This window comes from Peromyscus eremicus, chromosome X (genome assembly GCF_949786415.1).
Source record: "Peromyscus eremicus chromosome X, PerEre_H2_v1, whole genome shotgun sequence".
Lineage (NCBI taxonomy): Eukaryota > Metazoa > Chordata > Mammalia > Rodentia > Cricetidae > Peromyscus > Peromyscus eremicus.
Window position 1 is genome coordinate 124,877,822 of NC_081439.1, and position 144,179 is coordinate 125,022,000.

A 144,179-nucleotide genomic window follows, 5' to 3' on the forward strand; every position below is an offset into this window, starting at 1 on the left:
TAGATGTTTCTGCTTATGTTGTTTTACTAGTTGACCTATAAAAATTATCAATGTACATTTTTAAGTTATGAGTTTAAATTAAACATCAGCTCAAGTACAGTATAATAAATTTGTCTTTCTGAGTTTGAGTTACTCAATCCTAAAAGTTTCCAGAAAAACCAGTTCCACCATTTGAACCAAACTTAAGCAAGCTTTTATTAAAAATATTAAATACTGACCAAGATGGAATATGGCCAGGACCATCACCTGGAAAGTTTCCAGGTAAGTGGTGTTGAGACATGTATAATGGACAGTTCTCTCCCACCTTCTAGTTCCCAAATAGCAACTCAGAGGCTTAATATTACTTATAAATGATCAGCTGATAGCTCAGGCTTATTACTAACTAGCTCTTACACTTAACCCATAATTCTTATCTGTGTTTAGCCACATGGCTTGGTACCTTTTCTCAGTATGGCATTTTCATCTTGCTTCCTCTGCATCTGCCTGATGACTCCCTGACTCTGCCCTCATTTTTCCCATAATTCTCAGTTTGTCTTTCCCACCTAACTTCCTGCCCAGCTACTGGCCAATCAGCATTTTATGAAACCAATTTGAATGGCAAATCTTTACAGTGTACAAGAGGATTATTCCACAGCATTTCTCCATTCTTGTCAAATTAAAAGTAAGGTTTTAACTTTAACATAGTAGGATTATATGCAACAAAAACAGTTATTAAATAAGATTGACAGTAACACTAATCCATTTGGCAAAAATAGAGAAAATACTAATTACCTATTCTATCCTGGTAAATCTTTTAAAGTTTTGTATCTAATTTATATTTTATTAAAACTAAAGAAAACTATAACTATCTTGATACCCCTTGCTTATAGAATCCCTCTTTTCTTTCTTCAGCTGAACTCATGGAGCTCAGCCTGGTGCCTTGCTGTAGATCTCTGCATCTGCTTCCATCAGTTATGGGATGAAGGCTCTATGATGATAGTTAGGGTATTCACCAGTCTGATTACAGGAGTAGGCCAGTTCAGGCTTGCTAGTAGTCTAAGGTGGGGTCATCCTTGTGGATTCCTGGGAACTTCCCTAGCACCCTGTTTCTCCCTATCCCCATGATGTCTCCCTCTATCATGGTTTCTCTTTCCTTGCTCTCCTACTCCATCCCTGTTCCAGCTCAAACATCATGTTCCCTTATGTTCTCATCCTCCATCCCCTACTCTCCATTGCCCCCCTCACTCCCTGCTTACTCATGGAGATCTCAAAGTAGCTTCCTTGAAACCCACTTGGTCTTTTATTGTTCTATACTGAAGCAGTCAGCCTCACATCTGAATAGTCTTGTTGGCAGGTTCTTTGGGAGGAGGGAGGAGAGGGGGATCTGTGGTTGGTATGTAAAATGAATAGAAAATTTCTTAATAAAAAAGAAGAAAAATAACTTTAAAAAGGAAAACATAATTATCATACTTTGAGTTAAATCACTTCAGTAATTTTATTAAATATAAGTGGGTTAAGCCGGGCAGTGGTGGCGCACGCCTTTAATCCCAGCACTCGGGAGGCAGAGCCAGGCGGATCTCTGTGAGTTCGAGGCCAGCCTGGGCTACCAAGTGAGTTCCAGGAAAAGGCACAAAGCTACACAGAGAAACCCTGTCTTGAAAAACCAAAAAAAAAAAATATATAAGTGGGTTACGTAGTCTGATAAATGACAATGGTTGTATGTGTGATTTTTTTAAAAGTGTAATGAACAGAGTTACAGAATAACACAATAGTTACTAGGAAAGAAAAAGAAATGGAAAAGTACAGGTTAGAAAATAAAGCAGCGTATAATTAAAATGAACAAATATAGAAAGTGAATGTATAAAATTAGGGTGGTGATAATAATACCAATCTGTATTTGGATCTTTTGCTAAAGGAGTAGTTTTTAAGTAATCTTATCAAAAAATGAGTTAAAATCAACTACAATAACTAAAGGTCTTTTTTTTTAGAAACTTAATAAAATGTATAAATCTTTAGTGTAACAAACTAAGATGCAACAAACAAATGTTAAGTACCGAATAATCTATAGCATAAGCTACACATACAATGAGTAGAATGCAAATTCCTAACTTATACAAAAATCATCTACAAAATCATGCAATTAACGATTAACTTAATTGTTAAAATATAAACACTTTTCCATAAGTTAAAAAGCAAAGGGATCCTTTTTCTCTCTTTACATGTGGTACAAATACATGAGGAAGGAATTAAAGTACGTAGTTGGGAAAGGTAAGCTAAAACTGTTTCTACTAAAAAAAACAAAGAATTCAAAACTCATCCTGAACAAATTTGACCATGTGGTACAGTAAAAAATCAATATAATTTTTTTCTTTCATTTCTACATGTACTAGCAGCAAAGAGTTAGAAAATGAAACAAAGTATTTCCAATTGAATGGGATGTACAAACAAGTTTGCCCAGAAAAGTAAATATGAAGGATTTAAGCAACCAGATTTCAAAGTTTGCTTTATCTAGTCCTTGCTCCAAGGACAGTGTGCTTTTGGGGAAACAAAAAACAAAAGTAATTGTCACCTAATAAGTAGTTCAGAAATAGTCAAATTATTTTGATTCATGATCTTAAGCCAATTCAATAGTGAAAAATGGTATCTTTTCAAAATCCTTGGCTTAGAAAAAAAATGAACTTGTTCTTACAAAGGGCAGATTCATATGAAAAAAGTACCAAATTATCAACCTTAATTCGTACACACTCAAAAAATGAGAGATATATCGTGTATTGTTGGGGTGTTAAATTCCAAGTTATAAATCACCAGGAAGATACACAAAAGCCTATGAGGCTTTGACCTAGGTATATGGCCATTCAGGACTCATAACCTTAAAAGTAAAGAAAAATGCATGATCTGTTTTACCCTCTGGAGACCTGTAGGAGGATTATATGCTGGAGTTATTCTATTTTTTGTTTATTTGTTTATTTATTTGAGAAAGAATCTTACTTTGTAGCCCTGGCTAGTTTGGGACTAACTTGCTATTTAGATCAAACAGCATAAATTGTAGTACTCCTCCTATCTCTGTTGCTAAAGTTTTGGGATTGGTGGTGTGTGCCACCAGGCATGGCTAGACAATGCATTTTGAGAAATATCCTAAAAATATGAAAACTGTTTTACATTAGGACAATGAAAGTTATCTTAAGAAATCTGCACCTTCTATGTGTATACGAAACATATTGAACATAATGAAACAAATAATTAATGAAGCTTCATAAAAATTACAAATATTTTCACCAAAAGTTACTATTAAGAAAATTAATAGATTATAAAAGAGTTCTCAGCCACAACCACTCCATTCAAGTTCTTAGGCTAGAAGACTTGTCCACCCTAGCACGGCTGTGGAGGTAATGCAAATCATATTATTGGGATGAATTCAACTTTGTTCTGATATCCTGTCTGAAAAAAATTCTCAAGGATGTGGAAAGGATTTAATCTATACTCCTTCATAATCATTTTCTAAGAGGGGTTTATTGTAAATCTCTCATGCCTCTTTGTTAAGTGCATGTATCTCCTAAAATTCAAACATGTCTGTCTTTATCACAGACTTGAATAGTTGAAAATCATAAATAACTCATACAGGTGTACATTGATTAAAAGGTCGGAATGTGAGACTGGGGATGTAACTCAGTAAAGTGTTTGACTATTGTACATGAAGTACTAGGCTGAATCACCAGTACCCCATAACCCAAACATCATGGTTTAGACTTTAAATCTCAGCCTTTGAGCAGTGGAAACAGGAGGATCAGTGGTGTTTTAACCCACTAGGTTTCCTAGTGGCTGTACCCAGCAGTACTGCATAAGAAGTTGATTGACCCACGGGCCTGGGTACCAGATGACTGTAACTAGTTAGGAGAAGGTCTTTTGTTCCACCCCTTGGCATTGTTATAAATAGACCTTTGGAATAAAGTTATGGACTGGTGGATAAGGATCCAGGCCTACCGGAGTCTATCCTGTGTTTTCTCTCCCTTCTTTATTTCTAACTAAAATCCTGACTTATAGGAGACTCTGTGTGGAAGAAAAAAGCAACAGAAATACAAATCTGATGCACAGAATTCAGTATCTGAAGTTAATAAAAGTCTATTGACACAAACCAGAGAAACAGAAGATACCCCCTGTAACAGAAAGAAGCAGCATTGGTAAGTAGAACAAGAGATTTAAAAGCAGGGCCATTTTCATTAATGATAAAATTAATGTATTTGTTCAGGAAGATAATTGTTGTGGGACTAGAACTAAAGGGAACAAAATGCCCCTTCTAATCTGTCAGTAGAATTTGGCATTTGAAGGAGGAGGAAATTATTTTTGAGTAGAAGAACTTCACAGTTTCTACCCAGATGGCAACACCCAACTAATTTTATATTCCTAAAACAGAAAAAGATTATACATTTTTCTTTCCCTGACTTTGAATTTTGTTCTGACTTCAAAACTCTTCTGAATATCAACTCTTTTTGACACAGGATATAAATTTATTTGCCATCTCTCATCTGGAAACACAAATGTTGGACATTTGAAAGCCAATATTTAAATACAGAAGTTTCATTTTCAGGAAACTACAAATACAGAAATACATACTTCCTGTCACTCTGTGCATAATGGTAAGCAGTGGGCTTCTAGTTGTAATGAAATCATTGAGATTATTTTTATGTCTTTAGTGTATAAGGGTGATATTTTTCTTTGAATTAAGTTTGTAAATTCTACTTTTCTATATTGCTACTAAGCCTGAAACAGAACTTAACCTAAAGATATGTTCACTTATTACTGAAATATCCTATGTGTTTCTGAACATAATCACCTTAATTAAAATATCTAATGTGATTCTTAACATGTAGGCAAAGTATCAATCTCTGGTACCCTCCTAGAAGTGTAATTATTAGGTTCCAATCAGGGCATTAAAACTCTGAGTGTGGGTAACAGCTACATGCAATGTATCAAATTTCTCTTGTTCTTTGAACACATATTTAAGGCTGAAATTTGTGCCATAACTGACATAGATGAGCCTATACTGTATGTTTGGTCTGCCTTATCTCATTAGAATTACAGTTATTTCTTGTGTGCCTAAATCTACCTACCTACCTAATCATTAATCTCTGCAGGTTAATCATTATTATGATTTTCAAACTTCCTTAACTATTTTCAAGTCCCAGATACTGGAAATAATGTTGATCCCACAGCTTGACTCTGGTTAATGGTAACATTCAATTGATAGTTTATTTTAGAAAAGGTTCTGGAGAAAGTTATAGACTTTGTGTGAAAGAATGCTAGTTAATTTCACTATGGATACTACTTGGGCTAGTATGAGGTACTCTTTCATCCCTTCAAGAGATGTCATTGGATATACTAATTTCCTGTGGAATTGAAGCCTAGAAATCTCAATGCACTTCTCATGAATAAGTACGTACATGATCAATCCTTCACATTAACTGTATCCCCTTCATAAAGTATTCCCTTCATAAAGCTCTTTTGGCACAGTAGGGGAATCATATCTTCTGCAGACATTAATGATAATTCTTTTTTTTTACACAGAGCCCAATTGGCAGGAAATACTTATAGAAACTAAAAATACGAGTGTAAGTTTATAACCCACAAGACTAATATGAGGGTAAATATTAAAATATAGGAGAATGTTCTGCAAAAATTATTATTTTTGTGTTCCACCCAAATACATCTTAGAGTTCAGCACTGTGGTGAAATTTGCTTAGTTCTTGGCTTAGGTCAGAAAATTACTATTAGGTCATATTTTGTTTTACCATTAATTCTAGAGAAGCAATTCAAATATGGTAAAATATCAAAAGGACTTAGAAATAATTTAAGACATTCATTTATTCAACAAATATTTAATGAGCATAAGTATTATGTTGGGGTTTAGAAGTGACAAATGGATCACACATAAATATTTACACATACATACATATATGCGTACATACAAATATATACATGCATACATACATATAGACATACTGATTATAATTAACAACTTTACAAAAAATAAAAAGTCAGTATAGTGATGATATACTGTGCTAAGTCCTCTAATAAGGATAAACTCTCAGTTACAAATGAGTTAGGTGTAATGTTTTATATATGAAAGTAGAATGGAAACAACAGAACCATAGGCTTTCAAGAAAATAAAAGCTAAGTCCTAAGGTGAAAAAATAGATGAAAGGACAAGGGGAGAAAGAGGAGGGATTCAAAGAAACAAGCATATATGAAAAGCTAGAGGAAGGCAAAAACAAACAGTTATTAATTGCATGTAACTAGAGAGAAAATTAATGAACTGAGGTGAAGAAAGCCACTGTTATGACACCAAGGTCACAAGTAGGGCCAACAACTAACTGAGGTCAAGAGAAAGTTCATTTGAGGACTAGCTACTCTGAGTTAATTTAGGTTTTTGATTTGCCATCATTTTCTGAATAAACATTCAAAGCAATCCTGGATCACTTCAGCCCATATCACTCCATTTGGAAACTGGTTTTATAAATATCAATGAAGAGAAATTATGATGTCTTGGGCAATTTTTGTCCTTCAAGATGAAGTCTTGCTGGCATTTCTATGGGGCCATTTCTTTCTGAAAGTCTTATGGTTATCTCTACCCTTGTTGATTTTCTCCAGATATATACAGGAGATTTTCCTGTCTCACTTAATTCTGATTGGTATTATTTGATGCTTTTTAGTGAAAGTGAAGGGACCACATTAGTGCCCTATATTTTCATAAGTGAATAGGAAGCTTGAACATGTAAGTCTATTTTATTCAAGTATTCCCTTCATAAAGCCCCTTTGGCACAGTAGGGGATCATATTCAGTCGCAGCTAAAAGAAAACTGAAAGACACTGAAGGAAAATATTCCAATACTACACTGAAGGAAAATATTCCAATACTACTATTTTTATATGCCGGTCTGAAGGTAGCTCTTTAGAACAACAGCAGCAGCCCTGGAAAGTCATTAATAGCTTGATCTCTCTTCCTCTTCTACCATCTATAATTAGTGTCTTCCATCTTCACAGTCAATAGGAATACTCTCATAGGAGTTTCTTTAGCTTTGGACAATTCTTTGTATGTAGCAAGCAAGAAGGGAGATATGGAGGAACAAAACCCTGTCTGTTATCAGACGTAGGTACCTTTGGAAATTTTGTTTAGAAACACTTGCCGTGGGATGGTCTGTATGTCAAATGTGTTGCTGATTGGTCAATAAATAAATCACTGATTGGCCAGCGGCCAGGCAGGAAGTATAGGCGGGACTAACAGAGAGGAGAATTGAGAGAACAGGAAGCTGGGTGAGGGAGACACTGCCAGCCGCCACCATGACAAGCCGCATGTGAAGATGCCGGTAAGCCATGAGCCATGTGGCAAGGTATAGATTAATAGAAATGGAATAATTTAAGCTGTAAGAACAGTTAGCAAGAAGCCTGCCACGGCCATACAGTTTGTAACCAATATAAGTCTCTGTGTTTACTTGGTCGGGTCTGAGTGGCTGTGGGACTGGCGGGTGAGAGAGATTTGCCCTGACCATGGGCCAGGCAGGAAAACTCTAGCTACAAATGGCGCCCAACGTGTTGGCAAGAGTTTCCACCTAAAAACTGAGAAAAAAAGATTCTAAAACAGAGCTAAAAACAGTTCCTAATTGTCTCTCTCAAATGAAGGGCAGCTGCCGGTTTGAACTACTATGGTGGATTCCTGGCATGTGACTTTGACCTGCAGTGTGGCGGGAATGAGGCCTCTGCAAATGGCACATTAAGCTGTGTGGTGGATTTAGCCTTTGCTAGTACAAAACAAAACAAAAAAAAAGAGGTTTCTGGGCTACACACTGCTTTGATAGAAGCATAGACCCACTATTTCTGAGAATTGATGGCTTCCAGATATGGTGGAAAATGTACCACCGCCATGTTGGGAAGCTGAAGTGGGAGGAACCAGCAGCCAACGCTGTTTCAGGCTTAGAAGGCTGCAGTTTAAAGCAATAGGCTCAAGCTAATATAAAAAAATAAGCCACGTAAAGATGGCTACCACACAGAGAATCTGGATTATGTTCTCTTTGATATTTGTAACTGAAGGAAAACATTTGATTACAAAAGCTGTTGAGTTATGCCAAAATGTATATTTTAAAGGTACCTTGACTTCAAAATTTGGATGTAAGGATATGTTGCTTTGTAAAGGAGGCTCTGCTTTTGTTTCCACAGAAAGCCAGAGGCTATGGATTTGTTCGAGATTAAGATACATCAGGTTTGACCAGTCAAGACCACCTGAAAGGTCTCCGATGACACCATGGCCCAGATGATCCAACATCCAGAACCATTTCAAGGCAACTGGCTCAGAGGATACACCCTCACGGACTACTCCATAATCCTAAAATATTCTTTGTGTCCCCATAAGATACAGCGCCCCCCTCCAGCAGGAAGTAGTAAGAGAAGCTACGTCCAAATTCCCAAATATACCAAACTGACTTTGGAGATGTGTAAAGGTTAAAACCTGCCTTTTTAAGAAAAGAAAAGGGGAAGTGCTGTGGGATGGTCTGTATGTCAAATGTGTTGCTGATTGGTCAACAAATAAATCACTGATTGGCCAGCGGCAAGGCAGGAAGTATAGGCGGGACTAACAGAGAGGAGAATTGAGAGAACAGGAAGCTGGGTGAGGGAGACACTGCCAGCCGCCACCACGACAAGCCGCATGTGAAGATGCCGGTAAGCCATGAGCCATGTGGCAAGGTATAGATTAATAGAAATGGAATAATTTAAGCTGTAAGAACAGTTAGCAAGAAGCCTGCCATGGCCATATAGTTTATAACCAATATAAGTCTCTGTGTTTACTTGGTCGGGTCTGAGTGGCTGTGGGACTGGCAGGTGAGAGAGATTTGCCCTGACCGTGGGCCAGGCAGGAAAACTCTAGCTACAAACACTATTTTTTAAAAAGGTTTTTTAATTTTACACACCAATCTCAGTTCCTCCTCCCTCCCTTCTACCACCTTCCAACTTCCCCGAATCACATTCACTATCCACTCCTCAGAGAGGGTAAGACCTCCCTTGGGGAGTCAACAAAGTCTGGCATACTAAGTTGAAGCAGGACCAAGCCCCTCACCACAATGTCAAGGCTGAGCAAGGTATCCTACCCTAGGGAATGTGTTCCAAATGGCCAAATGCACCTTTGATAAGTCCTGGTCCCAGTGCCAGGGACTAACCAAATAGATCTAGCCACATACCTATCACCCATATTCAGAGGGCCTAATTCTGTCTCATGCATGTTCCCCCACTGACAGGCCAGAATCCAAGAGCTCCCACAAGTTTGGGTCAGCTATATCTGTGTTTTTTTTTCGTCATGATCTTGACCTCACTTGTCCCTGTGATCCCTCCTCTCTTACAATGTGTTTTGATCCTATTTACCCCCAACTTTTCCCATATCCACCCTACAGTGATACCCACCCCAAATTACATTAATCTGTCTTTGCTGTTGTTAAAAATGCATCAAAACCAATTCGTGCTGCCAATGCATTCTTGGACATGTGATCTTTCACTGGAGCATGATTGACCCACAGAGGCTGCACTCTTAGAGAAAACTGCATCTCCCTCTCTCAGTAGACATAAATTACAAAAAGCTCTAAGGATAAAGGTAGAATTTTTGTGCCAGACTGCTATCATCAGGCTGGCAGTTGCAGATACAAATTCACAGTGGCTACAATAGCATGCACACAGCCTATACAGCCCAAGCCTGAACAAATCCCATAACCAATGATTTTTGGTTATATATTACTAAATATAAGTGCCAAGTGCCACATGAGAGCCTTTACTACAAAGGAATATTATATATATATATATATATATATATATATATATATATATATATATATTTAATTCATCTGTTTTAATCCAAATAAAATAATTGTATTTTAATTGATCATGTTATTATTCAAAATAAAATAGTGTCTTTATATGTACTACGAAGAGAATATGTCAATTAAACACAGCATAATAAGATACAATAAGACTATGCACAAACCCTCATATCAAGACAGGATGAGGCAACACATTAGGAAGAAAATAGTCCCAAGAACAGGTAAAAGCATCAGAGATACCTCACTCCCACTGTGAGAGTTCTCACAAAAACACCAAGCTTAAAACTATAACATATATGCAGAGGACCTAGTGTAGACCCATGTAGGCTCTGTGATTGCTGCTTCAGGTTCTGTGAGCCCCTATGAGCCCTACTTAGTTGATGTCTATGCCCTGTATTCTCCCGGTGTCATACACCCTTCTGGCTCCTACAATTTTTCCTCCCCCTCTTCTGCAGTGTTCCTGAGATTCAAGGGGGAGGGACCCAATGCCTGCTCTTTCCTGAAAATAAGTGGAGGAAGAGTGGATGTGGGAGAGATGGGAAATAGGGAAGCACTGGGAGGAGTGAACAGTGGAGAAACATTGGTCAGGATATATTGAAAACAAAACCAAAACCAAACCAAACAAACAAACGAGAAGAAATCCAATCCAAACATAATATCAGAATAAAAAGAGGAAGAGAATTATGTGTTGGATAACCAGTTAAAGATCTTTGCCTAACCTGAGCTTTGTCCTGAAGAGAGCTTCAAGATTCCTAGACCTTTATCTGCAAGGATTGCTGCTCTTTCTGTCTTCCAAAATATAAATTTTCTACCAGGATCCCCAAATTCTGCAGTTCTTCACTTGTGTTGTGATGTTATCAGCACTACATCTCTAAGTTATTTTCTTGTTATTATCACAATTACAATTTTTCTTTTCAAATATTCTCTTTTACACATCATTAAAGTTAATGTATATTTTAACACACACACACATATATATATATATATATATATATATATATATATATATATATATATATATATAAAATACATCCATGAATGCATGTTCATCTTACTGCTCTGGGTACCACAATAATTTGAGATATAAAGATAGTATTATTCCAAAGGCAAGACTCAAAGTATTTGTATTTTTTTGGTGTTTATTAAGTATAATTAAATTTAATGAGTAGGGTTATTTTGTCTACATATGTGTCTGTGCACCATATGTAGGCGTGATGCCTACCGTAATCAGAAAAAGGGATCAGACCCATTAGAAGTAGTGTTATAGACAACTGTGAGCCACCATGTGAGTTCTGGAAATGAACCCTGGTCCCCTGTAAAAGGAACAAATGTTCTTAATCACTGAGCCATCTCTCCAGGCTGAAGATTCAATGTTTCATGTTTGTGCTTTACAACTTCATTCATGAAAGAGTTTAATTGCTTTCCACCTTTCCCCTGCCTCTGGAAAGCTACACTTGAAAAATGAAAACAGTGCATTGTCCCATTTGTCAGCAAACAAAATAAAGAGGAAAAAAATGAAAAGAAGCTCATGTCTTGTAGATGATTTTCTAAATTAAGTTTGGTTGTTTGGATACAGGCTGTCTCTCTGTAACCATATACTTCAATCCTGCAATAAGTTCACCTTTAAATTCCTCTGTCTGGGTATGAATTTCTCTATAAGTCACTTTAACAGGTTTTTCTAAACTTTTATCTTGGCACTTAAATTGACCAACCTTTTTAATGCTAAAATAAAAATGATCAAACAAATAATATTCATAATTGACGTTACATATGTCTCATCAATATTAATTATCCTCTCATTTAATTGTTCAATTTTCAGACTGCCTAATGTGTTATCAAACAGAGACCAAATACTTTCCATTGTAAAAATTTTTCCCATTTTTTAACTAATTTTCCCATCTTTTAACTAATTTTACCATTTAAAATATCTTAATTGACTTACCAGTTCTGCCGACTCCATAGAACAGTAGAAGTCCGAGAGAATTTCAAAGAAGCTGCCTAGTGTGGTGGCAGTCTGACACGGGAATCCAAGGAGAGCCCATCACCCAACAGGAGAAAGAAAGCCAAAGAGACTTCAGCCATGTGCTCCTGCCTGAGCTGTGCAACTGGGCCTGAGCCAGGGGCCCTGTAAGCCCACAAGCAGCTTTTAAACAATGTCTTGCCCTGTTGAGCGCCAGTTGTAAATGATTTTTTTTTTTTTTTTTTTTTTTTTTTTTTTTTTTTTGGTTTTTCAAGACAGGGTTTCTCTGTGTAGTTTTGCGCCTTTCCTGAGACTCACTTGGTAGCCCAAGCTGGCCTCGAACTCACAGAGATCCGCCTGCCTCTGCCTCCCGAGTGCTGGGATTAAAGGCGTGCGCCACCACCGCCCGGCGTAAATGATTTTTTAAATGGTCTTATTAAACAAGAAACACAGAGCCAGATATAGGGGTGAATGCCTTAGAGAGATCAGGAAAATATGGAAAGCCACAGCTAACCTTACCTCACCAACTCTGTAGCTTCAAAATACTGTGACTTCCTGTCTACCCATGCCTATATGCCTTGCTGTTCTGCCATCTGATTTGCTCTCTCACCCAGCTACATCACATCCTCTTTCTGCCCAGCTCTGTGACTTCCTGTCTGTCTGTACAGACCTCCAGACCTCCATAATTAACTAGTGTTGGAATTTAAAGCGTGAGCTTCCACACCTGGCTCTGTTTCCAGTGTGGCCTTGAACACACAGAGATCCTGCCTGCCAAGTGATAGGATTAAAGGCATGTGCTAACATTGCATGACTTCTGTGTTGTGGCTGGCTTTTTCCGCTGATCTCTAGGCAATCTTTATTTTTCAAAGCACAAATAAAATATCACCACACTTTAGCAGAAATAAAATATCACCACAGTGTCTTCCATCAGAATTTAAGCTTACATATATAGTCTGAAAAGAAAGACTTTAGGAAGAATTCCTTAAGGGCTGATTAGAGGAATGTTGTTGGTTATGCGGATTATTTTGCAATACAAAGTTAAGAAAGGATGGAAGGATGATTTCACCATGCAATTCCAAACTTAGTCAAATATGAAAGAAAACTGAGCACGTTAAGCTATTGACATACTGAGCATTTTAAAGGTATTACCTTCCCAATTGACCCATGGATGTTATTTTTTGTTTTGATCAGTTGGAGAGAAATGAAGATAGATAAGAAATGAAATAATGACACAATTTCACATACAATAGAAATTATTTTGCAGAGTCTATATACTTCATACTGACTTTGAAGGGGACACCAATTTTTAAGGTTTTTCTGGAGATATTAAGTTCCTTTTTCTGAAAAGTCTAAAGGAAACAGCTCCATGGGAGATTTCTTTCAGAATAAAAAATTAAAAAAAAATTGCTAACAGAGAAAATGATTACAAGTGCCAATTGCTTTTGATCATTCCCATCTTGTTTACTTATAGCTCCTTTCCTCTGACCTGTCCCTTACGTTGCACCCTCTTAACACCTCCATATCCATCTACCTGAAAAATTATAATACTGGTCCTATATGCATTATTCCTTTGTATTCTTTTAACCTGCTTATTTCTTTAAACAATTAGCTTCATATTACATGTAACAGATCATAAACTTTTCTTGATTTAAACATTATTTAAGAAAATCAGGCTTGGAAGTACACACCTATAATCCTGGCACTTGAAAAACTAAGGCAGGAAGATTGTGGTCAGCTTGAGACCATCTTGGGTTATATATGAAACCCTAACTCAAAACTACCAAATTATTGAAGAGTACCAATCCATGAGTTTCCAATGAGAAAACAAATATGACAATATTTTGGATACTCTAAAATAACACCCAAATTCAAAGAATTGCTACATAAAGGTAAACTTGTCCACTATGTTCTTAGTATACAACAACATAAGCCACAACACTTACATATGTGTACATATTTGCACAAACATAAGTACAAATGACCCCTACCTTACAGTGGTTTAACTTCCTGGTTTATTTTTTATTATGGTTTACCAGGATAATAATAATGCCTGAGTATTTCAAGAAATAGTTGTGTATATATTCATGTACAGATAAAGTACATAGGGATTTTCTTTGGAATTGCTTCAGAGACTATGTGTGTATAAGTTCTGGTGAATGGAGGCTTTTTAAAAAATGTATTCTTAGGAAGACAATAAACTCTGTGATATAATGAATGGATGAATGAATGAATAAGGATGGATTAATAACTGTAATAGAATGCTTCCCAATATGTATTAAGCCTTTGGGTCAAACTCCAACTTCACAAAAATGGCAAAATAAATAAAAACTTATTTGAGAAATGAGTTAACTGAATTTAATTTTTTTCATTAAGCTCTTTGATTGAACAGTGTAATGACACTTAAAGTGGAGGATTTGAAGCACACAAAAAAAGATGTGTTTACTTTGTACAGTGTGAGCTTTTCCGAATATAAGTCATAAGTGTAAAATGGGCTTCTTCTACTCTTATGTCTCAAAAGTGCCATGGATTTCAGAGAGGCCACTTTTTCACAACTGTCAGAAGCAAATTGAATAGATTGCAAGATGTACATCCAATAAAAAATTAGTTTCTTTATCAACCTCACCGATCTACATGTGATACATTTCAGTTGTCTAAGTTTATTCACATTTCAGCCTTAAACACTTTTAAATCTCATATCTGTTAATAATTCTGGGGTTTAAGACTAAGACAATAAACTGCACGCATGATTAGAACTGTTTTCCACTAATCTTTCTTACATTCGGCAGAGGCCTAATGTGGATGTCATACTGAACTTGTAATTTGTGGGCCTTTTACACCTAAACTCATCTTACTGGAGAGACATTTGTCCTATTACTTCACAGACAATGTTGTCACTTATCAATTTCACAGAAAATGGTGTTAAGTATAGTTATCTGTGCCCTCAATTAATCCATTTGTGTTGAATCTTTCAATACCAAGGGGAATGAGCCATCTCTCTGTGCAACTCTCTACCACTTATTAATGTATCCATAAAGGTGGACCTTCATAACCATACTCTGATTGAAATTAACACATCAAAAAACTCATTCTGCAACATGTGGAAACTTTTATTATGTTCCAACCATGCTAGTAGACATGAAAATAAAGAGTTGAATAATAACACAACTTCTGACTCCAAGGATATTCCTATACAATAAAAATAGACCCATGGTACAAGACCCTTTGCACCGCCTCAGCACCCATCCATACCAAGACTTCCCATATCCTCCAGGCTCTACTCTGTTAAGTACTCAATACTAGACATTTACTTGTTTTTCCACAACCTGCCAGATCTAGCCTGGGTCTCACAGCCAGTATCCCTGGACTACTCTGGCTACTAGCACATTGCAGCAGCAAACCTGTAAGCTTTCCCAGGTTCTAACACCCAGTGCCCTGGCCTACTCTGAACACTTTGTCTTGTGCCTCAGCCAAACTCTAGGCTTCCACCAGTATCCACCACAGCTGCATCTAGACACAGGACCCTTTGTGCCGACTCCACATCTCATCTCCATACCCAGATTACTCACATCCTCCTCCAGGGTCTTATTTGTTGAGTACTCATATTCCCAACACTTGGTTTTCCCAAAGCCACCAGATCTGGGCCACATCCCACAACCAGTACCCTGGCCTAGGCCATGCGTGCCTGGAAACAGCTGATATCTAGGTTTCTGCTGAGCCCAACAGCCTATACCTGAGTCATGTCTCACCAACTCCTACTGAACCTCAGCCAATCATTAGGCATCCACAAGTACCCACCATACTTACATCTACCCACAGAACCCTTTGGACCACTTCCAACTTCACTGTCTTTATCCAGACTTCCCACATCCTCTCCTAGGATCTTCTCTGGTTAGTACCCTCACTACCCAATACTTGTTTTTTTCCAAACCACCAGATGTAGCTAGGTCTCACAGCAAAAGGCCAGGACTAGTCTGGCCACATTTGCCTTGCAGCAGCTGACTTCTAGACTTCTGTGTGGTCCTACATTTGGTACCTAATTTAGTCCCATCACCTCCTGCAGTTCAGCTAACCTCTATACTTCTGCCAGGATCCTCTCAAATTTCAAGAACAGGATTCTTTGCACAGCCCGAGTCACTTCAGCCCAGACTCAGACTTCTCACAGCCTTCTCCAGGGTCTATTCTAATAAGTACCACACCGTACTTATTTTTGCTCTTTGTGACCACAAGCCACCAGATCAGGCTTGGCTTCCAAAGCCATTGGCCAGGCCCCATTTGGCTACCTGCACCTTGCAGATAACTCTAGGCTTCAGTAGGGTCCCACACCACATATACTGGCATAGTTCTACCACCAATTCCCAAGACCCAGCCTAAAAGCATCCATATACAGGATACTTTGCTCCACCTCTACCATCCCACTCCTGTGGTGGTATTTTATGTTAATAAATAAAGTTGCCTGGGGTCAGAGCTATTAGAGCCATAGCAAGTGCGTGGCAGTGGTGGTGTACGCCTTTAAGGACCTGGAGGGCGGTACATACAGGCAGTGATGAGGCAGTCACATGATTGGGTTTACAACCAATCAGAAGCCAGAACAGAGAGACTATAGAGACAGACACACAGGAAGGAGGGCTCCTCTTTCGGAGAGCTCTCTTGGCTGAGGAGGATCCCTGAATCAGGAAGGGTGAGGCTCTTGGCTCTGACCTCTTGGCTTTCTTCTCTTAATCGGCTCTGTGTTTTTTGTCTGATAAAACCGTTGGCTACATCTACACTGAATTACATCTACACACTCCTCACCCAGACTTTCCTCATTCTCCTCTATGGTCTAGTGTGGTGTGTACATCCACTATCAAATACTAGTTTTTCAGAAACCCTGTAGACCCAGTGCCTGTCACACAGCCAGTGCTACTCTCTAGTCTGGCAACTCTTACTTTGCTGCAGCAGACCTCTAAGCTTAGTTATAGCCCTAAATCCCATGCCCAGGTGTAGTCAGACTACATATTCCTCTGCCTTAGTTAATCTTTGGGCTTTCAGCTAGGACCTGCCCTGCTGCCCTGTACCAACAGGATTGTTTGGTCTGCCCCCATATTCTACCTTCATATGTCTTCTTTCAAGTTTAGCTTGATAAGTACTCCCACAAGATGCATGTTTTCCAATAATCTACTGAACCTAGCCTGGGACTCACAGCCAGTGACCCCATGTAGTATGGCCACCTAAGCCATATATGAATCCAACCACAGGACCTTTTGCAATGCCTACAGCACACTACTCCATACTCAGATTTCCCACATCTTCCTACATGATCTACCCTGGTGAGTACTACCACACTCTGATACTTGTTTTACACCAGCCAGCCAGATCTAGCCCTAGTGCACAGCCAGTATTACAGCCTACTCTGGTGACACACACCTTGGAGTGGTCAACTTGTTTAGGCTTCTGCACAGTCACAAATCCAGTGCCCCAGGCCTAGTCCCACCACCTTCTCCCACACTTCAGCCTACCTCTAGAATTCCATAAGGCCCTCCCTATCTGCATTTATACACAGAACCCATTGCAGTGCTTTCATTATCCCACTCCATACCCAGACTTCCCACATACACTTCCAGGGTATACCCTGATGAGTATACCAACTGAAAATACTTGTTTGTCTCTAGCATGTCAGATCTAGCCTGGGTTCTACAGCCTAGTATAGCTCCTGAACATAGCACTCGCCTACCTATAGACTTCTGTAGTATCCACATACGGTACCCTGTCCTATCCTCCCTACCAGCTCCTGTGCATCTTCCAACCTCTAGGCTTCTGCCAGGACCAGCCTCATCTGCTTTCCCGCACAGGAAACTTTGCATCAATTAAACTATCCAATTCAATACCTAGACTTCCCATTTCCTCCAATAGAGTCTAGCATGGCAAGTACCATCACTATCCTGCCTGATCTATCCTGGATTCCATAGCCAGTGACCAAGGATAGTCCTACCACCTGAGCCTTAGAACATCAGGCCTCTAGGCATAAGCACTGTCCCACATCATGTTCCCAGCCTAGTCTCAACATCTCCATTGGCTCCTCAGCCAACAGGTAGGATCCTGCAAGGACCTGCCTACAAGAATCTACCCATAGGACCCTTTTTGCCACTTCTACCACCTCATTCCATTCTCAGACTCCCCACATTCTCCCCCGGTATCTAGCCTCATAAATATCCAATACAACAAGATGTTTATTTTATTGAAATCCTGAAATATAGCACAGGATCCACAACCAATGTCTCTACCTAGTCCTATCACCTCCTTCTGCACTGCAGACAATCTCTAGGCTTAGGTTGGACTTTCTCTCCCCCACCCCACCAATTTGTTTCTACTCACAGCACACTTGTGCTGCTTTTATCACCCCAGTCCATATCCAGACTTCTTAAGCCTTTTAGGATTTAGCCTTGTGAGTATCCCCACCCCTAATATTTGTTTTTCACCAAGCAACCAGATCTAGCCCTGGTCCCACAACCACTGTACCTGCCTATTCTAGCTACCTTTATTGCGGAGTCTAACCTCTAATTTTACACAGAGGCTCAAATTTGGTGTCTGAGCCTAGTCCCAAAAGTTCCTCATGGAGCTCAACCAACCTCTGTGCTTCCTCCAAGAGCCATGCTTATGCCATCCACTCACGGGACACCTTGGGCTGCCTCCACTACAGTACTACATACACAGACCTCCTACATGCTTTTTCATAGCCTAGTGTGGTGATTATCCTCCCTCCCACATATAAACACTTGTTTTTCCCACTATACCAGAGCTAGCCTTGATCCCATAGTCAGTATCCTTGCTTAGTTTAGCCACCTGGACTTTGAAGTAGCCAACCTCTAGGCTTCTGCAGACCCCAACATTCCATGTCCTGCCTAGCTTCAGCACCTTCTTCTGCACCTTAGCTAATCTCTAGGCTTCTTCTTGTTCCCATGTTACTCACTTCTACCTACAGGAATCTTTCTGCTGCTTTCACTACTGTACTCCATACCTGGACTTTCAACTTCCTCCTTTGTGGTCTAACCTGGTAAGTAAGTCCCTACCATGTAATACTTGTTTTTCTGCAATGCACCAGATTAGGCTCAGGTCCCACAGCAAGTACTCTGACATCATATGGTCACTAGCACCTTGTATCAGCTGTCCTCTGGTTTCTACAGGGCCCATATCCTGTGTCCTGGCCTAGTATCAACACTTCCTCTTATACCTGAATTAACATCTAGGCTTCTGCCAGGCAATGCCACAGTCTAGTCTGGCCACCTGAACCTTATAGCCAGCAACTTCTAGACTTCTGCAGGGTCCCACATCTCATACCTGGCCTAGTCCTACCACCTTCTCCTGAAGCTCAGCCAGTATCTCTGCTTCTGTCAAGACCTGACTTACCTGCATTCGCCCACAAGACCCTTTGTTCAATCTCAACCACTACATACCCAGTCTTCACACGCCTATATCCAGGGTCTAGCCTAGTGAATACCTCAACCTCCAGATACATAATTTTCTGCAATTCAGCTAACGTTGCCTGGGTCCCACAGTACAGTGTGATCACCAATGCCTTCCAGTATCCATTATCTACATTTATGCACAGTCTATGCCTAGGCCCACACCACCTACTGCACTTTAGCCAACCTCTGGTTTTATACCAATGCTTGCCCTCCCTGTATCCACCTAAAAGTTGCTTTTCACTTCCTCCACCACCCCAATCCCTACCCCGATTTCCTACATCCTCCTCCAATGTCGAGCCTAGGGAGAAACCCAATGACCAGATATTTGCTTTTCCACAACAGGTCATATCTAGACTAGGTGTCACTGCCTAAGTCATAAACTAGTTTGGCTACCAGTACTCTGCTTCACCTTGTCATTGGACTTTTGCATGGCACCATATTCTGTAATCTGGCTTAGAGCTATCACCTCCTCCAGCACCTCAGTCAATTATTAGGCTTCCAACCCTCCCCATTCTACTACCATCCACCTACAGGAGCCTTTGTGTTGCCTCCACCATTTCAATCAATACCCAGACTTCCCAAGTCCTTCAGAGTCTCACCTGGTGAAACACAAATATTTATCTTTTTCCCATATCACCAGATCTATCTTGGTTCCCACTTGCAGAAGCCAACCTCTACTCTTCTTCAGTGTATCATATCTGATACCCTCCTCCTATGCTTCGGCCAATCTCTAGGATTCAGCCAGTACCCTTCTTACTTGCATCCACCCACAGGACCCTGTGCACTATCTCCAACACCTCATTTCATACCAGAATTACTATATCTTCCTATCGTGCTGAGTTACCCACCAATTGATACTTATTTTTATGCAACCCTCCAGTTGTAGCCTGAGTCTCAGACTCAGCAGTCCTGGACTAGACTGGCCACCAGCACCTTAGAGCAACCAACCCCTAGGCTTCTGCAGAGTCCTTCATCCTGTGCCCTAGCATGGTTCCACTACCTACTCCTTTTCCTCAGCCAAACTCTTGACTTCTGTCATTACCACCCCCATCTGCACCTACTCACAGGATCCTTTGTGCTCCCCTACCATCCCACTCCATACTCTAGCTTCTCACATCCTCTTCCAGGATTTAACCTGTTGAGTTGCCACTCTCTCTGCCCCCACAGCAGAAAGTTGTTTTTACTATAATCCACCAGATCTATCCTGTAATCCACAGGCAGTGCCCTGGCCTAGTCTAGCTGTTGGAACAACCAATTTTTATATTATTGTATTGTCCCACATTCCATGCCCAAACTTAGTCTCACAGCCTCCTTCTGAGTGTCAGCCAACCTCTAGGCTTGTGTCAGGTACAGCCCTTCCTTCATCTACCCAGAGGACCCTTTGTATCACTTCTGTCACACATCTCCAAACTCAGACTTCCCAAATCTTGCTCCATGATCTATCCTGGTGAGTACCCACAAGCCCTAGTACATGTTTTTCTTCTACCCACCAGATCTGGTCTGGATCCCACAGCCAGTTTCCCAGCCTATTCTGGCAACTAAACCTTTGCAGCAGCCAACCTCCAATTTTGAGGGACCTTACACCCTGAGCCTAGGCCTAGTCTGACCACTTTATACTGAGCCTCAGCCAACTTCTAAGCTTGTGCCAGGACTCACTCTATCTGCATCCACATGCATGTCACTCCTCACTGCCTTTGCCAACCTGCTCCATATTCAGACTTCCCATATCCTCTTCCAGGGTCTATTCTGGTAAGTTACCCAACTACAACCAGATCCCCCTTTTCCCCAAAAAACCTGCCAGTTTAAGCTTGGGATCCACAGCCAGCACCCTGGCCTAGTCTGACAACTGGAGCCTGCAGATCAGGGGGCTGCTAATATTTTGCAGGGCACCACATCCTAAGCCCCAACTTAGTCCCACCATTTCCTCTTCTGGCTCAGGAAACCTTGAGGGTTGCACCTGAATTCACCCTGCTTGCCTCTATCCACCACCCAAATCAACACACATACCTTCCATGTCTTTCTCCAGGGCCTATTTTGTTTAGCACCTGTCTTAGTTAGGGTTTCCATTGCTGTGTGGAGACAACATGACCATGGTAACTAGTATAAAGGAAAACATTTAATTGAGTAGTTCCTTATAGTTCAGAGGTTCAGTCCATTATCATCATGATGGTACATAGCTGTGTGTAGGCAGTCATGTTGCTGGAGAAGTAGTTGAGAGTCCTATAACTTGCAGGCAACAGGAAGTGGTCTCCCTCACTGGGCATGGCCTGAGCATATATGAGACCTCAAAGCCTGCCCCCACAGTGATATACTTCCTCCAACAAGACCATACCTACTCCAACAAGGCCATATCTCCTAATAGTGGCACTCCTTTTGGGGGCCATTTTCTTCCAAATCACCACAGTACCCCCACACCCAATACTTGTTATTTTTCCACTAGCTGCCAGATCTACCATAGATGAAACAAACATTTCCCAGCCTAGTCTGATCAATTATGCCTTGCAACAGCCTACCTCTTGGCTTCTCCAGCCACCCCCCCATATCCTGTGCCTAACCTAGTACCAATACATCCTACTAAGTTTCAGTTGAGGTCTGGGCTTCTGATATAAACTACCTTACTTGCATCCACCCACAAGAGCATTTGTACTGACCCCCTCTAGGGTCTAGTCTGGTGAAAACTCCAAAGTCCCGTTACTGGCTTTTCCTTAAGCCTAAAGACCTATCTCAGATCCCATAGCCAACTTCTCAGCTTTGTCTAACCCCCCTTGCCTTGAGTATCTGACCTCTAGGCTTCAGCTAGAGGTACCACATCCTGTGCCAGCCCTAGTCCTACCACTTACCTTTGTGTCTTAGATCAACTCAGGACTTCTGCCATTACCCACACTGCCCGCATCCACTCACTGCACCCTGTACCACTTCCACCACCCTGATATACACCCAAACTTCCCATTTTTCTCCTATGGTGTCTAACTTAGTGAGTGTATTCATCACAATGCTTGTTTTTCCCCATGACCCCAGATTTAGCCTAGGTCCCACAGCTGGAGCCACAGCCTAGTCTGGCCCCCTAAATGTTAAAGTATCTGACCTCTAGCCTTCTACAGGGCCCTACATCCTGTACTCTTTACCTTCACAACTTCTTTTTGCCCCTCAGTCAACTGTTAGGCTTCTCCTAGTACCAACCTCATCTACATGCAACCACAGGCAATTTTTACCACCTTAGTACTGTGCTCTATACCCAGAGTCTTCCTCCAGGGTTTGTTCTTGTGAGTCTGCCCACCACCTGATACTCCCTTTTACTAAAATCAGCCAAATCTTGTTCTGTTCCCACAGTCAGTGCCCTGGAGTAGTCTGGCCACCTGTACCTTGTAGCATATGACCACTAGGCTTCCACAAGGTCACACATTCTGTACCTGGACTAGTCCTACAACCTTCTCTTGAACCTCAGCTATCCTTTAAGATTCTTTCAGGACCAGACCTATGGGCATCCCACCTTGTACCACCTCCAACACCCCACTCCACATCCAGACTTCCCATATCATCTTTCAGAGTCTATCCTTATGAGTCTCCCAACTACCAACTACTTGATTTTCTAAAACCTATTGGATCTATATCATGACCCATAGGCAGATCCCAGGCCTAGTTTGGACATATGCACCTTGAAGCATCTGACCATTACGCTTCTTCAGGGTCCCACATGCAGTGCCTCAGTTTTGACCTGCAACCAGTGAACTTCTAGGATTCTGCCAGAATCTAACTTACCTGCATCCACGTGGAGGACAATTTGTATTGCCTCCACCATTGCTTCCCATATCCAGGATTACTACATTGTCCTGCAGGGTCTATTCTAGTGAATTTCCCAATTAGCAGATGCTCTTTTCTTTCTTTTTTGGGGGTCGGGGTGGGGGTTGATAACTTGTGAATTCTAGCTCCAGATTTACTACTAGTACTGTGTTCTAGTCTGGCCACTACAGCCTGGGCAGCAGCCAGTCTCCAGGATCCTAATCCCCCAACATCCTGTTCCCCTGACCTAGCCCCACCTAACTCCTACATTTCAGTCAATCCTTAGTTTTCTTCTGGACCCACCCACATTGCTGCATCCACATATAGGACCCTTTTGCAGCTTCTATCATTCCTCACCAAACCCATACTTCCCACATCTTCCTTCAGGATCTAGTCTGGTGAGTACTCCTACGCCCCAATACTGGTTTTTATGAAACTCACCAGATCTAGTTCAAGTCTCCCAATCAATGCCCCTGACTTTACTGTCTATCAGAGCCTCTTCAGCAGCATGCCTCTAAGCTTCTTCTGAGTCCAACATATCCTGCCCTGGTATCTTGGTTACTTTTCTTTTGTTGTAACAAACACCATGAACAAGGAAACTTAATTTGGGGCTCATGGTTCTAGAAAGTTACTTCATGACCATCATGTCAGGGAATATGGCAGGCAGGCAAGCACAATGTTTGAACAGTAGCTAAGAGCTTAGCTCTGATCTATAAGATCATTGGGAATGCCATGGGATTTTGAAATTTCAAACTCCCCTCAATGACACAGATCCTCCAACAAGACCATACCCCCAATCCTTGCCAAATAGTTCTATTATTTGGCAATCAAGCATTTAAATATATGAGCCTAGAGAGGTCATTCTCATTCAAATACCACACCTGGTCTAGTCCTACCATCTCCTCCTGCACTATGGCCAACTTGTGAGTATACCCATCACAATGCTTGTGATGCTTCAGCCAATACCAGTCCTACCTGCTTTCACACACTGAACACTTTTTGTCACCTCTACCACCCAACTCCATAACCAGATATACCAAATCTTCCTCCAGGTTTTAGTCTGGTGAGTACTCATGAACTTCTGATTCAGATCTTTTCAGACTTAACCTGGGGTCGCACACAACCAGTGCACAATCCTCTCTAGACCTTCCTTGTCTTCACTGCAGAGGAACTCTAGGCCAGTATCCTCCTTCCCTATCTGCCAAAGCATAGCCTTTCCACTCAGAACTATCTGTCCCCATACTCCAGGCCTGGAACAGGAAGCACATCCTATATATCAAACCAGTTTCCTCTGCCCACCTGACTTTATTGCACCTGAGTTACTTTTAACCTCTAGATACATCCTGCCCCGTATTTTCTCTTTTCTCCAACCTGCTTTATCCATCACAGACTCAGAACTAACAACAGATATCCATATACCTAGACTTTTCATCAAATAAATACCAACAATATGAAATAGCTAGTCAGTATCTTCTTTGAAAAACTCTGTTAGTCCTGTAGAAATGCTTGTCAATGAGAATTACCTAGATGAGCTCTAAGACACAGAAGTTAAAAAACAAACTATCACAAACCTTCTTAAATGATCAAGGAGTTCAAAAAAGACACAATGAATTAGCTCAAAGAAATCAAAGAGAAAGTGATAAGGAGGATAAATGTGGAGTGATGCCCAAGAAAATACAAACAGAAGGCTGATGAAAATAGCAAAGACAATCTAAGATTTGATATTGGAATTTATTCAGGAGATAGAAACATTGAACATAACTCAAATTAAAATGAAGATAGAACTGAAACACCCAATAGCCCAACTAGAAAATTCAAAGAGAAGCCTTACAAGTGGAATGACTGAAGCAGAAGACAGAATATCAGATTTCAAAGACAAAATAGAGTATCTATACCAAATAAGCAAAGGTCATGAAAAGTTACAAAACAGAACAAAACAAACAAACAACAACAAAACCACTATACACAGGCAAGGAGCATACAGAAAATGTAGGACACCATGAAAAATCCAAACATTCAAATTATGGGCATAGAATAGACAGAAGTATCTCAAGTTAATGGCACAGATAAGGTCTCTAGTAATACCTTAGAAGAAATCTTAGAGAACTTACACTAAATACAAATATAAGAAGCACACAGAATAATAAATAGACAAGACTAGGAAAGCAAATTCCCACAGTTTATCATTAGCTAAAACACTAAATATACGTAACAAAGAACGTGTATTGAAAGCTGTAAGAGAAAAAAACACAAGTCACATATAAAGGAAAAGCCATCAGAATAACATTTGATTTCTCCAATATAAAGCTCATCTGAACAAAAAAAACCAACAACAACAAAAAAAAACTAACCTAGAAATACCAGAATTTAAAAATAAATCTACCACATGACCCAGTTATACAACTCCATGGCATATGCTCAAAGGACTCAAAACCGTACTCTACAGTTACTTGCTCAGACATGTTTATTGCTGCTCTATTCACTAAAGTTAGGAAATAGAAACAGGCTAAATCTCCTACACCTGACGAATGGATAATGAATACATGGCCTTCGTTAACTACAAAAGCCAGGAAAGTAAAACAAGACCATTGCCAGGGTTGGAGAGTTAGGGAGCAATAGAGAGGGGACTCATAGTATACAATTAATCTGATCAGGGAAACAGGAAAAAGTCAGGCCTTAGAGAGGGGAAGGAATGTCAATACAGAAGGCAGGAAAAATGGTAAAGGGAAATGGCAGGATTCAAATTGTTTTACATGGGGAATGGGAAAAAAGGAACTCCTTAGGAATGAGGTAAATATAGAAAAATGAGAAAGATGGGTAAAATAATAATATGACTGTCTGAAAAAGGCAAAATGAATCATACTATTAACTATTTACCTAAACAAACAAACAGAAAAACCTTTTAGTATGCAAGATTCTGTGTATATTTGCTAAAGAAAACTGCAACCAATAAAAAATGAATAACTGTAGAGCCTGGTTCCAACACATACATCTACAAAACAATCTAGTACCTAAAGCTCAGGAAATGCTGAAAAATAGAGGGTGAAAAGATTGTTAACAACCAAATTATCTGGGAATTTGCTGTGAGATTTTATCTCCTACAACTGTAAAGTCTCACCAACATATCCACCAAAATGTGAGCTGAACAAGGATGAAACCAAAGAACATGCCAAAGTGCATGGGGAAAAGCCCAATTGGCCTCAACCCTACACAAGAACTACAGGCAACTAGGTGAAGCTGGGGACAGGGAAGGTGGTTCTCCCCAGAAAAGAGCCAACCAAGTGGTTGTTCAGTACCAAACAACCAGCCCCAAAGACATACATAGACATCTGTTACAGTAATTCAGCTTACTCCAAAACGGTTAATCACTCAATTCACCATCCTGAGAAAACTGCCCAACACTTAAGGTGTGTTGGAAATAATTTGAACTTTTTTAAACTGCTTTCCACAAACAAGAGTATTTCTATTTCCTTAAGCACTATCACTACATTTGCAGATTAGGTTTCTACTGCTGTCAACTATAGCACTCATTGGAAAACAATGGAAAAGGATTATTCTCATTACTGAAAAACCTATTCCAAGAATATAATCAAATGAAACTCACTGAGTAAGAGACCTTAGGAGTTTTAGCTGGATTGTACTTAAATGGTTTTGAGTTTGTTCAGTCATAATTAAAAGATACTAATAAGATTGTTAATATGAGAAACAAGTCAAAAAGAATTTCTAATTGTATCATAAATAATGATATAGTTAATATCTATATTAAAATTTTGATCAATATCCCAGAGCATTTTAAAGAGCAATCAATGTGATATTTTGTATGAATAACAAAATTTAATGATAAAGATTGTGTACTACTTCACATGAGGATTGAATCTACGTTATCACCTGCATTTTTGTTCCCCAGGGAATTAAAATGTGTTTTAATGAACAAAAATCTCATCTTCATGACAAATAATCTTTGCCAGTAGTGAAGCCTATTAAAACTTTTAATGAAAAAATAAGGAAAAGTTATCAAACTTTAGAAAAGCTCTCATGATAATTTTGCTTTTTCCTAGAAGAAGCAACTCCCAGGATTCTTTCATCTATAACCTTTTATAGAGCACTTCATAGGAAATTATGAGGTACAATGAAGGTAGGTTCATTTCACAGCAGGCATGTGGTCAGATCTACTGTTTTCCTGGTGAGGTTTCAGAATTTCATGTTTATTTTAGTGTTGCATACTTCCTAATGATTCCCGATCTATTACAGTGTCACTTCTATAAAATGTTGTCTTATGCCTTCAACCTTCAATTTCAATTGAATTGTTACAATTTCATGATTGATGACACAGAAAAGCATTGGGCTTGTAATATGTAGAGATGTAGACACTGTGTCTAGATCAACTATAGTTAGTTCTTTTATACATGTGTGCATATGTATATATGGTTACATGTGTGCATATATACATATGTGTATAATCCTTTACAAATTCAATTGTGAGGTAGTTCAGATTTCTAATTTGTTATTTTGCCTTAGTTCCTGAGAAACTTCAAACTAAAGGGAACTCCAGGATCCCAGTAAGATTAAAAGCCACAGCAAAACCTAGAATTTTGGAAATTTATAGTCATAAGTAAACATGCCTCAGAATGGCTGTTAAGATTTTGAGGGAAAGAGGCCTTGCAGGAAAAACACTAAAACATTGAATCTCCTGGTTGTCTCTCTGTGAAATGTGGAATTTTAAGTTACCCATATCTCTCAACAGAAAAGCATGGTTGCTGTCAACAGATCTAATCTCCCTCCATCCCAGCCCAAGTCTACTATGAATAATGACAGTTCTGTCATCACTAACAACAGGCTTATTGTATTGTCCCTTGTTCTTCCTCTCCATAATTTATATTATATTAGTTGTGTTATTAATTATATAATTCTGTAAGTAGTACCATTTTAAATGTTCAATCCTCTAATAATAATTGGAATGGGTTTCTCGTTTTGAAAATCCCAATTCATATGTATTAGATGAGTCATTGAGGCTGACAGTGGCTGCCACTCAAAGTTCTTATGAAGAAGAGGGATTTTTCATTAAGTTTTGTTTTCATTTTACATACTTTCCATAGTTTTCCCCCCCTTCCCCTTCTTCTGATCCCTCCTCCCTCAACCTCACCCACTCATCCATTCCTCATAGGGGATAAGTCCTCCCCTGAGGAGTCAACACTGCCTAGCATACAAAGTTGGGGCATGACCAAGCCCCTCCCAGCTGCATCAAGGCTGAGCAAGATATCTCACTGCAGGGAATAGCCTCTAAAAAGCCACTTCATCAACCTGGGATAAGTCCTGGTCCCATTGTCAAGGGCCCCACAAACAGATCAAGCCACACAACTATCACCCACATTTCAGAAGGCCTAGTTCGGTACCATGCAGGTTTCCCAACTGTCAGTTCAGAGTCCATGAGCTCCCACTAGCTCAGGTCAGCTGTCTCTGTCAACTTCTCCATCATGATCTTGACCCCCTCTTGCTCATATAATCCCTCCTCACTCTCTTCAACTCCACCCAATCCCATTGTTTGGCTATGGGTCTCTGCATCTGTGAGGAAGAGGGATTTTTATCTACCATACTTTCTAACATATGATATATATCACATGTATATGCATATGATATACATGCATATATACATACATATATATGCATATATGTGTGTGTGTGTGCATATGTGTGCATGTTTGTGTGTGTGTTGTGTGTAGGCTTAGTGTACAGTGATAATCAGTTTTACCTGTATATGACAAAAACTAATCATAGAGCTTAGTATGAATAAGTGTGCACTAAATGATAATTAATTAATAAATGACATAAAAAGAAAGGAAATTTCAATTTAAATCCAATATTTCATTATAGTTATGTGAATCTTCTTACATCCTTCTTCATACTTTTCTTTCATATTATAATAATGCCTTTAATTATATTTTGAAGATATATTTATGTTCTTTAAGATCAGAAACTGTAACTGTGTTCTGTTTATAGTTTCTATACATGTCAGATGAGTGTTCCATGTATAAAGTACTATGAACTGACTTCTGTTATGGACCTACAGATTGTGCTATGTAGACTGATGGAGCAATTCTATTCATTTCTTATGTTGTACTAACTGTAATTCATTTGGGACATACAGTAGGTTAAAATGTTATTTCAATGTCCTAAATGATTGCAATATTCAAACAGCAGCAAGTTATTAGAGAAAACAAACACAGTCATACAAGACTTTCTCATTACTCCAGCAGACTTTATAATTTACTTTCCAGCTCATTTGATTTCAAAGGAGTACAATCTTCTTTTGATACTGTACATTTGCTCTCCATGCCCTGTTCTTTCATACTATGTAGCCAGGTCTCTTAAACTTCATTCTTCTGTTGTTTTGAAATAATGACAATCTCAATTTATGTCAAAACATGCCATTTCCAGTTTTGCCAGCACCATTTGTTGAAGATGCTTTCTTTTTTCCATTGTGCACTTTTGGCTTCTTTGTCAAAAATTATTTGTTCATATGTGTGCGGATTAATGTCAGGGTCTTCAATTCGATTCCACTGGTCCACATGTCGGTTTTTATGCCAGTACCAAGCTGTTTTTATTACTGTATCTCTACAGTACAGCTTGAAGTCAGGGATCGTGATGCCTCCAGAGGTTGTTTTATTGTACAGGATTCTTTTGGCTATCCTGGGTTTTTTGTTTTTCCATATGAAGTTGAGTATTATTCTTTCCAGGTCTGTGAAGAATTATGTTGGTATTTTGATGATGGGGATTGCATTGAATCTGTAGATTGCTTTTGGTAAGATTGCCATTTTTACTATGTTAGTTCTGCCTATCCATGAGCATGGGAGATCTTTCCATTTTCTGACATCTTCTTCAATTTCTTTTTTCAGGGACTTAAAGTTCTTGTCATATAGGTCCTTCACTTGCTTGGTTAGTGTTACCCCAAGGTACTTTATGTCATTTGTGGCTATAGTAAAGGGTGATGTATCTCTGATTTCCTTCTCCGCTTTTTTGTCCATTGTATATAGGAGGGCTACTCATTTTTTTGAGTTGATCTTGTATCCTGCTATGTTGCTGAAGGTGTTTATAAGTTGTATCAGTTCCTTGGTGGAATCTTTGGGGTTGCTCAAGTATACTATCATGTCATCTGCAAATAGGGAAAGCTTGAACCAATGGCTGAGGGGTCACCAACTGGATCAGGCCCTCTGAGTGGGTGAGACAGTTGATTGGCCTGATCTGTTTGGGAGGCATCCAGGCAGTGGCACCAGGTCCTGTGCTCATTGCATGAGTCGGCTGTTTGAAACCTGGGGCCTATGCAGGGTCCCTTGGCTCGGCCTGGGAGGAGGGGACTGGACCTACCTGGACTGAGTCCACCAGGTTGATCTCAGTCTGTGGGGAGGGCTTTGCCCTGGAGGAGATTGGAATGGGGGGCGGGCTAGGGGGAAGGTGAGGGGGGCGGGAGGGGGGAGAACAAGGGAATCTGTGGCTGATATGTAGAACTTAATTGTATTGCAAAATAAAAATTAAAAATAAACACATGCCATTTATGTCCAGAAACCACTATACTTGGCTCATTTGGGATTATTTGGGATGACAAGTCTATTGCCAAAAGGGGGACTAGAGGATTTCTAATTAAATTGCAAAGTTAGTGAAAATAAGCCAAACCTCTACCTGATATCAGAGATAAAGATTTTATATGAAACAAACGTTTTAAGCTTTCACAATTTCATTAAAGGATAAATGACAAAGTGGGAGCAATAAAAAACTATTTGTTTTCTCTCATTGTGTTTATATTTGGTTTAATTTCTTGAAGAACTCAGATGTATCTCATTTCCACATTAAATGTAATTTATGTATTTCAATATCTGCCTTGAAGACTACTCTAGGTTTCCTAAATATATAAATCTCTAGTGCTTTCCTCCTGAAGCAGAAGAAAATAAGGCAGCAAATTGAACATACACATCTAATTTTACTTCCTCTGAAACTTCAATAGGATATGCAAGGACAGGAAAAATAGTAAAGGATAAAACAGGAACATTTTGAATGTTGGAGAACAAATGAACCAGTGATAACTGACTTAGTCGGACCTCAAACATGCCTTGGGAAAGCTAAGAACCGATGAGATTTACAATATAGAACCATAAAAGATTTAAGAACTCCTAGTCTCAGAAAGTAGCAGAGTAAAGTATTAAAGTAATAGGCTACACTGAGGAGTAGAATAAAACTACTTCAAGTCCATTCAGTCAGTAAAACCCTTTTTTTTTCAGTCTATGTTCAGAGGGGACTGTATCTCTTCCACTCCAATGACAGTGATGTTACTCTGGTTAAGGTGAGAGAAAGTTTCTCTGAAGCAAGCAATACTAGGCACAGTTGAGATGCTGTTTGACTATGGACCATGACATACTGAAAGCTGATGCCAAAAAATCTCTCTTCTTCAATTCCTACTTAGTTTTGCTTCCAAGCTTCTAGAAGACACTCAGATCTTTAGCACTCAAACAGGAAATTAAAAAAACACGTTGATATGTATGTACAGTGGTACATTTAGCTAATCAGAAATTCTGGGAGAATCTTTATCAGTGAAGCCAAGTAGTGTGTAAATAGGAAGTCAACTGTCACAACTGTGTTTTGGTTACCCATATAGTAAGATAATATTATCTTTTACTCTATTATTCCTTTTCTGATTCAAAATATATTTTAATGTGACTTCACTATCTCACAGGTATACAATATCAATTTGTAGTAGCTTCCATGCTACATGTTTCTTGTGATGGTGAAATAAATTATCTATTTTGCATGAAGTCCTCAAGCAAGTTACATGAAAGTTAAAAAAATATTTAAAAGTAAATATGTACTGTTTTTATACTTTTGATTGTCCTCATTCCTACTCATGCCATTACTACTAATATTGATCTTAACACTACCTGCATTACTCATACTGATAGAAAATCCCTTAATACCACTAAAGTTATGAGAATTTTCCTATCCTGAGTTATTTGTGTGCTATATCAGATCAAGTTATTTAAGTATGAATGATTCACTTTATTTAATATAAAATGTTATGAATTTTCAGTAAAAGTATTGATAAACATGAAAACATTAAGTTCCCCTTGGAGATCTTTCACTTCATAATTAATTACCAAGTATTGAGGATGGTCATTCAATATTGTTTTTACTGTGGGCATAGAGATGTGTATACACCCATATCAAATCTTCCTAATTGAGCTGAATTTCTTTTTGTGTTAGGGAAAATGTATAATACAAACATTTATTTCCCAAAATATCCTGTCACTATCTGCTGTGGGATGTTCTGTATGGCAAATGTGTTGCTGATTGGTCAATAAATAAAACACTGATTGGCCATTGGCTAGGCAGGAAGTATAGGCAGGACAAGGAGGAGAATAAAGCTGGGAAGTGGAATGCTGAGTCAGAGAGACACTGCCAGCTGCCATGATGACAAACAGCATGTGAAGATGCTGAAGCCACGAGCCAAGTGGCAAGGTATAGATTAATGGAAATGGATTAATTTAAGCTGTAAGAACAGTTAGCAAGAAGCCTGCCACGGCCATACAGTTTGTAACTAATATAAGTCTCTGTGTTTACTTGGTTGGGTCTGAGTGGCTGTGGGACTGGCGGGTGTCAGAGATTTGTCCTGATTGTGGGCCAGGCAGGAACACTCTAGCTACAACTATCCATAGTAAGAGAAATATATATATTGTGTGCTTGAACCGTTGAACATGCAGGATACACTGAACAGATCTTCCTGAGAAAAACATGGAATATTTATATATTTTGTGCTAGCAAGTTGGTTTTATCAGTAAAATTCTTGTCTTGCAAATACTAGGATCTGAGTTTGGATGTATCACACCCACATAAAACCAAGGCATGGTAGCACGGGTTTTTTATATCTCTTCAAATAAGGCAGAGCAGGTGAATAACTAGAGCTTGCTGTTCATAGAGCCTAGCCAAATTGGCAAACTCCAGTTTCAGAGAAAAGTTAGTTATGTAACTTTCAAGTAGGAAATTAATATATTGTAAATACTTTTTCTCCATATGAAATGTTGTACTATAATAGTAAAATCATTATTTTTCTCTTTAATTTTTAGATCTTAAAAATATATTACACACATTACCTCATCAATTATCATGATATATTTGTGTATAAGAGTCAGTAGCATGTGTTTGTCCAGAGGTTCATCTGCTATATCTGAAATGCCCAAGGACATTTACGTGCAGATAAGTTACCAGTTATGAAATACAATTATTATCTTTATAACAAAGATGCTGATAATTACACTAGTGCACAAAAAAACTACTACTACTACTTGAATGTGTAAAAATATTATATTAATAATTAATTAGGTCACAGATCTGAAAATTGTAAAAGCAAAAATAAGATGTGCCTTATTTTTCCCATTTTCTTTTTTTTTATGTTGTATTTTTTTTATTTTATACTTTAATTTAATTTTACATACCAGCCACAGATTCCCTTGTCCTCCCCCTCCCGCGCCCCCCCCGCCTTCCCCCCAGCTCAACCCCCATTCCCTTCTCCTCCCGGGGGTTGAAATCAACCTGGTAGATTCAGTTCAGACAGGTCCAGTCCCCTCCTCCCAGGCTGAGCTAAGTGTCCCTGCATAAGCCCCAGGTTCCAAACAGCCAGCTCATGTAATGAGGACAGGTCCCGTTCCCACTGCCTGGATGCCTCCCAAACAGTTCAAGCTAATCAACTGTCTCACTTATCCAGAGGGCCTGATCCAGTTGGGGGCTCCTCAGCTATTGGTTCATAGTTCATGTGTTTCCATTCGTTTGGCTATTTGTCCCTGTGCTTTTTCCAATCTTGGGCTCCACAATTCTTGCTCATACAAACCTTCCTCTTTCTCACCAATTGGACTCCGGGAGCTTCAACTGGGGGGCCTGGCCATGGATTTCTGCATCCTAAACCAAACAAAGATGCAACAAAGAAAGAGAACTACAGACCAATCTCCTTCATGAACATTGATGCAAAAATACTCAATAAAATACTGGCAAACAGACTCCAAGAACACATTGATAGACCCCAGACTCAAGGCACTACCCTCTCCAGTGGGCACCCCAGAAACTCGGACTTCAGACCAGTTGATGCAATCAGCAAGAGGTTTTATTTACTCGTTTGCACAAATGGCCCCCCTCCACTATTCAGTGAGAGCAGCCCCGAACAATAATTGCAGACATCTTTTAAAGGCAAAATCCACAAAATTAGCATAGCATTCGGGGCAATACATAATTGGCAAGTTTAAAAATCAATACTGGGGATGGGGAGTATAGATATGGGGACTTTCCATGGGTGCTACTTTTCTTCCTAGAATAGCCACAGGATGTTCTGCTAGACCCAGATAATGTCACAAGATTATTCTGCTGATGCCAACAGAAATATCACAAGAATATTTCTGCTGAGGCTAATGGTTTGGAGGTCTGAGACTGGTGTTCGTTCCTCTTTCTAATGTTCTGCTGAGGCTGAGGGTTTGGGGGGTCTGAGACTGGTGCTCGTTCCTCTTTCTAACATTTAATTCTTTCAACATCAAAACAATTATCCACCATGATCAAGTAGGCTTCATCCCAGGGATGCAAGGGTGGTTCAACATATGAAAATTCGTCAATGTAATACACCATATAAACAAACTCAAAGAAAAAAAACCACATGATCATCTTACTAGACGCAGAAAAGGCATTTGACAAAATCCAACATCCCTTCATGATAAAGGTCGTGGAGCAATCAGGAATACAGGGAACATACCTAAACATAATAAAGGCAATTTACAGCAAGCCAACAGCCAACATCAAATTAAATGGAGAGGAAACTCAAAGCAATTCCACTAAAATCAGGAATGAGGCAAGGCTTTCCATTCTCCCCATACTTATTCAATATAGTACTTGAAGTTCTAACCAGAGCAATAAGACAACATAAGGAGATAAAGGGGATACAAATTGGAAAGGAAGAAGTCAAGTTTTCCCTATTTGCTGATGACATGATAGTATAGTTGAGTGACTCCAAAGATTCAACCAAGGAACTGATACAACTTATAAACACCTTCAGCATCATAGCAGGATACAAGATCAACTCAAAAAAATCAGTAGCCCTCCTATATACAATGGACAAAGAAGCGGAGAAGGAAATCAGAGATACATCACCCTTTACAATAGCCACAAATGATATAAAATACGTTGGGGTAACACTAACTAAGCAAGTGAAGGACCTATATGACAAGAACTTTAAGTCCCTGAAAAAAGAAATTGAAGAAGTTTTCTCATTTTCTAAGGATAATCTGTATTGGTTCTGCAAGGTCAGTACTATCTGCCAGAGTTACTTTAATGTTGTTCAAATAGAGAATCATCAGTACTTAAACAGCTTTGGCTTCTATCTTAAATGGTAAGCTTTATCAACTTTCTAGACCGTGGTCAAAATGAAAAAGCAAAGACATCAAAATGCTAAACATGGTGATGGAAAAGTGAGCAACAGTTGCTCTCCAAAACAAGAAGTGTTGAAATGTTGACATGTTGTGTATTTATTAGAAGACTCTGAGTATCACTATTAATTTAAGTTGATGGATATACAAAACAGCATGATGGTAATAGACGCATTCAGGCATCTCTTTTACATTTTATAACATAAAATATTCTAAATTATTCCACAGTTAAAACAGAAAACAATCCTGAGTTATAATGTGCTTAGCAAATTTACATAATAAAGCCCTATGTACATGGAATAGAATAATTCACAAACAAGTATTAAATGCCTTGTCTGATAAGATCACATTCATCTTAGAAAACTCCACAGTTCAGCTTTGTACTCCTTTGAGGGAAGAAATTCGTTGTTGTTTTTCCACAGATCATCTTAAAAAATATGTAAATGTGATGTTTAATTTTATGTGTCAACTTGATGCTACAAATATTCCCAGCAAACATACAAAGGAAATCTCTCATCAACATAAAATAATTCAATCATAAAAAGTGAATGAATTAACCATGAGTGTAAGTATTTATTCCAGGTATACAAGTCTGCTTAAATGTTTGAAATTAAGTCAAAATATCATGTAGTTTACCAGACAAATTACTGACTGCTGTAGCTAAAGTTTTCCTGCCTGACCTACAGTCAGGACAACTCTCTCTCACCTGCCAGTCCCACAGCCCCTCAGACCCGACCAAGTAAACACAGAGACTTATATTGCTTTCAAACTGAATGGCCATGGCAGGCTTCTTGCTAACTGTTCTTATAGCTTAAATTAATCCATTTCTATAAATTTATATCTTGCCAAGTAGCTCGTGGCTTACCAGCATCTTCACATGCTGTTTCTCATCGTGGCGACTGGCAGTGTCTCTCTGACTCAGCCTTCCACTTCCCAGCTTTATTCTCCTCCTTGCCCCGCCTATACTTCCTGCCTAGCCAACGGCCAATCAGTGTTTTATTGATTAATCAGCAACACATTTGCCATACATCCCACAGCACTTCCCCCCCCTTTTTTTTCAAAAAGGAATGTTTTAACCTTAACAAAGTAAAATTACATATAATTTGGGAATTTGGGCGTAGCTTCTCTTACTACTTCCTGCTGGAAGGGGGCGCTGTATCTTATGGGGAAACAAAGAAAATTTTAGAATTATGGAATAGTCCATGAAGCTGTATCGTCTGAGCCTGATGCCTTCAAACCATTCTGGATGTTGGATCATCTGGGCCATGGTGTCATTGGAGACCTTCAGGGGGTCTTGGCTGGTCAAACCTGATTTATCTTAATCTGGAACAATTCCATAGCCTTTGGCTTTCTGTGGGAACAAAAGCAGAGACTCCTTTCCAAAGTAACATATCCTTATATCCAAATTTTGAAGTCAAGGTACCTTTAAAATATACATTTTGGCATAACTCAACATCTTTTATAATCAAATGTTTTTCTGCAGTTAAAAATCCCAAAGACAACACAGTCCAGATTCTCTGTGTAATATCCATTTTTACGTGGCTTATTTTTTATACTACCTTTAATGTCTCTTTAATGACTTTATTTTTTAAAACTATGTATTTGTTTCTATAACTCTATATATCACCTTTTTTTGTCTCTTTCAAGCCTACGTATCTTTTACACACATTGTAAACTATTACATCTGAATCTGTCTTGTTGTGAATCTCTTGCCTTAAACTGCAGCAGCTGTGGCTGCTGGCTCCGCCCACCTCAGCTTCCCAACATGGCTATGTTTACCACCAGCTCTGGGAGCTATCATGGGTCTATGCTTTTATCCAAGCAGTGTGTAGCCCAAAAACCTCTTTTTTTGTTTTGTACCTGCAAAGGCTAAATCCACCACGCAGCTTAATGTGCCACTTGCAGAGGCCTCATAACTGCCAAACTGCAGGTTGAGCACGCACACCAGAAACCCACAAGGAGCTCAAACCAGCAGCTGCCGCTCATTTGAGAGAGACAATTAGGAACTGTTTTTAGCTCCGTTTTAGAATCTTTTTTCTCAGTTTTTAGGTGGAAACTCTTGCCCCACGTTGGGCGCCATTTGTAGCTAAAGTTTTCCTGCCTGACCCACAGTCAGGACAACTCTCTCTCACCTGCCAGTCCCACAGCCCCTCAGACCCAACCAAGTAAACACAGAGACTTATATTGCTTTCAAACTGTATGGCCATGGCAGGCTTCTTGCTAACTGTTCTTATAGCTTAAATTAATCCATTTCTATAAATTTATATCTTGCCAAGTAGCTCGTGGCTTACCAGCATCTTCACATGCTGTTTCTCATCGTGGCGACTGGCAGTGTCTCTCTGACTCAGCCTTCCACTTCCCAGCTTTATTCTCCTCCTTGCCCCGCCTATACTTCCTGCCTAGCCAACGGCCAATCAGTGTTTTATTGATTAATCAGCAATACATTTGCCATACATCCCACAGCAGACTGCTATTGATTTGTAAATGTATTCACTGTTGATAGCTGATTAAAAAAACTTTCAGAATATTAGGGTTACAGAATAATACTTTTACCTCAATAAAGAATAACTCTCTGACTATATATTTAATTGGGAAAGACTAAGTGCTTTTCCCTGAATCATCTGGAATAAAACAACTATTCTCACTCTCACTACTCTTTTTCTGCATAGCAAAAGAAGTTCTAGTCAAGGGTTTTGTCACTTACCGAAAATGATACAATACAAAAAAATATATACAGGAAAAGTGCTGTGGGATGTTCTTTATGATGTGAATTTGTTGTTCTGATTGGTTAATAAATAAAGTGCTGATTGGCCAGTAGCCAGGCAGGAAGTATAAGCAGGACAAAGAGAGAGGAGAATTCTGGGAACAGGAAAGCTGAATCAGGAGATGCTGCCAGCTGCCGCCATGAGTACCAACATGTAAGGTTCTGGTAAGCCATGAGCCATGTGGCAAGGTATAGATTAACAGATATGGGTTAATTTAAGATAAAAGAACTAGATAGCAAGAAGCCTGAGCCATTAGTTCAAACAGTTTAAATAATATAAGAGTCTGTGTGTTTATTTTATAAGTGGGCTACAGGACAGCTGGGGCTTGGCTGGAGCTGGAGAGAAACTCTCTAGCTACAGAAAAGGAAATAAACTTTACAAAACTCAGAAACAAAACATTTTCGCCTACCATAATTATGTGGGGATTCTTAAAGGATGCATGAAATAAAACCTCTTAGAATAAATGAATAAATAACTCCTGGTCACAGAATACATGGTCCAGATATAAAATCAGATTTTCTGCTTACATTGCACACATCAATACTGATATAAAAAATGCAGCACCATTTATAGTCACTAAAAATAGAATGAACCATAAGAATGTAACAAAACATGCTGTAGCAATTAGACAAACAAAAATTTATAAAGTTATATGTTTTATGCAGAAAAATGGTCCATAAACCTAAAATTTAAATACATAAAACTGTCAGAAAAAATTTAACAGAAAATCTTAGGTATCTAGGACTAGCCAAATTGTCTTAAAGCTATAAGGAAAGCAGTCTATAACAGGAACCAATGAATTGTGTGTAGTAAAGCACGTCTGTAATTCCAGAACAAGAGAGGCAAAAGCTGGAGGTTTACCACAATTTCCAGGCCAACCAGGGCTACAAGATGAGATGCTGTATTAAAGTAAACCAAAATAAAACAAGAAATAAATAACTGAACATTAACAAAATTTTAACCAAGACAAAACATTTACAAATTATGTATATGAAAAATGACTAGAATTTAGAGACTAAAGAACACTCAAGCTTTTTCTTATTATAAATTGCTAATGTCAAATCCATCATTCAAAGAGCATATAGATGATAGTTATTTAGCATTGCTACCCATCAGGGAAATGCAAAATTCCAAGTGTAGTAAGTTAGTGAAATAATGGTTTGATCTAAGTAGTGCTTTTAAATGGATAGTTGTATATTTTTACCAAGATGCAGAAAATTTGCTTTCTGAAATTTTGATCTGTATCCTGAGTTTGTAATATATATCAAATAATTTATATTTACCTCATTTTAATTGAGAAATAAATTTAACCATTAAAAAATAATATCTTACACATATAACAAGGTCAAATGAAAAATAAATGAATAATTATAGATTATAGAAAAGAAAGGAAATCAAAGCCCAGTATGGTGGCTCATGTCAATAATGCTAGCCCTAAGGAGTACTGTAATTTTGATGTCAGGTAAAGCTACACTGTGATCTCAAATCCAACTACAGAATAAGAGCAGGTCTAAAACAAATAATAAAAAAGAAATAAAAATGAATGAAACCAGTAGGGCTAATATAAATTCCATGCAATATATTTAAATAATTCTTTAGAGATAAATACATAACTTTGATAATTATATATAAAAGCTGAAAATAAAATAAAACATCATAACATTTTAAAATGATACTCTAAACCAAAGGAACCACTAATGAGGTGGGGGAATGATTTTTATACTATCAGATAATGAATCAGTGTGATCTATAAGTTATAAACAAGCTCTTTAAGAACTGTGATCTGAGATCAACTTCACCTATGTCACATATATTTGACAGATTACTGAACTTCTCTGAGATTCAGTGTTCATTTATACCTACAATGTAATTAACCCCAGAATTATGCCATGTACTTAACTGTTTAGACTTTTCTTCTAGGCTAGTTTCATTTCTATTGCTATGCAAAACACCCTGACCAAAAGCCACATAGTGGAGTAAAGTGTTTGATTTGCAATTTCAGTTTACAATCCACTCTTGTAGGGAGGTCAGAACCGAAACTTAAGGCAACACATTTGCAGTCAAAAACAGAAGTATTTGCTTGCTATGCTCAGCTGGATTGCTTCAATCTTATAGAGTTCAAAGGCCAGCCTATGGAATAGTGTTACTCCCTTCAGAATGGGTCTTTCCTACTATACCAGTTAATAATTCAGACAACCCCTCATTGATAAGCTCTTGGGGCAATCTAATTTAGACAGTTCTTCAATTAAGGCTCTCTACACAGGTGGTGCTAGGTTGAGACAAATTGGCAATCAAAACCTAACCATCACAATTTTGTATGTTATAGTGGTCTCAGTTGTTTTAGCAAAAGACAAATTAATACCCATGAACAGTGGTTATCTGACTTCTAAATGGTTCTATCATCATGATACTTTTGCTAAACATGATAAAGAAGTCTATGAAGTACTTTAGAAGAAAATTCAAGACAGTAAAGAGTAGATTAAATATAGGCAAACAAAGAAAAATATCTTTGTTAATTGCCAAAGAGGAAGAATTCAAGCAAACCTATAAATACCTTAACATATTAAGAAAGATCATAATATATGGTATTACTTTAAACTATTTTCATACTATAAAATTTCAAAATCCACTGATTATTTTACTATAATATAAAACTAGCAGTTTTAGCCTATTAAACTACATAAAAGAAAAGGAAACCTAAGGAAAGACAGAACAATTTAACCAAGGGCACAGAAAATTATCCAAAATGTATTTATCTAAAATACAATAACCTTTAAATAAACTTTATCTAATATGTAATTGGTGATCACATAAGATATGCTTAAAGAAAAAAAATGTTTGATCAAGTGCCTAATTTGTACCCCTGGCAGGCTTCTAATTCACTAAAATCCTCCTGCTTTTCAAGAGATGGAATTAAGGCTCTGTACAAAGATACCTTGCAAGAATTCTTGTCTATAAATGATTAAAAGGAGAGTGAAATATCTGCCAACCTAACCTATCCTAAAATGAACAAACAAAACCTAAATCATTTCATTGCGATAACAAGCAAAAGATTTTATAACACATTTCTGATAACTGAGGAAACATTTTCATTGACTTCTTTCCAAAAATTGTTTGTTTTCTGCCATGCCATTGCATAGTGATTTTTCAGCATTATCAAACTACTTTATGGACTACCTTGTAAGTAAATTATGTCCAAAAGGAATTATTTTATGCATTTCATAAATTTCTGAGTGATTATTATATATTTATTTTTATGATGACTTGAAAAGTTGAAAACCAAAATATTATGCTCATTCCTCCTTATTCTGGAGGTTATATTCTATGACTCCCACTGAATGCTAGAAACTGCAGATAATACCCAAACCTTCATTTACTATGTTTTTCCTGTATGTTCACAAATACAGTGAAAGTTAATTTATAATTTAGACACAGTACCATTTTATCAATAACAACATATACAAAATACAACAGTTATAGTGTACTGCAACAAGTTATGTGAAGGTAATCTTTTCCTCCTTTAAAATAATCCTAGCTCCCTTATGTGATATTATGAGGTGATACAGTGCTTACACTGATTAAATGAAGGGAAGCAAATGACAGAGTTACCTTTCTCATTGCAGTCACTAAATACAGGATGCTAAAAAAAAATCCTGAACAACAACAACAAAAAAAAAAACTGATGAGGAGCTTACCATTCATATTTTCAAGCTTTATTACAGAGTTATAGTTAAAAATGGTATTTTCATGGCAACAGATCTGTTGCTCAGTGGAATTGAACTGAAGACTCAGACATAAATACATACATTGGGTAAAAAGGCAGCATCTTCAATGAATGGTGATGGTAAAACTGGATACCTGCATGTAGAAGAATGTGAATAGATCCATACTTATCATCCTGAACAAAATTCAAGTCAAAATGGATCAAATACCTCAACATAAAATCAGATACACTGGAATCTTAAAGAAGAGAAAGTGGGGAATAGCCTTGAACTCACTGGCACAGGAGAATTTCTGAAGAGAGCACCAATAATGTAGGCACTAAGATCAACAATTAATGAATAGGACCTAATGAAACTGTAAAGCTTCTGTAAGGCAAAAGACACTGTAGATATGATAAAGCAGCAGCCTACAGAAATAGAAAAAAAAGGTTTTGGCCAACTCAACATCTGAAAGAGAACTAATAGCCAAAGTATTTAAAAAACTCAAGAAACTAGATGTCAAAAAACTAAATAACCCAATTTTAAAATTGGTACAGATCTAAAGAGTGAATTCTCAATAGAAGAAGCTCAAATGATTGAGAAACACTTAGAGAAATGTTCAACATCCTTACCTATCAGGGAAATTCAAATCAAAATGACTCTGAGATTCCATCTTACATCTGTCAGGTGGCTAAGATCAATAACACAACTGACAGCTCATGCTGGCAAGGAAATGGAACAAGGGGAATACCCATCCATTACTAAAAGGAGTACAAACATGTATATCCACAGTGGTAATCAATACAGCAGTTCCTCAGAAAGTTTGGCAGAGATCTACCTCAAGATCCAGCTATGCCACTCTTGAGCATATACCCAGTGGATGATTCATCCTACCATTTGGGCACTTGCTCAACCATGTTCTGTTAATAAAGTTTGCCTGGAGATCAGAGGAAATAGCAAGCCGATAAATACAAAAGTCAGGCAGTGGTAGCACATGCCCTTAATCTGATCATGTGGCAGGCAGGGCCTCTGTGTGTTCAAGGACATACTAGGGAACATCCAAGCCTGTTGACACATGCCTTTAATCCCAGTACCAACCCTAGAAACCTGGAGGTCTGTATAGACAGGCAGTGACAAGGAAGAGTGGTAGCTGGACTAAGAGCCAATGAGAGGGCAGAAAAGCAAGGCAATAAAGGCACAGGTTAGACAGGAAGTAACTCACCCTTTTGGTACCTGCAGAGCTGGAGTGGTAATGTTGGTGGCTATCACTATTTCCCTGATCTCTAAGGCTTTCACCCCTATATTTGGTTTTGTGTTTTTTATTTAATAAGACCATGTAGAAATTCATCTACAATGTTCATTGCTGCTCTATACAAAATAGCCAGAAACTAGAAACAACCTAGATGCTCCCCATTAAAAGAATGGATAAATAAAGTGTAGTACATTTTCACAGTGGAGTATTACTCTGCTGTTAGAAAAAAATGACACCATGAAATTTGTAAGTAAATGGATGGAATTAGAAAAAAATCATCCTGATTGAGGTAATCAAGACACAGAAAAATAAATACATTATGAATTCCCTTACATCTCTATACCAGCCATTAAATAAATGATAACCAATCTAAAATCTATAGATCCATAGATGTTAGGTATAGAGGAAAGTACTAGGAAAGAAAGATCTCCTTAGGAAAGCGAAATAGAATAGATACTTACAGATAGAATCAGGGGCTGGAATAGTAGGATCAGATAGTGAATGAAAGGGGAGAGGAAAGTGAGGGAGGGAATACGGAGAAAAAGAGCTAAAATTAAGGACCATTTGAGGGCTAGTATGGAAACTTAGTGGAGCAGAAATTTACCAAGTATATGAAGGCTATCCTAATGAGGTCTCCTATTAAATGGGGGAGATAGAGTCACAACTGGCCACCTCTTGTCACCAAAGGAGTCTTCCAGTACCAGGAACTGGTTGTATTAAATTCAGTTTTTAGCCAAAAGTAATTCCTGAAATTCCCAAAATAACTCAGGATATTACTAAGAATGGATTGTTCTCCTCAAACTGAGAGTAGGGGCCCATTTCCAAGGATATAACTGACACAACTCATTGAACAAGGAGAAGTTGAGCTGGTGCCTACATGGAGACCGCACCCCTACATTCTAGTCTCTTTGGTGAGGGAAGGTATTCTGCAGGCTGCCAAAAGAGAAATGTGGACACCAACCCAGCCAAAAAATCTTGAATTTACAATATATCCCGCCTACAAAATATTCTAGAGCAATGGTGGCACAGAACTTGTGAGAGTAACCAACCAGTGTCTGACTTGACTTAAGCCCCACTCCATGATAAGAAACCCACACCTAGCACAGCTTGGGGGACTAATAACTAGAGACTAGCCCAGAGACCTAAGGTAAAACCAAACACTACTAGTCTAAGAAAATGAAAGTATAAGTAAAATGATTCCTAATGATATTTTGCTATACTCATAGATCGGTGCCTCATTCAGTCATCATCAAAGAAGCTTCCTCCTGAAGCAAACATGAACAGATACAAAAACTCACAGCTAGATATTAAACATCGTATTTGAAACACAGCTCTAAATGTGTTGTCTTGATAAAATCTTTACCCTTAGAACTCAGAAGACCCTGTAGAAGAGAAGGTGTAGAGTATAAGTAGAGGGTAGGGAAAATGTGATCAGAGTATATTGTATGAAAATAAAAAAACTATCTTCAATAAAAGGAAAAATATTAAAAATGGAAAATTTATTACCTTCTCTGGGTGATCTTTTATCTAGAATAATCAATACATGTTGAAATTAGACAGACAAGACAAGACAGAACATGAATATATATTAGATATAGATATAGGAACTGTTCTTGACACAGATAGGACAGAGATATTCTGAAATTTTGTCTACTAGAAATGCAATGATTAGTTTAAAACTCACAAATTAGGCCAATGAAATGGCTAAGTAGGTAAAGGAACAGAGGAATCAGTTCTACATGAAAAATTGGGCAGTAAGAAAGAGAGTTCTACTGAGAAGAAACTTAGCTGTGTTAATGGAAACCCATCACTTTGATGGACTCTAAGTAATTTAAGAACACAATAGAAAAAGCTCATATTCAAGCTCAACAGGCAGAAAGATTTATATAAAAGTAGAAATAAAAATCAGTAGAAAAGCTTTAAAACCATATCAGAAGTTGCTTTACAACTAGGAAGTTCTGTTATAATTCTATTGAAAAGCTAGACCGGTGTAGTTTAGGGGCAAATGTGGCATTAATACATAGAAAAAATACTGTTACATGCTAACAGTTAACCGAATAAAACTCTAATCTCCAATGTAAAAATGTTTAGACATGAGAGGTAATTATGGTCAAGTTGGGTCATCAAGGTGGGATGTCTGATTAATATTGTTACAAAAAGATGGATTAAAACTCTCTTACCATAATCAATATAAAGAAGGATATATTAACATATAATCAGAAAAATGCTATTCACCATAATCTGAGCATGTTGTCATTTTATTATAATCTGTAGAAAGATTAGAAATTTGTGTGTTTTATGTAAATAATATAGTCTTCAACACTCTGTTACAACAACCTGAACTGAGACAATGACATGGGAATTCTCTTCCTAAGCATATTATTATATGCCAACTTTTATAGAGAGACTGTGGTGATATATTTTGTACCCTAATAAAATTTACCTGAAGATCAGAGGACAGAACAAGCCACTCGATTAAACATAGAGGCTAGGCAGTGGTGGCACACACATTTTTTCCCAATTCTTGGGATTCACAATCCTTTAAACCCAACACTAGGAAAGTTGAGACAGGAAATTATATGGGTGGGCAGAGAAAGGTATATAAGGTGTGAGGAGACATGAACTAAAGGCTTTCTGTTAAGGAAAGTTTTTCAGCCTGAGAAGTCCTAGAGGTAAGAGGTGGATTGTTTCTATGTCTCTCTGATCTTTCAGCATTTACACCAATATCTGGTACCAGGTTTTTTTTATTAAAAGACCATTTAACATTCAAGCTACAGGGGACCATGAGTGAGATACTCAAGATATTATGGCACTGAAATATAGAACAAACATAATATCCATAATGTAGCCAGTAGGATACATTACAGCATGTGAACTAATGAATGAAAAATAATAGGTAGAAGCAGGATTATAACAAAGCATATATTAAGCGAGGACACACATCCAACAACATATCAAACAAATATAGGAATTACATATTCCAATATATCAGAGTAGAACCATATTTAAGCTTAACAAACACAAAGATTTATATAAAAGTATGAATAAAATTTGAGGTAGGAAGAAAGAATTTTGAAAAGTAGAATAGAAATAAAAAAGGAAGCTTGTAAAAGCCAATGACAAAAGTGTTCACTGGGGGCAAGAACAGAAGAAAATTAAACATGCAATCTGTAGAAGTGGAATCGTTTTCAATGCTGTCAGAAAAATTAGGCAATACCAACAGTCTTTATTGTCAAGTGAATAGGTAAAGAGATGTCCAATTTTGTTGTTGCTGTTGTTGTTGTTGTTGTGTGAGACAGGGTTTCTCTGTGTAGTTTTGGTGTCTGTCCTGGATCTTGTTCTGTAGACTAGGTTGTCCTCGAACTCACAGAGATTCACCTGGCTCTGCCTCTTGAGTGCTGGGATTAAAGGCGTGCACCAACGCCACCTGGCTATATGTCCACATATTTTTAAGCATATGTTAATTTGGGGAAGTCTTTTAGGTAATTCAAAATACTAGTTAAATGTTCTTGAAGATAAATACTGGAATAAATCACTCACTGCAATGGGGGAGCTTGGGGAAAAATTTGGAAGAGCAAACCCCTTGCCACATGTATCCTCACTGACTAAACATGGGTATGTAAACAAGGGTAACATGGAAAAGCTGTCTTTGGGATGTAGAAGAGAAGCCTCCATACCCAAATAGACCCTGTTTTCCCTCCCAGCATCTCCCCTATCAGAGGTTTCAGGGGTGGTACTTTCTGTTGTCTAAGCCTCACCTTCGTTTGTTAGACACTTGTCCTCTCCTACCATTCACAAAGGGGTGAGAGGGCATTCACTGTGATGTCAGAACCTATGCTTGCCACTATTGCCTATGATAGATCTAGCTAACCAATCAGAGCTTAGGGGTGTGGCCTCCATTGTTCTTGGAGGGTATATAACTCCACTACCTGGCCTTCTGGGCCAGACCCTTGTAAGGCTTTCACAATGGGCAAGGTTAATAAGAAGTCACGGGTGGGCACCATAGAGACAGACCCATCTGCTTCACATACCAACCTAACTCTGAAGAGCAAGATTTCACTAAAGCTTAGAACTCCAGGTTCTGTTGAGGCCTGCTGTGAATCCACTTCTAGAGGTGATGAGAAGGTAAGTACAGCGAATCTAAGTGAGCTCTCTCTTTACTCCATCATTACTCCCTCCCCTAGAAAACCTACCCTAGCCTGGCCTAGCTTAAACCTCCTGCTTAACCCACACCCCTAGAAAGCTTTGCTTCCTGGCACATATCTATTAACCAATGTCACAATATACTGCCCTTCTAGGATCTATATGTCCTAAAAAGGATAAAACGAATCCTGAAAAGGAAGACAAAGATGACAATCTTGAAAAAAAAAACCACAACCACTCCTTCTGGGAAACCTAAGGAAGATGGAAGAGCAATACCATACCCTGGAGAAAATCAGTGGCTGAAAAATAAGAAAAAATACTGACATAAACAAGAGAAAAAGCTTCAGGACAAGTTGATGATGCTGTGGGATCAATATACACAGCTGCAGAATGAGACAAATGTACTGTGGAATCAATACTATCAGATGCACAGTCAGGTAAAGACACAATTTGGCCATGACAAGCAGGTGCAAGATGAGGGGAATACACAATGTGATCAAGAGAAACAACTACAGAGTCAGATGATCACATTCTGTGGTCAAAAGAATCAGCTGAAATCAGAGGTTAATGCACAATTCAATCAAGACAAACATCTGAAAGAAGAGATGATTCCACACTTCACTCCAGACAAACATCTGAAAAAGGAGGTGATTGCACACTTTGATCAAGATATGTGCCTGAAAGAGGAGGTTATCACACCTTTCAGTCAAGACGTGCACCTGAATGAAGAGGTGATCACACAATATGATTGAGACATGAAGCTGAAAGAGGAGGTGATCACACCATTCAATCAAGATAAACATATGAAAGAAGAGGTGATCACACAATGTGATCAGGACAAGCAGCCACAAAAGCAGATGTTCACACTCTGTTATCAAGACAAGCATGTGAAAGAAGAAATGATCATTCTCTGTTATCAAGACAAGCATCTGCAAGACCAGATGTTTACAGTCTGTATCAAGACAAACAAGTGAAAGAGGAGATGATTACCCTCTGCTATAAACACAAGCAGCTGCAGAACCAAATGTTCACACTCTGCTATCAAGACAAGCAGGTTCAGGACCAAATATTCACACTCTGCTATCAACACAAACAGGTGAAACAGGAGAGAATCACCTTCTGCTACCATGACAAGCAGGTGAATCAGAGGAGCTTCACCCTCTGCAATCAACAAAAGCAGCTGCAGAACCAGATGAACACACTCTGGGACTACAACAACCAGTGGCAGGAGGAGATGAACACTGTGTCAGCTCAGGAACAACATGCCATAGCTGGATCACCCATCTCCACTGCTGATTTCAATAGGCTGAAGTCTCAGAACACAGCCAGAATTGCCAGACATACATTTTAGTCGTCAAGTTGTTCAGAAATGTCCACTTATTACATTCAATGCTATACAGTGAGATTTGCAAAAATAAATTCATTCTGACTTGAAAATATCTGTATTCCTATGATTCTCATGTGGTAGAACTGGGGGAGAGAAGGGAGGATGGGTATGTTAGGAGGGCAGGAGGGAGAGACTTTGTTTCTTCACGTTTGGGGGTCAGACAATGAATGCATGCTCAAGAAGATATAGGAGAATATGAACAGAGTTTTAAGATCTTCCTTGCTTATTGTTCTCCACAAAAGAATAAAGGTCTTGGGATTCCTACCTGTGTGCTTTGCATGGGGCTGAGGAGGACTTTGGTTCAGGTTTTGGACTGCCACAACATGTGGGAAGTGTGTTTTGTGGTTGGCTGCACCATACCTGCAAAGAGAGAACATATCACCTATGTATAGGTAGACTGTCTCCTGGTGGATTTTGTTACACCCTCCCATGACCTAAATTAAGGAAATATCCTTAAAAGAAATGAAGATACCATCCTATAGGATGCATTTGTTTAACAATGTAAGAACTTGTTACTTTTGTTTATGCTGCATTTGTTTGATTATAAATAGATGTGTTTCTGTTTTACCTTGCCTACCTAAAGCACCTGATTGGTCTAATATAAAGGTGAATGACCAATAACTAGGCCAGAGAGGGATATGCAGAGCTGGCAGGCAGAGAGAGTAAGTAGGAGGAGAAGAGAATGGGAGAAGAAGAAAGAAAAGAGTGAGGAGAAAGAGAAGGAGACCCCCAGGGCCAGCCTGGAAGCTGCCAGACAGACAAACATAGAGACATCAGGAAAATAAGATATGCAGAAAGAAGGAAAAGAGCCCTGATGCAAAATGTAGATAAAGAGAAATAGATTTAAATAGAGCTAAGATAAGGCTAAGCATTCATAACTAATAAGAAGTCTCTGTATCATGATTTGGGAACTGGTTGCTGGCCCCAAAGAAAAAGCCTGGAAACCATATTATCTCTATGCATAGTTGTATGTGCAAATAATTAACATCAGATGCATTGTGGGAAAACACATAGGAAGTAGGCAAAAGCTTACGTAATCCAAGTTAGTCAGTCAAAACAGAGAAGCTCATATACCATATTCCTTAGTGACCAAACCTCTCCTTGAACTCCATGAAATAAATTCCAAATCAATAATCATAACCCTTGAGTATTGTAACCCTGTGACCTAGTGTTTCTGGTCTTTACTATCCTTTGCTTTACATATCATATTCTTTCTCTTTTGCAATCTGTGTGCCCCTTTATTTCTTTTTTGACTGAGCTTCCAAAAACGTGGAAACATCAGATACAAACCTTTAGAAACCAAAAACAAATGTTAAGTTAATAATTATTAACACAACTAAGAAATTAGGTGTGTATAACAGGGCTGCGGGAATGGTTTGTAACCAATATTGCCATTTAAGCAAAAAGTATTACAAATATATGATTTTATTTTATTATTATTATTATTAGTAGTAGTATTTTCATTTTGTGTGTGCACATGTGCACTCACCTGTGTGTGCATTTGTGTGTGTGTGTGTGTGTGTGTGTATGTGAGTGAATGAAAAAAAATTTAGAAGAGAGGACTTGACTTCTCCTAGGTACAGTGTAGGAGAAGGTTTATTGTAGATATGAGGGAGAGCAGAGCTGGAGGCAGAGTCATCTGGGAAAGTTCAGCATGAATATGAACCTGAGTCTGGCCATGTGAGGAGAGTAGGGGGGGAATAAGGATACCCAGAAGATTCCACCCTCAAGGATAGTTGGAATAGCCAAGTAGTGAAACAGACTGTGGATTTATATTACTTATGTGGAGTCTGTTTGACCGAGATGTGGATCCAAGTCAACTCACTGAAGCTTACATAAAAATTTTTAAGTTTATAATAAGAGAAAATAATGTTTTAGACATGTTATCATTACCACTGTTTGTAATCTGAAATTGAAATGTATAAAAGAATACTCCTGTTTTTGAGTCATAGCAAAAGCTTTGGGAACTCAGAGCTTTGCTGTGGATGTCTGCATCTGCCTCTATCAGTTACTGGATGATTACTCACTAATGACAATTAGGATAGTCATCAATCTGATTACAGAAGATGGCCAGCTCAGGCACCATCTCCACTATTGGTAGGACTATTATCTGGGATCATCCTTGTGGATTCCTGGGAATTTCCCTGGCACCAGGTTTCTCCCTAACCTCAAAATGCCCACCATCAAGATATCTCTTTCATTACTCTTCTCTTCTGTCCCACCCTCAACCAACCCATCTGAATCCCTCCTGTTCCCTTCCCCCATCTTCCTGTCCCATAACCCAGTTTAGCCAGGAGATTTCTTCTATTTCCATTTCCCAAAGAAATCCATGTGTCCTTCTTTAGGCCCTCCTTGTACCTAGCTTCTCCAAGACTGTGGATTGTAGCTTGGTTATCCTTTGCTTCGCATTTAATATTTATTTAAGAGTGAGTACATACCATATTTCTCTTTATGGGTCTGGGTTACCTCACTCAGGATGATTTTTTTTCTAGTTTCATCCATTTGCCAGCAAACTACATGATGCCATTTGTTGTGGGAATTTGTTCCATTCAGCCAATGACCTTTGGGCTATCTGGCCTGATGGTTGTGTTATGTGACCAGCTAAAACTGAGGAGGGGGAATGCTCACTCTCTCTTGGTTGGTTAAAGACTGTATGGTTGGTTCTCAAAAACCCCTAAGCAAAACGAGGGCAATGACAGATATTGAATAAACAGTAGTGTTTATTTCGTTCTGTATTCATGAGTGTACTATCCTCAGTCTATATCTTAATAAATGCCGGAGATCCTTTAACAGACTCTGGTGGGTTTACATTACAAGTAGCACCCAACATGAACCAAGCCTGAAGGCAGTTAGTCTACATGATCTGCCTGAGTCTCCCTCCTAACTCCTAGTCTCCAAGGCTGCTAGCATGCTTTCCATGCCTCTCCAGTTCTGCAAGCCCTGAGCATTCCCAGTTCTGTTCCCCAGGCATGGACACCAAGCAGCCCTATCAGCCCTGTAAGTGAGCATTATAACTCTGAGGGGAAAGGTATCCTTACTGATTGGGAAGTCAGGCTATACCTTTAGCTGCTAGGACAGCTCTGGTGGCTGAAGCTGCAATGGGACAGCTCAGCTCTGGAAGGAATATATCCTGATTTGTCGGGAAGTCAGGCTATACCTGAAGCTGGTGTGTGATGGGGGACAGTCTCCCCATAGGATATAGCAATCCTGCTCCTCTCCTGGAGAGCCACTACAGCTGAGCTTTGCTCAACTCCCACTTAAGAAACTTCCCAGCAGAAATATCTGCTTCTTCTCTGGTCCAAGATGTTGCTTCTTTTGCTTCACTCTGCTGAAGGGGAATCCTGTGCAGAAATATAGTAATCTCCTGCTCCGGAGAAAAGTTGTTACTTTTTCTGCTCCACCTTTCTCATTCCCCTAAGAAGTCTCAGCAAGGTTCTTCTGTCCAGCTCCACCTTGCTCAGGCCCCCTAACGGAACGTCTCTGCAAAGTTTGTTCTGCTTAGTCCCCTAAGGAACATCTTACCAAGGTTCTTCTTCTCTGCACAGGCAAATGAAGATCTTCACACCCAAGACTCTTTTGAGAAAGAGATTTATTTGTGATGGAGGAGTCCAGGAGAGTGGCTGCCTCAACCAGGGTGAGAGAGAACAGCCAACAACTGAACAGGTAGAGGGGTTTATATAGGTTTTTGTAGGGGTGGAGTTTCTCCAGGGAGAAGATTTTCTGTCCAGGGATTGGTTAGTTTTTCCTGCTCAAGGATTGGTTAGTTTTATTTGTCAGGGGCAGAGATAGCTCTGATTTCAGAGCCGAAATGTCTTTCTTTCACTGGCCTTTCTTAGCTTTTTGGCTCTAATTCTAAGGCCAGGGCTCTGATTCTAGGTACAAAGTGTGTTGGGTTTTTTGTTTGTTTGTTTGATTTTGGTTTTGGTTTTTGGTTTGTTGGTTTTTGATTTTTTGTTTTGTTTTGTTTTTGTTTTTGTTTTCTTTTTTTACACTGGTTTCAGAGTCAGGGCATGTTTCTTTGGTTCTGGATTCAAGGATAAAGTGTTTCTTTCACTGGCTCAGATCCCAGATATACGCTGTTTCTTTCACTGGTTCTGAGCTCCAGGGTCTGGGTGGGTTTCTTTAGCTGGCCCCTTTTCCCTACAAGCCCTGCTATTCATGCACATGAGCTGAGGCAGGTTCCCACTGCATTGCGCATTTATGCTGTGTGCCTATACCCACAGCCCAAGGATGGCAGGTCTGCCACCTGCCCAGGTGGAGCCCAACTTGGCTTCACTCCAGGTCCAGGTGCTTGTGCGTGCCCAAACTCCATTTTTTGGAATACCCACTCTGAGCCCCTCCTGACCCACTGCATACACTGCCCCTCTGTCAGAACTCTGAGCTCCTAGCTCCCAGCTCGGATCGCACCCTGGTCCAATTGTCTCTGGTCCTTCTGCATACTGCCAGCCCTGCTTGTGTCAACCATGACATTCCAGGCTGCAGGCAACCAGGCCCAGGTAGCTCTTGAGCTCCAGAGTTTGACTCACACAACCTTTCCAGCCACGTATGCCTGTGCTATGCGGATGGCCCATGTAGTCCAGTGATCCATTTGAGCTAGCCATTTTCCCTCAGAATACAGATTCTGCTCTGCTTCAGCACTGGGGTAGAGATTGAGAATTCTCAGTTGCTTTCTCTTACCAAATCTGTTCGGTGTAGTTCATTTAAGTTTTGATTAGAACTCACAGGTCAGTCAACTTTTGGAGCACCTAGACAGAGTGGAGCTACAGGGTCCCAGGACCTGCTTTGGTGCCACACCTGCGACACCTACTGGCCATTATCATTATTACATCTTAAAATCCTCAAACTAGTCAGCCATCCAAATCTGTGGATCAATCATCACCTAGAACAATCTACTCATGATTTTATCTGAGGTAAATTACTTGATAACTTTAAACTTTATGTTGATAAATAAATAAGTAAATAAATAAATAATTTTTGCAATTTGTAGACTTCTCTCATGCCAATGGCAGTTAATATCACCATGGAGGAAATTAGAAACCTTCTCATTTCTGCTATGGATGGGATGATAGCAGAGATATACAACTTAGCTGGGATGAATATATAACATGAATCTTAAATGATCTTATCGATGAAAAACTCAGTGCCAGCTATTGGGGTAAATTCTGAAAGATCAGAGAGAAAGAACAAGCCATGGTTAACCTCACCTCACCAACTTCTCAGCCGATCCTGCTTCCTCAAACTGGAAACCTCTGATTCCTTATCTGAATGGATCTCAACTTAACTGCTGCTAAAAAGCCTACAAGCTTAAAAACCTCTGGTTCCTGACCCTCACGCCTTACATACCTTTCTGCTTCCTTCCATCACTTCCTGGGATTAAAAGTGTGTACCACTATGCTTGGCTATGTTTCCGGTGTTGTCTTGAACTCACAGAGATCCAGATGGATCCCTGCCTCCAGAATACTAGGATTAAGAGTGTGTGCTGCCACTGGTGTCTGCAAGGCCAAAGGCAAGCAGCTTTTTCATGAATTTATGCAACAAACATTGAGTTGTGAGATGTAACATGAATCTTAAATGGTCTTATTAATAAAAAACTTAGTGCCAGCTATTGGGGTAAATTCTGGAAGATCAGAGAGACAGAACAAGCCATAGCTAACCTCACCTCACCAACTTGTCAGCTGATCCTGTTTTCTCAAACTGTAAGCCTCTGAGTCCTCATCAAAAAAGATCTTGTGGCAAATTATGGGCAGAAAGTGAACCTTGGCAAAGAGCTTGCAGTAATTTTTTGGGGAGATTAAGAGCAAATATTCCAAAAGTGATAGAATTCAACTTATAAAGAGAGCTGATTGGATTCTGCCTCGAATTGTTTGGGAATCATCCATATCTGGAGCCTATACATTTTGTACACATGCAAACAAACAAGGAAAGGCAGGTTACAAGTCAGAAAATTTAAGTAAAGTTGTTCAAAGTCCTTATAATTCAGTTCAAATATTGGAACTGTATGCTATTCTGTTGGTGTTAATGAATTTTTCAGAACCTCTAAACATAGTTACTGACTCTCAGTGTGCTGAAAGAGTGGTCTTATATATTGAGACTGCAGAATTTATCCATGATGAGTCAGAATTAGCTTTGTTATTTATTCAGTTACAAGATATAATCAGGAATAGGAATCATCCCTTATGTATAACTCACATCTGATCCCATACAGGTCTTCCAGGCTCTCTAGCACAAGGCAATGACAAGATCTATAAACTATTGGTAGGACATGTGCTAGAGGCTTCAGAATTTCATAAAAAAAACATGTCAATTGTAAGGGTTTAAAAAAGGATTTTTTCATAACCTGGCAACAAGTCAAGGAAATTATATGGCAATGTTTTACTTATTCCTTTTACAATCAGATTCCACTCCCAGCAGGATGTAACCCAAAGGGTACTCAGAGGAATGAAATCTGGCAGATGGATGTATTTCAGTTTGCAGGATTTAGAAAACTAAAATATATACACTACAGCATTGATACCTATTCAGGATTTCAGTGGTCAACTGCTCTGAATTCTGAAAAAGCTGATTCTGTAATCACGCATTTGCTAGAAGTTATGACCATCATGGGTATACCTGTACAAATTAAAACTGACCATGCTCCAACAAATGTCTCTGGTAAAATAAAACAGTGTTTTTTTTTGTTTATTACAATATAAAGCATATCACATGTATACCACACAATCCTATAGGCCAAGCAGTCATAGACCAAAAACCCCCAGGAATAGATTACATAATGGTCTGTTAACTTTGAATTTTCCCAATGCTAATGAGAAAGGAACAACAGCTATGGAGAGACATTGGATGATAGGAAAAAAAACTACAGAATTAAATCAGCCTATATACTTTAAAGATTTCCTGACCTCAGAATGGAAACCAGGATATGTGTTATGTTGGGGATGAGGTTTTGCTTTTGTTTCTACAGGAGAAGATAAGCTGTGGATACCATCAAAATTGATAAAGGTTCGATTTTAACAAGAGAAACCTCTTAATTAGAGAAGTGATAGTTCATCAATCAGCATGAACATCCAATTAAAACTTATACCATTAACACATGACTTTTCTTCAATCAGATATAACTTGCCAAAAGGGGACCTCCAGAAAGTTAGGCTTGGGGAATGTTTTTTGTATTTTTTTTCTTTCAGGAGAATGAAAGGTAAGGAATCTGAAGAACACTGGACAATGAGGGATCTGAAGAAAAAGGACAAATCATCTAGAAAAAATGTCCCAAGAAAAAGAGTAAATTGGCCTACTGCCATATCACATATAAAGTTTCATATGTCTTCCTAAATATTTGTTTCTGCTCTTCTCTACAGACATATAATGCAAATGGTCTTTATATAGTCCCAGTTCAACTAAAAATTAAAGCTGACTTTGGAGTTGAAGAATGGCTCTCTTCTTCTCTAAACCCAAGCATGCTTGTTAAAAGGAAAATGCAAAATCTCTGTATCATACCAGAAGAAAAAGCCATCTGATATGGGACAGAAGAAAACACAATATCATAATTCTTTGGTTCTATTTTGATTCTTTAAAACTTTTTTAAGGTATGAATTTTATAACAAAACTTATAAGATTAATATATGTGTATATATGTATATATATTTTAAACTTTTGTCATGATACTAATGGTCATAAAGAGTAGTAACTTTAGAAAAGAGACTTCATCTATCTGGCTGTACATATTTTCATGTTTGAGTCTACCAGTTTTATGTAGATCCATTCAGATGAGGACTCAGAGGCTTCCAGTTTGAGGAAACAGGATTGCCTGAGAAGTTAGTGAGGTGACTTTAGCTGTGGCTCGTTCTGTCTCTTTAATCTTTCAGAATTTATGCCAATTTCTGTCTCCAGTTTTTTTTTTAGTTATAAGACCATTTAGCAATTCATATTACATGAACACATTTTCAGCTATCATTGTTATTATTCTGGAAATTCATATCTTACCCTTGAAAAAAAATAGTTTGACAACAATGTCAAAAATGAGAAACTAACTAAAATTATAGAGACTTTGCAAAATGGCTATGAGAAATTTTGATAAAGAATGTTAGCTTTGGAAGTCAATATTCCTGTTGTACAGATAGTCAAGGCTTGGCATCTATTGGTAAATGACTTTTGTAGGATCTGAATCTCTTGAACAGTGTGTGCTTCCAAAGACTTCATTAAGTCAGTCAGTTTCCTGTTCTCATCATTCATACATAATTCCAAAGCCTTTATCTTATCCATCAAGGCTACCTTATTATCCTTAGTTATTATATGTATGGCCTGTAAATTACTCTCTAAAGCCACTGTTCATCACTGACAATTCAGGCTGTATAAAAACAGGGCACAACAGCTGTTGATCTCCCAGAGGTACCAAAGGCCCTACCCTTAAAATGGTTAACTGACAAACCTGTCTGGGTTAGAAAATGGCCTATGATCTCAGAGAAATTGTAGGCCTTAGAAAAGCTGTCTCAGGAACAGCTAAATGCTCAAAATATTGAAAAATATACCAGCCCTTGGAATTCTCCTGTATTTGTTATTAAAAAGAAATCTGGAAAATGGAAAATGCTGACAGATCTAAGAGCCATAAATGAAGTAATTCAGCTGATGGGCTCTCTATAGCTTGTAATGCCTTTGCATTCTCTGTTACCTAAAGGGTGGCCTATTACAGTTATTGATTTAAAATACTGTTTCTTCACTATACCTCTACAAGAGGATTAGGAAAAAAATTGCCTTCACAGTACCTACTTATCATAATTTTCAGCCTGTTAAGTGATATCAATGGAAGTGTCTCCCCACAGAGAATGTTAAATAGCTCCAACCTATGCCAATATTTTGTGCAAAAACCATTGAAAATAATTCATGTACAGCTTTCATGTGCTATAATTTACCATTATACTGATATCTTATTAGCTGGTTTAAAGATAGATACTTTAGAAAAAATGTTCAAAGAAGTAAAGAAAGTTTTGTCTCACTGGTGATTACAAATTGCTTCTGAAAAAATACAAGAAGAGATTCTAGTAATTACTTAGGGTTTAAAACAGGTTTAAAAATTTGACCCCAAAAGGTACAAATCAGGAGAGATCGATTTTGGATTCTTAATGACTTTCTTTCTTTCTTTCTTTCTTTTTTTTTTTTTTTACTCTTTCACAACTGAGACTTTATTGGTTGAGTACATAGACATTTCAATTCTTAAAACATGGACCCAAACTCTAAGAGTCATACATTGTGTTCACGTACCCAAAAGAGCCATGTGTTGTTTCTCTTTGAACTTATTCCACTGATGTTCCATCCTAAACTTGGCAAGTTTTCCCTAAGACCTCACATAACAATCAAATGCTCACAATCCTTAATTCCACTGACTCACAATTTTATGCCACATACAGTACATATTCAAAATTTCAATCTTTCACAGCACATTATCACAATTGTTAGGAAAATGGACTGCCATGACCAGAGACAGTTCTGACAGGGCAAGGACCGAGGAGTGGTTTTTAGGATACAGTTCTACTAGAAACATGAGACCAGAAATAACTGAAAATATTCCAGACACAAATGCACGACCAAGACTCCAAGTATGCTTTGTGTTGTAGGATATAAAACTAGCCCCCTCTACGGAATGTTATGGTGACCCTCGAGACAGTCACAGCCTCTCCTGATTCAGTATCCTGCTCTTTTCTGGTTGTACCAAAAAATAAACAACCAGCAAGTGATTTAACCTCTTAAAAAATCATTTACACTTAAAAAATGGGATGAGGCAGGACTTCCTCCCACCTTTTCTCGAATTTACAAAGTAGTTGATAAAAATATTCCTCTGGATTGTACAAGAAGGGAGGCGGGGACGCTGACAGACACAATGGATGGTTAGTGGGACTTGGCTTCTTTCTCTTCAACTTCAGAGGCTGGACTCTGATTCTCAGCCACTCCATTTTCTGCAGGCGCACCTGTGGTCTGCTGGTCAGCCACCTCTGCCTGTTTGCCCTTTGCTCCCCTCTTCCCTTTGGTTTGCACTTTTTTGTCTGACGATTTATCCTTTCCTGTGGCCTTCTTCGGCTTCACATCCACCTTGGCAGGGGCGGCTTGGCTGACAGCCTCGCAGAGCGCCGCTTGAACTCCACCTTCACCGCTCCTGCTAACCTTCCTCTTGGGCATCATGGCAGCACTGGGTGGGAGGTGCGTACGAGGCCGAACCCCTTATAGAGCTACCGCATGAACTGCTGCGACCTGCCACAGGGGCAGTGGGTGAACCTGATGGAACCTCTTAATGACTTTCAGAACTTGCTAGGAGACCTTTCTAATTTATGGCTCACTATTGGGGTAAAAACTGATGAACTGAGTAATATGTTCAAAAGCTTGGATGGTGACAAGGACTTAAGTAGTCCAATAGCTGAATTCCTTCAGCTGAATTATCAGCTGAAGCTGAGAGAGAATTAGCTTTGGTGAAAAAGAAATTACAGGAGGCACATGTGGATCATGTAGATCCAGAGCTTAACTACATTCTAGTCATATTACCCTCTGTGCATTACCCTACAGGGATTTTAATGCAGAGGAAAGATGCTATATTGGAATGGCTATTGCTACCACATAAACAGAATAAGAAGTTATAGACGTGTGTGGAAAATATTTCTGATTAGATTTTCCAAGGAAATTTTAGACTTCATCAATTGACAGAAAAAGACCCAGGAGAAATTTTAGTATCTTTAACTAATGAGGAAATTTCCACTTTATGATCAGAAAATGAATATTGGCAAAGAACTTGCAGTAATTTTTTTGGGAGGGATTAACAACCATTATGCCAAAAGCAAGAGACTTTAATTCATGAAAAGAACCAGTTGGATCTTTCCTCACAATGTACAGAGAACACCAATCTCTGGCATTCCTACATTCTATACTGATGCAAATAAATCAGGAAAATCAGGGTATAAATAAAGAAATTTAAGTAAAGTTGTTCAAAGCCTTTACAATTCTGTATAAAAGTTTGAATTGTATCCAATTCTCATGGTACTAATGAATTTTAAAGAACCCCTCAATATAGTTCCTGACTCTCAATATGCAGAAAGGGTTATTTTATATATTAAAACTGCTTAATTTATTCCTTATAAAACAGAATTTTATTATTTACACAATTACAGGAAATAATACAGAATAGGAATCATACATCAGATCCCATATTGGTCTGCCAGGTCCCCTAGCATAAGGTAATGATGAAAATGATCAGTTATTAATAGTAAATGTGCTTGGGGCCTTATAATTTTGTAAAAAACACCATGTCAATAGCGAAAGTTTGAAAAAGTGTTTTTCCATCACTTGTAGGAAATTTTTAAAAAAAATGTCTGACTTGTTCTTTCTATAACCAAACTCCATTACTTTTAGGAAGTAACCCTAAAGGCATACAAAGAAATGAAATTTGACAAATTGATGTGTTTCACTTTGCAAAATTTGGAAAATTATAATGTGTATACCATACAATAGATATGTTTTCAGGGTTTCAATGGGCAACTGCTTTGGGTTTTTAAAAGGCTGATTCTGCCATTACATACCTATTAGAAATCATGCCCATTGTGGGTATATCTGTATGACTTAAGACTGACAATACTCCAACGTATATCTCTAGTAAAGTGAAACAGTTTTTTGCATATTATAATATAAAGCATATTACAGGTATACCACAGTTTAGCTGAGATCTATTTGGACGAGGACACAGAGGCTTCAGTTTGAAGAAACAAGATCAGCTGAGGAATTGGCGAGGTGAGGTTAGCTGTGGCATGTTCTGTGTCTCTGATCTTTCAGTGTTCACCCCAATATCTGGCTCCTGGGTTTGTTTTTATTAATAAGACCTTCTAATAATTCGTCCTACTAGTGGCTAATTTTGCCACAATGAAAGCAAACACCATAAGAAGTTTCTTCAATACCTATCATCTTTGAAGTAAATTGTTGCTGCCAGGAGCAGATGTGTCTCATTGCCATGAAAAGCCCTAACTTAGCCAAACATTTTAAATGTCATATTCTGTACGTCTTTGAAGTATTTAAAGACCATGTATCTAAAATACATCTGTTTAACCTAGAAAACATACCTAACATATCTACAAATTTGATAGTTATAAACAATTAACCACTAACAGTAATATAAAAGAAAAAGCTATGTAAAATGGAAAATACACAGATCCTGTATGTTATTGTGTTAATTTTGAATTTTTTGATTGTTGAAAAGCAAAGAGCAACTGTAAAGAGACCTGGAATTGAAATAAATCAGCCTATATACTTTAGGAATGCCTTAACTTTTAAAAAAGTCAGAAAGTATATTTGTCAAATGGAAATAAAAAGTGCTTTGGAGTTTTGTTCACACAGAAGATGAGAGGCTGTGGATTCCTTGAGGGTTGATATGGATCAGCTTTGATCAGGCAAGATCTCCTGAACTTCGACAGGTGAAATCTATCATCAAATGTTACTGTTGGTCTTCCCAGGACTTGGCCACTATCTCAAATTTTCTCTCTGGGACCCTAAAGATACTCATTCACAGACAGCAGGAAGATGTATGGAGAAGCTATGCCCACATTCCCAAGAATTGGGGAGTGTGGGTGGCTGTTGGTTATTTGGTGGGTTATGGGTATTTGTTCTCATTTAGGGGAATATAGTATATTAATACAAAATTAAAGTTATTTTGCTAACATTGTATATATGCTTCTACTCTTATTTAAATAATTTTGTATATTGATAAAAAAAATTAAGGTTATTTTTGTTACAACATATTATATGTATGTTTCTATTTTTGTTTGAGGTATTGTGCTTATGCAGTTTATTTGGAAATGTAAGGTGAAGTTCTAGTTTTTGAAATCTATTGCTATAAACTATATAGGATAATCAGGAAACATAGGTTAGTAGTTAATATTCTACTACATTTCCCCATACCACTACCCTTTCAGGCCTGAGTAGCAAGCAGAAACAATCTGTCTTTTTTGAAGTAAGAGGCAGAGTCATGGAGAGAAAATCTTGCATGAAGCAGAGATATGGGATATCTGAAACTAAGGAAGGTATACTAACTTTGAGAAAAACTATAAAGAAAACCAGAACCTCAATCTCAAAACAAGGTAATGCCAGAAGATGTCCAATGTATAAAACATTAGCCTTCTTCATGACTTGATTACTTATTTGAACTGTCTAAGAAACCATACACCTTTTCTCAGATACAAATTTTTTTTCTTTTGGTCTCCTTATCTCTATGTATCATGCCTGCCATTCACTTGTGAATTCTTTGCAAGATAAAGTAAACAAGCAAAGCAACTCCTTTCTGAATGCCAAATGAATAAATATAATCAAGATTGAACAGATGTTGTAGCAGTCAGATAAGAATTTTGAAATAAGTATGTAAATATGACAAATACCATAGCAGGAATGACAGAAACCTTGCAAAATAATCATAAGAAAATACCAATGGGAACAAAGTAGTCATCAGATAGAAAGCAGTATCTGATGAAATACTGGTGAGAATATCAATCACACAGAAGAACAGAAGCACAATATTCAGGCTTGAGGGGAATTTAAACAAATGCAAAAACTCTTTATAATAGATACAATTTTCCGTTGCTGTGGGATAATGCTTTTGTACACTGGTTTAATAAAACACTGATTGGCCAGTAGCTAGGCAGGAAGTGTAGGTGGGATAAGCAGACAAGGAGAATATTGGGAAGAGGAAGGCTGAGTCAGGAGATGCCAGCCCACTGTCCAGGGAGCAGCATGTAATGGTAAACAGGTAAAGCCATGGAACATGTGGTAACATATAGATTAACAGAAATGGGCTGAGTTTAAGTTTAAGAGTTAGTGAGTAGTTAGTCTGAGCCAATGGCCAAGCAATTTTAATTAATATAAGCCTCTGTGTGTTTACTTGGGTCTGAGCAGCTGTGGACTGGGTGGGACACAGGAAAACTTCCAGCTACATTCCCTTGCAAACATAGATAAAAAGAGTATTTTGCTGTACGTGATTAGAGGATCTTATGCACAGAGTCTATAATTAATACAATGATATTTACAGTGTTATATGACATCTGAAGGCATCAAGGTAATGAAAAAATGCTCACTACAGCCTCTTATATAAAATGATAGTTATAGATGGACAAGTGCTTAAGTTCTACTATGTTAGGTATCACATATTATCATAGCCAACATTCAGATGTTTAACCCTCAAAATATTTTCACATGGTATAGAGTATTGACCAAAGAATCCAGAAGTACTATACCTAGATAAAAAAAGAGTAAACACTTTTTCCTTTAGCAAACCTCTAGAATGGAAAGAATTTGGTAGCAAGAGGAGGCAAGTCAGTATGTATTGACTCAGGAGGAAAGACTTCTCCAAATCATGGTATAGTCTGAAAGACAGCTGTCCTCACTACAGCATTTGTAGTAACACAGTGATGAAAGGTCATATGGTAATTTTAAAGAATGGAGCTCAATTGCAGGTGATTAACTTAAAACTGATGCAACCCAAAAGGGAATGATTCAGATGCTTTATATTATTCACACACTGAGTTACTTTCCAGTAGAATGGAAGTAGTTAAGAAACAATGCTGCTTCTTACTTCCTCTCTGGAAGAATGGTCTCTTTCTATCTCCTCACACCAAGTAATACCAAAAACTGTTACTTGGCAATAAGAGGACCAATATAAAAAAGTGACTATGAGATTGCCCAAACTCTAACTTTCTGCTTCCAAAGTATGACCTAAATGATTGTTCCTTCTTTATGAACTACCAAGCCTCTTGCATTTCACTTTACTTCTCAATAAAGTTGAAGTCCCAACTCAATTAAAAATTAAATCTAGCTTTGGTTTTGGACTATGGCTCTCTCTCTACATTCAAGCATGTTGTTAAAAGAAAAATTCAGAGTCTCTGTCTCATATCAGAAGAGTCACCTTGTATAGGATAGAAGAAAACCAAAATCTAGGGACTATTGTTGTTACAATTCTCATTCTCCCCACACTTATTTTTGACTTTTTAGAACTTTTCTTTAGATACATTATTATCTTAAAATTTAAACTTTCTGTCTTGATATTAATAATGTTTAAGTTTTCTACAGTAAACAATACATTTTCCTAACAGTGATCTCTGAAGTCTGCAAAAGAAAGATGGGGCCACACAACAACAATTCCACCTGCTTCATAATAATGCCACCCAGCTGATAAACACCACTTAATGATTGGCTTTAGACTGCAATCTGTACAGGACACTTCCAACATGGCTAGCTGAGATGGTCCACCATCTTACACTATTCTATCCAGAAATTCAGATAAATTCTACCCATTACTCTGACACTGGCTAAAAATGCTGCAGCTAGTCCTTATAAGACTTAATCATAATCTTAGTTTTTTTTTACAGGATCCCACAGAGATACCATGGCCCCATAGACAGCAGGAAGCAAGTCTAAGGAAATGACACTCCCTTTTCCAACAGGTTTTTGTTTTCTAAGGGTTATGGATGATTGGCATTTGTTTGGGGTTGGTTATAATTGTTGTAGTATTGGGGGTGGAACAATAAAGTTAAGTTCAGGAATCTCTTTTGGAATAGAAAAAGGGGCATAGATAGAATTAGAATAGGATAATAAGGTAGATCATTGTATCTTCTTGTATACTAAATTAACAATTCTCAGTTTTAGATAACTTGCATTAGTATGAATTTTATATATTGATAGAAATGTAAAATTATTTTTCTATTCTTGTTTAAGACTATTTGTGTATTAATACAAATTCAAAATTGTATTTGTCATATTTTATATATGTTCCTACTTCTGTTTAAATTTTTTGTATATTGATACAAATGTAAAATTATATTTGTCATCCTGTATATATATTCTACTTTCGTTTAGGATATTTTTTATATTGATGCATTTCTGCTCTTCTCTACAGACACTTAACACAAATGGTCTTTTGGTAGTCCCAGTTCAATCAAAAATTAAGGCTGGCTTTAGAGTTGGAGAATGGCTCTCTCTTTCTCTAAACCCAAGAATGTTGTTAAAAGGAAAATGCAAAATCTCTGTATCATGCCAGAAGAAAGCCATCTTCTGATATAGGACAGAAGAAAATGAAAAAAAATTAAGGGACTATTCTATTGCTGCTAATCTCAATTCTTTGATTCTATTTTGATTCTTTAAACTTTTTTAAGGTATGAATTTTATACCAAAATGTATAAGATATATATGTATATATATTAAACTTTTGTTATGATATTAATGATCATATAGAGTAATAACAAATTCTAGAAAAAAAGGCTTCATTTATCTGCGTATATACATTTTTGTATTCGAGTCTCTATCAGCTTTCTGCAGGGAATCACGACCAGGCCTAAAGTTGAATTTGAAGTCTCCAGAAAGATGATGGGGCCCCACAACAACAATTCCACATGGACAATAATAATACCACTAAGCTTACAAACATCACCCATAAATCAGCTTTGGACTACAAACTGTTCATAACAATTTTGAGATGGCTAGCTGAGATGTTCCAGTTTCACAGACTACTTGAACAAGGACTCGAAATAAGCCCTGACCTTTGGCATTATGCAGAGACTGGACAACAAAGGATATAGCTACCTTTCCTAGAAATTGACAATTAACTCAAAATTTTTCCTTTCAGAATCCCCTAAAAATACCTTCTTCCACAACCAGCAAGAAGCAATTTTAAGAACATGGTGCTCACATTTCCAAAGAGGTGGTGGAGGGCAGGTGGTTTTTAGTCTTTCAGTGGGTTTTGTGTTTGGGATAATTTTCATTGTTTAGGAGGGTTGGTTATAAATTGTTGTTGTTAATGGTTAGGAAAAGGGCTAAGCAAAGGAGATTAATGGTTCTTGAAGAAATGATATATAGAAATGATAGAGGGTAGATTATTGAATCTACTCTGAAAAGAAAATAAAAGAGAGAATATAGCCATTTGAGTTTCCTCTGTTGAGAATTCTCTGTTTAGTTCTATAGCCCATTTCTTAATTGGACTGTTGGGCATTTTGGTGTCTAATTTCTTGAGTTCTTTATATATTCTGGATATCAGTCCTCTGTCAGATGTGGGATTGGTGAATATCTTTTCCCATTCTGTAGGCTGTCGCTTTGCTTTGTTGACCGTATCCTTTGCCCTACAAAAGCTTCTCAGTTTCAAGAGGTCCCATTGAAAGACATTTAAGGAATTGCTCAACATCCCTAATCATCAGGGAAATGCAAATCAAAACAACTCTGAGATACCACCTTACGCCTGTCAGAATGGCTAAGATCAAAAACACTGAAGACACCTTATGCTGGAGAGGATGTGGAGCTAGGGGAACTCTCCTCCACTGCTGGTGGGAATGCAAGCTTGTACAACCACTTTGGAAATCAATATGGCGATTTCTTAGAAAATTGGGAATCCATCTCCCCCAAGATCCAGCTATACCACTCTTGGGCATATACCCAAGGAATGCTCAACCACACCACAAGAGCACTTGTTCAGCTATGTTCATATCAGCATTGTTTGTAATAGCCAGAACATGGAAACAACCTAGATGCCCTTCAACTGAAGAATGGATAAACAAAATGTGGTACATATACACAATGGAATACTACTCAGCAGAGAAAAACAATGACATCATGAGGTTTGCAGACAAATGGATGGATCTAGAAAAAATCATCCTGAGTGAGGTATCCCAGACTCAGAAAGACAAACATGGTATGTACTCACTCATAACAGGATACTAGATGTGGAACAAGGATGACTGGACAGCTACTCACATCACCAGGCAGGCTGCCTGGAAAACAGGACCCCAAGAAAGACACAGGCATCGCCCAATGACAGAGAAATGGATTGAGATCTACATGAACAGCCTGGACATGAGTGGGGGTAGTGAAGGGCGAGGGTCGAGGGAAAGAGAGCTTGGGTGAGTGGGAGATCCCAGCTGGATCAACAACAGAGAGGGAGAACAAAGAATAGGAGACCATGGTAAATGAAGACCACATGAGAATAGGAAGAAACAAAGTGCTAGAGAGGCCCACAGAAATCCACAAAGATACCCCCACAACAGACTGCTGGCAATGGTCGAGAGACAGTCCGAACTGACCTAATCTGGTGATGGGATGGCCAAACACCCTAATTGTCGTGTTAGAAACCTCATCCAACTACTGAGGGATCTGGATGCAGAGACCCATGACTAGGCCCCAGGTGGATCTCTGGGAGTCCAATTAGCGAGGATGAGGAGGGTTTATATGAGCGAGAATTGTTGTGACCAAGGTCGGATTAAGCACATTGACAAATAGCCGAACGAACGGAAACACATGAAATATGAACCAATGGCTGAGGGGTCACCAACTGGATCAGGCCCTCTGAGTGGGTGAGACAGTTGATTGGCCTGATCTGTTTGGGAGGCATCCAGGCAGTGGCACCGGGTCCGGTGCTCATTGCATGTGTTGGCTGTTTGAAACCTGGGGCCTATGCAGGGTCCCTTGGCTCGGCCTGGGAGGAGGGGACTGGACCTGCCTGGACTGAGTCCACCAGGTTGATCTCAGTCTGTGGGGATGGCTTTGCCCTGGAGGAGATTGGAATCGGGGGCGGGCTGGGGGGGGAGGGTGAGGGGGGCGGGAGGGGGGAGAACAAGGGAATCTGTGGCTGATATGTGGAACTGAATTGTATTGCAAAATAAAAATAAAAAAAAAGAGAGAATATAGATACGATATAGATAAAAATGTAGAATATTGAATCTGCTTCTAAATACAATTACTAGTTTTAAATACATTGGATTGGATTTTTATATATTGTACATAAATTATATTGATATTGTTAGAAAATACTGTATGTATATCTCTAATCTTGTTCAGGATATGGTACCTACCCAGTTCATTTAACAATGTAATGCAGTTTGCTAATCCTTGAATGCTATTACCACCAACTGTTAAGATTTAAAGAAATGAAAGTTATTAGTTAGACATTACAATCGAACTTGTAGTCACATTAGGTATGTTTTTAAGGTCGAGCAGAGATATTTAGATAGACAGGTCATATTCAAACCCTTCATAGATCTACAGAATATGGCATTTCAAATGTTTTAATAACTTAGGATTTTTTCCTTTTTTTATGACTATGAGACATTTCGGCTCCTGACAGCACCAATCTACTTCAAAGAAGATATGGGCATTGAAGAAACTGAACATGGAGTTAACTTTTATTGTGGCAAAAGTCAGCCACTGGGCAACAAATTGTCCTTTAATTGACAGCTGACAAACAGAACCAAATGGACAGACAGGACACAAAACAAAGGACTATTGATTCTTGCCAAGACAAGTGTGGTTGTGGCTTTAGCAGCATGTGTCCTCTGAGGCCAGGACAATATGGCACCATCACTGAAGTGGCTTTTGCAATCCAGAAAAGGTACAGTGCTCCTTTTTTTGAAGGCAGCTGAAGAGGCAGTGGACCAAAGGCTTCTGGTGTGCAGTAGCTGAAACAGTTATTCTTGAAGGAGTAACTAGGGTGATAGAGTCTAACCTCTCAATGGTAGACTAGCATTTAATAAAAGAGATGAAGCCACCCACAAGCAGAGAAAAATGGACAGATGAATTCCAAAAACACCAACAATTTCTAAAATTTAAAATCCTGAATCATGACAGGACACTGGTGGAATTCAGGTTTATTTGGTACATCGACTACTCTCACCAAATGTGAGGTCGAAATGTAGGCCTTATGTACATCCTACTTCACAAATCAGTCTGTGAGATACGTTAAGACTATAGGCCGAAGATGGTGCCCCAATGCTGTGGAGAAACCTTGGATGACTATTCAGGCAGCTGGCTGTTTCTGTCAACTCACAACTTTTTTGGAAGCTGCTTGCATACACTTCCTGTTTTTATTATTTTAGGTAATATTATTTCCTTCTTGGGTCTCTGAGGGAGTTGAAGATTAGATAGTTATAGTTAAAGATCAGATAGATATAAGTTTTCTTGTTAAGAATTTTAGAAAATAAACTCACTAAAGAGGTATAAGTGTATAAATTTGAAAGACATTATAAGATAGTTCTGCTAGTAATATAAGTTAGGATAGAAAGTGATTCAGGTACATTTTGGACTTACCAAAATAGGATAGATAATGGAATTATTTTCTCTGAATTTGTCAAATTCAAATGGACTAGATATTGTTTAGGTATTTATTGCTTGTATATATTGTATATAGTTATTGTACTTATTGTGTATAGTTTTTCTTATATTAGTTATAACATTTCTCTTTTTTTCTTTTTGTTAGAAAAGAAGGGGGAAATATGGTGATATTTTACTTGTGCTGAAATGTGATTTTATTTGTATGTTAATAAATAAAGTTGCCTGGGTGTCAGAGCTAATAGCAAGCCATTTAGAGGAAGTCTAGCAGTGGTAGCACATGTCCTTAATCCAATCACATGGCAGGCAGAGTCTGTGTGTTCAAGGACACAGCCAGCTTTGTGACAAGTGCCTTTAATCCAAGTACCAACCATAGAGACCTAGAGGTCTGTATAGACAGGCAGTGACAAAGAAGTCATGTGGTTGGGTTTAGAACCAATGAGAAAGCAGAATAGAAAGTCAATAAAAAATACAGACACACAGGAAGTAGGACTCTTTTCTCAGGGGAAGGAAGACAGCAGCTGGTAAGCTAATGGCTACTTGCTAGTGCTCTGACCTCTCAGGCTTTTAACTCTTTATTTGGCTCTGTGTTTCTTATTTAATAAGACTGTTTAGAATTACATCTTCAAATTCTTTCACAATTTACAAATTTACTATGAAAAATTGCTTCTTTTCATAAACAGAATTTTTGAGTTCTAAATTGTGTGCAAAATTAATGAAAATATTTATTGAATACAATTGATGAGAATCAGCATATGCGTATGCCCATGAAACCATCACAAATATCAAGGTAATAGACATTTCAAAAAGAAAAATATCACCTCCTTGAAATTGTCCTTTCTAACAACCACAGTAGCACAATAGTCAGGTTATTTTCAATGCTGCAGAAGAGTTTATTTTGTTTCAGAAAAAAATTTGACCTACCTCTGAGCATTGTATGTCATGCCTCCTAGCTTATTGTTCTTTTTTCTTTATCATTAAAAGCCCTCATCTTTTTAGATTAAACACTGTCCTTGAAAAAGAACTACTGTCAGTCCTTCCATGTTTCTTTCCTTTGACAAGAAAGTAGATAAGACAATAAACAATGTGAGGTCCCCATATTGTGGTTGATATATTGTGCACCCCAATAAAATTATCTGGGGTCAGAGAACAGAACAGCCACTAAATATAGAGGCCAGAAAATGGTGGCACACATGCCTTTAATCCTAGCATTCCAGAGGCAGAGATTTGTCTGGATCTCTGCGTGTTCAAGGCCACACTGGAAACAGCCAGGCATGGTAACAAGAGCCTTTAATCCCAGGAAATGATGGCAGGAAACAGAAAGGTATAAAAGGCATGAAAACGAGGAACTAGTCAGTTAAGCTTTCAGGCTTTCGAGAAGCAGTTCAGCTGAGATTCATTTGAATAAGGACACAGAGGCTTGCAGTCTGAGGAAACAGGATCAGCTGAGCAATTGCGAGGTGAGGAAGCTGTGGCTTGTTCTGCTTCTCTGATCTTCCAGCATTGACCCTAGCACTAGGCTCCAGGTTTACTTTTATTAATAAGACCTGTTAAGATACTTGCTGCACCATATAGAACAGCATCTTAGCTTTTTATCTTGTTTACATTATTCTCTTATGTATATTTACAGTTTTTATTTCTGGGAAGCCTCTTTCATTACATGGTGAATAAACATGAAGAATGTATAGTGATCTTCATGTTGTTTGTGATTGCGTTGCTCTTTAAGCTTATGTTTACTTGCTTTTGTCAAGAAATAAAAAGTGAGCTTTTTTTTTTCTGAGTCTAAAAGATGTACTTTCTTTTAAGATTTTTCGTACATCTTTTAGCAATGCATTTGTTACCTAAAACCTTTTCTCTCTAGGCTATTGATTTCACAGTCATAACCAGAAGGTGGGTAATTTCAATCATTTAACAATGTATTAGGTTTAAAAAGCAAAAGGGACTAGATCTTTGTATATCTTTAAATATGCATTGTAAAAAAACAACGTAAAAAAGCAGGATGGATGCAAGCCTTCATAAATATCTGATTTTCCTTGTCATCATTGATTCTGCTAGTGTTCTTTAAAGAATTAATAACAATCTCAGCACAAATGCTACCATCTGCTATGCCCACAGCAGAGGCATCGTAAAGCAAATGCCAAGAATTTTATTAGTTGTCTGGATTTGCTGCTGCATCTGGTCTCATTCTTTGATTTAGTTGTCAGTGGATACAGATAGAGAGAAGTCATTGAAACATATAACTTCAAAATAGTGAAGGAAGAGGCTATTTGAAAGCATTTTATGTGTTTGTATTTTTTCCTGAAGTTTAATAAACACAATAGCAGCAAAGATTGGCAAGCAGAAGAGCTCCACTGTGGACAACTAGAGAATACTTACTGTTCTGACTCTTTCATTTGCATCAGGTGGCAGGACCACTAGGGGTCGATGCCCATTTTCCCAACAAGTTGCAATATAATTACAAGAGCAACATCTGCTACTGTATATTTTTTGTACTCTTGTACTCTGTTTGGGTCCTTATCTTTGTGTGTTCAAATTCACTCTGGAGTTATAGTGCTTGCTCATTCTTCTCTTTTCAGATGGCTTATCACTCACTGTTCTTCAGACCCTGCAATTCGCTTATCACTATTCATGTCAGGCTAAGGGATACCTAATAAAAAAGAATGATGCATAGTATTTATAGCATAAATTGCAAGAATATATGAGTTGTTCCATGCACTGTATAATAGTATGTACTGGAGATACTGGAAATAATGGTGAAAAGCAGAAAACCTAAGGCATATCCAGAGTCAATACATCTTTGCTTCTGTCTTCTCTTTCAGGAAGGTGAGCCTGTACACCGTGGGGTACCACCACATCCCTGAAGGGAGCAGGCATGCTTGTCAGAGGAGGCGTCCATTTTCCATCAGGAATCCAGTTAAGCTGTCATGGTCAGAAATGAACATACAAAGAGGGCCCCGTTCCCCAAACAGAAGACTGCATAAAGCATGTGTGCCCCTGTTCTGATGCCTGGGGATCCCTGAGTGGGGGGCTGCCGTGCCTGGCTTCCTTGAGCTGCATGACTTGGGTTGAGACCTCTTTCGGGAGTGATGAACTTGTTCCTAGGGTTTATATCAGATCAAGATTGACAGCCATGTCTGGAGAGCAGAATTCTGCAGTGTGTGGACTTCACCTGAGGACTGAATCTGTAGCAAAGAGCAAAAGGTTTGCACAGCCTGAGTATGACCCAGAGTCAGTGCTCAGGGACAGCAAGGGCTTTCCTTACTTCAGCTACCCCAGGAAAGCATGTGAGAGTCTTTGTGGAGAAGGGCCCTGGTGGGAAGCAGGTGTCTCAAGAAGAAGGACAAAGATGCACTTCAGGTTGACTTAGGGAATTCCTATCTCAGCAGAGATGAGCCCAGGTAATGCAAACAATAATAGGTCCAACCTATATTGTCTGCTCCTGGGGTCCATGGAAGAATCTTAACAACCAGCTGAGGATTCTCATCTGAGGGATATTCAATGAATCTAAGCACAATGAGTTCGTTAGTCCATTCACTTTATTCTTCTAAGTCAATTCTATTTATACAGTTTCTTTTCTGTTCCCATACTTAGCTCCTCTCAGTTCCTCCTGCTGTCAGGCCCTTCTGCTCTTCTCTCATCATTCTACCTAGTTATTTCTAGCTCCATTCTCATCTTTGTTCTTCTCAGTCAATTCTCCCTAGTGCTCTCAGAGAACCAGTATATATACATATGCAGTAATTCTTTGGCAAGGCATTGCGAGGCTTAAAGTTTTCAGGGTCAAAGAGAGAGGTGATGAGGATCTACACATAAAGCAATTATTGTCAGCTTCCAATTACAATCCAAAAGAGGGAGTGAATAAAGGGGAGTTCTCTCGTGGGGTAAACTAAAGGCTATGATCCATTAGGGAATTTGTGTGCTGAAACTATGAGCTAGAAATGGCTAGGTAGAATGTTAGGGGTCAATAAGTCAAAAGAAAGAAAACTGTCTTTGACGTTGTTCCCTACCCCACCTCACCCCGCTGCTCCAGGCTTCAGCTGCTTTCTGACAGGGAGGGGGACATATGCTAGGTGGTTAAGCAACCTATGTCATAGCACTTAGCATTCAGTTAGTAAGAGCACTTTCACTCTGAGTAATTGCTGAGGAGAAAATCTAGGAATAGCACCTGGCTGAAGAGGAATTAAAACTTAATTTGCACAAGAAAAAGGTTGGCATCTATCACTTGCCTGGCAATCTCCTTGGGTCAGTAACTAGCAAATGGCTAAAACATCATCCCAGTAATGTGAGCAGTAAATCTCTCAAGTTAGGGTCTTGTAGAAATAACCTGGGATGAGGGTAAGGAGTTGAGGATTTAATTGCTAATGGTTCTTTTCTCTATCTGTGGGTGAGATGAACTAATGGTTATCTATGTGCAGTTTTGTCCTTGGAAAAAAAAGTATCTGCTGAAATACATTTGTCTGGAGAATGGCCCTGGCCAGATATATGTTAATAAAAAATAAACACAGCTGGGAACTGTAGCTAGAGCTTTCCTTCCTGGTCCACAGTCAGGACAAATCTCTGTCACCTGCCAGTCCCACAGCTGCTCAGACCCAACCAAGTAAACACAGAGACTTATATTGCTTACAAACTATATGGCCATGGCAGGCTTCTTGCTAACTGTTCTTATATCTTAAATTAATCCATTTCCATAAATCTATACCTTGCCACATGGCTCATGGCTTACCAGTGTCTTCACATGCTGCTTGTCATGGCAGTGGCTGGCAGTGTCTCCTTCTGCCTTCTTGTTCTCTCAGTTCTCCTCTCTGTTAGTCCTGCCTATACTTCCTGCCTGGCTACTGTCCAATCAGTGTTTTATTTATTGACCAATCACAGCAACATATTTGACATACAGACCATCCCACAGCAGGGGACAGTTATCCAATTACCCTAAATGTATAGGGAAAGTTGTGCTCAAGATTGAGATGCAATTGTGAGATTACATGTACACATAACATGGAAGTGCATGGTAAATGGGGAGAATCATCACTGTTATTGCACAAGAAGTTTCATTCAAAAGACAGTAATTCCATAATGCCTTGAATGATGGTTTACTCTAACAGAACCCTTACTTCTGATAGTTTGACCTTCTGAACTCTAGTTATCACTGCTGTATACTCTCATGGACTTTTGCTACTAGCGGCTCTTGATACTAAAGAATTGATAAAGAAAATGTGGTGCATTTACACAATGAGGTATTATTAAGCTGTTAAAAAATGAAATCAGGATGACTTTTTTTAATCTTACCCATTTACAAGCATGTGCCATGTTTCCCTTATCTACTCATCCATTGAAAGACATTAGGTTGTTTCCAATTTCTGGTTATTACAAATATAGAAGAAATGAACATAGATGAACAAATGTCGTTGTGGTATGATTGAGCATCTTTTGTGTATATATCCAAGAGTGGTATCACTGGGTCTTGAGGTAGATTAATTCCCAGTTTTCTGAGGAACCACCATATTGATTTCCAAAGTGGCTGTACAAGTTTTCACTCCCACCAGCAATGGAGGAGTATTTCTCTTGCTCCACATCCTCTCCAGCATTGGCCGTCACTTGTATTTTTGATCTTATCCATTCTGACAGGTATAAGATGGAATCTCAAAGTTTTGGTTTGTATTTCTGTGATGACTAAAGAGTTGAACATTTATTTAAGTATTTCTGAGCTATTGAAGTTTCCTTTTTCAGAAATTCTGTTTAGACCTTTATCCCACTTTGAGTTTTTTTTTTAATAAAGTGAAGTTTTTTTAGTTATTCATAAATTTTGACTAATAGCCCTCTATCTGATGTGTAGTTGGTAAATCTTTTCCCATTCTGTAACTTGCTGCTTTATCCTAGTGATGATGTCATTTGCCATACAGTTTTTCAATTTCATGAAGTTCCATTTATTAATTGATGATCTTAGTGCCTGTGCTAATGATGCTTTGTCCAGAAAGACATCTCTTGTGCCAATGAGTTCAAGGCTATTCCCCACAATCTTTTCTATCAGCTTAAGTATACCTGGTTTCATATTGAGCTCATTAATCCATTTGGAGCTGTGTTTTGTGCAGAGTGATAAGTATGGATCTCTTTGCTTTCTTATTCATGTAGCTTTCCAATTTGAACAGCACCTTTTGTTAAATATGCTGCCTTTTTCCAATATGTATTCTGGCTTCTTTATCAAAAAAGAAGGTTCCTATAGGTATGTTAATGTGTCTGTGCCAGTTGCAGTCCCAGGTCTGAGAGGATAAGTAGACAAAGTCCTATCTCTAACCCCAAAACTATCTCTCATGGATCACCACTCACAAAGGAAAATTACTTTTCTACAGGGGAGTCCAAAGATATACAACACTCTTAAGAAAGGCCTCATACCCAGCAGTAGATAACCAACATAAAATGAACTCAGTAGTGTCTTTGAAGTTTCTTAATCTCACAATATTTTGTCAGGGCATTTTTTTAAAAGCTTGCAGGTCCTTTGAATATATGTTATAACTTCTGGTTTTTATGTTTTTGTGGGATTCCTATGTGTGAGAACATGGCTGTCTTTCCAGCTACATGTGTTTCCTAATTTTGAATGAATGTAGCATAGAAACAAATAGTTCATGCAAAATGGGGGTCTGTCTTAGTTACTGTTCTATTACCATGAAGAGATATGATAGCCAAGGCAACTTATAAAAGAAAGCATTTCATTTGGGCCTTGCTTACAGTTTCAGAGGGTTAGTCCATTATCATCATGACAGGGAGTGTGATGATGTTCAGTTAGTAATAGTACTGGAGAAAGAGCTAAGAGTTTATATATAATTTGCACATAGCAGAATGAGAAATAGAGAGACACTGGGCCTAGTATAGGACTTTGAAACCTCCCACCCCCAGTGACATACGTCCTACAAAAAAGCCACACCTCCTAATCCTTCCCAAGTCGTTACACTAACTAGGGACATTCACATGTATGAGCCTATGGGACCCATTGTCATTCAAACCACCACAAAGTCCAATGAATAAAAGAGTCATTTTTTTTAAATAGAAACAGAAAAAAATATCAAAACAACTATATTTTTTCTTCAACATTGAACTCTAAGGCTATATGGCAGATGTCTTCTGTTTACATTTAACTTTCAATAAAATCAAGTTTCAAGTGGATTCTTCTTAGGAAGCGTCTTCTTAATCAGATTCTCAAAACAACTGAATATCACATTAAGTTTGGTTCCAGTGGAGACATATCTCCAAGATTAGGCAGACTAGTACAGCAACAACAATTAATCTGGTAATAAAGGTCCTGCATACAAAATACATGGAGGAGGGATTCAAGATGCTTTCAGATAATCTATCCCTTGCCTTATAGCATGAATTTACTTTGTTTGATTATGAAGTAATGGATGCTGTATAAAGTAAAGTGAATTCAATAGTGCATTCAATGTTACAAAAAGGGTATGAAATTCTTTCATGTGTAGATTTTCCCATGATATCCCAAATACTTTCATTTTGAAGGATCCCAAAGATTAGTATGGGATTATTCAATGGATATACAACATGTGAGAAGGGAAAAAACATATGCATATGGTGTGTACAAGCATCTCCTGGAGATATTGATAGAGAAACTCAGATACTTTAGATTAGACTTTTGCAATTTTCTAAATGTGTGTCACCAACCTTTAAAAGGGATTGAGTGGCCTAATGTGCCTGGCATTAAACTAAGAAACATTTGCTATCTAAAATATTACTTCCTGTTCTAGGCTGTGAACTCTATGAGGGAATAAATCTACTGTCTTGTTTCTTACTGAATGCACAGTAAGAAAAACAGGTGTTGACAATTATATTTTAAAATGCCTTTAAATTTAACATTACTGTTTTTGTTGCCTTATTTAACAATGGCTACTTAATAAAAAGGGTAAGGTGACATTATATCCATTTTGTAAGTAAATATGTATTACTCTAAACAATTACATAACTTATACATCATACAGTATTTTTAAGTAGTTGTATTATCAGTTAAAAACCTAAGTCTAATTCTGCTTCATGCCAAGTCCAATATAGCTCACCAATCAAACATTTAATGAATATATTCACTACATAAATATATAGTGAAAATATAAAGTCTGGTTGCTTCTGTAACCAATTTCTTCATTTCCCCCAAAACTTCCATACTATGAGAAAAAAATTGAATTTGCAGATCTAATTATGGCTTGTTTAACTTAAAAGTGGGAAATTATCCTGCATAATCTGGGTAGAACAGATATAATTGTATAAATTATTAGTTTGATTTACATTTTGTTTCCAGAACATTTTTTTTCCTCTTGTTTATATTGGCTGTACTGACAAGGCATGGTATATATATATATATATATATATATATATATATATATATATATATATATATGTGTGTGTATGTGTGTGTGTTCATATGTGTGTGTTTTGGTTATGGCCCTTATATTTTCATAGAACTACTTTTTGTTTTATTATCTTTTCCTTATTATTTTATATCATATATTTTATCTTTATCATTTCTTTTTCCTGGGCTTTTCAAATTTACTGCTGATTTATTTCAGGGCTAATTGGTTGAGTAATGGTCTTAATTTATTTTTCCTTATTTTCTACTAAGTAGATTCAGATACATAAACTCCCCTGCAAAGTGGGCTTTAGAAATATTTCACAATTTTTGACAGATATAGTCTACTGTCATTAACATCCAAATATTTCAGTTGCATTACAATTCATTATTTAATATGTATCTGATTTGTTGTGTTTCTCTCTCAATAATACAGGATTCATTGTCATTTGTTATTTTATATATTTTTGTAGTTATTCCCAAATAAACCAGCAGCATTGGTTATGTTTATGCATACTGTGGTACATAAATGTATAGAAGATACAGCACAATATTCTGGTATGAAATTGCCAGGGACCAACCTCAGCAGTTTCAGGGGTCTGAAGGATGGGATACCTGGAAGGTGCAGTAATGACTCAGAGACAATGTTCATGCAAGCTGACAGGTCACTTCAGGCTTCTGCAGTTGCTAAGTTTATTTTTCTTCTCTGGCTTCTCTTAGCTTCTCTTAGTTTCTCTTAGCTTCTCTTAGTTTTTCCAACTTCTCTTAGCTTCTCTTAGTTTAGCTTCTGCTTTTGCCCTCATGACCTCAGTCTTTTATTATCATACGAAAAGGGGGAACAGAAAGAAAAGGGGAAATCACTCAATACGAAATGTTCTCATGATTCCAAAGATTATTTTTAGAAAATCTCCAATATATTCTTCATTATCTTTTACTAAACACAGGAACTATCCCAGACTTAACACCAAAGCAAGCATAATCTATTTTTATTATTAATGATTATACAATCCTCTGAGGTCTTGACCCAAAGGCTGGCAACATGCAATTTTGCAAAAAAAAAAAAAAAAAAAAAAAAAAAAAAAGGAAAAAATAAGAACAGTGGTCAATGTACTAGACAGTCATTTCCTTCTCACACAGTCTGCTCAAACCTAAAGACCCCTGTAGCTGTCTAAGTTCCTCCTCAACCCTCTTCAAATACCAAGCCCCATGACTGGTGGGCTACAATGACCTCAGACAAGAAATCTGTCCCTGCAAATCAGCAACTTCTGTCCTTCTATATCCAATAATTCCAAGGAAGACTTAATCTAATTTATAGAGCTTCTATGAAAGGAAGTTCACCCTTCTTGGCAGCTCTATTCAATCTAGGACCCCAATAAAGCTTGTAGCAATCATCCTATCAATTGTCACATTATCTCCACACTCCTTCAGGAGGAATAAAAAATATCTGAATTAAAGTTGCCATCTCCCTTTCTTGGTGGAGGCCACTATTCTCCTCCTATTCTAGGTTCCCACACTTTTAGTTTGTCATCCCATCTATATGTTACTCCATCCATAGTCTTCAGCCAATACCCCTTAGGGTCTCAAGTTTTACACAATGTTCTTGGAATATCCTCAGAAACTGAATTTTTCATCATGGCCAATTCAAGTCAAGTGTGTTGATATGCATCATACCTTGTGCTATAGTTCATCTCACATTTCGTACAGTTTATCCAAACCTAAAAAGCTTCTCCAGGCTTCAGGTTCTTTTCCATGAACTACATAACTGCCTTAAACCCAGCCTGAGTGATCATCTCTGTATAATTTCCTGTGAAATTTACTTCACTCCTTTCCTGCATCACAGAAATCACCATTGGTCTAAAAACACAGAATACAAAGATCAGCTAGAAGAAAAAGACTAGTATTACAAGAAATATTTATATGGAGGAGGGCATGACATGTGCACGCCATAAAGCATGACCTTGGGACACGTAGGCATTTCTGCCTTGGCCCTCTAGAGGCATACTAAGCAGAAGATCCGGAGAGGAACACACAGAGGGTTGATGGTACACAATCTAGGGTCCCCTTTTCCCCAATCTCTACTGGCAGCATGTCAGCCATCTTATATGCCGTCCCCAGCATGAAATATTTAATGACTATGATTAAATTCATCTAAAAGCATCTGAACTTTTAAGACAAACATTTAGAATGTCTGCACCATACACAGTAGTAACTACATATGGACTTTCCATTTAGCTTAAGGTTATAAATTTCAAAAGAAAGTACCTGAGGAGGAGGAATATTGAGAGACAAAATTCTATGTAAATGAATAGATGGTATCTGGTTGACTTTTATCATCTATGCTCATAAAGCCAATAGACTGAAGTCATTTTATTCTGTTGATTGAAACCATGAATCCAGCCCAGAGTCAAAGTAGAAGGGATGAAAATCAAACTTGCTTCTGATTTTTAAAAAATGCATGAATTGTCTGTGTTTCAAAAGCACATTTCCATGTGATAGAAGTCTCTTGCCTTCTATGTGCCTCATATATGTAGACAAATTCCTAAACAGTCTTATTAAATAAGAAACGCAGAGCTAAATACAGAGGTAATAGCCAAAGAGATCAGAGATATAGAGAATAGTCATGACTAGCCTTACCTTACAACCTCACTGTCGCTTTCCCAGAGAGCTTCTTCCTTTCTAAATTGAGCTTTTATTGCCTTCCTGTTCTACCTTCTCATTGGCTTTAAGCCAAAACACATCACTTCCTCATCACTGCCTGTATATACAGACCTACAGGTCTCTATGGTTGGTACTGGGATTAAAGGCTCATGTCACCACACTTGTTTGAGTTCTTAACCACACAGAGACTCTGCCTGCCATGTGAGCAGATTAAGGGTGTGTGCCATCACCACCTGACTTCTGTTTTATGGCTTGTTATGAACTCTCATCTCCAGGTAAACTTTATTGATTAACATACAAATAAAATCACATTTCAGTACAAATAAAATATCACCAAATTCCCCCTTTTTATTCTAATAAAAAGAAAAAAGTGATAACTAATATGAGAAAAACTACATAAAATAAGTACAATATCTATGGACAAGCAATAAATATCTCAACAATGTCTAGTCTATTTGCATTTGACAAACTCAGAGAACTTGAAAACATACCTAATATGATTACAAGTTCAACTGTAATGTCTAACTACTAACTTTCATTTCTTTATATCCTAACAGTTAGTGGTAATAACATTCAAGGATTAGCAAATTGCATTACATTGTTACATGAACGGTGTAAGTACAATATCTTGAACAAGATTAGAAATATATGTATGGCATTTTCTAACAATATCAATCTCAATATATATCACTTGTATAATAAATATAAAATCCAAACCAATGTAAAGTATTTAAAACTAGTAATTGTCTTTTAAAACTAGATTCAATAATCTATCTTTTTATCTATCTCATATTTATATCTTATCGTTATTATTCTGAGTAGATTCAATAATCTACTCTCTATTCCATCATTTCTATATATCCTCTTCTTTTATTTTTTCTTTTATTTTTTTAAACAAGAACCTTAAATCTAATCTCCTTTGCTTAGCCCTTTTCCTAACTCTTAACAACTTTTAACCAACCCTCCTAAACAATGAAAATCATCCCCAAACCCATTAAAAGACAAAATAACCATCTGCCCTATACTACCTCTTTGGGAATGTGGTCATTGTGTTCTTAAAATTGCTTCCTGCTGGGTGAAGGTATCTTTATTCTAAAAAGAAAATTTTTGGGTTAATTGTAAAATTCTAGGAAAAGTAGCTATATTCTTTGCTGTTCAGTCTGTGCATAAGGCCAAAGTTCAGGGTTACCTCAAGTCCTTTTTCAAGTAGTATTTGAAACTGGATCATCTCAGCTAGCCATCTCAAAATTGCTCTGAGCAGTTTGTAGTCCAAAGCTGATCTGTAGATGATGTTTTTCAGCTTAGTGATATTATTATTATCCATTTGGAATTGTTGTTGTAGAGCCCCATCTAGAGACTTCAAGTTTGATGTTAGGCCTGGCAATGATTTCCTGCAGAAAAGTGATAAAGACTTGAACACAAAGACATGAATACATACATAATTGAACCCTTTTTTCTAGAATTAGTTAGTAGTCTATATGACCATTAATATCTTAACAAAGTTTGCTGTGGATATCACTCTATATAAATAAAGCACTGATTGGCCAGTGACCAGGCAGGAAGTATAGGCGGGACAAGGAGAGAGGAGAATTGAAGAAGGAGAAAGGAAAGGGAGACCGGCTGGTGCCACCGCCAAGACAAAGAAGATGTAAAGTACTGGTAAGCCACGAGCCACGTGGCAAAGTAAAGATTAATAGAAATGGGCTGAATATAAGAGTGAGAGCTAGACAATGATAGCCTGAGCTAATGGCCAACCAGTTTAAATAATGTAAGAGTCTGTGTGTTTATTTTATAAGTGGGCTCCAGGACTGGCGGGACTTGGCGGTGGGAGCTAGAAAAAAATTCTCCAGCTACAAAAGTTTTATATATAAAATATATTTACATATATATATATATAAATCTTGTAAAATTTGATATAAAATTTATATTTTAAGAAAAGTTTAAAGAATCAGAATAGAATCAAAAAATTTAGATTATTAGTAGTAATAGTCCCTTAATTTTTTTGTTTGTTTTTTGTTTTTTCTCCTGTCCCATATCAGAAGATGTCTCTTTCTTCTGACATGATACAGGGAGTTTGCATTTTCCTTTTAACAACATGCTTGGGTTTAAAGGAGAAAGCTATTCTCCAACTCCAAAACCAGTTTTAATTTTTTACTGAATTGGGAATACAGGAAGACCAATAGTGTTAAATGACTTTACAGAAGAGCAAAAAAAAATTGAGGAAGACTTATGAAATTTTATTGATGATATACCAATAGGCCATTTCACTCTTTTTCTTGGGACATTTTTTTTAGACGATTTGTTGTTTTGCTTTAGTTGTCTCACTTGTCCAGTGTTCTTCAGATTCCTTAGCCTTCATTCTCCTAAAAGACAAACACAGAAATCTTTCGCCAAAACTAATTATGGGGAGGTTCCCTTTTGGCAAGTTATATCTGATTAAATGAAACGGCATGTGTAAATGGGATAAGTTAGTTTAAATTGGATGGTCACACTGGTTGATGAACTATCACCTCTTCTAATTAAGAGGTCCCTCTTCTTCAAATCAAACCTTTATCAATTTTGATGGTATCTACAGCTTATGTTCTCCTGTAGAAAAAAAGCAAAACCTCGTCACCAACATAACTCATATCCTGGTTTCCATTCTGAGGTCAGCACATCCTTAAAGTATATAGGCTGATTTAATTCTGTAGTTTTTTCTGTTACCCAATGTCTCTCTGCATCTGTTTTTCCTTTCTCATTAGCACTGAGAAAATTCAAAATTAAGAGAGCATTATCATTCTATTTCTGGGGGTTTTGTTACCCCTTTCTGTTAATTTAGCATATCCTTTAAAGTCCTGTTTTATCTTTCTATAACTGCTTGGCCTGTAGCATTATGTGGTATGCCTGTAATATGCTTTGCATTGCAATAAGCAAAAAACTGTTTCATTTTTCCAGAGACACATGCTGGAGCATTTTCAGTTTTAATTTGTGCAGGTATACCCATGATGGACATAACTTCTAGCAAATGAGTGATTACAGAATCAGCATTTTCAGAACTCAAAGCAGTTGCCTATTGAAATCCTCAATATGTATCAATGGTATGGTATACATATTTCAATTTTCTAAATTCTGCAAAGTGAAACACATCCATCTGCCAGACTTCATTCCTCTGAGTATCCTTTGGGTTACATCCTGCTGGTAATGGCATCTGATTGTAAAAGGAACAAGTAGTACATTTCCTTACAATTTCCTTGGCTTATTGCCAGGTTATGGAAAAATCCTTTTTTAAACCTTTACTATTGATATGATGGTTTTTTTTAATGAAATTCTGAGGCCTCCAGCACATTTTGTATCAATAATTTATCAATCTCATCATTACCTTGTGCTAGCAAGCCTGGCAGACCTGTATTTGGGTTCTGATGTGAGTTATACATAAGGAATGATTCCTATTCCAGATTATATCTTGTAACTGAATAAATAGTGAAGTTAATTCTGACTCATCATGGATATATTCTGCAGTCTCAGTATGTAGGACCACTCTTTCAGCATACTGAGAGTCAATAACTATGTTGAGAGGTTCTGAAAAATCCATTAATACCAACAGAATAGCATACAATTCTGATTTTTGAACTAAATTATAAGGACTTTGGACCACTTTACTTAAATTTTCTGATTTGTAACCTGTGTTTCCTCATTTGTTTACAACTGTGTAAAATGCACGAACTCCAGATATGGGTGTTTCCTGTACAATTAGAGGCAAAATCCAATCAGCTCTCTTTATAAGATCAATTATTGCTGTGGGATGGTCTGTATGTCAAATGTGTTGTTGATTGGTCAATAAATAAATCACTGATTGGTCAGTGGGCAGGCAGGAAGTATAGGCGGGACTAACAGAGAGGAAAATTGAGAGAACAGGAAGCTGGGTGAAGGAGACACTGCCAGCTGCCATCAGGACAAGGAAGATGTAAAGTACCGGTAAGCCACAAGCCACGTGGCAAGGTATAGATGAATAGAAATGGATTAATTTAAGCTGTAAGAACAGTTAGCAAGAAGCCTGCCATGGCCATACAGTTTGTAACCAATATAAGTCTCTGTGTTTACTTGGTCAGGTCTGAGAGGCTGTGGGACTGGTGGGTGAGAGAGATTTGTCCTGACTGTGGGCCAGGCAGAAAAAACTAGCTACAAATGGCACCCAACATGTTGGCAAGAGTTTCCACCTAAAACCTGAGTAAAAAGATTCTAAAATGGAGCTAAAAACAGCTCCTAGTTGTCTCTTTCAAGCTAGTGGCAGCCTGTGTGTTTGAGCTACTGCTGGCGGGTTCCTAGCGTGCATGCTCGACCTGCTGCCGTATGGCAGGAATGAGGCCTCTGCAAGTGGCACATTAAGCTGCGTGGTGGATTTAGCCTTTGCTAGTACAAAACAAAAACAGAAGTTTCTGGGCTGCATGCTGCTTGAATAAAAGCATTGACCCACGATAGCTCCCAGAGCTGGTGGTAAACACGCACCACCGCCATGTTGGGAAGCTGAAGTGGGCGGAGCCAGCAGCCACAGCGCCAGCACCATTTCAGGCTTAGAAGGCTGCAGTTTAAAGCAATAGGCTCAAGCTAATATAAAAAAAAAAGCCATGTAAAGATGGCTACCACACAGAGAATTTGGATTATGTTCTCTTTGATATTCGTAACTGAAGAAAAACATTTGATTACAAAAGCTGTTGAGTTATGCCAAAATGTATATTTTAAAGGTACCTTGACTTCAAAGTTTGGATGTAAGAATATGTTGCTTTGGAAAAGAGTCTCTTTTGTTTCCACAGAAAGCCAGAGGCTATGGATTTGTTTCAGATTAAGATACATCCAGTTTGACCAGCCAAGACCCCTGAAAGGTCTCCGATGACCCCATGGCTGAGATGATCCAACATCCAGAATAGTTTCAAGGCAACTGGCTCAGACGATACACTCTCATGGACTATTCCATAATCCTAAAAATTTTCTTTGTATCCCCATAAGATACAGCGCCCCCCTCCAGCAGGAAGTAGTAAGAAAAGCTACGCCCAAATTCCCAAATATACCAAGCTGACTTTGGAGATGTGTAAAGGTTAAAACCTTCCTTTTTAAGAAAAGAAAAGGGGAAGTGCTGTGGGATGGTCTGTATGTCAAATGTGTTGTTGATTGGTTAATAAATAAATCACTGATTGGTCAGTGGCCAGGCAGGAAGTATAGGCGGGACTAACAGAGAGGAGAATTGAGAGAACAGGAAGCTGGGTGAAGGAGACACTGCCAGCCGCCATCAGGACAAGGAAGATGTAAAGTACCGGTAAGCCACAAGCCACGTGGCAAGGTATAGATGAATAGAAATGGATTAATTTAAGCTGTAAGAACAGTTAGCAAGAAGCCTGCCATGGCCATACAGTTTGTAAGCAATGTAAGTCTCTGTGTTTACTTGGTCGGGTCTGAGTGGCTGTGGGACTGGCGGGTGAGAGAGATTTGCCCTGACCGTGGGCCAGGCAGGAAAACTCTAGCTACAAATTATATGCTTTTCGATATTTGCTGTTAATTTCTCCCAAAAAAACTTCTACAAGCTCTTTGCCAAGGTTCACTTTCTGCCCATAATTTTTCAATGTCCTCCTTAGTTAAAGGTATGACAATTTCTGTTGGGTCTATTTCTGCTAATTGACGAAGTCTCAGTTTTCCTTTCTAAATCAAGTCAGAGATTTTTTCCACATAAGTTTTTATTTTTTTTTAACTCGGTTTATTTGGTAGAAATATCCATTCCAATATAGTAACTTCCCTCTGCATAAAAATTCCTGTAGGAGAATGCCTAGAGGGTAAAATAACCAAAATGCAATCCAGCTTTGGATCTATGCAAGCCATGTGTCCTTTATTTACTTTCTTTGTTACCGAGGCCAATTCTTTCTCAGCTTCAGGTGATAATTCTCGTGGACTATTTAAGTCCTTGTCACCTTCTAAGGTTTTGAACAAATTATGCAGTAAATCATTTTTTACTCCAACAATTTTTCATAGATGAGAAATGTCTCCAAATAATCTTTGAAAATCATTAAGAGTCCATAATCTATCTCTCCTAATTTGCACCTTTTGGGGTCTAATTTTTTGTAGACCTATTTTATATCCTAAATAATTAATAGAATCTCCTCTTTGTATCTTTTCAGTAGCAATTTGTAATCCCCAGCAAGGCAAAATTTTATTTCTTCAAACATTCTTTCTAAAGTATTTGCATTTGAATCAGCTAGTAATATATAATCCATATAATGATAAATTACAAATTTAGAAAATTATTTACATATCCCTTTCAATGGCTGTTGTACAAAATATTGGCACAGAGTTGGGCTATTCAACATTCCCTGTGGGAGAACCCTCCATTTGTATCTCTTAACCAGTTGAGAATTATTGTAAGTAGGCACTGTGAAGGCAAATCTTGGTCTGTCTTTTTCTTGTAAGGATATTGAAAAGAAACAGTCTTTTAAATCAATAACTATGAGAGGCCATCCTTTAGGTAACAGAATAGTCAAAGGAATTCCAGACTGTAGAGAGCCCATTGGCTCAATTACTTTGTTAATTGCTCTTAGGTCTGTTACCATTCTCCATTTACCAGATTCCTTTTTAATAACAAATAGAGGAGAATTCCAAGGGCTGGTTGATTCTTCAGTATGCAAGCATTTAACTGTTCTTCTACCAGCTCTTCTAAAGCCTAGAGTTTCTCTGTTGTTAAAGTCCATTGCTGAACCCATACAGGCTTGTCTGTTAACCATTTTAAAGGTAGAGGCATTGGTGTCTTTGGAAGATCATCAGTCCCTATTCTTGTACAATCTGGATCACTGGTGACCACTCATTAGAATAATACCTTCTAATATTTCTCTCAGAAACATGTGTTTGTTTATGATTTGTTTCTGAGGTTGGAGGAATGTTAATCTGAGTATTCCATTGTTGCAACAGGTTTTGACCGTACAGGTTCGTAGCTATGTTAGCCACATATGGCTTTAATTTTCCTCTCTGTCCTTCTGGACCTATACATTCAAGCCATCTTGCACTTTGTTTCACTCGAGATAATGTCCCAATTCCCAACAGCTGAACGTTTATCTCCTGAAGAGGCCAAGTTGGATGCCAAAATTCTGGTGCAATTATGGTCACATCAGCACCTGTGTCTACCAGACCGGACAACAAAATATCATTTAATCTTATTGTTAATTTTGTCTTTGTTCATTTATACAGTTTTGCCAAAAATTTTTCTTTATGGTTTCTCCTGAACTTTTTGTTCTCTCTGTCTCAGCTGTTCTATCACCCAAAGCAGCCTGGTTTATTCCAATAGGCATTTGGTTATTTAATTGCTCTGAGTAGGGGTTTCTTCTATGACTACAGGAAAGGTCTGAAATGAATTTGCTGTGGGGGCCTGCCTGAGGCCCCTTTGGTAGTTTTCTGACTGAGGCAAAAGCTTACCTTGTCTGTCCCTTGTTGATTTACATTTCTTAGTCCAATGTTTATCCTTACCACACCTTCTGCACACTCCAGAAGGAAGAAGCATTCTGTTGCCATTGATCCTTGAAGAAATATTGTTTCTAGGAATGCCCTGTTTACAGTCCCTTTTCAAATGTCCTTGCTTTCCACATCCAATACATTTGACATTCCTCAAACCTCTTGAAATTGCTTCTCCTATCCACATATCATCATGGTCATCAGACTCAACATTAAACGTGTCTCTAATCCAATCTTCCAAGGGTGCAGATCTTGCCTGATTATTCTCTTGCATGCTGCATTCACATTCTCAAAAGCCAAACATTTGACTGTTATTTAGCTAGCTTCTGAATTCGGTACCATTCTATTTACTGCTGAAGTCAGTCTTTGTAAGAAATCCATGAAAGATTCTTTTGGGCCTTGTATAACTTTTGTGAATGACTCAATTTTCTTTCCTGCTTCCTTAATTCTGTCCCATGTATTCAAGGCTGCCATGTGGCATAGAATTAATGTTTGGTTATCATGTAAACATTGTCTTTTTATTTCAGCATATTGGCCTTCTCCAACAAGCTGATCCTGGGAGATTTCCACACTGATTTTCTATGTTTTTAGTTTTATCTTTGAACCACAAATGCCACTGAAGCTCTGCCCCAGGTTCCAGGACAGCATTTACCACCTCTCTCCAGTCCTGTGGTATAGTCTTATTATAAGTTGACCAGGAGTTTAACATTTGCTTTACAAATGGGGAATACATGTCATAAGATACTATTGCCTCCTTAAACCTTCTTAAATGTAACTTTTCAATGGGAGTCCAATTATTTTGTGCATTAACTTGACCAGGTAGCTGCTGTAAGGTTACAGGATACAATAAGTTTGATTGTTTGAAAACAGGCTTTACTTCTGTAACCTTATAATCCAATATTTTTACCCTTAAATTCTTCTGTCTGAGTCTGAATTTCTTCATAATTCATTTAACAGGTTTTTCTAAAGATTTTATCCTGGTGCTTAAATTGACTACCTTTTTAAATAGTAAAATAAGATTAAGGAAAGTTGCTGGGTGGTGGTGGTGCATGCCTTTAATGCCAGTACTCAGGAGGCAGAGCCAGGCAGATCTCTGTGATTTCAAGGCCAGCCTGGGCTACCAAGTGTATTCCATGAAAGGCACAAAGCTACCCAGAGAAACCTTGTCTCAAAAAAAAACAAAAAAAAAAAAGAGTAAGGAAAGTAATAATGTGTATTATTGGTGTAATGTACATCCCATCAACATTAATCTTCTCATATAATTGTTCCATTTTCAGACTGCCTAAAATTTTATCAAAGACCAGTTTTCTTCTATTTTACAGATAATACTCATTTTTAATGTGAAAAAAAAATTTCTTTTTTAAGTAGTTTTTTCTTTAAAAGTATCTGATATTTCATTGACTTACCAAGTCTGCGTAGAACAGTAGAAATCTGAGGGAATTTCAAAACAGCTACTGAGCATGGTTGTGCAGAGAGAGAGAGAGAGAGAGAGAGAGAGACAGAGAGAGAGAGAGACAGACAGAGAGGCGGGGGGAGAGAAAAGACGTGTGCCACATGCTCCTGCTTGAGCCGATTTTGACCTGAGATGTTCGTAGCACCGACTTTTAAGCCTGAGCTGCTTGAGTTGGCAATCTGGCTGCAACTAGCTCCAGGTGCAGGTAACGGCTTGTAACTAAGGTCAAGTGCAACTCTGACCACCTGCAGCCAGACCAGTATAAGCCAAGTGGTTTTTAATGAATTCTTGCCACGTTATGTGCCAAATGTAGATATAATTCTAAACAGTCTTATTAAATAAGAAACTCAAAGCCAAATAAAGAGTTAAAAGCCCAAGAAGTCAGAGCACTAGCAAGTGGCCTTTAGCTTATCAGCTACTACCATTCTTCCCCTGAGAAAAGAGACCTACTTCCTATGTGTCTGTATTTTTTATTGACTTTCTATTCTGCCTTCTTATTGCTTCTAAACCCAACCACATGACTTCTTCATCACTGCCTGTCTAAACAGTCCTCCAGGTCTCTATGGTTGGTACTTGGATGAAAGGCATGTGTCACCAAACTGGCTATGTCCTTGAACACACAGAGTCTGCCTGCCATGTGATCAGATTAAGGGCATGTGCCACCACTGCCAGACTTCTGCTAAATGGCTTGCTATTATCTCTGACCTCCAGGCAATTTTATTAATATACAAATAAAATAACATTTCAGCACAAATAAAATATCACCATAAAGATTCTATCTACCTTGTGTAATATGCTTTCTTAAAATTTAAAGGTATATCATAATATAACTAATTATATAAAAAGCAAACAGTAACCATATTATGACTTTTTCAGTAGTTAATAAGTAATTTCAATACATCCCTGGAGACTATTCAAAACATGATTTTAAATTATTTAAATAAGTCCAGCTTGAGACTCAAGTTATGAAAGGAAGCTCATGCTTGATGCTGCCTGGAGGACCAAGAATCAGAGCGTGGGTAGCCCAGAGACCTAGGGTAGAACCAAACACGACTGGAAAAGAAAAAAAAAAAGGAAAAGAAAAGTCAATAAAGTGATTCCTAATAATATTCTGCTATTCTCGTAGACCAGAGCCTAGCATTATCATCATCAGAGAGGCTTCTTCTAGCTATTGATGGGAGTAGATACAGAGATCCACAGCCTAATACTAAGCTCTGGGAATCCTGCAGAAGCAGGGTAGGAAGCATTGAAGGAGTCAGAGGGGTAGAGAACACCACACGAAAATGGCCCACAGAATTAATTAAGCAGGGCTCAAAGGGGATCACAGAGGCTGGGTGACAATCATTGTCCCTGTATGGGTCTTGGCTAAGTCTTCTACATGTACATTATGGTTGTGTAGCTTGCTGTTCTTGTGGGACTCCTAAGAGTGGGGAAAGGGGGCATTTGCTGATTCTTTTTCCTGCTATTGGGACCCTTTCTCTGCTACTGGGTTGGTTTGTACAGCCTTGCTGTGAAGGTTTGTGCTTAAGCTTATTGTAACTTGTTATGTCGTGTTTGGTTGATATCCCTGGGAGGCCTGCCCTTTACTGAAGAGAAAGAGAGGAAAAGTGTGCCTGGCAGAGAAGGGTGGTTGGGTGGGCTTGGTAGGAGAGGAGGAAGGAGAAACTGCAGTCAGGATATAATGGTGTTTTGTTTTGTTATTTTTTTTTTTTCGAGACAGGGTTTCTCTGTGTAGCTTTGCGCTTTTCCTAGAACTCACTTGGTAGCCCAGGTTGGCCTCAAACTCACAGAGATCTGCCTGGCTCTGCCTCCTGAGTGCTGGGATTAAAGGCGTGCACCACCACTGCCTGGCCAGGATGTAATGAATGAGAGAAGAATGAATAAAAATAAATGAATAAAAATTTAAAAATGGCAGCACTACTTTGTTTTTTTTTTGTTTTGTTTTGCTTTGTTTTGTTTTGTTTTTTTGTTCAAAACTTCACTTGGATAGGAGAGTTGGTCCTCAGGCATTCTGGAAATAGACGGTTAAAGTGTACTCTTCATGTCTGAGGTTTTGCTCATTTCACACTGGGTAGTATTCCATTAAATATTGTTTTTAATTATTGGTACCATACAAAATCAAAACCTTTTGAATTTATGGATATGTTGATTATCTTAATTTAATCTTTCTACAGTGTATGCATGGGTTAAATATGATATGCATAAAATGCAGTGTTCAATGCCATTATTATTTCTCATAGCCAATTGTATTGCATTCTTTATCTTGTTTTATCGCAGCAAACATTCATCTGAGCAAAGGTTGAAAGTCCACTGTAATCCTAGCATCCTTCCTTGTTGTCTACTTCAGTTCCTGCCCCAAGTTCTTGCTTGAGTTCCTGACCTGACTTTTTTTCCCTATTGATAGACTGTAGTTTGGAAACCAAATAACCCTTCTAAATGAAAAATAAAATGGAATTATGGTAGATGGTAATAGAAATACTAATTTATCTAGTCATTTATTCAGCATGTCATTAGTCAAAAAACGTAAATATATTAGTCTGTGTAGTAAGTGATGTAGAGATGTGTATAAAACTGAATCCCATTCCTTAAGATACTCCACAAATTCTTATGGGAAACAAATGAGAAAACTGTTAGAACAGGCAATTCCATACCATGTAATATGTCAGTCTTATTCTGAAGATGTTACAATGAATTTGAATAATATTCAAATATGGATTTCTAGGGGTGGAGACACTTGACATCAGTTTCTAAAGGTGATTTATAAGGTTAGAGATAAGCAGGACAAGAGGAACATTAAAGGCTCATGCATGAACTAAAAGTTATAGCTTCTTATTTATATAGCACCAAGGATAATAAATAATTGAATTTTAGATAGAGATGTAGAAATCTCAGCCTGCATATAATAAATACTTGCAGTAGCTTCAAACATGGTTTTATTTTGTATTCAATTTATAATTTGATCATTCTTTGTATGTTTGATAACTAATGCATTAACTACATAAATTATAATGATGAAAGCATTAACTCCATAAATGAAAGCTACTTTTCATTTGGTGCTTACTACTTGTAAGGCAATATTTGAACATCTTTATATTTGATGTCTCCTTTAATTCTCAAACTTTATCAGAAATTCAAGCAGCACTACTTTATGAATACAACAATGAAGCCAGGATGATGTCACATGCTTATCCAAGGTCAATAACTCAGTCAATGACAGGGTGCAATCATTAACTTGTGTTGTTATCACCATACCACTGTGGTGGTATTGTGTTCCCCAAAGTATTGTGCACCCTAATAAATTTATCTGGGGTCAGAGAACAGACAGCCACTAGATACAGAGGCTAGAAAATGGTGGCACTCACACCTTTAATCCTAGCATTCCAGAGACAGAAACCCCTCTGGATCTCTGTGAATTCAATGCCACATTGGAAACAGCCAGGCATGGTGACACATGTCTTTAATCCCAGAAAGGGAGCATTTAATCCCAGCGAGTGATGGTAGAAGGCAGAAAGATATATAAGGTGTGAGGACCAGGAACTAGAAGCATTTGGCTGGTTAAGCATTTGGCTGGTTAAGCATTTGGCTGGTTAAGCTTTCAGGCTTTCAAGCAGCACAGTTCAGCTGAGAGCCATTCGGATATGAGGACACAGAGGCCTCCAGTTTGAGGAAACAAGACCACCTGAGGAGTTGGCAAGGTGATATAGCTGTGGCTTGTTCTGTCTCTCTGATCTTCCAGAATTCACCTGAATACCTGGTCTGGGTTTCATCTTACTAATAAGAACTTTTAAGATTCATGATACATCTGGCGCCCAATATTTGTGGTATAAATTCATGAAAAAGCCTCTTGCCTGTGGCTTTGTAAGCCCCCAGCACAGACCTGAGCTACACTTGGCCGGTTGTGGTGGCACACACCGGTAGGATTTACTGAAGTTGGCAAAGGTAGGAGGATTCCGAGTTTGAGGCCAGCCTAGGAAGCTTGGGAGAAACTTTGGCCCAGGCTGAACCACAAACAGTGGTGGGACCATGGAGGCAAAAGCTGCTCTGAGTTGCTGGCTCCTTCTCTTCGTGTTGGTGAATGCAGTGATGCTGCTACCTGGGACAAAGGGTTTACTGCTGCTTGTTCAGAGAAGAATTGCCAGGACCATCATGTTACAAGAAAGCATCAGCAAAGGTCAGTTTGGAAAAGTTTGGCAAGACAAATGGTGGGGAGAAATTACTGTGAAGATATTCTCTTCCAGGGAAGAACATTCATGGTTCTGAGAGACAGGCATTTATCAGACTGTGATTATTCCAAACCACAGAGGAGGCACAAAAAAAAAGTCTGCAGTGAACCATGACCACACATAACAGTGACTTTGAAATCTTCAAAAAGATGACTGGACTTCACAATGATGATTCCACAAGGACTATGGTAAAGCCATTAAGCTGATTAACACCACCAAAAGATCGACTTTGGACTACAAACTGCTTAGGACAATTTTGAGATGGCTAGCTGAGATGATCCAGCCTGACAGACTACTCGAGTAAGGACTTGTGACAAGCCCTGAACTTTCCTATTATTCAAAGACTGGACAAATGATACAGGACTTGACAATTAACCCAAATATTTTCTTTTCAAGATTCCCTAAAGATATCTTCACCCCTAGAAAGCAAAAAGAAAAAGAGAATAAGATATGAGATAGATCATTGAATCTACTCTGAGAAAAAAGATAAAGAAATAATAGGATAAATAGGGAGATCACTGAATCTACACTGAAGAAAAAGGGGAAGATATAAAAATGACAAAAGGCAGACTACTGAATATATTATGAAAAGAAAAAAGAGAGAATATGGATATGATAAAGGATAAAAAGGGAGATTATGGAATCTACTTTTAAAAAGGAATTACTTGTTTTCAATAAGATAAGTAATGAAATTTTTTTGGTCTGAGTTTATCAGATGTTACTGGATTGGACATTGTTAATATATATAATGGAGTTTTTATCTGAATCTGTCAAATGTTAATAGACTAGACATCGTTAATGTAATCTTGACTGTGTATATTGTATATACTTACTGGATATAATTTTTCTTGTATTAGTTATAAGCTTTTATAAATTTTAGACAAAAAGAGGGGAAATGTGGTGGTATTGTGTACCCTAAAATATTGTGCACCCTAATAAATTTATCTGGGGTCAGAGAACAGACAGCCACTAGATACAGAGGCTAGAAAATGGTGGCACTCATGCCTTTAATCCTAGCATTCCAGAGACAAAAATCCCTCTGGATCTCTGTGAGTTCAAGGCCACATTGGAAACAGCCAGGCATGGTGACACGTCTTTAATCCTAGAAAGCGAGCATTTAATCCCAGTGAGTGATGGTAGAAGGCAGAAAGATATATAAAGTGTGAGGACCAGGAACTAGAAGCATTTGGCTGGTTAAGCATTTGGCTGGTTAAGCTTTCAGGCTTTCAAGCAGCACAGTTCAGCTGAGAGCCATTCGGATATGAGGACACAGAGGCCTCCAGTCTGAGGAAACAAGACCAGCTGAGGAATTGGCAAGGTGATATAACTGTGGCTAGTTCTGTCTCTCTGATCTACCAGAATTGACCCCAATAACTGGCATCAGGTTTGATTTTATTAATAAGACCATCTAAGATTTCTGCTACATACCACTCCCTCACCTTTCCCTAGTTTTGTTATTTTCTCATCTGCACTTCTTAGGGGATGCAACATCTTAATTTTTCACATGCTATCTAGTAGTTTTACTATTTTTGTCATAACATTTCTTTAAGGATATAATGTATTTTTGTGCCATTGTTTTGTGGTATTTCTGCATCTCTGTGCTGATCCATAAACTTTTTGTCTCTGAAGTTTCTACTGAAAACCAAATCTTACAATACCGTTTACTCTACTTCAGGCATACATATTTAAATACACTTATAAACGGAACAAGTTATAAATAACAAGTTATTTATATATTTGTATTCTTTTATAACTTGTTCTGTTTATAAATAAAAATACTGGTAGTTCATAGGATCTCAAAACTAACTCCTGATCTTTCACAGCAATCACTAGATTCAACGTTCTTGTGACTAATCATTCCTGCTATTCCTTTGAGACAAAACAAGGCAAATTGCCATTGCCTTACTTATAGAGGTTTTATTTAACAATATGTCTGTATCCCATTGTAAACTATAGAATTCTTACCCAATAGCCTTTACACCACATTCTAGAGACCTATTTGCATAATAATATTTTAAAGTTGTTTTCTTGTTCTATCTCTCTTTCTTCCTACTCTCTTTTCCCCTCTTTCTCTCTTTCTGAATTGATGAAGTCAGAAGCTACCTATTGTCTTTGTTATGCTGTAAATGTGTTCTAACACTGATCTATGTCTCCAACTCTAAGAACTGAATTTTAAGGTAAACATTGAGATTAGGCATGTATGCTTCAGATGCCAAGTATTTGGTTTTCTATTTCATTATACCTGACTATTTGAAATATTTATAAATGTTATCAGAAATATTGGCAACAAAGAAAGATAAATGGATTTTCTCTTATTACAAAGGAAATGAAAATCATACAGCTATTTTTGCAACCACCTGGCATCAAGCTTTAGAATATAAAGTCATGCTTGTTCTTTGATAGAACAATACTCAATAACTTATTAAATTGATCATTTCTAAACTTAGCTCAGGCAAAGTTATTTTTGATTAATTGGCCTGCATCCAACATTCATTAAATGTCAAGCAAATTTTGTTTTTGATTTATTTTTTTCTTTTCCTTTTTAATTATTAGTTTATAATAATACAGTGAATGCTGTACTGTAATGCCTGCAGTGTATAAGCCTTTCAGGACCAAGGCATTCGTTTCTACAATTTCCAGGAGTATTTGCTAATGATGATTCACAGCTGTGATCCTCTCTGATAATTGTCTTTGTCTAAAGGAGTGCCTTGTTCATCATTCCACAATGGGAGCAAGATGACAATAACCCAACTAGACACCTCACGCAAGCAAATAAAAATACCAGTTCCAGGAATGGGTTACTGCTTTCTGAATTGTCAGCCAATAGGACCCAATATGCACCCAAGAATTATACGATCTTGCAATATGCTTTTGTTCTCTTTAATATTTGACTAGCAGACCCTATTGTTGAAAACAACACATACTTGAAGCAGAGATTATGATGAGACTAAACTGGCATCAGAAAAATACTCATAGAGCTCATCTTGCTGTGAAACTTTAAATCTATGACAATGGCTAGCCTAACAAGATGGGCACACTGGTGCAATAGTGGCATGAATGTTATAGGAGTAATCAATGTCTTTATGATTGAATGTAAGGCTCAATCCTCTCTATGAGACAAAAACAATAACTGGCACTTTTAGAGAGGCAAAAGAACCTATGACTAGACAAATCATAGACCATTGGGAAGAAATTAAAACTAGTATGTACGAAGTGAACACAGCATTAAAATGGCTCCTAGTGACTTACTGCTATACCCATAGATCATATTGTCTATCAATCATTATTAGAGAAGCTTCTTATTTCAGTGTATGGCACTTAGCACAGAGACTCACAATGGGTCAGCAAGCAGAGAAAAAGAGACTGGAGTTTTCAGCCGTAAACAGGACATACATATCACTTCCCTCACCACAAGGCTCAGGGATCTTCTTGGAAGAGTGGGCTGAAAGATCTTTAGTGTCATAGGTGGTGGATAACATCCCGAGGGCAACATTTGCAAATCACTACAGGGTATTTGAACACATGATCTCACAGTAATTGTAATATAAGTTCTGCACAAGAACAATCCACACAAAATCCCAGCATAGAGGGGCGTGAAATCCCATCCCTAGTTGAGGAAATATAGGCATTTGATGGCCAAGACGGGGGAAGTCAGTGTTTTAAAGATAATGTGAATATAGTAGGTCAAACCCTGGCCAGAGGAGGTGTTACTTTCAAGAGTAGTTGGGCACAAACTGAACTCAATGGGGGAAAAAGGGAAAACTCATAATTGGATAGGTAGGATGAAGATTTTTCTTATAGGAGGGGTTTGAGGGAGAGAAATGAATATGTTCAAATTATATTGTATGAAATTGTCCAATAATTAATAAAAAATGTTTTAAATAAAGATTATGTCTTTTAAAGCAATCATTGTGTGACTAGACAGTGAAAAGCTAAAAAGATCTTTTTCCCTACATTCAATTTGAGGAAAATATATAGAGTTAGGTCTGATACAGATTACCCTTCAGAGTCTGATGATGAATAACTTTCATCTGTATCTCAGTTCACATTCTCTCCGCTTGTGGAACAAATTAAGTGTATCTTCATCTCTTATTTCTAACAATTCAAGCTTATCAATTCATAGAGAGGCTGCTTGTCAAATGGAAATCTGATCTGCCTCATTGACAAACTGTACTATTCACTATTGAAGTTCATTAGTTTAATGAATGGTTTAGGTCTCTTCAACTTAAGCACCACAGAACCACTCTGATTCACCACTTTAAATTAACATGATTGTTGTTTTCAGTCTTGTCTACTATGGGCTTTTTGTTGCTCATGATGAGCTGCCAAGTCTTTTCAGCTGCTGCATATCAAAAGATGTACCACTTCCACAATATAGGAGCACATACGCCCTATATCTCTTTATAATTGCTTTCATTTGAATCTGTTTTAATTTTTGTATGTCTAACTTCAGATGGTTCAATTTTGTTTTTGTTTTTGTTTTTTTTTTCACAAAACCTATTGTTGTTCAAATCTTACAAGGTCTTTTAATAAAAAAAAAACAGAACTAGATATCAGAGTGAAAGCTGATAAATCAGAGAAGCAGAACATCCAGCCATGAGTTCTTACCTCTATGAAATCCTCAGCATAAAGAAAGTGAGTTCCTGTAACAAAGCCACACCCCTTAATCTTTCTCAAAACATTTCTGGTGGGTGATAGCACTCTGTATGCTGTGAATGTGTTGCTCTGATTGGTTGATAAATAAAATGCTGATTGACTAGTAGCCAGGCAGAAAATAGAGGTGGGATAAGCAGACAAGGAGAATTCTGGGAAGAGGAAGGCTGAGTCAGAGAGTATGTCACTGGGGATGGGCTTTGAGGTTTCAAAAGACCACACCAGACCCAATCTCTTTCTCTCTCTGCCTCCAACTTATGGATCAAGATATAAGCTCTCAGCTACTGCCCCAGTGTCATGCTGGTCTCTCTGCTACCATGTTCCCTGCCATTATGGTCATTGACTCACCCTCTGTAAGCAAGTCCCCAACTTAAAGTTTTATTTCATAATTTGCCTTGGTCATGGGATCTCTTCACAGTAATAGAACAGTAATTAAGATACCCATCTTGGAGCCTTTACTTACTATTCACATTGAGTATTTATTCTGTTCCTTCAATTTAACCTATGTGAGTCCTTAAGCCTAAAGTAAGTCTGTCCAAGAAAGTATATTGTTGGAGGTTCTTATTTATTCTTTAGATTTTTATTTTTAATGATGTTCATATGTATATCTGTGTATGTACATGTGCATATATATGTAGCACACATGGAGGCTAGAAGAGAGAATTATATCCCTTAGTTACAAATAGTTATAAGTCACTCAGTATTGTAGCTAGAGTTTTCCTGCCTGGCCCACAGTCAGGACAAATCTCTCTCAGCTGCCAGTCCCACAGCCACTCAAACCCAACCAAGAAAACATAGAAACTTATATTGCTTACAAACTGTATGGCTGTACCAGGCTTCTTGCTAACTGTTCTTACAGCTTAAATTAATCCATTTCCATTAATCTATGCCTTGCCACATGGCTCATGGCTTACCGGCATCTTCACATACTGTTTGTCATCAGGGCGGCTGGCAGTGTCTCTCTGACTCAGCCTTCCACTTCCCAGCTTTATTCTCCTCCTTGGCCCGCCTACACTTCCTGCCTAGCCAATGGCCAATCAGTGTTTTATTTATTGACTAATCAGCAACACATTTGCCATACAGAACATCCCACAGCACTTCCCCCCTTTTTTTTTTCAAATTCCTTCAGGGAGCATGTCTGGAATGTCAGCCTGGTACTTTGGACCCACTCTGATTTCACCCTTGTCAGCCAATAACGTCTTCACTGAAGGGTCGTACACCAACGAGTAGAAGAAAGCATCCTTTTTGTCAAGGTAGGACAGCACCGACTCTGTCTCCTTCAGCAGGGCCACACTGCATTTCCCCCTGATGTGTGTGGTGGGCAGGGACTCATACTGGTGAGACAGACAAATGGCGCCCAACGTGGTGGCAAGAGTTTCCACCTAAAAACTGAGAAAAAAGATTCTAAAATGGAGCTAAAAACAGTTCCTAATTTTCTTTCTCAAATGAGCGGCAGCTGCCAGTTTGAGCTACTGGTGGGTTCCTGGCGTGCATGCTCGACCTGCAGTATGGCGGGAATGAGGCCTCTGCAAGTGGCACATTAAGCTGCATGGTGGATATAGTCTTTGCTAGTACAAAACAAAAAAAAAGAGGTTTCTGGGCTACACGCTGCTTGGATAAAAGCATAGACCTAAGATTGCTCCCAGAGCTGGTGGTAAAGTACCACGGCCATGTTGGGAAGCTGAGGTGGGTGGAGCCAGCAGCCACAGCTGCTGCAGTTTAAAGCAATAGATTCATAATAAGACAGATTCAGGTGTAATAGTTTACAATGTGTGTAAAAATGTACATAGGCTTGAAAGAGAAAGAAAAAGGAATATATATAGTTATATAAAGAAATAAATAGTTTTTAAAAATAAAATCTTTAAAGAGACAGTAAAGGTAGTATAAAAAATAAGCCACGTAAAAATGGATATTACACAGAGAATCTGGATTGTGTTGTTTTTGATATTTTTAACTGCAGAAAAACACTTGATTGTAAAAGCTGTTGAGTTATGCCAAAATGTATATTTTAAAGATACCTTGACTTCAAAATTTGGATGTAAGAATGTGTTGCCTTGGAAAGAAGTCTCTGCTTTTGTTCCCACAGAAAGCCAGAGGCTATGGATTTGTTCCAGATTAAGATACATCAGGTTTGACCAGCCAAGACCCCCTGAAAGGTCTTCGATGACACCATGGACCAGATGATCCAACATCCAGAATGGTTTGAAGGCATCTGGCTCAGACGATACAGCCTCATGGACTACACCATAATTCTAAATTTTTTTTTGTTTTCCCATAAGATACAGTGCCCCCCTCTAGCAGGAAGTAGTAAGAGAAGCTACACCCAAATTCCCAAATTATATGTAATTTTACTTTGTTAAGGTTAAAACCTTCCTTTTTGAAAAAAAAAGGGGGGGAAGTGCTGTGGGATGTTCTGTATGGCAAATGTGTTGCTAATTAGTCAATAAATAAAACACTGATTGGCCATTGGCTAGGCAGGAAGTGTAAGCGGGCCAAGGAGGAGATTAAAGCTGGGAGGTAGAAGGCTGAGTCAGAGAGACACTGCCAGCCGCCCTGATGACAAACAGTATGTGAAGATGACGGTAAGCCATGAGCCATGTGGCAAGATATAGATTAATGGAAATGGATTAATTTAAGCTGTAAAAACAGTTAGCAAGAACCCTGGTACGGCCATACAGTTTGTAAGCAATATAAGTCTCTGTGTTTACTTGGTCGGGTCTGAGTGGCTGTGGGACTGGCAGGTGAGAGAGATTTGCCCTGATAGTGGGCCAGGAAGGAAAAATCTAGCTACACAGTATGGTTCCAGGAACCAAATGCAGGACCTCTATAAGAACAGTAAGAGATCTGAATCTCTAAATTAGTATATTTCTTCAGCTTACCTGTCTCCAGCCTTGGATCTCACTATTTTGTTAATGTATTCAACTAATATCTTCAAATTAAATTAATTAATTTATTCTTATTTAATTATTGATAGATAAGGACTTAAGATTACTATTTCAGTTGTGATATGACTGTGTTATAGTACTTTTGATCCTTTGCACTATTCTTCTATTGTATATTTTCATATTGATACTCTTCATTTGATCTCATTTTTGTATATATGTATTTAATAAACATAATATATATTTTCATATTGATACTCTTCATTTTATCTCATCTTTGTGTATATGTATCTAATAAACATAATATATGTTACAGACACAGCCTTATGTTTTAAGCCTGATAAGTTACATACAAAGGTCTCTCACTTCTTCTCAAGGTCATGTTTTATTGTATTGTCACATTTTTCATTTTATATTGTGTGGTCATTAAAAACTATTGTAGCTACAGTTATTTTTAGTATTTTTTTAAATTTTGCTATGAGAGTTAAAAGTAATTTACCACTATTTGTATGAGGGAATATTGTGAATTTGATTATATATTTGTATTTACCATTGATTTGTTCCTAAATATATGTCCACTAGTGATAGCTTACATCATTTCATCTCAATAAGAACACCCTTTAGCAATTAGTATAATAGACATAGAAAGTTTTCCTGTGCCCACCCGGCCACCGCTCCTAAAAGTCCTGTAGCTACTCAGACCCAAATGAACACAAAGAGGCTTATATTAATTATGAACTATATGGCTTGTTGGCTCAGGCTTCTTGCTAATTAGATCTTACATCTTAAATTAACCTATTTCTATAAATCTATACTTTGCCATGTGGCTCATGGCTTACCGGTATCTTAACATCTTGCTTCTCATGACTGTTGCTGGCTGTGTCCTCTCTGTTCTGCCTTTCTCCTTCCTTCTCTCTAGTTAGAGTATCCCGCCTAACTCTATTCTGCCTCACCATTGGCCAAACAGCTTTATTTATCAACCAATCAGAGCAACACAAATTCACAGCATACAGAAAGATATTCCCCCATCAATAAACTCTCTGCAGTTTTGTTTACCTATGAATGTCATTGTCTGTCCTTCATCAGGGCAGAACATTTTTGACAACTGTAAAGTTCTTGATGGGAGTTCTTTTCTTAGCATCATGAGTATATACACTCTTTCCCCTATGACTTACAGGGTTTCTGTTCAGAATTGCATAGAAAGCCTTATGTGACTTTTTGTATGAGTGAAAAATATCTTTTCTCTAGCTGATTTTAAAATTCTCTGTATGTTTGACATTGATATTCTTTTTTTTGCAGTTTATTTATTTTTATTTAAAAAATTAATTGATTCATTAATTAATATATTTATTTATTTTACATCTGAGTCGAAGTTTCTCCTTCCTAATCTCCTCCCAGTCCATCCCCCGACCCCATCCTCTCTGTTTCCACCCACCAATCCACTACTCCATTTCTATCCAGGAAATGGCAGGCTCTCATAAGTATCAATAAAACATGGCATATCAAGTTGCAGTAAAACTAAGCATCCTCTGATGTATTAAGACTGGAAAAGGTGACCCAGGAAAAGAAATAGGGTCCCCAAAACCAGTAAACTTGTCAGAGATAGCCCTTGTTCCCAGTATTACAAGTCCCACAAGAGGCCAAGCTATACAACTGTGTAACATGTTTGCAGAGTGCCTAGGTCAGTCCCATGCAGGCTCCTGGTTTTTGGTTCAGTCTCTCTGAGCCCCTATGAGGTGAGGTGAATTGACTCTGTAAGTTTTCTTGTCATGTCCTTGACCCCTATGAGTCTTACTACCCTTTCTCCCTCCCCCTTTTCTACAGGATTCTCTGAATTCCGCATAATGTTCGGCTGTGAGTCTGAATCTGTTTTCATCAGTAGCTGGATGAGGCCTCTCTGATGACAATTGGGGTAGGCACCAATCTGACCACAGGGGATGGCCAGTTCAAGCTACATATCTGCTATTGCTAGAAGTCATAGCTGAGGTCAGCCTTGTAGGTTCCTAGGAGATTCCTTTGCTCCATTTTTTTTCTTACCTGACCCATAAATGACCACCTTTCCAGTAGTCTCTTTCAGTACTCTATCCCTCTGTCCCTCACAATCTGATCACTCATGTTCCCACCCCCACCTGCCCTCGCTCTACTCACAAAATCTCTTCTATTTTCCCTTCCTATGGAGTTCTGGGCATCCACCCATGAACCTTTCTTGTTACATAGTCTCACTGGGTCTGTCAATTGTTGCATAGTTATACTTTATTCTACAGCTAATTTCCACTTATGAGTGAGTACATACCATGTATGTCTTTCTTGGTCTAGATTGCCCCACTCAGGATGATTTTTTTTCTAGTTCCATCCATTTGCTTTCAGATTCCCTGGTGTCCTTGTTTTTAACAGCTGGGTGATGCTTCAATGTGTAAATGTACCACATTTTCTTTATCTGTTTTTCTCTTGAGGGACATCTAGGTTGTTTCTAGTTTCTGGCTATTATGAATAAAGCTTCTATGAACACAGTTGAATAAGTGTCCTTGAGTTATGATTGAACATTCTTTGGGTATATGTCCAAGAGTGGTATGGCTGGGTCTTGTGGTAGATTGATTACCAAGTTTTCAGAGAAACCACCACACTGACTTCCAAAGTAGCTGTACAAGTTTACACTGTCACCAACAATAGAGGAGTGTTCTCCTTCTTCTGCATCTACTCCAGCATGGGCTGTCTCTTGTGTTTTTGATCTTAGCCATTCTGACATGTGTGAGATGGAATCTCAGAGTCATTTTGATTTGCATTTTCCTGTAGATGTAACCAACTATCTTATTAAATAAGAAACACAGAACCAATGCAAAGAAGAAAGCCAAGAGATCAGAGCTAAGAGCCTTACCCTGCAGCTAGCCTCTTAAGCCAAGAGACCTCTCCAAAAGAGACCTACTTCCTGTGTGTTTGTCTTTATATAGTCTTTTTGTTCTGTCTTCTCATTGGTTGTAAACCCAAGCACATGACTGCCTCATCACTGCCTGTCTGTAGAGACTTCCAGGTCTTCTATGGTTGGGATTGAGATTAAAGGCATGTGTCTCCAATGCTGGCTGTATCCTTGAACACACAGAGATCTTCCTAGCTCTGTCTACCAAGTACTGGGATTAAAGGCGTGTGCCACCACCGCCACACTCTTGCTATGGCTCTAATAGCTCTGACCCCTGGGCAACTTTATTTATCAACATACAATTAAAATCACATTTCAGTACAAATAAAATACCACCATATGTTCCTGATGGCTAAGGATGTTGAACATCTCCTTAAGTGTTTCTAGGTCATTTGAGATTCTTCTGCTTAGATCTATACCCCTTTTTTAATTGGATTATTTGGTCTGTTTATATCTAGTTTCCTGATAAACCTATACTGTACAATAAAAGAACTTCCAGAGATATCACTATCCCTGAATTCAAGCTGTGCTAGAGAAATATAGTAATAAAAACCATGTTATTGGCATAAAAACAGACAGATCCATGGAATTGAATCAAAGACCTACACATGAATCTACACACCTATAGACAACTGATTTTTGACAGAGAAGCCAAAATTATACAAAGGAAAAAAGAAAGCATCTTCAAAAGATGGTGCTGTCTTACTGGATATATGCATGTAGAAGAATACAAATAGGTCCATATCTATCAATGTGTACAAAATTCAATTCCAAGTAGATCAAAGGCCTCAACATAAATCCAGATATACTGAACCTAGTAGAAAATAATGTGGGGAATAGCCTTGAAAGCACTGACACAGGAGACAACTTCCTTAATAGAATACCAATAGCACAGTTACTGATATCTACAATTAATAAATGGGACCTCATGAAATTGAAAAGATTCTTTAAGACAAAGGATATCATCAATAAGACACAATGGCAGCCTTCAAAATAAGAATTAATTGACCTCCACCAACCCCACATCTGACAGAGGGATGATTTCCAAAATATATATAGAACTTAAGAAACCAGATGCAATTTATGAAGTGTCACATCTTGTGAATATAGTGTGGCTGGTCTTGCCTCACTATGGGAAGTATAAAATCAGCCATGCACTGCAAATTTATCATAAAGCACATGGGTATAAGTTTCTTGTGTCTACATGAACCCAGAACATGTTTTCACATATTTTTGGGTTGTAAACAAACATGTTAACACTTTCTCTTTTTTTATAGGCTGTTTACACGGGAGCCTTTGACTCTCATAAGATCAATATAAGTCAACCCTACACCAATAGCCTGTCATCTGGAAGTCTGACAGTGAGTCCACCATCACATGTTATACTCATGACAGAAGGGGGAATACACCTTCTAGGACCCTGGAAAATATCTAAATATTCACTTTTGTCTATGTTGTTTTTCCAGTATAGGAGTATACTCACTTTTAGGGAAGTATGTGAAGAACGTTATATATTATTGATCACAGTGGTAGACCTGTGGAGGGTCATATCCCACTTCTTAATGATCATGTATCTTTTGGGCTCCAATCTGGTCCAGGATTAAGAAATTTTCTTTGTGACAGTAATACTACTTCTTTGATCACCAGCTTCTGACTTACTAATTGTTCACTGAAACTTTCTCTAAAAGCACCATATTTTATGACTCCTTTAGACTCTGACATATCAAATTTGCAGTAAGTTATGAATCTGCCTTTGTCATCCACCATGATTATTAAATTCACGTTGATCTTGAGTGGTAAATGCTGATACCTGACCTCCATGAAGCCAGAATTTTATTACTCTCCTTTATCTGAAAATTCCAGTCCAACCAAAAGTCTCTCTTTTAACCCTTGATTTTGAGAACACCCAGCACACAGCTTCTGGAAGATTCTGGTGCCCCTATAAGTACTACTGTTAACAAAGAGAATATTATATAATCTCTACTAAGATATTAAAGGATGATTATGTCATATAAAATAAACACATTTAAATTGCTATGCCTACCTTTAGACTACTCCTCTAACTTTCTGCAACCCATCATGTCCTCTTCAATATATGGGTGGTCCTTATGTACAAGCTTTGAAAATTCACTCCAGCACAGCTCTAGATTTGGCTAAAGATTTATTTTGTAAGATCATAAATTTTGAGTCACAACAGAAGGCTTATCTCATAATAATAATCCTTCCCCTTCTAGCCTTGTATTTTATCCATAATCTCAATTTAAATCCCACCAATACTACATATATACATTCCTTAGCAAGATTTCTATCTCTATGAATAAAAAAAGGCTTCTTACCAAGCTGCAAAAGATGACAGTTGTTTTTAGTACTGTCTTGGATTCCTTCACCTTTTATAGAATGTACATAGTGGAGATTGGATAACATAGATGTGTTGGTCCTCTTCTGTATAAGTTCTTAGGTTTAAACAAATAACACTATATGACAGTCTTCCTATTCCCTTCAAATGCCAGAAAACTATCACACACACAAATTCCTATTCTTGAAGTTCTAATCTGTAGCACTTTGGCAGATTAGGAAAATGTTACTTGACAGCATGCTAGATAATAATCATACCCCCTTACTATCAGTAATAGGTTCTTCTTGCTTATTTCATTAGTGAGTAGGATTAACTATAATCCCACTGTTAGATGCTGTATAAAACTATAAAAATGGGCCTAAAAGCTAAGCTACACAAAGAATTAGATACCAGAGAAGTGCTGAAATAAGGAGATGATCACAAAAGTTGGGTATCCAATGATAACTGATTAGCTCTGAAAGCATTATATATATAATATATATTATATATGTATATATATATAACATTATAGAGATATAACATATTGTATTCATGTACTCACATACATGCATATGGAAAAAACATTAATGAACAAATATACTCTAAATTTGAAAAAAGAGCAGGGATGGGTTCATTGGAGGGTTTGAAGAGAGGAAAGGGAAGGACAAAATATGTAATTACGTTATAATCTCAAAATATTTTTTTAAAAAACCGTGTGCTGGTTTACAACTCCCAAAGCTTTAGACATAGATTTAGATGTGGCAACTCATTTGACAACTGATATCTAGAATCAGAAATTACAGAGCTTGTAGAGTGTATGAGAAAAACAGAAAAGGCAATATGTGATGTATTACTAACTGTGTCACTGCTCTGAGTAACCCTAACTAGACACCAGTGCATAACTTCTAAGTCACCTTATAGAATAGATGCCTGAATATTCTTTCTTCATAAGGAAGCCTAATCATTTTCCTTTTCTTTATTGGATCCAGTGATTGGCAAAACAAATCCCCTGGGTATTTATTTGGGGCTGTGCAAAAGATAAAAAAATTTGTCTGGGTTTTCAAACAGGGAAATAGAGAACAAACACTGCCAAACTTCACTGTAGCTGGAGTGTAATGAGAAACACCATTCACATCTTTGTGAGAATGATTTGAGAGTCTATTTCTAGTGGTACAGAAAATTATGTGTCTTGGCATGTTCCTAGATATGCAGAGCCTTTCTCTCAGAATGAAGCTATGGTAAGAGTGAAAAATTATGCTTCTAGTTATATAATGAGGACTGATATCATTAAACTCAATGTACTGGTGAATATGACTATGTCAGTAGTGCATACTATATAATTTGGTTTGAATATATGAAAAACATATGAACCTGTTACAGTCCATGAAAAGACAAGAAAATTTTCAAGTAGGTACTTGGGAACACAGTTCAGCAAGTTTCCCACTTGTATGCAATCTGCTATGTTTAAACATGCATCTTTGGTCTTGGACTCCATTAAGGATCTCCAACTTATTTTAGTCACAATAATCCCATAAAGACACCTCTGTCTGTGGGTATATAAACATTATTGTTGCTGTAGAGGACTACCTACAGGGTTCCTCCTATTCTGCCTTCTGACTATTATAATTGTGGATTAAAATAATAGTTTGCAATAAATGAGTACTTGAAGCACAGTAATTTGTCAAAATTCAATTCATTGAATTATTTCCTGATTTTTTTTTTTTTTGGTTTTTCGAGACAGGGTTTCTCTGTGTAGCTTTGAGCCTCTCCTGGAACTCACTTGGTAGCCCAGGCTGGCCTTGAACTCACAAAGATCCGCCTGGCTCTGCCTCCCAAGTGCTGGGATTAAAGGCGTGCGCCACCACCGCCCGGCTATTTCCTGATATTTTAAGAGATGACAAATTGGCTAAATTATTATGTAAGTTTTAGTATTTCCTGTCCTGCTTATTGCTACTGTATATATCCTTATAGAATTAAAAGGGCTTCCCTTTTTATCTGCCTCAGATATTGAAAGCAAGAGCCATCCTAAACCAGATATCAGTTGCTTTTCTTTGATTTTGCAAGAAATTGTTAATTTAGTAAATTGCTTATCAAATAATTCATTCTACCCATACTTACCCATCATTAGGTATTTACTATGCTCATAACAAATACCTAGCTCTTTATATCTATAACATAATTTAGTTTAAAAAGAGAATGAAGCAGTAATAGTGCTTAGTTCATTTATAATAAGCAGACAAAATATTTAATTTTTTTACTAAATTGCTTAAATACATATTGTTAATGATAATCAGAGTGAGGACTCAAGCTCAGATGCAATTGGCAAAGACCTAGGATAATTTCCAGACTAGTAAAATGCTTTCTGTTTTCAACTGGGGAAATAAGAAAATATACAATAATTACTATAGAAGAGTTGGTTAATATACAAATAGTAACTTCTTAACCATGATAGACAATCAGTTTAGACATTTTGATAAATGAGTTTATAACACATTAAAGTATTGAAATATGCAATGTGAACAATAAAATTCATTGCAATAAGATTCTGCTTTTATAGCATTCATTAGTAAATAAAAATAATATTTTTCATCAAATATTGTTATGTTTCAAATAATTTTTTCCAAGCATTTAAGTATATCTTTTAAATGGTTTAGTAATAACTTCAGAGTGCCTAAAATTAATCAGTGATACATTAAAAAAAGAAATTAAAATGCTTCCATTTGGAGTAATTTTTATCAAGAATGAGTCCACATTTGAATTCTTTATTTTTCTTTCCCCATGTCCCTATCTGTAATCTTTCTGCTCTGAGTCTGAAACTTATTTTTGCTTAAATGTTGTCTTTGAATGTGTCTGTTCTTGTGTATGCATCTGTGTAACTAACACAGGTCTTTTGCTCTGTCTTTTATTGAACAGAATAGAAAGCATCATGTGGAGAAGGAATGAAGAATACTTTACTGAAAATTTCAACAGAGTTTTACAAGAGCTGGAACTTTACTGACTCCAACTGACCCTACCTGAACCAGACAACAAATGCTACCAAACAATATCCTTGTGTTGTTTAAAATATATATGGCAGATATATATTTTATAAGGCCACGTCTACCCTATTTGTTGTTTTCAGCAAATGATTGACATAGAATGCATACAGGCTCACATATATTGCTTTCTATTGGATTAAGTTAGTTTGTAAAAATCTGAAAGTTTTAAACTGCTAACATTTTAAATTTACTGTTAGAAATGTTCTCATAAGAAAATGTTGCTGAATTCTGTAAAATATTCATGTGGGGAAATCATCATCACCAATCTTATATAAACCTTTTTACAGAAAGTAGAAGAAGAAAAATTGGAGCTTAAGTGCTCATATAAGGCAAATATAGTCCCATTGTCCAAACTCAGAGGCACTTAAAAATAATATTATTTCAGACCTTCATCCTCTGTTAGTTAAGTACAACTCAAATACACACACACAAAAAATAAACAATGTAAACCTTCTCCAAGTGATAAATAATCTGGGATTTGCTCTTAGAATATCAGGTTGGTATAACATTCAAAAGGTAATTATTGCAATTAACAATATCAATAGTATAAATAAGAAAATATATTCATTGAAATTCAAGATCAAATATATTTTAAAATACTTGAATTTTCACTCAGGATTAAAAAATACATTTAGCAAGTGATAAAGACTGTAATTTCTTTTCATTGTGATAAAATATTACAACAAATTGTGCATGGTAAAAAATACAATGCTTTCCTCAAAATGTTCATTAAAAGGAGTTATAAATAATATCAAAATTTCCTTTAATATCCTAGCAAAGGAAGGAAATTATATCACTTTGTCACATTTCCATTATCCTAATGAAATCTTCAAATAATGAAGGAGCCGGAATCCCTACTGGCCATTTCTTGTCACCAAATGAAGCTTCCAGTGATGGGAATAAGTTGTAGTCATTTGAGTTTTTGGCCTAAAGGGTCCCATAGAAATCCCCCAACAACCCAAGCTGTTGCCAAGACAACAGATTGCTCTTCACAAACTGATAGCAAGTCCCCATTGTGAAGACAACACTCACACAGCTCATTAAACATGAAGAGGCCAAGCTGGTGCCTACTTAGAAATTTTATCCCTGGTTATAATGTCTTTGATATGGGAAGATACTCTGCATGCTACCAAACAAGAAATGTAAACATCAACCCAACCACAATACCTTTGATCTACAATGCTGCGCTGCCTGCTAGAGTGATGGTGGCACAAAGCTTGTAAGAATAACCAACCAATATCTGAGTTGACTTATGACTTCATGACATAAAACCCATTTCCAACACTGCTTGGATGATTAAAAATCACAGACAAGATAGCCCAGGCACCCATGTTAAAACCAAATATCACTGTTCTAAAAAAAATAAAGGAATGATAAAAATGACTCCTAACGATAATCTGGATACTCATATCATTGCCTTATTCAGCCATCATCAGAGAAGCATCCTCCAGCAGCAGATGGAAACACACAGAGACTTGCAGACTGACATTAAAGAAAGACAGAAAGAGAGAAACAGAGACAGAGAGAGAGAGGAGACCTTGGAACACAGAGCTCTAAATGGGATGTCTCCATCAAATCCCACCCCTCTGAGCTCAGAGTACCCCACAGTAAAAATAGGCAGAAAGAGTGTAAGGAGAGGGGACAGAGGATATTAGGAGAACTAGTACCGCTAAAACAACTGAGCAAAGCTCATACAGACTCACAGAGACTGAAGCAGAAAGCAAATGGTGTACAAAGGTCTGTACCAGGTCTTCTGCATATTTATTACAACTTTCAGTTTAGTACTTTCATGGGACTCCCGAATATGTGAATGAGTGGGAATCTGACTCTTGTTCCTTCTCTTGGGTTCTTTTATTTTTTTTCTGTTGGAATATCTTGTCCAATTTGAATATGATGGTTTTCATTTTATCTTATTTTATTATATATTTTTATTATCTCCTGGAAGCCCATGTTTTTCCTTTTCTTATTAAATAATTTGTCTATTTATTTATGTATTTTTATTCTCTTTCATCTATATTACATCCCAACCACAGTTTCCCCTCCCTCAGCTACTTCCAGTCCCTTTCCCCAACCTCCTCTCTCCTCCAGATCTACTTCTATTCTTTTCTAAAAGGGTCATTTCTGTACTTCATTCTTTAACAAGATTGTCTTTTTTTTTCCTTATTGCTAAGTTTTTAAGAGTTTATTTCCCATTCTGTAGGCTGTTGTTTTGTCTTATTTGCTATGTTCTTTGCCTTACAGAAGCTTCTCATTTTCAGGAGGTCCCATTTATTAATTGTTGCTCTCAGTGTCTGAGCTGCTGGTGTTATATTTAGGAAGTGGTCTCCTGTGCCAATGCATTCAAGACTACCTCCTACTTTCTCCTCTAACAGGGTCAGTGTAGCTGGATTTATGTTGTGGTCTTTGATTCACATGGCTTTGAGTTTTGTTCATGGTGACAGATATGGATCTATTTGCAATCTTCTACAGGATAATGTCCCGTTATGTCAGCACCATCTGTTGAGGATGGTTTCTTTTTTCCATTGTACAATTTTGGATTCTTTGTAAAAAAAAAAATCAGGTGTTCATAGGTATGTGGATTAATGTCAGGATCTTCAATTCAATTTCATTGGTCCACATGTCAGTTTTTATGCCAATATTAAGCTTTTTTTTATTACTAGATCTTTATAGTAGAGCTTGAAGTCAGGGATGGTGATGCCTCCAGAAGTTGCTTTATTGTAAAGGATTATTTTAGATATTCTAGGTTTTCTGTTTTTCCATATGAAGTTGAGTATTGTTCTTTTGAGGTCTGTGAAGAATTGTGTTGGGATTTTGATGGGGATTGCATTGAATCTGTAGACTGCCATTTTATTATGTTGGTTCTACCCATCCATGAGCATGGAAGATCTCTCCATTTTCTGATATCTTCTTCAATTTCTTTCTTCAAGTACTTAAAGTTCTTATCATACAGGTCTTTCACTTGCTTGGTTAGAGTTATCCTCAAGGTATTTTATATTATTTGTGGCTATTGTAAAGGGCAAGGTTTCTCTGATTTCTTTCTTGGCCCATTTATCATTTGTGTATCTTGTGGTGGTATTGTGTTACCCAAAATATTGTGTACCCTAATAAACTTATCTCAAGTCAGAGAACAGAACAGCCACTAGATATAAAGGCCAGAAAATGGTGGTGCACATGTCTTTAATCCTATCACTTGGGAGGAAGAGATCCTTCTGTATCTCTGTGAGTTTAAAGCCATACTGGAAACAACCAGGCATGGTGACTCACGCCTTTAATCCCAAGAAGTGAGCCTTTAATCCCAGGAAGTGAGGGCAAAAGCCGAAAGGTATATAAGGCGTGAACACCAGAAACTAGGTTGGTTAAGCTTTTAGGCTTTTGAGAAGCAGTTCAGCTGAGATTCATTTTGGATGAGAACTCAGAGGCTTCCAGTGTGAGGAAACAGGATCATCTGAGGAATTGGTGAGGTGAGAAAGCTGTGGCTTGTTCTGCTTCTCTGATCTTCCAGCATTCACCCCAATACCTGGCTTCAGGTTTGTTTTTATTAATAAGACCTTCTAACAATTCTGCTACAGTATCTACAGAGACAACTGAACCAAGCCCAAAGAACTCATGAACTTTAGACTGACAGCTGTTGAACCTGCATGGGACTGTACTAGACCCTCTGCATAATGGAGACAGATGTGTAGCTGGGTCTGTTTGAGAGCTGCCTGGCAATGTAATCAGGATCTATCACTAGTGCATGATCTGGCTTTCTGGATCCCATTATCTGTGATCAGATACTTTGCTCACCCCCTGATAAAGCAGGGAGGGTCTTGGTCCTACCTCAACTGAATGTACTAAGCTTAGCTGTTTGTGCATGGGAGAACTTACCTTGTTGGAGGAGGGGATGAGGGGTGGGAGGGTAAAGGTGGTGGGGACCGGGAGGAGAGATGAGAGAGAGATCTGTGGTTGGTATGTAAAATGAATAAACAATAATAATAAAACAAAAAGAATAAAAGATAAAATTATTTGGTGAATAAAGATTTATATATAAAGACTGAGGTAAATATATGTTTACAGAATAAAATCTAAAAGCCTCTTATAATTAAAAAAAGAGTTCATTTCATACTTTGGAAATATATGAATACATGTTTTGTGTTTCATTCTAAATGATGGCCTATTTTTTCTTTCACTTAAGAATTGCTTTGTAGTGAAGACAGTCAACACTAAACAAACTCAATGGCATTGGGGCGGGAGGTTGTCTCATAATGTTGTGTCATGTGCCTGGGCTTTTTCTTCTTACATGCACTTTATGTACATATTATGGCTTCTAATTTTGTGTTTTTATGTGGTTCCTGTGTGTTTGAACATATGTGTCTGTGTGTCCATTTGTGTTTCTTGTGTTTTTCTTCGGCCTTTTTTCTTATGTTTTGTCCTTTCTTTATTATTTTTAATTGTATTTTGTTTTATTCTTATTCTTTAGATGTCTGCTTGTTTTCTAAGGAGAGAAGGAAAATGTGTGAATTCTGGTGGGAGGAGAGGTAGGGAAGATCTTGAAGGAGTTAGAGGAGGGAAAATTGTAGTCATAATACAGTCAATGAAAAAATATATTTTAAATAAAAGAAAAACAGAAAAGTGATATTTAAATATTTTTATTTATGTTTATGTATGCATGTCTGGATGAGTGGACGTTGTGTATGTGAGGGTGCCAACAAAAGTCAGAAAAAAATGTCAGATCTCCTGGAACAGCATTTGCAGGTGGTTGTCAGTCTGCCAAAATGGGTGCAGAAAAACAAACTCCTGTCCTCTGGAAGAATAGCAAGTGCTCTTAAACTCTGGGCCATCTCACTAGCCCCCAAGAAGTCTTTTATTGAGTCATATTTAATTATAATGATCAAAATTCTACCTCATTTTTAGGTAGTGTTTTTGTGTTTTGTCTACAAATTTAACACCAAAATTAAGGTTACCTAGAATTTTTGCTGTTATCTTTTAGACTGTGGGCTATTTTATATTTTTCATTTATGTATATGATTCAATTATGTATCAAAATACACATAACTAAAGACTAATGTAAGTATACTTTAAATCTTTCTGCATTAATTCTTTTTAAATATACTAGTTCACTAATTCTTTGAGAGTTTCATATGAAAGATTTTGATGAATCCATAGATCTTAAAAGTAGTTGTATATACACTAACTATATTACAACTTTTAATTCATGAATACAGGATAATTTTACATTTCTTTGTCTTCTTTATTCAGCAATTTCCTGTAGATTTTAGTGCACAATAATTTTTTTAACCTCCTCAGATTTAGTCTTCTTTATTTCTTTGTAACTTTTATTATAATTGAACTGTCTGAATTTACTCTTAGGATTTAGCATTATAAGTGTGGAAAAACTTAATGAATTAGAGATCCTTAGGTATATTTTGATTTTTTTAATTAGCTTTGCTAAGAATTCAAGATAACTGATTCCCAAATTCTATTCTTGAGTGTCATTGATAGCTTCTGTAGGGTCATTTGTATATAGGGTCATATCATCTGTGAATAGGAAGTGTTGTGCTTCCCTACGTTGGTTAACTTTTACTTCCTTTTTTTTGAATCAGAACATTATTAAGATGCAGTAACAAATGCAGACAACCCTGTCCTAATACTTACCCTTAGGAAGAAAACCATGAATGTTAGCAATGAGTTTTTCAAAGATTATCATATTGAACATGTTCCCTTTTATCAATGGTTCTCAACATTTTTCATGCTGTGATCCTTTAACACAGTTCCTCATGTTGTGGTGACCCCAACTATAAAATTATTTTTCTTTCTACTTCATAACTATAATTTTGCTATTATTATGAATTGTAATGTAAATATTTTCATCTTCTGATGGTCTTAGGTGACCCCTGAGAAAGGGTGATTTGACCCCCAAAAGAGTATCAACCCAAACTATGAAAATCACTGCCTTATATTTTTATTTTTCTGAGTAATTTTATTAAAACAAAATATTAGATACTGTCATGTTTTCTGTGCCAATTTAAATGGTCCTGTGTTTCTTCTCTTAATGTATATAGATATAGATACATGTAGATTCAACTAAGAAACTGTTCAATAGACTAAATGTTAGTGATATCAGTAACAGTGATAACATATTTATTAGATAATTTCATTGTGAGCTCAACTGTTTCACTGATTTTACTGTATTTTAATCACAGTTAAAATATAATATACAGTATTACATCTTTGAAAAGTCTGAAGATCACAGTTCCTACCATTGTTCTGTTTATTTTTCTTTCAAATAAAATGAAAACACTTTGAAATTGTACCTGACTCTGATTCTTTCACTAATTTTTGGTCAATTCAAATCAAGTTACCCTCATGAAAATTACACTGTATTTCTAAGGACTTCATTTCTTCTAAACTTTCTTACACTTAGCCATCACCTTGTTCTTTAACGCTTGGCTTGTGGGGCCCACATACCGGCTTGCTTTCTATTTAAATGATCATGCCAGTTATCTGTCAGCAATCTACTTGTCTATAGTAGTGAGATATAGTTTCACATTAGTTTTGTATTGTTTGCTTTTGTAATATTTGGCTTGGGCTATTTTAAGATTTTAAGAACACATATTGATGAAAGTTACCTAATATATAAGTGCCCAAAATGCCTATTCTAATCAAAATGTAGAATATTGCCATCACTACAGACGTTCTGTCTTGGTACTTCTCCCTTTTACTTTTATGCTCTCCTTAATGTCCAACATTATTCAGATCAATGCTTACTTTTGAAAGTTGAAAGTATCTGTTTGAAGGACAGAATGTGTATTTATGTTTTGGGCTTGTTTGCTTTTCTAAATATGACATTTATATATGCTTCTATGATTCCCATGGTTCAGCAATAAATCTACTTCCCATTATAGAAACACACTCAGATATGTCAATACATTTGGAAACTAAAAGATATTTGAATCACTTCAAATTATAACATTGTGTGATTGAAACTGCTATGAACATGTATGTTGCAGGGTATTTGATGACACTGCAAACCCTAGGACTGCATTATTTATTGAAAAACCTATTTCTAGTTGTGGCATGATTCAGCCCTAGCACATACTTTTATCCAAGAGCTTTCTCCTTGAATATTATAATCAGGATTAAATAAAATCAACCATAGATCAATAGGCAGAGCAAGTAACCAGATGACAGGGAAAAGCATAGATAGTAAAGAGAAGTCAGGAAGATGGATAGAGAGACACACTGGAAATAGAAGGGAGGGACACTGAGTTGGAGGAGTTTTGTTTGATATGGCATAGGAGAAAGTCTTTTTCTCAAACCTCAGTAGAGGGGGATGTTCAGCTGTGTGCTTTCTTTTCCTCTCTCAGCTAGTAGGTTTTCAGCCCAGCTGCTGGCTCTCAAGTCGTTAATTGATAAAAATCAAATGATTGGGATTTAGTTCAAAACATTTGGCACTCAAATACAAGGCAGGACCACACAGACAACAAAATCACTCTGGCCAGTACAAAATGAGAAAACACCAGATTTAATAAGACACCTGGGAAGTCCTCAAGGAGAAAGTTAAACAATATTAAAAGGAAAAATCCTCCCCACATTAGGTATGGAAAATACCATAACACAGGACATTAAAACTTTGTATAATGCTACTTTAGGTTGCTTGAAAATAGAAGCAGAAAATGAAAAGATAAATGACTTAACTGAGATTGGCACAATATCAATTATAATTGCTATCAGTCTGGTAATTCAAATTTTATCCTTAATAACCATAGTGGATTTGTGTGCCAAACATTAAAAGTGGACTGATAAGCTACAAGCCTTAAAAATGCTTATAAATGAAAAAAAGAAAAATACTCAAAGACAGAGGAATTTAGACAAGAACCTACATCACCACTGCATGATGAAACTGTAGAGGTATGACCCAAGGTTGTTAGAAACCAGGCCTTAGTTTATCCAGTCATTATATAAGAACTACCAGGAGTCAATAGGGACCCCTAAGGTTATCAACAAGTTAAATGGAGTCCTATAGAAATATTAAATTTGAGGGAATGTAAGGAAGCAGTCATTTCATATGTTATATACATTCACCCTATGTGAAGAAGATACTAAATTCATAGGCAACTCAGAACAGAATTATCCCCCAAGACTGGAAAGATTTGGCAACATCAATATTGGAAGCTGATTCTCAGTTACAAATGGCGAACATGCTGGAAAGAGGAAGCTAGAGACATAGAACAATGAAATGGTGCTAGAGGTATTAATATTTCCAATGATAAGTAGCTAGGTTAAGGAAAATAGATTGAGTTACAAAAGCAATTTGAATTTGATGATCACACCTTGGTCATATGTTGTTTAGCAGCTCTAAATGCTTGGGACAAGGTTCAAAAATCAGGAAAGAGGTCTGAGTCATTTACTAAAATTATATAAGGCCCAAAAGAAGCCTTCACTGATTTTTTTTGCAAAGAATTACTTCAACTATAAATAGAATAGTATTATATCTAGAAGTTAGACAAATATTAATTGATACTTTGGCTTTTGAAAATGTTAATTCATAATGCAAAATGTGATTAGGTCTTTGAAGGCAAGATTGGTACCAAGAGATGAATGGGTTAAAAGTATAGCTGAACTAGGCTGAGATCTGGGAATCCAGTGTAAGAGAGGGAGGAGGGATTATATGAGCAAGGGGGGCTGAAGATCATGATGGGGAAATCTACAGAGACAACTGAACTAAGTTTATGGGAACTCGTGAACTCTAGATCAATAGCTGTGGAACCTGCATGGGATCAAACTAGGACTTCTGCATGTGGGAGACAGTTGTGTAGCTTTGTATGTTTGGGGGAGATACTAGGATCGATCCCTGGTGCATGAGCTAGCTTTTTAGAGTCTATTCCCTATGGTAGGATGCCTTGCTCAGCTTCGTTTCAGGGGGGAAGAGCTTGTTCCTGCCTCAACTGAATGTACCAGGCTTTGTTGACTCCCCATGGGAGGCTTCACTCTTTTGGAGAGTTGATGGTGGGTGGGTAGCGAGGGGAGGCATGGGGAATGGAAAGAGAAATATGAGGGGAAACTGTGGTTGGTTTGTAAAATTTAGGCAATCTGTGAGAGAAGAGATACTGTGATAACACATTAAAACATTTCAAGTGTGGGTGAGAACCTGAAAAAAAGTACAGCTGATGTTGGATCTCATGTTTATGATTTTACTCTGGATAGAAGAAGTAATTATCTAAAAGTTTTAAGAAAAATTAAAATGTCAGATGTTTTAAGCAAGGTCATTTGAAAAGGGATTGTGGGCAAGGTGTTCCTAGAGACAATGTTTTTTATAAAGATAATAAAAAAAGAAGACTCTATACTTCTGGAGTACGCAGAAGATATGGCAAAGGCTGGCATTGGACTAATGAATGCAGATCAAGAAGGGATAAGCAACATAACCCTTTGCCATGTGGAAACACCATAAGGAGCTTCCTTCAGGCTCTATTATCAAATTTGATTCAATTATTCCCTGTCAATGTCCAAGAAACTCATCTACAGAGCAATTATGAGATTTAATGCCTGTAGTTAAAACAACACTGCTCTGAATGTAATCAAAGATAGACAGCTTCAGTAGATAGAATAAAAAGTTCAAGAGAAACAAGAAAACAAGTATTTTGACTAACTGCTATAAATGATCAGAGACCAAAGCTAAAAATACGAATAAATGGCATTGCAGTTGAAGGTTTACTAGACATAGGAGTAGATGTAACAATAATTTCACCCAAATGTTTGCATCCAGATTGGCCTCTTCATGAAGTAAATATTCAACTTCTAGAGGTTGGTCTTTCAAAGTTACCAACCACCCTACCTTTAAAATGATTAACTGACAAACCTGTGTTGGTAGAAGAATGGCCTTTGTCATCAGAAAATTTACCAACACTAGAACAGCTGGTACAGGAGCAGCTAAATGCTCGACATATTGAAGAACTGACCACTCCTTGGATAATACAATCAATCCACATGATCTATTAAATGGGTAACAGAATTTATTTATTAAGATATAAATTGAGGAAATATACTCATGACTACAGAACGGAGTAGACAGCAGAAGTCATCTTCTGATCTGACCAGAAGTGAATCCACCTTGCAGGCAGGAGCAGGGAGAAGGGCATGTGATGCTTCTCCCTTTCCTTATAAGAGGTCACATACAATGACAGGAAGCACCACCTCCTTTGGGCCATATAGCCCAAGGTCATGGGCAGAGCAAATACTATTACACTTGGAATTTTCTTATATTTGTCATTGAAAATAAATCTGGAAAATGTAGAATATTAACAGATTTAAAAGCCATAAATAAGGTGACTCAGTCAATGGGCTCTTTACCGTCTGCAACTTGCTTGCCTTCTTTATTACCTAAAGGATGGTCTATTATAGTGATTAATTTAAAAGACTGCTTTTTTAACTATACTTTTACAAGAACAGGATAGAGAAAAATTTGCCTTCACAGTGCCTACGTATAATAATGTTCAACCTGGATCTACTGTGAGAATGAAGACCATTCTCAGCAATCAGTCGACATTCCAGAAAATGTGGACATCACCCTGAAGGGGTACACAGTCATTGTGAAGGACCCCTGGGGAACCCACTGGAGGGACTTCAATCACATCAATGTAGAGCTGAGTCTCCTCAGGAAGAAGAAGAAGAGGCTCTGGGTTGACAAATGGTGGGGTAACAGAAAGGAACTGGCCATTGTCTGCACCATCTGCAGTCATGTTCAGAACATGATCAAGGGAGTTACACTGGGCTTCTACTACAAGATGAGGTCTGTGTATGCCCACTTCCCCATCAATGTTGTTATTCAGGAGAATGGGCCTTTGGTTGAAATCTGAAATTTCTTGGGTGAAAAATACTTCCACAGGGTTTGGATAAGCACAGGCATTGCTTTTTCTGTCCCTCAAGCCCAGAAGGATGAATTAAACCTAGAAGGAAATGATATTGAACTTGTTTCAAATTCAGTGGCTCTGATTCAGCAAGCCACAACAGTTAAAAATAAGGATATCAGAAAGTTTTTGGATGGTAATTATGTGTCTGAAAAGGGAGCAATGCAGCAGGTTGGTGAGTAAGACCTCAGTTACCCAGCTCCAGAAACAAGATTCTTCATTTATGTACGATTTGGGGTGTCTTTTGGGACAATAAAAGACTTATATTAAAAAATGAAAATAAAAATAAATAATGTTCAACCTGTTAAAAGGTATCAGTGGAAAATTCTTCCACAAAGAATGTTAAACAGCCCCACCTTGTATCAATATTTTGTACAACAACCATTAGAAATACTTTGTAGACAGTTTCCTCAATCTAAAATTTATCATTATATGGATGATATCTCTGTAGCATGAATCTTAAAAGGTCTTATTAATAAAAACAAACCTGGAGCCAGGTACTGGGGTGAATGCTGGAAAATCAGAGAGACAGAACACGTCAAAGCTAACCTCACCTTGCCAACTTCTTAGCCAATCCTGTTTCCTCAAAATGGAAGCCTTTAAGTCCTCATCCAGAATGAATCTCAGCTGAACTGCTGCTAAAGGCCTAAAAGCTTAACCAGACTCTAGTTCCTGGTTCTCATGCCTTATATACATTTCTGTTTCCTGCCATCACTTCCTGGAATTAAAGGCATGTGTCACCATGCCTGGCTGTTTCCAGTATGGCTTTAAACTCACAGAGATTCGGATGGGTCTCTGCCTCCAGAATGCTAGGATTAAAGGTGTGTGTGTGCCACCATTTTCTGGCCTCTATATCTAGTGGCTGTTCTGTTCTCTGATCATAGATAAGTTTATTAGGGTGCACAATATTTTGGGGAACACAATATCACCACATATCTCACTGGCTATTTCAGACATATATACCTTAAAAAAATATTTGCTGATATAAAGAGAATTTTGTATTGCTTGATGTTACAAATTGCTCATGAAAAAAGACAAAGAGGAGATTCTATCATTTATCCTAGTTATAAGATAGGCGTACAGAAAATTCAACCACAGAAATGACAAATAAGGAGAGATCAATTACAAATTCTTAATGATTTTCAAATTTTACTGGGAAATATTAACTGGCTTCAGCCCACAATTGTATTAACTATTCAAGAGATAAGTAATTTATTTCAAACCTTAAAATGTGATAAGGACTTAAAATAGTCCAAGAAAACTACCAACTGAAGCAGATAAATAATTAGTTCTGGGAGAAAAGAAATTACAAGATGCACGTGTGGATCTGTTTGATCCAAAGCTTAATTGTGTTTTAGATATTTTTTTTTCTACTCATTCTCCCACAGGAATTCTTATGCAGAGATAAGATCTTAGAATGTATATTTTTAGAACACAGAGTAAAAACTTAAAAACTATGTTGAATAACTTTCTCAACTGATTTTGAAAGGAAAAATGTGATATCATCAATTAGTAGGAACAGACCCAGCAGAAATTGTGATACCTATGATTAATGCTGAATTTGCCTCACTATTGGCAGAAAATGAACACTGGCAAAAAGCTTGCAGCAATTTTTTGGAAAAGATTAAAAACAAATATCCCCAAAGCAAGAGACTTCAGTTTATAAAAAAGAACTAATCAGGAAAGCCAGGTTGTATGTCAGGAAAAATAAGTAAAAGTGGCCCAAATCCCTTATGGTTCAGTAAAAAATATCAAAGCTATACCCATTCTTATGGTATTATTAGATTTTTCTGACTCTCTTGATACAATTACTAACTCATAATATGCAGAAAGAGTTGTTTAAATACTAAAATTACTGAACTTATTCTGGATGATTCTGAATTAAGGTTGCTATTTATTCAACTACAAGTAATCAGAAATAGAAATCAAGAATTATTTTCAGAAATCTATTTTTCCATATCTTTTTAACTATCCAGCAGTATCTAGTTGTGCTTTTTCATTCTATCTTTTTCCTTTGTTTCCCTTTTTTTCAGATTTATGGTCCTGTCATACTCAAGCCATGGATATTCTGGGTATGACAACAGATTAAAAGGTATGTTTATTTTACCTCCAGGAAAAATGGAGAGGCCTTACATAATCACAGTCTTTGCTACATTTTTCATGAAAATTAATGTGAGCCACAAATCTGCTAGGAATCATTTAAAAATTCTTGTTCTAGAATGACCATCTAACTTGTTTCACTTATATATGCTGACACCCCAGAATAATCAAACAGAGGGAAAGTATAAGCAATTAGCAGTTGAAATAATTTCTTACATGCAACAGATACAAGTTTCTAAATTTAAAATAGCCAGAATATATCTATGGTGCTATAGGATACTGCATACCAATAATAAAGGGAAACTTTGTAGTTAGAATGCTTCACAATGGTAAGAAGGAAATTCTCATTTAAGCCATCTGAAGCAATAGCCCAACTAACTATCTTTCTAAATAAATATAGCCTAGAAGTAAATTAGTCCCAGTAATAGTGTGGTCAGAAACACAGTTAATGTAATTAAAGAGCTCATTTCTGTCTGTCTCTTCATTACTCCTCTCTGTCTCTCTAAATCTGTTTGCCTTAATTAACACAAGCTGCCTAATGTTGACAATGAAGTCTACAAGTTTTACAGTTCACATCCAGATGTAACAAACATGGAAGATAAAGCAGCCTGAAATAATATTTTGAAAACAGTTCAAGAAAATAAGTTCTCATGTCAATTTCTATCTTTACCCTTTGTAAATAAAATGAGACATAACAATGAACAACATTCCAATATTTGAAGTCTTAAACTTGATCTCCTAGGTATAATTCTCTTGAATTTATGAATGTGTTCTGCCAAATTAAATGACATACATATATATACATATATATACATATAGATATATAAAGAGCAGATAAATTATTTTTTTCATCTTGTCTGACAATGTGCCCTCCAAGAGCCAAAGACCACTGAAACAAAAATCCAAGGCCAGTCATTATTTAGTCCTCTTTTGAATTATTGATAGGGTTGTTCAAGAGACTCACAAAACAAATGGGTTATTTCTATTGTCCTTGGTTGCACCCCAGAGGTGGAAGGTAAGTTCTCTTTGATGAAGACACCATACACTTCAGGCACAAGGCTAAGAAGCCTGTGAGCTACAACTGATTGACCTCAATTCCTCATCTCTGAGAACTAGCTTTTACATTACCAGAAGCTGCCATGTAAGTTTCCAAAGGAGAGAAGCTAGTAACAGTCCTACACAGCTATGATGCCTATAAACCACAATTACCACCAGAATTGGTATGATAACCTTAACAGTGCAATGGTGGCATGTCTACTTCGGTGGTAACCAACAACTCTCTAATTGAATTTTAGATCATCTGAACAGGAGGGAAATCATACCTGGTACTGGAAACATAGCCAACTCTTCAGGACTAGTGTGGTCATGGATCTTTGAGGAGATCTTATACCCACTGCTGTGGTGATATTGTATTCCCCAATATATTGTGCACCCTAATAAACTTATCTGGGGTCAGAGAACAGAACAGCCACTAGATACAGAGGCCAGAAAGTGGTGGCACACACACCTTTAATCCTAGCATTCCAGAAGCAGAGATCCATCTGGATCTCTGTGAGTTCAAAGCCATACTGGAAATAGCCAGGCATGGTGACCCACACCTTTAATCCCAAGAAGTGATGGCAGAAAGCAGAAAGGTATATAAGGCATGAGGACCAGGAACTTAGAGCTGGTTAAGTTTTCAGGCTTTTGATAAGCAGTTCAGCTGAGATCAATTTGGATAAGGACTCAGAGGCTTCCAGTCTAAGGAAACAGGATAAGCTAAGGAATTGGCAAGGTGAGGTAACTGTGGCTGGTTCTGACTCTCTGCTCTTTCAGCATTCACCCAAATAGCTGGCTAAAGGTTTGATTTTATTAATAAGAACCTTTACGATTCATGCTACACACTACTTTACTAAACCAGCACCATCTATATACACTATATAATTGTGATTATGTCCACTGGTAAGTGTTCCCCACCCCTTAACAAGGAAACTTCTCTCTGCAACTAATGGAAACCACTACAGGAAACCATAAGCAATCAAAATGCAGATTTGTCAGCCCAATCCCAAAGGATACATCTACAAAACAACTCTTACATCTAAGCTTCAGGAAACATTGCAGGAAATAGTTAAGACTGAAAGAGCAAGAGAACTAGGAGTTTGATGTGAGATTATGTCTCCTACTAATGTCAGAAACTAAACCCATAAATTCTCACTAATATGACTGCCTAAACGTGAGCTAAACAAGGACAACAGCAATAGACATGCCAAAGTGGATGAAGAAAAGACTCAAAAGGCACAGCCCTATACAGAGAACTATAAGCAACTAAGGAATGTTGAGAGTGGGATAAATAGTCTTTCCCAGAGTAGAATACACTAATTTCTTATCCAGTACACCATGATCAGCCCTGGGAACATATATATATATATATATATATATATATATATATATATATATATATATATATATAATTTACAACATATATATATTATTACATATATATACACAAGTAACATTATACACACAGAGCAGGTTATATTTGAAAGATATATGCACACACATAAACAAATATGATATATAATGTATACATATATGCATGTAACAGAACTTAAAAAAAGAAGCCATATATAAGTTTATTAAAGAGACAAGGGAGGGTTATATGGGAGGGTTTAGAGGCAAGGAAAGGAATAGGGAAATGATCAAACTTTATTACAATCTCAAAAATAAAAGAAAAAACTTATAAAATGCAGGAGATATTAGATAAAAAGACAACAAAGAAAAACAACTGTAGCAGGAATCTTAAAGAGTCTTATTAATAAAATCAAACCTGTAGCCAGTTATTGGGGTGAATGCTGGAAGGCCAGAGAAGCAGAACAAGCCAAAGCTAACCTCACCTGGCCAACTTCTCAGCTGGTCTTGTTTCCTCAGACTAGAAGCTTCTGTGTCCTCATCCTAATGGCTCTCATCTGAACTGCTCAAAAGCCTGAAGCTTAACCAGCTAAAAGCTTCTAGTTTCTGGTCCTCACGCCTTATATACCTTTCTGCTTTCTACCACCACTCCCTGGGATTAAAGGCTCACTTTCTGGGATTAAAGGAGTGAGTCACCATGCTTGGCTGTATCCTTGAACACATGGATTTCTGCCTCTGGAATGCTAAGATTAAAGGCGTGTGCTACCACTGCCTATCCTAAGTATCTAGTGGCTTTTCTGTTCTCTGACCCCAGATAAGATTATTAGGGTACACAATATTTTGGGGAACACAATACCACCACAAACAAAAATGATTTCACTATAGTCTCTGTTGGCACCTATGCATAATTCCCTATAGAAGGCCACTTCAGAAGGGAAAGAAAATGGAGCTCATGAATTCATGGCCTTTTAAAAACTTATTCTAAATTTTAAAGTAACCTACTTGCCTTCTTGTCATGGAGTCAGTAAAATATCAAGAAGAAAGACCAAATATAGACCAGGTAGGCCAGTTTCCATCAGACCTTCTTGACTCTCTTGGTTCCCTCTGGCATATACCCCACTGTCAAGGGCAAGAAATAATCAAATGGAGTGGTGAAATCAATAAAACATAAATAAAAAATAAGACAAATATCAATGAAACAAGAGTTGGCTCTTTGAGAAAAAAAAATCAGGATAGACAAACCCTTATCCAAACTAACTAAAGGATGGAGAGAGAATACCCAAAGTAACAAAATCAGAAACAATAACAGGGGAAATAACAACAAATAACAAGGAAATCTAAAGAATCATTAGGTCACACTTCAAAAATCTGTATTCCACAAAATTGGAAATTCTAAAAGATGTAGAAAATTTTCTCCACCGATACCACTTAGAAAAGTTAAATCAAGAGGAGATAAACAATTTAAATAGACCTATAACCCCTAAAAAAGAAGAAGTCATTAAAAGTCCCCCAACAAAAATAAACCCAGGGCCAGATAGTTTTACTACAGAATCTTACTGGACTTTCAGAGAAGAGCTAAATTCAAAACTCCTTCAATTATTCCACAAAATAGAAAGAGAAGGAACATTGCCTAATTCATTTTATGAAGCGAGAGTCATGCAGACACCCAAACCATACAATGATTCAAACAAGAAAGAGAATTACAGATCAATTTCCCTTTTGGAGATAATATGTAAAAATACTCAACAAATTACTTGTAAACCATATCTAAGCACACATCAAAAAGTTCATCTACCATGATAAACTAGTCTTCATCATGGAGAGACAGGGATGGTTCAACAAACCTGATGAAAATTCATAATGACTGATGAAAATAAGGCAATATAATCCACCATACAAAAAAACTGAAAGAAAAAAGTCACAATCATCTCCTTAAATGCAGAGAAGGCATTTGACAAAATTCATCATCTTTAGCCATTTGTAGCTAAAGTTTTCCTGCCTGACCCACAGTCAGGACAAATCTCTATCACCTGCCAGTCCCACAGCCTCAGACCCGACCAAGTAAACACAGAGACTTATATTGGTTACAAACTGTATGGCCATGGCAGGCTTCTTGCTAACTGTTCTTACAGCTTAAATTAATCCATTTCCATTAATCTATACCTTGCCACATGGCTCGTGGCTTACCGGCATCTTCACATGCTCTTTCTCATCATGGAGGCTGGCAGTGTCTCTCTGACTCAGCCTTCCACTTCCCAGCTTTATTCTCCTCCTTGTCCTGCCTACACTTCCTGCCTAGCCAATGGCCAATCAGTGTTTTATTTATTGACTAATTAGCAACACATTTGCCATACAGAACATCCCACAGCAAGCCATCCTACATACAAATGACAAACAGACAAGAAAGAAATCTTGGAAACAATACCCTTCACAGAAGCCACCAACAATATAAAATATCTTGAGGTAACCCTAACCAAGTAAATGAAAGACATATATGACAAGAACTTCAAGTCTTTGAAGAGAGAAGCTGGAGAAGATATCAGAAGATGGAATGATCTCCCATACTCATGGATCAGTAGTATTTAACTTGTTAAAAATTGTTATCCTACCTAATTCAAGGCAATCCCCACCAAAACACCAACAGAATTCTTTACAGATTTTGAAAGGACAATACTCAATTTCATATGAAAAAAGAAAAAACCCAGGATAGGTAAAACAATCCTTTACAATGAAAGAACTTTTGGAGGTATCAACATTCCTGATTTCAAGCTTTACTAAAAAGCTATCATAATAAATACCACATGGTATTGGCATAAAAACAGACAGGTTGATGCAGTATATAGGTAATCTATACTGGAACACTAACACTCAAACCAATAATGAACATTTGTGTTTGAAATTTGTATCATATGTATTACTTTGACAAAATATTGTTTTCTTTAAAAAAAGAGTTATGAAGAACAGAACCTTGCAATATGAAAATAATGTCAACTATAAGTCTACCCTAAATTTTAAGTTAAATTCAAGGAGCTTTGTTCTTGTTACTTGTTGATTTTTTTTCTGTTTTGTTGTTTTCTTTTACAACACAGGGTTTCTCTGTATAGCCTTGGCTGTCCTTCAACTTGCTTTATAGACCAGGCTGGCCTCAAAATCAGAGAGACCCACTTGCCTCTGCCTTCTGAGTGCTAGGATTAAGGTGTGAGACCACCACCACCTAACAAGGAGATATTTTTTAATTAAAGAAAATGACCAATTTTAGACAGTCAAGAAACACCCAAGTGTATTACAAACCTGTTTACACAGTTTTTCTTTTTCTTTTTTTGACATAATGTATATTTTTATTGGTAGCAATCATCCTTTTCAACAAATTTCCAGAATGTGTTCCTCTTGTCTAGACAAAGGCATACCCTCTAACCAGTGATTCATCCACCTCAAATTCCAGCTCTAACTGTAGCAAGGGTCACTCTACTCATGACTACTCTGAGTTTATGTTTTTAATGTTCCACAAAAGTGGAGTCATGCTATATTCATGTAGCTATGTCGGGTTTATTTGCACTGATCTTAATGTTCTCCCCTTTCATCTGTGTTATCACAGACACCACAGCTCTTTCTTCTTTCAAACCAAATATGATCATCAGTCATACATATTTCTACTTTGTTAACCAGAGAAACTTTCATAGTTTATTCAATAGAGGCTGTATTAATTTACATCTCCATTGCTAGGGTTTGTCTATTAAAGTTGTGGTCATCAGATGCTCAGGATGGTGATTTCACTGTATGTGAGGTCAAGTAATTAGGACTTTAGAGAACTGTAGGGTCTTGGATTTCTTCTTCCATTTTGCTTCTTGTTTGATGAAGACAGCACTTTGCTTCATCTGTTACAGCCATGTACTCCTTTGGTGACAGTCCTGCAATGAAGCTGCTCCATAGTAGGCTGCAACCACTGTACCTTGTGATTATTATGGTAAAGCAGCACTAAGCAATGCAAGTGTGTAGCTGAGGTTTTCTCCAGTTCTGCCTGGTCCATGTTCAGGACAAATCTCTCTCACCTGCCAGTCCTACAGCTGCTCAGACCCAACCAAGTAAACACACAGAGACTTATATTACTTATAAACTGTATGGCTGTGGCAGGCTTCTTGCTAACTATTCTTATATCTTAAATCAACCCATTTCTATTAATCTATAAGTTGCCACATGGCTTGTGGCTTACCAGTATCTTTACATGTTGCTTGTCATGGCGGCAGCTGGCAGTGTCTCTCTCACTCTGCTTTCCACTTCCCAGAATTCTCTCTCCTTGTCTTGCCTATACTTCCTGCCCGGCTACTGGCTAATCAGTGTTTTATTTATTAACTAATCAGTGCAACACATTTAACATGCAGAACATCCCACAGTACAAGTATTCTCTTTTCCCTATATCATTGCTGGTACTTATTAAAATTTGCCCCTTGGAGAAAAACTTTGAATTCTTGATGATTACTGACGTTGAACATATTTTCCAGTTAGACATTGTATGTCTCTTTTGAGATACGGATTTCCATGCCCTTACCCATTTTTTTTTTCCCTTTCTTTTTTTTTTTTTTTTTCTTTATTTTTTTTTTAATTTTTATTTTGCAATACAATTCAGTTCTACATATCAGCCACAGATTCCCTTGTTCTCCCCCCTCCCGCCCCCCTCACCTTCCCCCCAGCCCGCCCCCCATTCCAATCTCCTCCAGGGCAAAGCCTTCCCCACAGACTGAGATCAACCTGGTGGACTCAGTCCAGGTAGGTCCAGTCCCCTCCTCCCATGCTGAGCCAAGGGACCCTGCATAGGCCCCAGGTTTCAAACAGCCAACTCATGCAATGAGCACAGGACCCGGTGCCACTGCCTGGATGCCTCCCAAACAGATCAGGCCAATCAACTGTCTCACCCACTCAGAGGGCCTGATCCAGTTGGTGACCCCTCAGCCATTGGTTCATATTTCATGTGTTTCCGTTTGTTTGGCTATTTGTCTCAGTGCTTTATCCGACCTTGGTCTCAACAATTCTCTCTCATATAAACCCTCCTCATTCTCGCTAATTGGACTCCCAGAGATCCACCTGGGGCCTAGTCATGGATCTCTGCCTCCAGATCCATCAGTAGTTGGATGAGGTTTCTAGCACGACAATTAGGGTGTTTGGCCATCCCATCACCAGAGTAGGTCAGTTCGGATTGTCTCTCGACCATTGCCAGCAGTCTGTTGTGGGGGTATCTTTGTGGATTTCTGTGGGCCTCTCTAGCACTTTGTTTCTTCCTATTCTCATGTGGTCTTCATTTACCATGGTCTCCTATTCCTTGTTCTCCCTCTCTGTTTTTGATCCAGCTGGGATCTCCCACTCACCCAAGCTCTCTTTCCCCCGACCCTCGCCCTTCACTACCCCCACTCCTGTCCAGGCTGTTCATGTAGATCTCATTCCATTTCTCTGTCGTTGGGCGATCCCTGTGTCTTTCTTGGGGTCCTGTTTTCCAGGTAGCCTGCCTGGTGATGTGAGTAGCAGTCCAGTCATCCTTGTTCCACATCTAGTATCCTGTTATGAGTGAGTACATACCATGTTTGTCTTTCTGAGTCTGGGATACCTCACTCAGGATGATTTTTTCTAGATCCATCCATTTGTCTGCAAACCTCATGATGTCATTGTTTTTCTCTGCTGAGTAGTATTCCATTGTGTATATGTACCACATTTTGTTTATCCATTCTTCAGTTGAAGGGCATCTAGGTTGTTTCCATGTTCTGGCTATTACAAACAACGCTGATATGAACATAGCTGAACAAGTGCTCTTGTGGTGTGGTTGAGCATTCCTTGGGTATATGCCCAAGAGTGGTATAGCTGGATCTTGGGGGAGATGGATTCCCAATTTTCTAAGAAATCGCCATATTGATTTCCAAAGTGGTTGTACAAGCTTGCATTCCCACCAGCAGTGGAGGAGAGTTCCCCTAGCTCCACATCCTCTCCAGCATAAGGTGTCTTCAGTGTTTTTGATCTTAGCCATTCTGACAGGCGTAAGGTGGTATCTCAGAGATGTTTTGATTTGCATTTCCCTGATGATTAGGGATGTTGAGCAATTCCTTAAATGTCTTTCAGCCATTTGAGTTTCCTCTGTTGAGAATTCTCTGTTTAGTTCTATAGCCCATTTCTTAATTGGACTGTTGGGCATTTTGATGTCTAATTTCTTGAGTTCCTTATATATTCTGGATATCAGTCCTCTGTCAGATGTGGGATTGGTGAAGATCTTTTCCCATTCTGTAGGCTGTCGCTTTGCTTTGTTGACCGTATCCTTTGCCCTACAAAAGCTTCTCAGTTTCAAGAGGTCCCATTGATTGATTGTTTCTCTCAGTGTCTGTGCTACTGGTGTTCTATTTAGAAAGTGGTCTCCTATGCCAATGTGTTCAAGACTACTTCCTACTTTCTCTTCTAGCAGGTTCAGAGTAGCTGGATTTATGTTGAGGTCCTTGATCCACTTGGACTTAAGTTTTGTGCACGGTGATAGATATGGATCTATTTGCAGCCTTCTACATGTTGATATCCAGTTTTGCCAGCACCATTTGTTGAAGATGCTTTCTTTTTTCCATTGTGCACTTTTGGCTTCTTTGTCAAAAATTATTTGTTCATAGGTGTGCGGATTAATATCAGGGTCTTCAATTCGATTCCATTGGTCCACATGTCGGTTTTTATGCCAGTACCAAGCTGTTTTTATTACTGTAGCTCTATAGTACAGCTTGAAGTCAGGGATCGTGATGCCTCCAGAGGTTGTTTTATTGTACAGGATTCTTTTGGCTATCCTGGGTTTTTTGTTTTTCCATATGAAGTTGAGTATTATTCTTTCCAGGTCTGTGAAGAATTGTGTTGGTATTTTGATGGGGATTGCATTGAATCTGTAGATTGCTTTTGGTAAGATTGCCATTTTTACTATGTTAGTTCTGCCTATCCATGAGCATGGGAGATCTTTCCATTTTCTGACATCTTCTTCAATTTCTTTTTTCAGGGACTTAAAGTTCTTGTCATATAGGTCCTTCACTTGCTTGGTTAGTATTACCCCAAGGTATTTTATGTCATTTGTGGCTATAGTAAAGGGTGATGTATCTCTGATTTCCTTCTCCGCTTTTTTGTCCATTGTATATAGGAGGGCTACTGATTTTTTGGAGTTGATCTTGTATCCTGCTATGTTGCTGAAGGTGTTTATAAGCTGTATCAGTTCCTTGGTGGAATCTTTGGGGTTGCTCAAGTATACTATCATGTCATCTGCAAATAGGGAAAGCTTGACTTCTTCCTTTCCAATTTGTATCCCCTTAATCTCCTTATGTTGTCTTATTGCTCTGGCTAGAACTTCAAGTACTATATTGAATAAGTATGGGGAGAGCGGACAGCCTTGCCTCATTCCTGATTTTAGTGGAATTGCTTTGAGTTTCTCTCCATTTAATTTGATGTTGGCTGTTGGCTTGCTGTAAATTGCCTTTATTATGTTTAGGTATGTTCCCTGTATTCCTGATCGCTCCAAGACCTTTATCATGAAGGGGTGTTGGATTTTGTCAAATGCCTTTTCAGCATCTAGTGAGATGATCATGTGGTTTTTTTCTTTGAGTTTGTTTATATGGTGTATCACATTGACAGACTTTCGTATGTTGAACCATCCTTGCATCCCTGGAATGAATCCTACTTGATCATGGTGGATAATTGTTTTGATGTGGTCTTGGAGTCTGTTTGCCAGTATTTTATTGAGTATTTTTGCATCAATGTTCATGAGGGAGATCGGTCTGTAGTTCTCTTTCTTTGTTGTATCCTTGTTTGGTTTGGGAATCAGGGTAATTGTAGCCTCATAGAAGGAGTTTGGTAATGTTCCTTCTGTTTCTATTGTATGGAACAATTTAGAGAGTATTGGTATTAACTCTTCTTTGAAGATCTGGTAGAATTCTGCACTGAAACCATCTGGTCCTGGGCTTTTTTTGGTTGGGAGACTTTTAATGACTGTTTCTATTTCGTTAGGGGTTATTGGACTATTTAAATAGTTTATCTGGTCTTGATTTAATTTAGGTATGTGGTACCTATCCAGAAAATTATCCATTTCTTTTAGGTTTTCCAGTTTTGTGGAATAGAGGTTTTTGAAGTATGACCTGATGATTCTCTGGATTTCCTCAATGTCTGTTGTTATGTCCCCCTTTTCATTTCTGATTTTGTTGATTTGGATGCTCTCTCTCTGTCTTTTGGTTAGTTTGGATAAGGGCTTGTCTATCTTGTTGATTTTCTCAAAGAACCAACTCTTTGTTTCATTAATTTTTTGCATTGTTCTCTTTGTTTCTATTTTATTGATTTCAGCTCTCACTTTGATAATTTCCTGGCATCTATTTTTCCTGGGAGACTTTGCTTCTTCTTGTTCTAGAACTTTCAGGTGTGCTGTTAAGTCACTAGTGTGAGATTTCTCCAGCTTATTTATGTGGGCGTTTAGTGCTATGAATTTCCCTCTTAGTACTGCTTTCATAGTGTCCCATAGGTTTGGATATGTGGTGTCTTCATTTTCGTTGATCTCTAGGAAGTCTTTAATTTCTTTCTTTATTTCTTCCTTAACCCATTGGTGATTCAGGTGGGTATTGTTCAGTTTCCATGAGATTGTAGGTTTTCTGTAGTTTTTGTTGTTGTTGAAATCCAACTTTAGACCATGGTGGTCTGATAGAACACAGGAGGTTATTCTAATTGTTTTGTATCTGTTTAGATTTGCTTTGTGACCAAGTATGTGGTCGATTTTAGAGAAGGTTCCATGGGGTGCTGAGAAGAAGGTATATTCTTTTTTGTTAGGATGGAATGTTCTGTAGATGTCGATTAAGTCCATTTGAGTCATGACATCAGTTAAGTCCTTTATTTCTCTGTTAAGTTTCGATTTGGGGGATCTGTCCAGTGGTGAAAGTGGGGTGTTGAGGTCTCCCACTATTAATGTGTGGGGTTTTATATGTGATTTAAGCTTTAATAATGTTTCTTTTACATATGTGGGTGCCCTTGTGTTTGAGGCATAAATATTCAGAATTGAGACTTCATCTTGGTGGATCTTTCCTGTGATGAGTATGTAATGCCCTTCTTGATCTCTTTTGATTGATTTTAGTTTGAAGTCTATTTTGCTGGATATCAGGATGGCTACACCCGCTTGTTTCTTAAGACCGTTTGATTGGAAAGTCTTTTCCCAGCCTTTTATTTTTAGGTAGTGTCTATCTTTGAATTTGAGATGTGTTTCTTGTACGCAGCAGAAAGATGGGTCCTGCTTTCGTATCCATTCTGTAAGCCTATGTCTTTTTATAGGTGAATTAAGTCCATTGATATTGAGAGATATTAATGTCCAGTGATTGTTCATTCCTGTTATTTTTTGGTGGTGATGTGTGTGTACTTTTCTTCGTTGGGGTCTACTGCTGTGGCTTTATCTATTGCCTGTGTTTTCGAGGTTGTATCTGACTTCCTTAGGTTGGAATTTTCCTTCTAGTGTTTTCTGTAGGCCTGGGTTTGTGGATAAATATTGTTTAAATCTGGCTTTGTCATGGAATGTCTTGTTCACTCCATCTATGAGGATTGAAAGTTTTGCTGGGTATATTAGTCTAGGCTGACATCCATGGTCTCTTAATGTCTGCATTACATCTGTCCAGGACCTTCTGGCTTTCAAAGTCTCCATTGAGAAATCGGGTGTTATTCTGATAGGTTTGCCTTTATATGTCACTTGGCCTTTTTCCTTTGCTGCTCTTAATATTCTTTCTTTATTCTGTACGTTTAATTGTTTAATTATTATGTGGCGAGGGGACTTTTTTTGGGGGTCTAGTCTGTTTGGTGTTCTATAGGCTTCCTGTATCTTCATAGGCATTTCCTTCTTTAAGTTGGGAAAGTTTTCTTCTATGATCTTGTTGAATATATTTTCTGTGCCCTTGAGTTGGTATTCTTCTCCTTCTTCTACCCCTATTATTCGTAGGTTTGGTCTTTTCATGGTGTCCCAAATTTCTTGGACATTTTGGTTCATGACTTTGTTGACTTTAGTGTTTTCTTTGACTGATGAATCCATTTCTTCTATTGTATCTTCAACGCTAGAGATCCTCTCTTCCATCTCTTGCATTCTGTTGATTATACTTGCATCTGAAGTTCCCAATCGTTTTCTCAGATTTTCTATTTCCAGCATTCCCTCTGTTTGTGTCTTCTTCATTTTTTCTATTTCCCTTTTCAGGTCTTGGACTGTTTCCTTCATTTGTTTCATTGATTTTTCTTGATTTTCTTTCAGTATTTTATTGTTCTCTTCCAGGACTTTATTGATTTCTTCTAATTTGTTTGCCCTTTCCTCTAGTTGTTTACAGCGTTCTTCACATTTTTTTGTCTTTTCCTCTACACGAGCCTCTAGCTTCTTCATGATGACATTCATAAGGCTATTTTCTTCTGCTTCTTCCAATTTCTGATGTTCAGGTCTAGGTGTTGGAGGAGGGCTAGGGCCTGGTGATGGTGTATTACTATTCATTTTGTTGTATGTGTTTCTGCCTTGACGTCTGCCCATCTCCTTGTGGTTCGTTCCTGGCCTTATTCGCACACTTGGTTCAGAGCTGACAGATTCAGGAAGTCTCTCTCTCTTGTCCAGATGGGAGCTCTCTTGTCCAAATTGGAAGTCCGGGACAGGATGGAAGCTCTTGTTCAGAAGGGAAGTCCGGGGGAGGATGGGTGCTCTCCTCTCTCTCTCTCTCTCTCTCTCTCTCTCTCTCTCTCTCTCTCTCTCTCTCTCCTCCAGATGGGAAATCCACGGCAAGATGGGAGCTGGGGGCCAGCCTCTAAGTCTCAAGAAGAGGCTTGGGGCTCAGGCGGATGGGCGTGGGGGCAGGGCGTGGAGACTGCAGGGTCTGCCAGGGGTCTTGGAGAAGGAGATCCTTCCCGGTGGGGCTAGAAGGGCACCTGCCCAGGGACCAGAACCTGGGCCCAAGTTGGGCAGGTCTTCCCTGGAGTTGCTGGTGCCCAGGGATGGGGTCCGGGGCAAGCTAGGGCACTCACCTGTGCTTCAGAAGGGAAGTCCTGGGCAAGATGGGAGCTGGGGGGCCTGGCCTCTAAGTCTCAGGAAGAGGCTTGGGGCTCAGGCGGATGGGCGTGGGGGCAGGGCGTGGAGACTGCAGGGTCTGCCAGGGGTCTTGGAGAAGGGGATCCTTCCCGGTTGTGGTAGAAGGGCACCTGCCCGGGGACCAGAACCTGGGCCCAAGTTGGGCAGGTCTTCCCCGGAGTGGCTGGTGCCCAGGGATGGGGTCGGGGGCAAGGTAGGGCACTCACCTGTGCTTCAGAAGGGAAGTCCTGGGCAAGATGGGAGCTGGGGGCCGGCCTCTACGTCTCAGGAAGAGGCTTGGGGCTCAGGCAGATGGGCGTGGGGGCAGGGCGTGGAGACTGCAGGGTCTGCCAAGGGTCTTGGAGAAGGGGATCCTTCCCGGTTGTGGTAGAAGGGCACCTGCCCGGGGACCAGAACCTGGGGCCAAGTTGGGCAGGTCTTCCCCGGAGTGGCTGGTGCCCAGGGATGGGGTCGGGGGCAAGCTAGGGCACTCACCTGTGCTTCAGAAGGGAAGTCCTGGGCAAGATGGGAGCTGGGGGCCGGCCTCTAAATCTCAGGAAGAGACTTGGGGCTCAGGCAGATGGGCGTGGGGGCAGGGCGTGGAGACTGCAGGGTCTGCCAGGGGTCTTGGAGAAGGGGATCTTTCCCGGTTGGGGTAGAAGGGCACCTGCCCGGGGACCAGAACCTGGGCTCAAGTTGGGCAGGTCTTCCCCGGAGTGGCTGGTGCCCAGGGATGGGGTCTGGGGCAAGCTAGGGCACTCACCTGTGCTTCAGAAGGGAAGTCCTGGGCAAGATGGGAGCTGGGGGGCCTGGCCTCTAAGTCTCAGGAAGAGGCTTGTGGCTCAGGCGGATGGGCGTGGGGGTAGGGCGTGGAGACTGCAGGGTCTGCCAGGGGTCTTGGAGAAGGGGATCCTTCCCGGTTGTGGTAGAAGGGCACCTGCCCGGGGACCAGAACCTGGGCCCAAGTTGGGCAGGTCTTCCCCGGAGTGGCTGGTGCCCAGGGATGGGGTCGGGGGCAAGCTAGGGCACTCACCTGTGCTTCAGAAGGGAAGTCCTGGGCCCATTTTTTTTTTTTTTTGGTTTTTTGAGACAGGGTTTCTCTGTGTAGCTTTGTGCCTTTTCCTGGAACTCACTTGGTAGCCCAGGCTGGCCTCGAACTCACAGAGATCCACCTGCCTTACCCATTTCTTAAACAATTGTTTCTTTTCTTCCTATTGTGTTGGGTTCCTTAAATATTTTGGATATTAATCCATAATCATATATATGTTTACAGATGTTTTCTTTCATTCCTAGGTTATCTCTTCACTCAGTTCATGTACTTGCTGTGAGAAAACTTTTAACTTTATGGGTTCTTTCATTTTTTTCCTAGTGTTCTTTTTTTTTCTTTATGAAGAAATTTTCTACTCACTCCACATTCCACCCCCAGTCCCCCCCTCCCTCCTCGAACCCCCAGCCCTCTCTCCCAAGCCACCCTGCATCCCCACATTCCCCAAATCAAGGTCTCCCATGGGGAGTGAGTAGAGCCCAACACACTGTGCCTAGGCATGTCTAAGCCTGTTCCCACCACACCGAGGCTGTGCAAGGCATCATACCATAGGCACCAGATTCCCAGAAGCCTGCCAATGCACCAGGGACAGATCCCAATCCCCCTTCCTGGGTGCCCCCCAAACAGTTCAAGCCAAACAACCATCTTTCATATCCAGAGGGCCTAGTATAGTTTCATGGGAGCTCCACAGCCACCAGTCCACAGTTCATGGGTTTCTACTAGTGTGGCTGGTCATCTCTGTACATCCTCCCATCATGATTTTGATGTTCCCTGCCTGCAGAATCCGTCCTCTCTCTCATCAATTGGATTTCCAGAGCTCAGCCTGGTGCCTGGCCATGGATCTCTGTATCTGCCTCAATCAGTCACTAGCAAAGCTTCTATGATAACAGCTAAGTTATTATCTAGATCAGGCACCCTCTGGACCACTGTCATCAGACCAAGGTAGGGTCATCCTTGTGGATTTCTGAGAGCCTCCCCATCATCCTGGCTCTTCTGATTCCCATGATGTTCTCATCTATCATGGTATCTCCCTTCCTGCACTCCCATTATGTCCCTGTTCCAGCTTGACCCTCACATTTTCCTATGTTCTTATCCCCACTCCTTGCTCTCTGCCACCCCCCAACACCCAGTCCTCTCACACTTTTTCTTAATAGAGTTTCACATTGTGACACAGGCTGGCTAGGAATTCATGACAATGCTGCTACCTCAGGCTTGCAAGTTCTAGGATTACAGGCATGAGACATTATAATTTGCTGACAATTTTTGTTTTCTTAAAGTTTTTAAAAATATGCTCGTATATATGCCTATTTGTTTGTATGTGCCTACATAGGCCAGAAGAGAGATGGAATCAAATCTCCTTGAGCTAGAGAAAGAAGTGGTTGTGAACTGCTATTTGCATTCTTGGAACTAAACTCCTTCACAAGAGCAGTAATTGCTCTTAACCACTGCAACCCACCCAGCCCAACTCATAAATTTGTAACCTGCTGTACTAATTTGGAATTTCACCTAAACCTAAATATAAATTGTAGTGGGTAGCCATTCCAGCTTTGACCTGGAAGTTCCAACCCCCATTGAGGCTTCGGTAATGATCACGCCTACAAGGCGGGGCTGAGAAAGGATGTTGAAGACCAGAGATCTGGATGTGTGGGCTCTCTTGGTTCCTGGACCCTGGACACTGTAGGTAGACCAAGCAGAGTTCTCCAGAGAACATCGCCGGACTGTGCCACACCTTTCCCAGACCCTGTTTGTTACCTATCCTTTCACTTGTAAGTTACCCCAGAAAATAAACCTCCCTTTTAACTATGTGGCGTGGCCTTAATAATTTCAACAATAATAAACATATAGAATTAACAAAATTTTTGATTTCTTTATAAATCTTTATAAACTTTTGTATTACATGTGATCAAATATTTGTTTTAAAAATCTACATTCTGGAAACTAATGTAAACAACAAAACTAAAAGTAGTTTCTCATTTCTTGCATGCCTTCTTCCTGGTTGATTTTGAGAAAACAATTTTTTTATAGATTAATATACATGCTTATGCTGTTTACTGTATAGAAATGCAGTAATTGAATCCTTAAGTATGAGAATGCCTATGTTGCTCGAATTGTATCTCATGAAATAGTAGGGTTATATTTGTTAATAAATTAATTTTACTCTGTAATGAAAACCAAAATTAGTATTTTATTCACATATTTGCTTCAATTAGAAATACCAAGATTTATATTTCAATTAGGTATTATCTTTTTATATAATAGATGTAAATTTAATTAAAATTTTGTTGTTTTATTACTGTTGTTTGTCATTTTCAAATACTCATAGTTCTGATTGTGAATGTCAGTGAGCAGGGATCATGAGCGTAGCTGGTGAACACTGATTATTTACTGTGTGTCTGAGCATTTCCAGGATCAGGGAGGTACAAAGAAGACAAGAACAGAATGAGAGAACAAGAACAGACTACATATAGAGACTGGGAGGACTATGACTTGTTCTATCAATAACTGTCATGACATGAATTATGATGTCATAAAGGTGTGTGTGTGTGTGTGTGTGTGTGTGTGTGTGTGTGTGTGTGTGTGTGTTCATTGTGTATAATTTGATGATTGGCAGTACTGGATAGATTCAGAAGCTACAAACATAAAGCTTTGGATAGGAAAAGACATTTGGCATTGCTTAATGGGCACTATTTAGTCATTTATAGACCAGGATTGACGCTTCAAAAAAATCAGTACTTCTCAATTTAGCTATGTATAACAACTTCCACATGCTGGGAAGGATCTCTCCAGTAAAAAGAAGATAGATGTAGACTGTGAGAAGCCTTTGTTAAAAAGTAGATATCTTATTGCGATAGCAAATGCAGTAAATTAAAATAGAATAAAATACTAAAAATAAAATAAAATAAAATAAAAATAAAAATGCTAAAAAGCAAGATGCTTCTATATAAGTTCCTTTAAAGACACAGGCCTTAGATTACTGAAAAGTTCTCTTTCATTTTTACTAAGTGATGTGGTCTAATTACTCTGGTCAATGAAATCAAGAAATGTCTAGTTAAATAAACTTTCACCTTTTATATGTTCATATTAATATTCATATATTTAAAGATAAACATTCTTATTGCAGGTCCATATGTATATATGTTGATATGTGGGTGCATATATGTAAGAGCGTGTTCATGTATGTGTATGCACATGTATTTGGAGGCCAGAGGAAAACATTGGTGTTGTTTCTCAGGTGGTGTATATACTTTTAAATTTTTTTCAGAGATAATGTCTCAGTAAACTGCAATACCCAAAATAGACTAGGCTGCCTGATTGGCAAGCCTCATGGATCTACTTTTGTCTGTTGTACCAGTATTGGAATTGGAAGCAGGTATCATGACACTCATATATTTTGACCTGGGTTCTGGAAATTGAAGTCATGTCTTTGTGTATCAGAGCATGCTTCATGAACTGAGCTATCTCCCAGCCCAGTGTGTGTGTGTGTGTGTGTGTGTGTGTGTGTGTGTGTGTGTGTGTGTGTTTAAGCACTATAACATAATTGTCTTCACCTCAAGGTAAGACTGGCTCAGCTCCTGTCTTCTGTTCCATTCATTTTAACAGTAAATATTGATATACTTTGCCTTTGTAAAACAAAGAGCACTGACTCAGTCCAATTTTGTACCTTACTCAAGTGACTTTTTTTTATTATTATTCAAGACAGGATTTCTCTGTGTAGCTTTGTGCCTTTCCTGGAACTCACTTTGTACACCAGGCTGGCCTTGAACTCACAGAGATCCACCTGCCTCTGCCTCCCGAGTGCTAGGATTAAAGGCATGCACCACCACTACCCGGCTCAAGTGTCTTAATATACTACCTGGCTAATTGACTTAGTTATCATTTACTCTGTTGTTCTAGGCAGAGTTCTAAGTACCATGCGTACATAACTGAGCAAAACTAACTCTACATTATCGGAGCTTATATTCAAATAAGGAAAAATATGATAAAGAATGGTTAACAAAGTTTACCAGTATTGAGAGAAATAAATATTTTCATCAACATTTTCTATATAAAAATTTCTGAAGAACAAAGAAGGTTGAAATTTTTACTCAAATAACACAAAGATGAAATATTAAGTACTCCGCAGCATAAGGAGTAAATGGCTTCTAAGGATGGACCTTAAAGAGGAAATCAAATTGTGCCTGCTTACAGCTCCAAGTATTGCTTTGTGGATGGGGTACGTGAGATGTGTTTAGGATCAGGAAACAATTATAGGTTTAACAGAAGAGGAACATTCTTGTTTTAGAAAATTTCCTGTGCAAACCTGAGAGAAAGTGTTGAGGTGATATATATATATATATATATATATATATATATATATATATATATAATTCTAAATATATTCTAAATGGCCATATTTTGCATTTGTGTCTCTAGATGTTTTATGTAGGTCTTTTATTACATCCTTTTTTCCCACTCACTATGCCCATCTTTCTCTTATACTTTTGAGTACATGGGTAAGGCTTATAGATGTTTAAAACTGTTATTCACCAATCTAATTTTTCTCACACTCTGATTTCTCTCCTAGCAATGAGATATACATACTTGTTTTTCACATGTCTGGTGTTTTATTTTTATTATTAAAAAGTAGACATTGTGAATTTTCTGTTGTTTTTAGTGGACTCTGTTGTATCCATTTATTATAGTTTTGTTATATTTATAATATATTAATATATTTTTATTTCATTCCTCAAGTTATGTTTATTTCCATGTTATTCTAACTCCTGCTTTTAAGTTTTGCTATAAAAGATTCAACATTGCCTCACTACTAGCTTAATTATTTTTATTGTTAAATTAATCATCCTTGTTCTTTAAGGACATAGGGCTTGTGAAGCCTCTTCTTATATCTCACACATTACAACTGTCCTCCTTTCTAAGTGTCAGAAAAGCAAACTATATAAACCTGAGTTATTATTCAAGCTACTCTTCTCTAGTGTTATTTTCTCATGCATTTTGAATTTTCACCTGTATATCTGCAAATTAGGCATGAAGGTGAGTGGTCTTTTCATCAAGTCCTCTAGAGGTTTCTCACTGTGGAACTCCTGTCTCTCAAGATTCTACCCACAAAATCTAGTAGTTTCCTTCTATTACTCAAAAGGTAACTGTAACTGTTGTCTATTTACTTCAGAATCACCATAGAGGTCCTATTCGATTTTCCTATGCATGCATTATGATGCTGAATATGTCTTTAAGAAGTTTCCCACACTGCATGGATAGCCAAGAACCAGAAAATGGAGAGCTCAGAGTACCTATGGTAGAACCAAACACAAGTGGGAAAAAAGTGATGAAATGATTCTTAATGATATTCTGCTATATTCATAGATTGATGCCTTGTCCAGTCTTCAACCGAGAGGCTTCTTCTGGCAACAGATGGGAGCAGGTGCAGAGACCCATAACCAGATATTTTGTGGACAGAGTCTAAAATGAAGGTCTCTATCAGGTCTCTCCCCTTGGAGCTTGGGGAACCACGTCAAAGCCAGGGAGGAAAGAAAAGATTGTAGGAATCAGAGGGGTTGGAGGACACCAGAAGAGGATGGCCCACTAGATTAACTTAGCAGGGGTCACATGGGCTCAAAGAGACTGAAAAGCAAGCACAGAGCCTACACGGGTCTGCATCAGGTCCTCTATATATTTTTTGGCTATTACCTTGGTGTTCTTGTGGAACTCCTAACTGTGGGAGTGAGTATGTCTTTTGCCTGCTCTTGGAACTCTTCTTTCTATATGGTTGCTTGTCCAGTCTTGATATGAGGGCCTTTTCCTTGTATTATTGTGTCTTGTTTTGTTGTTTGGTTATCATCTTTTGGAGGCCTGTTTTTTTTCTGAAAAGGAAACAGAGGAGGAGTGATGTTGAGGAGAGGGGAGGTCTAGAAAGGTAACTGGTAGGAGTGGAGGGAAGGAAATTGTGGTCTGGTTGTGTGAGAGAAGTATCTATTTTCAATAAAAAAGAAAAAGTTAATTTGTCATGACGTACAAGAGCAGAGGTGAGACCTAAAGTAAACTAACGCTTACATACATTATGTCAACATATGTTAGTTTGTTGTAACAGGTGCTCCATCCAGTGTGAGCAGTTTATGGGGTAAAGTCTTTTATGTATGGGTTAAGTTGGGTTAGAAGAAAACTAAATAGTTCTTTAATTTATTTAATAAACTTACAATGTCTCTAAAAGTAGCATTAATATATTAATAAATGGCTTTGTTATAAGAAAAAAGTTTGTCTTTCTGAGTCTGGGTTACCTCATTCAGGATGAATTTTTCTAGATTTGTCCATTTGCCTGCAAACCACATGATGTCATTATTTTTCTCTGCTGAGTAGTACTCCATTGTGTATATGTACCACATTTTATTTACCCATTCTTCAGTTGAAGGTCATCTAGGTTGTTTCCAGGTTCTGGCTATTACAAACAATGCTGCTATGAACATAGCTGAGCATGTGCCCTTGTGGTGTGATTGAGCATTCCTTGGGTATATGTCCAAGAGTGGTATAGCTAGGTCTTGGGGAAGAGGGAGAACAAGGAATAAGAGACCATGATAAATGAAGACCACATGAGAATAGGAAGAAGCAAAGTGCTATAGAGGTCCCCAGAAATCCACAAAGGTACCTCCACAAAAGACTACTGGCAATGGTTGAGAGAAAGCCCAAACTGACCTACTCTGGTGATAGGATGGGCTAACACCCTAACTGTCATGCAAGAAATCTCAACCAATGACTGATGGAAGCAGATGCAGAGATCCACTGCCAGGGCCCAGGTGGAGCTCCAGGAATCCAATCAGCGAGAAAGAGGAGGGATTGTATGAGCAAGAATTGTTGAGACCAAGATTGGAAAAAGCACAGGGACAAATAGCCAAACTAGTGGAAACACATGAACTATATGAACCAATAGCTGAGGAGCCCCCAACTAGATCAAGCCCTCTGGATAAGTGAGACAGTTGATCAGCTTGAACTGTTTGGGAGGCACCCAGGCAGTGGGACTGGGACGTGTCCTTAGTGCATGAGCTGGTTGTTTAGAACCTGGGGCCTATTCAGGGACACTTTGTTTAGCCTGGGAGGAGGGGACTGGACCTGCCTGGACTGAATCTACCAGGTTGAGCTGAATCCCCAAAGGAGTCCTTGCCCTGGAGGAGATGGGAATGGGGGGTGGTCTGGGGGCAGGACAGGGGGGTGGAAGGAGGGAGGACAGAGGAATCCATGGCTTATATGTAAAATTAAGTTAAATTATAAAATAAAAAAAAAACAGAAAATAAACCACTTGACAGATATGGAAAAAAATAAAGAAAAAAAAAAAGAAAAAAGTTGCCTGTGCCAATCACAGGGTTCACCTTGCTGATTTTTCCTTCCTCTGTTATCATACACCATTACTTAACCTGTTAATTATTTCCTGAAGACCATACTTGCATACATTTTATCTAATTGTCTACTTGTACATAGCAAGAAGACAATTCATGTAACAATTAATACTACAAAGGTAGAATCAATGATCTTAATATTTTATATTTACAAAATATACTATGTTACATATTACAAATTTTTCTTATATGAATTTGTTCATTTACAGTCATATTTTTCTATAATTCATAAGGAAAAGTGAAGATTTATAGTTATTTTGAGACTTACATAGCATTTTATAACATAGTTTTGTCCTTCCTGTTTTATCAACTCATCACTGAGATTTTTCCATAAAACACATGAATTTTTATAAAAACTTTTAAATGTTGATATGATTAGTGATATGACAGAACCACAATGGCTGAAACATCAATACTGAAAAGCATATTTAACTGATACCTTTAAGATTGAAGTATAAAACTGTGGTCAAAAATTCAAGCACTGAAGTCAGACACAGGAGAATTTAAATACTTAAATCTCTGCTTATAAATTTGTTTCCTTATCTTGAAAGTCAAGATAATATTATCCTTG

The 144,179-nt window shown here is 38.0% G+C and overlaps 1 long non-coding RNA gene and 2 pseudogenes across 1 annotated transcript; 2 read left to right on the forward strand and 1 right to left on the reverse strand.

Moving 5' to 3' along the window:
- Nucleotides 1-47,137: 47,137 nt before the first annotated feature.
- LOC131899538 (uncharacterized) lies at nt 47,138-48,755 on the forward strand. Its single transcript, XR_009376098.1, has 2 exons — nt 47,138-47,300; nt 47,474-48,755. It is a non-coding gene; the product is annotated as an uncharacterized LOC131899538 (long non-coding RNA).
- Nucleotides 48,756-58,578: 9,823 nt separating this feature from the next.
- On the reverse strand, nt 58,579-58,866 carry LOC131900218 (non-histone chromosomal protein HMG-14-like; annotated as a pseudogene).
- A 57-nt stretch (nt 58,867-58,923) lies between these two features.
- Nucleotides 58,924-119,823, forward strand: LOC131900219 (large ribosomal subunit protein uL6-like; annotated as a pseudogene).
- Nucleotides 119,824-144,179: the final 24,356 nt, after the last annotated feature.